Source organism: Nymphalis io, chromosome 5, assembly GCF_905147045.1.
Source record: "Nymphalis io chromosome 5, ilAglIoxx1.1, whole genome shotgun sequence".
In the NCBI taxonomy this organism is placed as follows: domain Eukaryota; kingdom Metazoa; phylum Arthropoda; class Insecta; order Lepidoptera; family Nymphalidae; genus Nymphalis; species Nymphalis io.
In genome coordinates this window covers 10,245,248-10,351,703 of record NC_065892.1, presented here as the reverse complement: position 1 = coordinate 10,351,703, position 106,456 = coordinate 10,245,248, and the positions used below count along the sequence as shown (strand labels likewise).

General features: G+C 32.1%; 8 protein-coding genes across 14 annotated transcripts; 3 read left to right on the top strand and 5 right to left on the bottom strand.

The window, feature by feature from the left end:
• Positions 1-10,034: 10,034 nt before the first annotated feature.
• Positions 10,035-63,916, bottom strand: LOC126768651 (protein misato). Of its 2 annotated transcripts, XR_007669250.1 has the most exons (3): positions 63,305-63,916; positions 61,831-63,112; positions 10,035-10,046 (listed from the first exon to the last, which is right to left on the bottom strand). XR_007669250.1 is itself a non-coding variant. In XM_050486878.1 (2 exons), the coding sequence occupies exons 1-2, from the start codon at positions 63,776-63,778 to the stop codon at positions 61,952-61,954; spliced, it is 1,635 nt and encodes a 544-aa protein (XP_050342835.1). In that variant the 5' UTR covers positions 63,779-63,916; the 3' UTR covers positions 61,776-61,951. The 2 variants fall into 2 exon arrangements, 1 of the variants encoding a protein (XP_050342835.1); XM_050486878.1 differs by lacking the exon at positions 10,035-10,046 and having other exon boundaries at positions 61,776-63,112.
• Positions 28,119-29,280, top strand: LOC126768755 (protein FAM32A-like). The gene is made up of 2 exons (XM_050487044.1): positions 28,119-28,494; positions 29,077-29,280. The coding sequence occupies exons 1-2, from the start codon at positions 28,285-28,287 to the stop codon at positions 29,197-29,199; spliced, it is 333 nt and encodes a 110-aa protein (XP_050343001.1). The 5' UTR covers positions 28,119-28,284; the 3' UTR covers positions 29,200-29,280.
• LOC126768643 (uncharacterized) lies at positions 29,357-34,962 on the bottom strand. 2 transcript variants are annotated; one of them, XM_050486866.1, is made up of 9 exons: positions 34,838-34,962; positions 34,320-34,434; positions 33,673-33,907; positions 33,228-33,444; positions 32,649-32,842; positions 32,047-32,207; positions 31,836-31,940; positions 31,179-31,652; positions 29,357-30,689 (listed from the first exon to the last, which is right to left on the bottom strand). In XM_050486866.1, exons 2-9 carry the CDS (start codon positions 34,328-34,330, stop codon positions 30,404-30,406), a joined length of 1,683 nt encoding a protein of 560 aa, XP_050342823.1. In that variant the 5' UTR covers positions 34,331-34,434; positions 34,838-34,962; the 3' UTR covers positions 29,357-30,403. The 2 variants fall into 2 exon arrangements, with proteins under 2 accessions (XP_050342823.1, XP_050342822.1); XM_050486865.1 differs by lacking the exon at positions 34,838-34,962 and adding an exon at positions 34,505-34,649.
• On the top strand, positions 35,543-48,742 carry LOC126768634 (vesicle-fusing ATPase 1-like). The gene is made up of 16 exons (XM_050486848.1): positions 35,543-35,727; positions 35,987-36,075; positions 37,610-37,739; positions 39,516-39,601; positions 39,671-39,816; positions 40,195-40,333; positions 40,663-40,805; positions 41,359-41,558; positions 42,013-42,145; positions 42,527-42,729; positions 45,061-45,249; positions 45,994-46,126; positions 46,928-47,085; positions 47,462-47,646; positions 48,017-48,175; positions 48,556-48,742. The coding sequence occupies exons 1-16, from the start codon at positions 35,716-35,718 to the stop codon at positions 48,689-48,691; spliced, it is 2,241 nt and encodes a 746-aa protein (XP_050342805.1). The 5' UTR covers positions 35,543-35,715; the 3' UTR covers positions 48,692-48,742.
• On the bottom strand, positions 51,562-52,599 carry LOC126768756 (transcription elongation factor 1 homolog). Its single transcript, XM_050487045.1, has 3 exons — positions 52,500-52,599; positions 52,262-52,379; positions 51,562-52,169 (listed from the first exon to the last, which is right to left on the bottom strand). Exons 2-3 carry the CDS (start codon positions 52,375-52,377, stop codon positions 52,037-52,039), a joined length of 249 nt encoding a protein of 82 aa, XP_050343002.1. The 5' UTR covers positions 52,378-52,379; positions 52,500-52,599; the 3' UTR covers positions 51,562-52,036.
• Positions 53,572-60,048, top strand: LOC126768627 (calcium homeostasis endoplasmic reticulum protein). 3 transcript variants are annotated; one of them, XM_050486828.1, is made up of 14 exons: positions 53,572-53,810; positions 53,893-54,063; positions 54,165-54,448; positions 54,872-55,034; positions 55,118-55,265; positions 55,565-55,641; positions 55,812-56,010; positions 56,079-56,643; positions 56,866-56,999; positions 57,272-57,439; positions 57,697-57,800; positions 58,557-58,686; positions 59,036-59,202; positions 59,841-60,048. In XM_050486828.1, exons 1-14 carry the CDS (start codon positions 53,786-53,788, stop codon positions 59,942-59,944), a joined length of 2,439 nt encoding a protein of 812 aa, XP_050342785.1. In that variant the 5' UTR covers positions 53,572-53,785; the 3' UTR covers positions 59,945-60,048. The 3 variants fall into 3 exon arrangements, with proteins under 3 accessions (XP_050342785.1, XP_050342786.1, XP_050342787.1); XM_050486829.1 differs by having other exon boundaries at positions 53,589-53,810; positions 59,054-59,202; XM_050486830.1 differs by lacking the exon at positions 53,572-53,810 and having other exon boundaries at positions 53,938-54,063; positions 54,254-54,448.
• Positions 63,917-65,399: 1,483 nt separating the features above from the next.
• Positions 65,400-82,799, bottom strand: LOC126768644 (uncharacterized). Of its 2 annotated transcripts, XM_050486867.1 has the most exons (9): positions 82,656-82,799; positions 75,487-75,594; positions 74,508-75,418; positions 74,290-74,414; positions 74,074-74,181; positions 73,276-73,442; positions 71,088-71,234; positions 69,274-69,358; positions 65,400-68,520 (listed from the first exon to the last, which is right to left on the bottom strand). In XM_050486867.1, the coding sequence occupies exons 1-9, from the start codon at positions 82,713-82,715 to the stop codon at positions 68,411-68,413; spliced, it is 1,821 nt and encodes a 606-aa protein (XP_050342824.1). In that variant the 5' UTR covers positions 82,716-82,799; the 3' UTR covers positions 65,400-68,410. The 2 variants fall into 2 exon arrangements, with proteins under 2 accessions (XP_050342824.1, XP_050342825.1); XM_050486868.1 differs by lacking the exons at positions 69,274-69,358; positions 71,088-71,234.
• Positions 82,800-83,148: 349 nt separating this feature from the next.
• On the bottom strand, positions 83,149-94,393 carry LOC126768613 (dentin sialophosphoprotein). Of its 2 annotated transcripts, XM_050486804.1 has the most exons (20): positions 94,247-94,393; positions 93,882-94,016; positions 93,504-93,701; positions 93,293-93,373; positions 90,143-93,202; positions 89,011-89,136; positions 88,833-88,901; positions 88,636-88,746; positions 88,451-88,552; positions 88,152-88,238; positions 87,555-87,647; positions 87,132-87,230; positions 86,906-87,007; positions 86,642-86,716; positions 86,097-86,201; positions 85,928-86,008; positions 85,619-85,711; positions 84,678-84,773; positions 84,452-84,510; positions 83,149-84,169 (listed from the first exon to the last, which is right to left on the bottom strand). In XM_050486804.1, the coding sequence occupies exons 1-20, from the start codon at positions 94,269-94,271 to the stop codon at positions 83,705-83,707; spliced, it is 5,262 nt and encodes a 1,753-aa protein (XP_050342761.1). In that variant the 5' UTR covers positions 94,272-94,393; the 3' UTR covers positions 83,149-83,704. The 2 variants fall into 2 exon arrangements, with proteins under 2 accessions (XP_050342761.1, XP_050342762.1); XM_050486805.1 differs by lacking the exon at positions 84,678-84,773.
• Between the last annotated feature and the right edge of the window lie 12,063 nt (positions 94,394-106,456).

The following is a 106,456-nucleotide window of genomic DNA, read 5'->3' as shown; positions in this document are numbered from 1 at the left end:
CAATTTAACTAACGTACCGATTGTGACGTGTTCTACTGAGAAGATTTTTTTTTATATAGAATAGGAAGGATGGTAAGTGGTCACCAACGCCCATGGAAATATTAACCATCGCTTATACCATTGCGCCACTAACCTTGCGAACTAAGATGGTATGTCCCTTGTGCCTGTAATTACACTGGCTCACTCACCCTTCAAACCGCAATACAACAATATCAAGTACTGCTGTTTTGCGGTAGAATATCTGATGAGCGGGTGGTACCGACCCAGACGAGCTTGCACAAAGCTCAACAACCAGTGATCGAAAGTTTATGTTATTTATAATTACTTCACATTTATATGAATTATAATTAAATGTATATACATAGTAACAACTTTATAATATACTAAGGAATGTATAAGGTTTTGTTTAAATTATATAATTGCAATAAAATGTATATATAGGTACAGTAAAACAACAGCAAATGCACGAAAATCGAGTAAACACATATTTCCCGTTCCCCTCGACACCCACACGCTCTAAGCAGGCAGCCAGTCTGAATAACATTTAACCCCTTTGAAATGTAAAAGCATTACGGAATGAAAAAACAGCACTTATGTACCCCGCGACGCAGATAAACCATCTCTCGTACAAAGCGTACAAAGATACAATACCTCTGAAAGGGTTCAAGAACGCACTTTTAAATTAACACCGCCCACTGCTGTAATGACGTAACTGACCCATTAATCACACACAATATTCAACCTTCACATGTTAGAGGAAGAAACTGAAATGCAATATGCTCGCTTATATTTCAAATACAGCATAAAATATTAGTCGTCGCAATACCTCTGTTTAAAATAGGACCATTTATATTTTTCCTTTTCATGTTATTGTCTCTGCTTGGCAGCGCTTGCAACCGTCACGTTCCAATTTCGAAAAGTGTCGGAACAAAATGGTCGCCGCTTTGTGCCGTACCCTCGCTTGGCTGAGTTGAATTCGCTAATTTAGCAGATGCTAGCTAGCTTTGATGTTCCGACTTCTGGTGGTATGTCGGACATATAACTGCGTTTGATGTAAAAGGCACCTAGTTGCACCTACATTCGTTTTGTGTTTTCGCTCCGGAGCATGATTCGTAATTATTCATACTACATACCAATGTCAAAAGTATCATCTGAACTATACAAGCAGTCATAGATACAACCTTCCATCAAATAAGACTGGTAACCAAATTGGAACATCACTGTACCGTGTTTACAACTCGACAAAAAAAATGTATAACAAAGGAGCCGAATTTAAATTCCAATCGAACTTTGACACATGTCTGCCACCATAAACAATGAAAATTCAAATCATCGTTGTGTTCGACAGCCGCCGACCTAATGCGATTGTGGCTTGCGTTCTCCGTAGTCTATGGCTCTTCATCTATAAATGGGAGCCTTTTCTTTCGCTTTTTCTTCACAAAATCTAAGTCGAGATCGGCTGATAAGTTATCTCGTGTGAGATGGTCTCAATATCCACAGATGGCCTTGCTCTCGAGTAATCTCTGGGCTCAGCGTGGATATTTTTGTCATTTTTTGCTGTAGTTTCTTTGAAAACGCTTTGTAGTCTAATAAGGACATTATTTTGACGGAGATCACGCCGTTGTAATAATGTAAACACTGATTGAATACAGATAAATAAGACAATAAAGATGACATCAATGTGGAGGTTTTGTTGTGGTATGAATTTGTCTCACATTTTGTACTTACAAGCAGATGTTTCTCGTAATCCCTCTCTTCTAATGATTATAAAAATAAATATAGATTTATAAAAATATATATATAATAAAGGTTTTACTTTTAAGTAAAACTGTAAAAAATAGAAAAATTAAAATCAACCATTGATTTACATATCTTAATATACAAAGTCCTACGTAAACAGCCAAAGCATTACATGTTTTTTTTAATGTAGTAATATATAAGCAGAAAGGCAACATCTACTAGTATTATTCTAAAATTGTTAGTTTGTCTAATTGTTTGTACGTTAATGGTTACTTAAAAATAAATACGGGAACATTAAAATTAATTATAATACATTAATGACATTATTACATTTTCAAAGTTAACAATACTTATTCTAAGTTATAAAAAAACCAAAACGGAATGATATGCCACTAATACGGCAAAAACTTTAAATAAACATAAGCACATCATAATATCGATTTTAGAACATTCATTGTCTTTATTTATTATAAAATAGGAAGTAAACAGAAAAGATTTATTTTATTAATCTGTGACCATAAATTCAACCATATGTTACAAATTACTTAAAACCATATGACTCAAATTACTCTTATAAATATAATAAAAATATTATAATTTACGAGATAACCGGCTTTGTTCGCGTTGACTTTTCAATTATTTTCTTAGTTTAAGAACCCTTTAGTTTTCAGCAATACACACATAACATAAACTATTACCAAAGCCAAAATTATTTAAATTTGTAAAGAATTTACAATTCGACCATAACGCTCTTCATATTTTATCTTCCCAAGATATCAAATACAGACAAGACTACTTACTATTATAATTTATTACTCACTTTATACTACATTTACTTGTATGTGTATGTAACTAGTATCTAAACACATATAAATATAACTTAGGCAACTTGTTACTGTAGTAACAATTTGAATGTAAACTTTGTAATGTGTGATTCGGATATCAGAATATTTGCTTACCATGCAGCTGACGAGATAATGATTCTATGATGATAAAATGCCAACTTGTTCGAACAGGACATATACATTATAGTAACTAAAACGTTTTATTGTCTATAATACATATTGTAAAAAATACTGTAACGTATTATAATTGTTTTGGATAATAAATACTTATCTACTTCTTTTTTATACCTACTATAGAGAGATTTAGTTAATTCCTGAATATACTGAATTAATTTATTCTACATTCACATATAATATACTAATTTTGTAAGTAAATAATATCATAGTAAGGTGGTTTGGCTATTACAATGTTGTCATGAAAAGTGGTTCATGTGATCTTCATAATTATATTATCCGATGTTAGCACACAATCAAAATAATGAAGTAAATACATACTTTAACAACACGAATAGAGTTGTAACGCGACCGAAAAAGCTTTCAGAATAGTCCAGAGAAGACAATCTTCGTACCTATCCCTTATCTGTGCAAGTTAGCAAACAAAACATCGGAGCCGGCAATAAGCATAAAACAAAATCGTTTCGACCCCACACACGCCGTCGCCGGAACACTTGGAAAAATCCCTATGGATTTTCCACGCGGGAGTGAGGCGACCGCCGGGGGGGCCGAGGGAAGGAACGTAAAAGAGAAAAGCTGCGAGTTTTTATCTCGGCGCCATAAATTTTATTCGTAGCGTGATTTAGTGCGCAGATTGCCCCTCGCGCCCCGCGCTTCCCCGCGCCTACGCCTCGCCCGGGTAAGGCTGCTAGTCATTGTCAAAATTATTGCACCCCTATCTACTGAAGCTTTAAATATATGTCCCCGACACGTTACTCTGCCTACAACCCGTTCCGGGCCTGAATACGATGCTTTGATGTAAATTTTATAACTTGTAGACTTCAGAGAATCGAGGCCTTAAACGCATCAATAAGATAGCATCTCACAAAAGGGACTCGAGTTGGATTAACGAGAATTGATATTCAAGTTTTAATTACTTAACTAAGACATTCCGAGCGCGGCTTATTGTACTTTCCGACGGTCTGTTTATTCAACTATACTGATACTTACGCAAACTACTTGTTAGCTGCATTGAATATTCCACATGATCTAATTCCAATAGTTCGACTAACACAACGTAAGAATCGAGCCGACTGAACAGGGTATAATGCAATATCGGGCCAGTGGCGCCATCCGACTATGAAGATTCTAACAAAAAGTTTTACTCAATGCACTAATCCTTCATTATTTTTGCTTTAAGCGTAAATCTTAAGTTATTTGTCAATACCGAGCCACAAAGGCGCCCAAATACCCTTACTATGACTGAAAAACATAATACACGCCTCGTAATAGTGGAACAATTCAGAAACTTGTTAAAATCATAATGCGCTTTTGTGAGCCCCTTGACAGTTCACTTTGTGATTTTTTTTCGTACTTCGCTTCGGTTTCGTATAGCGGCCAGTGCGCTTGCAAATGACATGTTTCTTTTTTCACGAGTTCTGGCGAATCCTCGATCGCTATCATCAGCGCGTATTTTATGTAAACACGACAAATTTCGTGGCATGGATGTAGGATGGTATCCGCAGATGCGCCGGCGTTATTTTTATTGTCTATGGTAGGTTCGATGGTTCGCATTTGATCCGGGACGCTCTCTCCACACTGTGTCTTATCTCAGATCTGGTTTTATGAAACCCTAAATTTACGACTGCGGTCGAGGGGTGGGAGCCGGTATAAGCCGACTCTCGAAGTTTGCTGCCAGGAACACTTTTGTCACCAACAATTCATGGCGAAGCACGTTCGGTAAAAATTCTGCGTGTCAAATTGCAACGATGCGTTCAATCGATGCAAAGATTGTAGATAGATCAGCATCAGAGTAACACCTGTTGTCATGTACACTTTAGCAAGCCTTTAAACTTATTATTATAATTTAATTCTTAACTTAAATGTACTGAGTAATTTTATTTAAGATTTATGATTTTCTTTAACGTCCAAGAATATTTTTAAATTAATTTAAAAAATCAAATGTTGAACCACGTTAAAAGAGACTCCCGAGTGTTTTTGACGAAGTGAATAAAATCTAATCACGTCATAGTATTGTAATTCCTTAATTGGGAGCATGGACCCAACCGGGTTAGTCCAGATACAGGCAGATCCTCTATAAATTACGAGAATAAATCCCGGGAAAGAAAAATTGCCCTCTGGAGCACATAATTCTTTCCTTGTCACAATCCCTCCTTATCTACGGCCAATACCGGATTACAATGCGATTTTTATTTTATGCTGTATTTACTTGATATTCTATATGCTTTATCTTACCTACTCTCACACCTATGAATAAATTCCTCTTTTGATAAAATATATAGCTATAAATAAATATCATATACTTAACTATAAATATCATATAACTAGGTATGTTCTTGATACCATACTGAATCATTTATTACTTTCTATTTCAAGCTTTGAAATAAATGATTCACTTGTATGTGATTTAATTACTTCTTAGTGTTCTGTTTGCTGTATGAAAAAGTATTAAAAACTCTTTAAAACAATATCATTTTAAGAAATCTTCAATGCATATATAAATATATCGTATGATATTAGTCATAGGGACAGAAATTAGAGAGTTCCTTTATTATTAGCTATAATAAAAGTATATTGTATCTGAAGTGATTTTAAATTAAATGTTTTTAGTATACATATATTAAAAACTGTTTAAAATAAAAAACCTTAATCTCCAATATATACTTATTGGAGTCTCTAATATCGTAGTTACAATTTCTTTTTACAAGCAGCTATTGAATAAAGTTACTCTCTAGTTTCTGTTCCTACGACAAATATTTTATGTTAACGCATAATACAAAAATTACTTCACGATTTGATAAGTCACAGTGGTAAGCAACAATCGCTAATATTTTACATGTGTCCGAACAATATCGTCTAATGGACAATGACAAATGCATCCCTTTGTTGCGAATATTAAGATGTCATTGTGAAGTAACAATCGAAATATTCACCAAAAACGCCCGAAAAGTACGGATGGTAGAAATATTTTGACAGCATAATGAATGGCCAGGTATGCGCAGTGACAAGCTAATGATGGTTTAATATGGATTGGAATTTTTTAAAATAATTGAAAAAAATTTAATGCAAATATTTGATTCGTTATAGTGTTTTTTTTATTGTTTTATTGTAATTATAAGCTTAAATTTGTAATATCAATAAATAATTCAGATGATATTGCCTAAAACTAGAGAGTAACGCCTTGTTCTAAAAATATATATCTTTTTTAATAAAATTAAAATATATTCAGTTACTATAATAAAACTTTTGAATACCACAAACTTTATATTAAACATCAAGGAATCGTGTTCATTTCAGTATTCATAACTTAAAAAATTAAAAATAAGTAGTAAATAAAATAAACGATTCGCGTAAAATAGAAAATCGATAATTCACATTAAATAAATGTTATCATTAATTCCAATGATAAAATTTTAGCAGATTATCTATCTATTTGGATATGTAGGTATATAGTAATGGTTTTTTATTATATGAAATATATATCTATTAAGAAAACTTTCTTGATTTGAAACATTAATTTATAAATACTATAAAATGTTGTTGCGAAAAAAAAACATCAATGTTTCGCATTTCCAATAATTCAGATTCATATCAATAAACGCTCCGCACGTCTATTTATTATAATCATTTTTCTATTAATTGCATAACAAACGCGGTGACACAGCATTGTATTAGGATTTATTGCTTCCTTTTGTATGGCAACACAGAGCTGTTACTAACGCAATAATGGTATTTATTTATTTTCTTACCCAGATTATTTATTTACACGAAGAATACACTGTTGACCATCCTTTGTAAGCCTTTCAATAGCTCGAGTATTTCATTGCCATATTTAGATAAAGCAAACAAGTGATATTTAGAAAAACAAATGTCTAACCCCAGTAGCTATAATTATATTTTATTTAACCTTTTCTTTTAAATACTACTTTAATATACCTACCCTTTAATTTTTTAAACCGCGAAGGTAGTGTATTTAGGTAATACGTGGATCTTAATCAAAAGTCACAGCTTAAATATGGGCTTAACCACTAAGTTTATATTTGTTTAACTTATATTTATAATTATTCTCGAATTCGGCAGTCACGACACACAATGACCACATGTGTCGGATAAAACTCTGCCACAAGTGCCACAAATGTATCCAAGAAACCCTAAATTAACCTAAGTAAACCAATAGAGTTTGGCGATGGAACAAGCTCTAAATTTTTTCCCTGAGAGGGAAGGAACTCCGAAGTGAGAAGCCATTTGAGGAGTTGTTACAACTTTTATTTTGTTGTTAATTAGTTTTTTTAAAGTAAATGCTATTTTAGTCTTATTACTTATTGGCGCATATAAATGTAAATATTTTCTGTACACTTGTGCCAAAAATGAAAGTTTTGAGTGGCAAAAAATGCCTTTATCTGGCGCTTAGTTTGATGCCTTTGTCTTCAATACGCACAAACATGCCCCGTTTGCCACAGATTATAACAAAAAAAGGAAAGGCTACTAGATTTTTTTTATTTAAACACAATAGAATACTTAAGCTTATAATGTAAAATAAATCGTATTGTTGTAAATTAAAATGTAGCAATATATATTTACAATAAAAGGTATATTACTTGAAAATGTTACATATCATTGAGATTCTTATAAATCGTAATTTTAAAAATTAAAAATAAATGTTACTGCGTTTCAGTTTATTGTTCTTTACTTAAGCATATCATTAAATGAGACATAATATAATACCTATATTTTTAGAACTATTTTCGGTAAGGTATAATTTTACTGGTAGACAATAGTTGCAATAAATCAATATGCATTCGGAACGTGCATCTCAAAAATGACGGACAGCGCCACACAGTGCGAGCGATCCCCATTGCACGCTCTATTAGCATTCGACACGGCCGCCTTGTTTCCAAACACGCCGAAACACCGACATGTTTATTGCAATACGAGATAATTTTACGATGTGAACGCAATTCCGTCGACGATAATTCGGTCAAAGTTTAATTCGTTGACAAAGATTGTGCGACTTTCTAATCGCTTGGGCGTGAGGTTGAGTACGTAATTTCAATTTTATGTTCCGTTGAATTGTGGGAGGAACGCTTGATACTCGTGTTCATTGAGATTATTTTGCAGTGAATTTAATGAAGAATCGATATCATTTCACATGTGAAACTCTCAATCTATGATTCTCATTTAGGATTAATTGAATCGAATATATCGCCTTTATTTAATTTAAGACCGTTAATACCTATTAAAAGTCGTATTAAAAATTTAAGTCATTTTATTATATGCAATAAATGAAAATATTCATTGCGTTTGAGGATACTTTCATCTGATTGAGTTGAAACTTTGTAAAGTTGTTGTTGGCACATGTGTGAAGATTTCTGTATTGATTGATGACTGTATCGTGTTGTTTATAAAAAATTTAAAAGAGGCATCGCAATGCATATATGGCATATGCTAGAATAAAAACGCAATGTGTTTTTTCCAAAAGTCACTTCAATTATGCTCTATATACGTACTATAATTATATATACGAAAAACAAACCATTATTTACATAGTATTTAGTTTCTTATAGAATACATGTTCAAACTCCTACTGGTATTCAGAAATAAACGTCATATTTACAACAGGGGTCGATTAGCAACGGCTAATCAGTGATTGGATACAGTGGCAGATAAATAGTTTTATTTATCTGTAATGTGATATACGCCCTACATTATCAGTTTCATGTGAGATAAAAGACTACGTTACTAAAATAATCACATCAAAGATAACGTAATCTTTATATTAATTTAGACATGGTAGTTAACGAAATAAAAATAAATAGCATTCAGAGTTGAATCAATTTCAAAAAGTAAAAAAACAAACAGTTTATAATCTATAGGCAATTAAATCTATCTATTGCAAGAAAAAAGATTAATTGAAGAGACAACTGAAGATAGATATATTTATGTTAGAGAAAATTATAATTGCCTGACAGAAAATAAATGGACTAAGCAAACGAATGATTTTAATTCTATCTTAGGACCCTCGAGGTTGGACAGTGTGCCAATATTTCAGGCACGGAATCTTCGTTGATAGAGAAGCGAAGAGAAAAGTTGGTTATCAAAACAACCCTCTAACATCTCCGAAATTAAAGAGGATCCATGTACTCGTAATAGGTTTACCCACGTAAAAAATATTACAGACGGACTTCGATATAGAAATTTGTTTGATAGTTGATTACTCGTACCTTTTAAAATATGTAAAACAAAGTTCTATATCTACGAGTTCATATTATGTTTATTTACGACATCAAAGACGGCTTTATAATGAAATATTAAATTTAATTAGTCGGAGGTCTAGTAGCGATCTCAGAGATGGTTAGATGTTCGGAAGTCGATGGTTATCTCGATCATCTTGCGAGCCAGGATTTCATCATAATTTGATAGTAAAAAAAAACATTTTTAAAACTTTGTTACCTAACTATCTATAAAAATTCATATTTATTACAAATTTTGTCTATTTATTAATACAAATTCCAGTTATTGAAATTTTGGTGACGAAAGGCGCTGAACATAATATACCGCACAAATTGACATTAATGTACAACAAAGATATTTATATTTCAGTATTAACTTTGTATCTTTTTATTTAAGAAATGTATGTATAAAAACAAACAATCTACATGTTTTTGTTTTTGAGGTTATATCCCTAAATATTTAAAAGGAAACTTAAAATTCACCTCCAGATCCAAGAAACTAGCTCTAATATGCTAATGGCATGAGACACAAAACAAAATTAACTATCCCGTATTCGAGCCGTGCAGGTAAATGCATCAAATTTAATTAAGGCGGGCACAGACCGCCCGCGCGCTACCGTCCCGGCGGGGCGTCCCGCGTGACGACTTCATGCGGCTTCCCGGAACCCAGGAGGTGACGGGATTTAGAGTCTAGTCTACGTTTACGTGATCGCGTTCGTAAACCTGACCTACTCATCTTAAGTATAGAACAAAATTATTCAAAACAATATCTTAAACTGACATAATCTTCCTTTACTTCGTTGGAGGAACTTACATAACGTTTATTACATTTAAGCACATAAATAGTTCAGAACATTTGAGATCTATGGGTGTGTTAATATAACGGACCTAGATTCTTATGTGTATGAAAACATGTATAAATATGTAGTATAATACAAGTACTGAAAATTAAATCCGACTTAAACAAAGGTTTGCTTCTCGAAAATAATAGCGTAAATTAAAAACACGGTCACCGTCCACAGCGACAAAACAAATAAGTTAGAAGCACAAAGAATACCTACTACAAAAAACTTAAAATTTAATTACAACGAATAAAACATACATTTTTACACGTTCCTATAAATTTATAAATAATTTATTTATAACAGCGCCAAAATATTTTTATTGACCATAAATTTTTTAGAGCAAAACAACAAATCATTCGAGCAATTGTTTAAAAAACTTTACGAATAGAAGCTCGTAATCTAAGCGCCACAGCACAAATGCAGTGGGCCTACCTGTGCAAACAGCTAGGCACAAAGCATTCTATGAGTTATTGTCGCAGCCCCGAAAGATATTTCATCGATTTTATTGTGGCTCCGATGTCAACTTCGTCTCGACGAAGGCTATAAACGCGACGGTTTTTTGTGCAAACCTTGTTATACGCAGAATATTTGAATTATGTGAAAAACATATAATTTAAGTGTACCATATCGGTCAATTTATGTTTTTATTGTGCAAATTTTCTGTACTTTTATTTCCTTGCAGTTTAGTAATGGCATTCTATTTTTAAATATTATTTAAAAAAAAAAAGAAAAACGTTACGTACTGCAGTTACAACAGTAGCAGTAACTTTTACAGATCTCATTCTACTTGTAAAACACGCGTATTTACCCATTTTTATAGTATAAGTGATGAGTGACGGATGAGCATATGGGCCACCTGATGGTAAGTAGTCAACAACGATCATAGACATTGACATTGTAAGAAATGTTAACCATCGCTTTCATCGCCAATGCGCCACCAACCTTGGGAACCAAGATGTTATACCTTCAAACCGGAACACAACAATACAAAGTACTACTGTTTTGCGGGAGAATATCCGATGAGTGGGTTTGTACCTACCCCAGACGAGCGTGCACAAATCCCTACCACCAGTAATATACTTAATATTATGTTCAAAATAATATACAAAATACTTTGACATTTGGTTATTTTAATAGGCATTCACTTTTACAAATAAAAATTAAAAACTTTTTTTTATATTGAACAGCGTATTAATTACGTTACAATTTTACTTACAAAAATATTCTAATTAATAAAATTTATTTACTCATATAAAAGTATTTTTTTTTAGGTTTCTTAGTATACATCTTTTTATTTGATAACATACACGTCAAATTACAATTAAATTAATCGTCACAAGCAACGTTAATAGCCGTTATATTAAATTTACTATGTCTTTTCATGACATTATCATAATTACCGCGAATTTTTATTTGCATGTCAAACAAGGTCATAAAACATTAATAAAATCAATACTTGCAAGTTTGTTAAATTTATAAGTGAATCAAATGGTTTAAAGGCTTTACTAAAATCAGTTAACCCGTGCTCACCTGGCTCTTACTCTCCCACAGAGTAAAAAAAACTCTTATAAAGAAATAAATTATTGCATTATAGCTTTTTGAAAGAGTCCACTGCTGCTGAGAAATGACAATATTATTAAAAAGTACGCGTCTTTGTCACACTATCTTTTTGTATTCGATATATTGTCGCCATAATAAATGCTGCCCCTTTATGGATGGAGCATTGTGCTCTCTACCTTTGTGGACATTATTAAATATATTTTAAAGAGTTTTATTAATGGTGGGCGTCGTAAGAGAATGTTTGATTTATTTTTTCGACGCGTGTGCTCCATGTTCGCGTGATATCCTTCAATCATTTAAATTAATGGGATTATAGTTGGAATTGAAAATATATTAAGTAAATTGTTTTATTTCAAAAAATAGTTCTCATAGTTCATATTTATTCAATACATTATGCTCTTGCCATTGATCCTATTTCTCAGAATCCCTTAACTAACTTTTTTAATCTTAAAAGCCTTCGTCACGTGAAATATATTTTTAAATGTCATAATTAGCCCAAACTAAGCTAATAAATAATTTTATATTAGTATTACGTCAAATTTTTATTAAAAAAAATTTTGTACGATTAGATGCATCTTAAATATTTCTTTTCTAAATCTGCATATAGCAGATAAAAAATTTAGAAGAAAAATTTGTTTTTAATTATAAGCAAACCATAAATGTCCGAAAGCTGTGTCCTCATCTCCTGTTTAGAAGAAGTATTTGTATCTTATTCCACTTTACTGCTCCACTGATAGATATTCATGTGCATTGCTTTTTCGAATTGATTTGAATATATTCTATAACTACATAACTAAACTTATATTCTCATAAAACATGAAAAATTCGGCAATTCTTGCCAAAAATTGAAACCGGGGTACTTTGATTATGATAGACATGGTATATCCTTTGGGCCATATTACCCTAAAACTAAATGGCTTCTAGTGAGACGGACTGGGAAATGCTTATGCCGGAAAAATAAAAACTTTTCAGAGGATTAACAAATCTTGTATATTTATAAATACCGTTAGCGAAAACAAGTCGCCTTTACAAATTATGTATTATATAAATTGAAAGCTTACAACGAAGCCTGTAAATGTCCCACAGCTATGCTAAAACTTCCCCTCCTTTTGAGGAGGATGTCACCAATATGGCATAGTGGATACATATGTGGCAGATTTTTACCCGATGTTTCCCTTTACCACCGAGTGCGAGATTTTTTTTTTTTTTTATAGAATAGGAAGGCGGACGAGCATATGGGCCACCTGATGGTAAGTGGTCACCAACGCTCTTAGACATTAGCATTGTAAGAAATGTCAACCATCGCTTACATATCCAATGCGCCACCAACCTTGGGAACTAAGATTTTATGTCCCTTGTGCCTGTAATTACACTGGCTCACTCACCCTTCAAACCGGAACACAACAATATCAAGTATTGCTGTTTTGCGGTAGAATATCTGATGAGTGGGTGGTACCTACCCAGACGAGCTTGCACAAAGCCCTACCACCAGTAGGTAGAGATGAATAATAAACACAAACAAGCACGTGAAATTTCAGTGATACTTGCTTGGACCCAAGATTATCTTTACTATCTACAGTTTATCGGCTAAGATTAACGCGTTCTAACCACTGGGCCATGTCGACTCTTTTATGACGAAACATATTTTCTTAAACAAACCGCTTTTTGTTGAAAGGGTTTTACAATTTATTATAAAAACATCAAATGATTATAAAGGTAACCTCAACTCCCCCAACCTGACACAACGTTGAAACGCGCAAAACTAAGATATCAAATTCGTTGTTTTGAAACACGATACCATCACCTCTTTGAAGGTAACCATTATAAAATATGTTTTATTATATCGAAGTAAAATCCTATTCATCACAAAATTGTTATATACGCATATCCACAGACAGTTTTTACCATCGCGTTTTTATTAAACTTTTATATTAATTTAAAGTGTCCTCTTTTATATGAATTGAGTTTCGAATGACGTATTTAATATGTAAATGTGATAAGATTTCATTATCTTAAAACATATTCAAATTTTAAAGCATTTGTTGCATAAATAAAAACTAACGCCTTATTTTATATTATATAATATCTACGTAATTATAGACTATCCATAAAACCTCATTATTACTGAAATAAATTTTACGAAATCGAGAATAACAGTTGCATAGGCTTAAACATTAAATTCAAACATTGAATAGAAGTGTAGCGGAGTTCATAAATAATAAAATGGGAGTAATGGGAGAGCGTGGCGTTTAACAAATGAAAATTACGTGCTTCGCCGCCGCGCGTTCCGATCGAATTGATTACTGGGCGTTATCGCAGTGGTAGGCTAGTAGCGACGGTCTTTTACTTGTGTACACTATCTCGTTACAATTTCTAACAAGAAAAATTGCGTTTATTATTCTTTATCCTTTAAAATACATGAATTTTCGGTACCTTCTAATACTGAATTTAACCAAAGGCATACACTGACCATCGAGTCCAGTCCGGAAGTGTGTTTTTTAATTTATTTATTTATTATTAAGTCATCTTAAAAGTGAGTTTTCCTAAACAAAAGATAATATGCGCATTTGAGTCGGAACAACAATAAAATAATATATTATTTTTCATAATTAACAAATTATAATATGGGTACTATTATCATATGATACCCATCATATAAGAAAGCATGTTATTAATAAACTAATTACTTAAATCTTTTGAGTGTACACGAATGTTACTATGCTTTGACTGGCATCTTTAATTTTACAAATGTTCTCTCTATGTCTGTTTCATTTTGCGATGGACAGTATAAAGTTTTTAGAGATATAAATGAAAAAACATAACGACTCGTACTTACGACTCGTGTTTTAATGTACTTCCAAATTCAACAGATGTAGTGGATAGAACACGTGAACCTTAACTGAAGTTCGTGAGTCGAATGCGCACTGCTAAGTTTTCATATACATAATTTGTGTTTTTAATTCATTTCGTATTGGCGGTGAAGTAGACAAAGTTAAAAAATATGTCGGATCAAAATCTGCCATACGCATGTGGATCAAGATCAACCCGCAGTGGAAAAGCATGATGGAACCGCACTTCTGCCCAGCAGAGGATTAACGAACGGGTACTTTACTTAAGTATTTCCCAAATATTTTTTCATTTTTCTTAAATACTTTACTATATTGGGCGTCATATAGTTTTTGGTATCTACTTACCATTCTACTCGCATTGTTGTCATTTTATTGCTTATTTGATTACAAATACTATTAAATTTATAAACCTTTGAAATTACATGCATTTGATTACTATTATTAATAGATGCCAATAGGAATATCTATATTTTTTCTTATTGGCAAACAATATATTGAAAATCGTCTTTAATAAGAAAACCGATGCAAAAATTCTCTTACCGCCAATAGGATTTGTAGAGATGTATCCTATGTATAATCGTTCTATCTTTATTTTTCTGCTTTGTTATCATGTAATTTTCTTTCAAGACGGCGTCAAATTACCTTCTACAAGTATTGCATTTTTGTATTGTAATATTTTCCTTTAATTCGCTTTTCAATCTAATGTGTATTTTTCACTAGTCATAATCATGATCATTCCATTGCCCTTCTCCCATTTATAATAATAATAATATCCTGGGACATTTTCACACACGGTCATCTGATCCCAAATTAAGCTTGTACAAAGCTTGTGTTATGGAAACCAGACAACTGATATACTACATATACTACTTTTCTTTTTGTAAATACATACTTATATAGATAATTACACCCAGACTCAGGATAAACAGACATGTTCATGCACACAAATATCTGTCCTGGGTGGGAATCGAACCCACAACCTTCGGCGCGAAAGGCAAGTATTTACCAACCACGCCAACCGGCTTGTCAAATTTACCTTCGTATTGTTGTTTATTACACTAATAGGAAATAGATTTGACAAACATTTACGATGCCCGGCATGGCTGACCCTCTTTGGAATGTTTCTGCTTGTGTTATTGCTTGTAATTCTATTTATCAAATTGCAGCATACGGAGGAGCAATTCCTGGTTGTTTGTTCCTGGTTGTTGTTGATTTATAAAGTATTATTTAAAAAAAAAAAACTAGAATAAATATATTGTTTATTTTTCCTTAATTTGCCTTTATTATCAAACAAGCTACTTAGATAGTAATTACTCTTTAATTTCAAACAACACATATCCGATATCACGGAGGTCAGCCCACCGACAGTCAGCACGTGCCTTCGTTTACCCTCTCAGTTCCACTCTATAACATCCTTGATGGCACCCTCGACTGTAACAATTGCGCCCTCTACAAGTATATACAAAGTGTAGTTCCTACGATGAGGTGCGCACACGCAGCTGCGACCGCACGCGCTCTTAATGACGCGAATGACATTGTTTTTAATAAGTGTTTGCACGGTGGTCCCGAATTAACATCGATTGCCTGTTGATGACTTTCCTGTTTTCCTGAATACTAGTAGTATTAGACAATAATGCTTAAGTGCTACTTGTTGTTATTAATATGGATGAATTATTATTAAACTTATATTATTTACATTACAAGTAATGCAACATTTGACATTTAAGCAGTAATACTTCTTCGCTATTCTAATTACGACTATTGCAACAAAAAAATAAAACACAAAAAGAATTAACCCTACAAAAATACACAAACATTAAAAGAACAACTATAAATTGTACAATTTAAATACCACCGCGTAAAGAAGGGAAGCTGAAAAGCGTCGAGTTAATTATTTCCACCCTCCACTTCAGTGGCGTCTTTATAGCCGGTAAAAATGAGAATAAAATAGGTCTTTGTAGGGATCGTTTGAAGTCGCACAAAGCCTAGCGATGAGCGGAACAGGGCAAGATGGGAGATAGTATCGGGCGGGCTGCCGCATCCAGATACTGCCTGCCTGCGAGCTAGTTGAATTTTAATGCACATATCATTTATTTGTATATTCAATTAATAGAAAATTATAAATTTGATAAAACGAAAATCGAAATAAACTTTTATTTAAAGTGGCTTTTAAAAACACTTTTCAATTATCAATTACCAAGTTTAAATTAAATGTTCTACTGCATTGTTACTTTACGTATTAAATTACAAATGCCAAATATTTTGATGTACGCAACTAATAATTTACAACGTTAATATGTATTTAAATGATATTAAAAATATGTATGATCTTAATTTTTTAATATCTAACTTTGAATAAGAAAAAATAATATGAAATACTTTTAATGCTTATTGAACAGACACGATTTAATAACATTCATAATTATTTTCTAAAAAATACTTTCAAGTATAGAGCTATAAATCGGTATATCTTAGTACTGAATATTATTATATTCGAAAATATTATTGCTATATTTGTGAAGAAAAAAAAAGTTTAATTTTGAAACAAATATTACATATTTTTGGAATTAATAAATTAAGATAAACATTCTAAGTGGGATTGGTTCAAATTTAGGGTTTCCCTGAAAAATGTGCACGGCTAGCGCGGTCGATACTGACGTCCCGCACCCCGCAGGTGCGACGAGATAATCCAAGATGGCCGCCGAGATAGGACGTGACGTCACGGCCCTCCCCCGCCCAGGGCGCATCCTCGAAGCTATGCCACCCTCGTAAGATCCTTTAGAAATCTGAAAATACCATCCGCAAAAACAAATAGGTTGTTGCTGTTTTCTCTTACATTATATTTGCACTGAAAAGTTGATAATGACATTAACTAATGGCTTTTTTACAATAGGAATGAGAATGAATAAGAATCCTATTAGTCACTAACATTAGATCCTGTAGTGGATAATTTCCCTTTTTTTATCTTTTTTTTTACTTTTGTAACCATTCTTCATATTGTTGTTTTGTTCTTTGTCGCACATTATAAAAGGAATAGTTGTCATTAAAATATAGATTTATTGCATTATAGGTTCGAGAAAACAGTTCTACGTTAATTTTCATGTTTTTATACAATAAAAGGAGAAGATTGAAGAATGAACACTACTCATGTTTTAAAATTCTATTTACTTTATAAAACCAATAGAGATATAGGTATACATAGGTCTAAGCTGCACTATCGTCTTGTTGACTTAAGTTTAGCACTTATTGTAGATAATCCTATTTAATTTCATATATGTGTCGCTTCTTCATCTTAATCTAGGAAATCGTCCTCACGCATTTTTAAAAAGTCAGATTTTAATACTAACTTAGTTTTAAATTGTAAAAATGCTTAGAACTTGTGTCTCGAAATTATAGCCTCATATTTAATTGTATGAACTTAAATGCATCGTAACCAATTTCGATACAGTTCATTTAAATTATCGTCAGCGTCGTCAAAGTAAAATATTTTGCAAATAAAATACATATTGAATATATAGATATGTATAAACGGGCTCAAGTAATGAAATACATAACACCTCATACAGTAAGTATACGTACTTTTTTATCTATAGCTATGAGACAAAATAAATAAAATAACCCAAACATTTGTTTGCTAACGGTACATAGGGTGGTACTATGTGCTATGAGCTATGTAAGAGGTTATCTCCGTCGTCGGAGCCTATCTAAATCTGTATAATCGCGCCCGCCAAATAATTATTATAACATGTACCGTATAGCTAACGTATAGAGAAATACAATTTCAATAAATGTTTCTGTTTCGATTATATCTGCGATAAGCTCATTTCATTTCGGGTTTCAGTCGTTCATTTGCCAGTATTTTTGTACAACTTGTTAATGTTAATTCTCAAATACTTCGTTCAACATATTCAATTGAATAATAGGTATATTCTATTTGAAGTTAAAATCTGGATATTGTTTTAGTGTTATTGTTTCTTAATTACAATAAACATTTTATCACTGCATCTAATGTAAATGTAATGGTAATATCTTATAGAAGCATACAATCTATCGTATATTCAATATTGAACGCTTACATATTCAATCAATAAGGTGATATACCTATTATTGTTTGTTATATTTACCTAATAATATATTTAATAATAATTTTATTGCAAACAGAGTTTAATCAAGCAAAGAGAAATTAATCACAATAAAATAATAATATTAATAAATTATTTTTATGTAATGAATGCTAAATTAACTGTATAAAAACAAGGCAAAGCATCTCCCTTAAATAAAATTACTGATGTAAAAAAATACCAAAATTTATAACTATACTAATCTTTAACTAATATAGGTACCCACCCGTCCTGGCTTCGCACGGTTGAATAAGGGTCTCACATCATAATACGTAGGTATAAATCTATTGGTGTAAGACTCTCAGACAGTATGATTTTTCCGACATCTTCAACAATAATCGCAACAATCATATTTCAGGCAATATAACTTCATAAAGACAGACGTGGAAAAAGAACTTTGTTTTATGATATTTTAAAACGCCAAATTATTTATTATTAGTCATATTTAGCCATTTGCTAAATTTATTACGAACGCGGAAGAAACTATTTTTATATTGAACATAATTCTGCTACTTTTATCACCTATCATTTGCGCTAGGGTTAAAAAACCGAGGCGTATCCACGTTAAAAGCCCGTTTTCGTATAGAAGAAGGTTTGCTGATGACGTCGATAAGGCAGAGCAGCGTGAAGTCATCACCTCTAAAGAGGTCTGTTGCCGCAGTCACTCGAGCTCCTTTTGTTCGAAAGGATCGTTCGGATTAAGCTTTTAAGCGATTTTTGCAAGTAGAAAATTAAGTGATCTCTATGGGACGCCCTTGTGTTGTATTATTATTGTTCAAACAATTTTAGCTCTTATATCGTAACAAAAGTATAAAAATGCTTCACTTTAAATACTTAAGAAGTATTTAATTATATTTAATACATTGCATTTTTTGATCTTCATATTTAATATTGGGTGTTAAATCGTAATGATAATTACATTTTAATAAATTAGTCCCGGTAGAGAAAATTAGTGGTTTTTAAAGTAAGATCCCGGGACCCTGTAAGTGCAAGTATCGTGGAGTTTTCATGAAGTAAAACTTTCGTCAAACCTATTGACCTTATCTTTAAGAGGAATCATCGTCTTTGCCCCTTGCTCAACATTCCTTATTTTAGCAAAAACACCCTAAACTGTAAATGAAAAAACGTAATAAAATTTTTAACTTAATATTCATCTATTCTACATATATAATAATAATAATGTCCTCCAGACCGATTTCAATCTCAAGAGAGATTACCTACCTTGGAGATGTCATAGTGCACAAGTGTGTGCGCAATCACATGTGCACTCTTTATACCGGAAAGAGTTCAGGCGCAGGACCAACGGCTTTACTTGCTTTCCATTCAACGGGAGTGTACACACTTCCAGACTCCGGGCTGCTACTGAGAATTTTCTGACAGAAAAACCAAATAACTTTTTACTGGCCCGACCTGGTAATTGAACCCAGGACCTCCGGGTCTGCGGCCTTCCATAAAGCCACTAGACCAACGAGGCAGTCGATATATATAATATAATATTTATATAATCAAGAGAGTACTTTAATTTTGTGAGTTTGTGTAGTATATGCAAAAAGTAATCTCAACCACATACCACGAACCACGACTCCTATTCGAAAAAATCTTTCACCATATGAAAACTACATTGATATAGGCTATATATATTATGTATAAATTGACTGAAATCATGATGATATCAACAAGCCAACAACAACAGAAAAAAAATCTTTGAATAATTAAAAAAAGTGAATAATTAAAGTTGGACGAAAAAAATTAATAACTTAATATTGTTCCTCATAACAAGTTTTGCAATTCCATTAATTTGAGAAATATAACGAGATATTTAAATAGACGCTTTAAAAAATAGGCAGGCGGCTTTGTGCCAGGCCTTACTGCGCTCTTAGCAATGTACGGGCGAATAGATCGGTTGGCGAATGTTTATATATTGATTAATAAATAGCTCGGGAAAAAATCTTTATTTTCCCGCAAGCAATTCGGACGGGCTGCTAGCTTAAAAATAAAATAAGAACATAACATATAATCATGTTATCGTGAATATATCTTAAGAAGCATGCTTGTTCGCATGGTATTACAGGATGTTTATCCTGTAATGTTAAACATATATAATTATATTATGTATAACTATAAAAGATCCAGATATCCAATATTTTGTATGCGTATATGTACCAAGTAATTAGGCGACGCACGAGGCACGAGGAAGCGGAAGCTCGCCGGAGATGAAGGCGCGATACAATATCCGGTTAGACGCCATTTCCGCCGCTACGTAGTGTGTGGACGTCTTTATGTATAGTGTTTTTATTTTTATTCCTTAAAGTGAGAAAATAAATTATTTCGTCAGCTTAAATCATGTATCACAATAATTCTATCGAGCTGTAGTAAAATTTTACATTATAAATATAACTTTTATTTGCATATAAATATAATCTATTTCTAATGTACTACATAAAACTTCATTTTTATTTTATTATTACGATCGCTACATGTTTGCAAAGAATCATTAAGATTTCGTTATTTCCCTCCATTCAGGAGTGGATTAGAATATAGTATCGAACCTGAGACTTTAACGTCACTATTCGACCCGTATAACATTGAGCTGTTGGGGCTTATTATGTTTGTAATTAAAATATAATATTGCGAGTTTAACAATAGAATTACATAACGGAGATACAACTACATTATAACATTGAATATAAACCACGCCAGACACTTTATTAAAGCTTTAATTGTGCAAAACGTAGCGCTAACATTCTCGTATACAAGCGAAACAAATGCGAGTTGTAACTCACCCTAACTTATCCTATAACCACAATATAGTACTTCTGTAATGTGTGTCAACACCGTTGTTCTAGTTGTAATGGCGATATGTATGGGACTAACATCTGCTAGCTTCATCGCAACACTATAGATTAATGATGACAAGATATAAAAGAAAAATGTGATTTTATACACATATAAGTATTAAAACTGATCATAATCATAAAAAATAATTGCATAATTGTTTATTATATCACGTAATTTTAACAGGTACCCAAAATATCACTTTTTTCATACAAATACCCTGCGATCCTTAAGATTCACGTGTTCAACGACACACGTAGCCTATAAAAAAATAAAGCGTAGATATGACATTCAGATACACATATAATTATTAGAAGCCATTGTTCTAAAAAAAACATATTAATAAAACCTACTTACATATTAAATAACTACTTACACTTATTATTACCTGCTTTAATTAAAGGGATAAAAATTGTTTTATAGTAGTTTACAAACGCTATTTTATTTATACATAAGTATGTTTTGTCTGTTTAATTTAAAGGAAAAATTATAATAATATAAATAAATAGGTATACGGCGTAAGTGCCTACTTTATTTTTTTTTTATCTCCAACAAGCTCGACAGTGACATAAAGCATATGTTTTTTTGTGTAAAATCATTTTCGATTGTTCCAATTCAATTATTTTTTTTTCTCCCTTGACACCCAACACCCGTGAGTCAGGAAGTGTGAATTAACGCCGCTTGATGCGCGCGCGCCGCAGCGCGTGTTCATTGTCTATTACCAAACCGCGATGCCGGCGCCAGTTAATAATAGATTTGATCTTAATGTAATTTTATTTAAAATTTATTTTTTAAATATATTAATAATTCAAACGTAAATAGTTATAAACAAATCAAAATAACAAACTAAAGTCGACATACTTAAAAGTCTTAGCTTATAAATAGTTATAAGCTTTATGTAAATAAAATTAATTATTACTATTAAAAAACTAATATGTAGGTACCATGATCAATAATAAAGTAAAATACAATAATATAAAAAAGTAATAAATAATAAAAGTACAAATAAATATATCGTTACTCTAACCTAACGATTTGCCTATAGATAGAGTTCGCCCCTCAAATAAATCTGATTTACTGCTATGATACCATCTCTGGTTACATTACCACCGTTGATTACTCCCGCGGTAACAAACAAATGTCAGTGATATTTAATTGTCTTTGATATCAATTAAATACAACATTTAATTTTCATCAGTTTTTATAACATTAGACAAAATATATTATTAATTGACAATGTAAAAATATACTATATAAAAACCTAAAAATGAACTTTACAAATGTCCCACCATAAAAATCCCACAATAAAAAATGTGAACAATATATGATAAGGATTTGTTGCAGCCGAGATATATATTATATATTCCATCCCATAGATTTTTCCTAGCTTTCCCATTTTCGGAAGTAACGGAAGATGTGTCGTTGTATCGTTCAAGGTACTAAAAAACAACTCAACATTAATTGGACATTGATTCCTCTCCTTTTTCTTGTAATTTATTGTATCTCGGTTACTAACTTTAGAAAAGAAGTAAATTAATCAGTTCATTTTCAATAATAATCAATAAAAAAATTCATATAAGAATCAACTCAATTTTAATGGACTTACTTCTCAGCGGCCATGCTTATGCATCTAAATATATCAGTTACACCTATGTAACTTTATCAAGACAAGCCTTGTTTTAATCCATGCACTAGAACGCACACATTTTAGTCTAGTGCAAAGTTTCGGCTTGTTCAGTTGAGTGGAAGATCCACTTGTTTATTTTTTATTAGTTTTAAATTCAGTAGCATGATTTGAACCACACGTGCTAACACTAATAGTCAAATAAAGCTTAAAAAACGAAAATTATCCTGCAATTTAAATATTTTATGATGTAACAAAATTGGCAACTGTTTTTGTATTAACATTCTTTCAATTGCTTAGTTTTGAGTTAATCATCCAAACACAATTACATCTGTTATTTAAAGCTAAACTATAGGGTTCTCGGTGACACCCCCAATGTTCCAGGGCTCATTTAACCCCCTCGATCATAAAACGCAACAATAGCGCACTGGTCCAGGGGTGGCCCAGAATCTGATTGCAACCGTTTAACAGCCCCACTTTAGGGGCGAAAGTGTGGGGATTGCATATCGATTTTTATTTTAGATGGTTATTAATAAGTAGTTTATGATACTAAATTAATAATCATACATTTTTTAATATTGACAGGCTTATAAAACAAATTTAGATGTAAGTACCTAAAAGGTTTTGAGCTCAAATGCTGAATGATATATAACAAAGACAAATTGAAACGACGTTTTATGAATGCCTAGACGTTAGTCTTGTCGGAACTTCGTCGATCCCTTAATCATCTTGCGAAAATTTCCTAAATCAATCAAACTTTAAAACAAAAATCATATTTCCCACGCAACGACTCTTCTGGAAAACTTAAATTACTCTTTTTCCGCATTACGAGTGCAAAAAATCTTCTTGACGGGCTGAGAAATTGATGGTGTCGAAAAAACTGGCAAGTCGAAATCCGGCGAACTTTTTACGTCAGCCGAGTTTCACTTAAACGAGTTTCTACATCCATTTGGAAGTTGCTCGTATACGACAAGCTGACAAATTTTAATGAACCTAAGCGGGCCGCTAATGTCTGCGAGTTGCGTAATGGGAAAACTTCGAAGTCTCCGCCCCGTCTCACTTGGAAGTCAGCGAGGATTTTTGCCTAAAATACACACATATAAATCATAAGTTTGGATTGTTTCAAGATGCATTAGTCAAAGCAACGGGCAATATTACTTTAATCGTTATATAAGCATATGTTCTCTTATGGTTACGTGAACTCTGTCTAAAAAGCTTGTAATTTAATATTCTCCCTTCGACAATAAAATGCGCAATCATTTCGACGTGTGCCATTGCAACTCTTTCATCGAATGAACTCTACCAGTATCCATTACATTATAAATTTAGACGTGGTCGCTCCATCAGCGGCGAAAAAGTTTAGGGCCACATGATTTTGATTTAAGCGGCTATCCCCCGACTATAGACGTCAGCGTCATCCATCATACGCTTTACATATGTTTGAATAAAGCTCGTGGGAAAAGGATTTCCTCTCAGAAGTCAAAGCGAGCATTCTGCAACTAAGTAGGGTGAGCATGTTTTATGTCCGTGACCTTTACGTTAGGTGACCGTAATTAACCGCTTTTGTTTTGTTATTTTGTCTTTAAATCTTATTAGCGTTAATTTTACTCTTATATATAGGTACATTATACTTATGGCTACAAATAATAGTTTAATCACTCGTTTCCAAACGATTACTTATGGAACCAATGAAAAATTATAGACTACTGAGAAAATATTTATTTTTCAAAATAAAGCAGTTATAAATTAAAACACATAGTGTGCGATAAAATGTAGAAACGTTGAAAAATACATCCTCGTCCTACATTATAACGATACTATGGTACACGCGTTACAAATAGCGGATTAGGCCAGTTTAGCAAACAAGGCGTCACTGGCGTGTGCCGCCACCCTTACAGCTAATGCCATATTAATGTCTATTAGAAGCCGCGCATTGTTCTGGACTAGAGTCGACGATTTATTCAGATTTATTAAGTTAATGCGACGTGTTAAGCCAGCCGATTTCGCACGAGAGAAGCCAGTACAAACAAAGTCAAGTATGACTATTATATTTAATAAATATTGTATGCTTATCGTGATACAATTCAAAGGAAATTTATAAGGTGAAGTAATTATTACATAGCCTTATTTTTAATTTTACTTAACGGATTTTTAGTTAAACACTGATTTCGCTTATTTTGCCATTATTTATTTGACATTCGAAAGAAGAAGAAATAGCATTACCTACTAATTATGATTTATCTACTAACGTTAGGTAAAACTAATATAAAACTAGCTTGTCTATGATTAATATATTTTATATTCAGTCATCAATTATGTGAATCTATAAAAATATTATGTGTAATCTTTTTCATAATATTATTCTTTAAATACCTAATAACAAATTAAATTTTGAAGAAATAATAAAATATCAGGATTTCTTTCTAAAGGATGAAAAAGATTTCTTGTTTTGAGGAACCTAAGCGCGTTAACGCATTAGGGTGGCAGGTTACTTGTAGCAAATATCATTAAAAAAAAATCTGATTGTTTGCGACAAAAGAACTTGACCTTATCTTCTTATCCTATGTCCTATAACCTATATCCTATATGATTGGAATTGTTTTAATGAATATTAGGTACGTTGCAACATTTTAAACAATAATATAGTTATTTAAAAAAATAATAATATCACTTTGAAATATACGTCGGTAAAATTAAACAAATATTATCGTATATCCGATATAATATAATTTAAAATAAAAATTAAATGATGAAAGTATCTCAACATTAACAATATAAACATTATATGTATTTTGTTCTATTTGAACTAGAACTTTAAATATGAAATTTATGGTTAAGAAAAAATCCAAACTGTTTTGTATTTTGTTTGTTACATTTTTTGTTTTGCGTATACTAAAAGCTAATAACTTTAAACATAATATTTTACTTTAATAGAAGATCCACAACAATCTCATTACCGGCGTTTCACTTTACACTTCCTGCCCATTCGTGTGCAATCTGTAGTGTGCAAATCCGTTAATCTTATTTGGGGAGTACTGAGATCGCACGTGGCGCCACGTGTCTGCAAATCGAACTAATCTCGGAGCCGTACGCGTCAGCGGCGGGCGGAGCGCGTGCGCCGCTACGATAAGGCCAAGAAATGCCATTCATTCCCGTTCTTTTGTCGCAAACAATCACATATTTATTTATGATATTTGCTACAAGTAACCTGCCACCCTAGTGCGTTAACGCGCTTAGGTTACTCAAGCAAATCTATTGTTAGCGCTGATGATTGTTAGTCATATAAGAGATTAAAACAGTTAAGTCTAAATTGAAATATTTTATTGCCCACTTCAAACACCTACATTTTATACCAATTCAAGTACCAAATGTATCAATAGATTTTTTTTTTCATTTCGCTTATTGTCAGTGTCAAGATCCTATGAAATAAATATCAATAGATACTTACTTACTACATTATCAGACGTACTCTAAAAAATCAATAACAGGATGTAAAACTGCAGAAATATGATTTTATTACCTACATACATGTAGAAATATTATATTGTGAAAAAAATATTATGATCCGAAGTAGGTACTAGAATAACTAACTTAGTAAAATAGATAACGTGTCCCCATTTACATATCTTCTTCAATATCTTTTGTACTTCTAAGGAAGGTAAAAAACAACTAAATGCCTATATGTACGGGGAAAAAATTTAAATTGTGCTATTTTTGGAAAATATATTTTTCATGTTGGAAATCGAACCCGCTGATTTGATAAAAGTCGATAGTATAACTAACCTAACCTAACCTCTTTTTTTATCGCTGTAAAAACGCGTAACGCGTTTCCCCCACTGTTCCATGTGGGTCTTGCCGGTGTCCAAGGCGCCGAGTGCGCCTCGATATATATCATAACCTAATATATTTTTACTTATGTTTGCCGTGCGTTAACTATTTAAATTTATTGATTTTAATTTCATTAATAGATTAGAACTCGGTAGAAATATCTATTATTTTATTGTCATTATATATATGGTATATGACGATATATATTATGTATTTGATAATTTTACCCAATGTTCATGTTATAACAAAATGTTACTCGAACAAGTATTAGGTCCTTACATATGAAATTGGCGTTTGTACGGGAGGAATAAAGTCTATTTATATATAAAGTCATTTTTTTTCCAGCCATTGCGACGAGCGCTTCCGATTATCGTACAGTATCCACTTTTCATCACAAATAATGATTCGATTTAAAATTCCTTCATTATTGTGTCGGTTGAGCAAAGTAACACAGCAGTCGACGCGTGTTTGCAAGTTCGATTCACTCAATTCATGTGGTACCCATCGTTCAAGTTTTTTTACATTCCCGACTTGCTTCAAGTAGATTAATACAGTTTTATCACTTACCCCGAAGCCTGCAGCTACCTCTGAAGTGCTTTGTGATAGGTCCGCTTCCACAATAGCCTTTAATTCTTCATTTTCCACTTTGGTCTCCGGCCGTCCACGGGGTTGTATCTGAAGATCAAAATTTCCAGAACGAAAACGTTGGAATCAAAAACGTACCGTGCTTTCTTTTGCGACACCAGCTCAGTACACATAATTAATCCTTCGAGCTGTTTCTGCAGCACTGGTGCCACTGTAGAACTCGTACTCCTAAATATACCGATATTTCATGTTTGTGCGGTAATAAGCGACGCCAAAGAAAAAAATAATGAGAAAAAATTAATGAATGACTGTTTTCAAATCTCAAATGTACCAGCTAAATGAATTTATAAATTAGAATTTAGAATTCTTAACCAAAGAGAAGATATTTCAGAACAAAGTGGTCAGTACGACAAAACGCTAATTTCATATGTAAGGACCTAATATATGACTCAGAATATGAAATAATAGATTATAAATTTGTAATAACTATAAAATATTAGAAACAAGACGACCTTCGCTGTTGTGTTAAATAAAGTCAATAGCACATTTTCATTCGATAATTTGTAAAAAAAAAATTAAAAGTGCCTTTAAATTATATAAATAAAACGAATTTATTAGGAAATTTACTAACCGCTCTGCAAGATGCCATAATTAAAAACAATAATATGTGCAACATAGCTTTAACAGATTATGGCATATAATTCATACATACACATATATCATAGATCAAATGTAATTTTAAATCTTATTTCTATTGGCTGTATAGTTCAAATTTTACATTGTCGTAAAGGAATTAAAATATTATTCATTATATTTTGTATCTGTAGATTCTATAAAAGATTCGTTATCTGTTATTTATTAAAGTGAAACTCGAGTACTCACTGACAAGTGACAAGACAACAACAAAGAAAAGAGAACTTGACAATTTTCTTCCCATATTTCTGTACAAGTAACTTATAAAACGTAGAAATCAAGTTTTTGCGATATAGTGAAGGAAACTTACTAAAAACAACTATACATTGTATCGAATTTATAATACAAACCCAAAATGGTCGAAGACGATGAATACGCCTGTGTAAACAAAGTTCAGCTACGAATTAAAGATACTTCTGGAATAAAAAAGAAGAAGAAGAAAAAGAAAAATAAAGAAACTGAAAAAGTCATCGAAAATGAAGTTAAGCAACAAATTAAACAACATGTGAATACCGATACACGGACAAAAGCCGAATTAGCATTCCAAAAAATGCAAGAAAAAATGGTAAGTAAACAAATTATTTTATTAACAACAATCAACAAATTAATTACATGTATTTTCTTTCTAATAATTGATATTTAAGCATCATAACACATATGAATAAAACCTTTAGTCATATGTGTTTATGATGCTTAAATATCTCAACATTGAAGCAATTGTTTAACTTCAAAATATGTAGTTTGTTATTATGCACTATTACTGGTGGTAGGGCTTTGTGCAAGCTCGCCTGGGTAGTTACTGCAAAACAGCAATACTTGATATTGTTGTGTTCCGGTTTGAAGGGTGAGTGAGCCAGTGTAATTACAGGCACAAGGGACATAAAATCTTAGTTCCCAAGGTTGGTGGTGCATTGGCTATGTAAGCGATGGTTGACATTTCTTACAATGCCAATGTCTAAGGGCATTGGGCGTTTCAGGTAGCCCATATGCTCGTCGCCTTCCTATTCTATAAAAAAAAAGCACCTTCCATATATAAGTAAAGAGTTATTAAAAACATTCAAATTGTTCATAAAAGGTATAATATCAACTCTATATTTAAGGGTTCAATTTTTGCTACCATAGAATTGATTTTATTGTTTTTTTTTAGCAAAAGCAAAGAATCCTCCAAAAAGCAGAAATGACTCACAAGCAAAGAGTAGAGAAGTTTAACCAACATCTGGACAGTTTGACAGAACACTTTGATATTCCGAAAGTATCATGGACAAAATAAATTGTGTTATTGTTTTATCCTTAATTTATCAAAGTTTTAACTTATATCATCTTGCAATTGAAATAAACAAATAATGATATATTTATGTCATTTTTATTTATTATAACTTGTATTTCTTAATAAAACTTCATATATAATATACAAATTATTTATTGGACGGATTTACGTTCACAGGTCGTTAAAATTTTTCACAAAAATGAAAAACATAATCAATTGTTATACAATATTAAAATACACTTTTAATAATACCTATCAGAGATTCCTGTTTAAAAATTATGACTATATAATAACTAACATATTGCTACAATATCTTATAATAATTGAAAAAAAAAAAGTACAAAAAAAACATAAGTACATAAGATGTTGAGGTAATATAAAATGCTGAAAATATAATAAAAATATTTGTTTCCAAAGATTTTAGCATAATCCTTATGATTTTATATGTAAAGTAAAAAGATTGAAAGCTGAATAATTATAGTTTGCACCACATGCATTATTCGGTAATGCAATGATTTATAATAATTGGTTATGGATGAATAAAGTTGAATAATTACTATGATTGAAAAAAGTATTTTGAAGTCAATAACAAAAAACATTACTGTATGTTACTTATCCATTATTATCTGCTTGCTTTGTATTTATTTAGTACTTACAAATACATATATCTTTTTTTATTGGCTGATTAAATAAATTATAAACTTTAGTGGTTTAAATATATAAACTAAATTCCTGACCCGAATTCGGACATGTAAAATAAAAATTTTATTCACATAAACCATTTTAAATTAGGGTCTATTTATTTTTTAATAAAAATTACGACTTTTTGACAGTTAAAGTTAAAACTACACTACATTTGTCATTACTTCTTCCCCTTTTTTGTAAACCCAAAAAAATTTAATAGTAAAAGATATACTGGCTGACTGACTCTTCAGATATTTTTTTATATGTTTTGGCTGCGTTCGCAATTTATACGAACGAATAAGTCGGCAAATTCAGATATAAAATTTACAGACTATAATCGAGCTGAAACTGTAAACTAAAATTACTTTTGCATGAAACCTTACCTCATAATAATATTAGTAAGATGTAAATTCTATATTAGGATCATAAAATTGACTAAAACGGTCTAACATATATTTTTGGAATGCATAATTATTGTGTAATGTGTTTAGACTTGCTTAAAATAGCGACAAATATCTTAAGACTATTTCAATAAGTAAATTAAAGCTGCAACTAAAAGTGGGGCAAATATTTCTAATGTAGATGCAGAATTACTCCTCCAAAATGAGTAACTGAAAGAGAAAATTTTAACATGATTTTCTTTATTTGTCCAAGGATCACTTCCATCATCAAAACGCATAGGGCATTGATCTCTTTCTCTTTCGTACTCCTCCATTTCAATGGCGACTGCTGCGCCTTCTGTATAGTTCCATGAGGTCACATCCTGTTTTAGGTCACAGTATGGACCCAACGCTTGAGACATGAGAACCCTGTAATTATATGATTACATTTTATTTCAATCTATGAATACTTGTATTGAATGCTAGTAACAAAATCAGGGGATTATTTGTAATTATATGCACAGTAATTTCCAAAAGATTTCTCTCTTTTTATTACTATAACACTAAAGACATATGACATCATTTATTTATTATAATACGTTTATTATATTATATTACCTAATAACTGTCGTTGCTCAGTTCAAAAATAAGTATACAGATCATACAATTAAACTTATGTATATGTACAGTAAAAGTATATTTTATTTTACAGAAAAATGCTAGACTACCTTTTTGATAATATGTAATATAATTAATATACCTGTACATTTAAAGGCTTTATATTCAAATCTTCTTTAATAAACCATGAACTAACAATTTTTACTTAGAAAATAAGTAAATCAACCATTAATTAATACACAAAATGTACCAAAACTATTTTATTGTTTTTATCGAAGAATAAAAATTAAAGTAACTTACCTGTTTAGATCAGCTCTCTGATAAACCCAGCATCTGTACTTTGAGAAGGGATCTAACTCATCAAAGGTAATGAGATAAGATTTCAAATTCTCTTTCCAATAACCTATACAATTCATTTTATAATCGGGATCACTGTAAATATCTACTGGTCTACCTAAATAGTCTACAGAAAGACAGTAATTTTCCTTTATTTGAATAGTCTTTTGTTCTGTGTCACAAACTGAAAAGTCACTTAAATTCAACTTGCAGTACAAGTTTGGTCGAGGGCTCAGTGTTACACCACCCAAAATTCTTGTTTCGAATCGAACGTCACCCCTTTGTGTAAAATTAAATTTACCGGCTACAGGACAACGTATGGGTGTGGGAACTTTTTTCAGGAAAATATCGTATCGCCATTGCTGCGTATTTTTAAATTGCACCCATGAGCATACTGTATGGAAATTACTCTGTATCATAGCTAAACCTTTACGATATCTGGAACAAAAACGTAATTTTGTAATACTTTTAAAAATAATGTTCATTCATAATTACTCAATTTTTTAATGGTAAGCTAACCGTTATGTTTATATAGGGCAAAGATCAATACAGTCTTTAGTATTTAGTAATTATACAAATAAATATCACACATTTTGAATATTAAAAGTAAAAGACTCAAACCTTATAACATTGTGATGTTGTGGTACAAAATCGAAGCAGACATAATCCTTCTGACAACCGTCAACAGTAAGGCGAGCCATCATTACACGACTGTCACGTTGTTCTCTGAAAGATAATTGTAATGCTATTATGATTATCAAAATAAAGAAGTACTGACTTCAAACAAATCCCCGCAGCCCGCAGATATAAATATTACGACTGGATAATATACCTGCAGACATAAATAGTACGCCTGGATCTGCTCTCATCGGGATAATAAGTTTCAATTATATGTGTTTCATTAATAAAAACATCAGCATCAATATTAGCAGTGTTGATCCAATCACCAGAAAAGTTTTGTGGTAATCGACATCCTGGTTCTACTACCTCTGCCTAATAATTAAAAAAAAAACTGTTTCAATACAAATGAAAATTAAACCATTTTTTATTTAATAAACAATATAATGACACAGCAAAGTAAACAAAAACATAAATTTTGAAGCTTATTTGTTTATAAAAATCTTACTGTATATTAATATGGAAACTTCCAATAAAATTTAGACTCAATTTGAGAGATTTCAAAATCTTATATTATTATATATTCAAAGAATTCCTTAGCTTAAAAAGGTTTTGTAATGTAATCATGAGGATGATTACATAACAAAACCATTTTAATTATTAATAATCATGTACCTTAGGAATGGTCACGGTTAATAAGTAATGTATAAAAAAATAAAGAATCTAGAATTATGATTTTATTAAATATATATATAATGCTTTTACTAAAATTGATTATATTTGAATTATAAAAAACTGTTTTCTATGATTACCAACCTTCACAGGAGTAATTCTGTATCTCTCTGGTGATTTCTCAACAGTTTTTAATGTATTGCACTGTGGAGTAATTGATGCACCAATATATAAATCATCATCTCTGTTTTTTAAAAAGCAACGGTATCTTTCATCTTTACGAGACTCTTTCGTGTTTGCAACAGCAAAGAAATGATTTTTATCAACAAACCAATGACCTTAAATAAAATATACATACATTAATAAATACGTTTTCTTGAGTATAATATATACCTTAGGAATGGTATATAGTGTTTACATATAATGTTTTAAAATCAGCTTTACTTATAAACTTTGGTTTTGGAGCTTATTCCACCACACTGCTCCAATGCGGGTGAAATTATTTACTCACAATGTTTTTAATCACAAATCAAGCACATGAAAATTCAGTGATGCTTGCCCGGGTTTACCCACGATCATCAGTTAAGATTCACGCGTTCTTACCACTGGGCCATCTCAGCTTTTTATCGGGATTATGTTTAGTACTACATAATTTTGTCACACTTAAATTGTACTTATACATTAACAGACAATAATACTTATAAGAATAAAAATAATTTGTACCTAAACAGCTATATTCAACAACACCATCAAAAGTACCAGACATTCCAGAGCACTTCCTATATGTGATATTAAACTTCTGATTAGTAATCAAAAACTGTGTGCCAGCTGTTTGACAGGATTTGATCTGAGCATCTGGATGCTTGCACTCTCCAGTAAACCTGAAACGATTCTGATAGGCAAACTGCCACACACCTTCAAGTGATGATCTGCAATTCACCTGAAATAACATAATATGATTAATATCTTTAAAACTTAATTAACTGAGGTTATTCATTGAAATTTATGGTATGCATAATTTTATTGCATTTTTCTAACAAATAAAGCAATATCCTTGTCATTTTTATTTTATTTTAGAGCATAATAACTCCACATAATTACTCAATATGATCTGTTTCATTCATAAGGTTTTATATATTATACAGATAAAAGAGAAATCTAAACTTACTGGGACAGAATTCTCTGAGAACAATGTAGTTAGAGATTGATCGGGATTAAGTCCTTTGCAGACTCTTTCAACTGTTGGCTCTTCGTCTTGTCCAACATCCACACATGGTGTTTCAATTTTCTCCAAAACATTAACAGTCCGAACTATTAGTTTAACACAATAGTAGCATTTGGTGTACTGGAATACCATTGTGTAGTTAACATGGTAATCAGCTTTAATATTAACACACAACCCTCTGAAAAAATCATGTTCTTTTTTTACCCTTTAACTTTTGTAGTAAACAAAAATGTGTTTTAATCAATTATTTAAAAACAAATTAGAAAAAAACATATAAAAATATTTGCAGAAATATTGAATGATAAGTAAGTTATAAATGACTGATTCTATGTATAAGAAAAGTAATATTCAAATAAATATTCTGCGCTTTTTTCTACAAGAAAAACCGATGGTTTAGTGGATTTAAAATAAGAATATTTTATATAGGAGTTTTAGAGATATTAATATAGACTCAACACTTAAATTGTATATATCTGCTTTAATGGACGTAATGTCTAGACAGACAAATAGATCGTTTTAATACAGTTAAGTGCAGCAAGCAATTTAATGGTTAAATAAAAAAATACATAAATTATTTATGTCTAATTTACCTTCCTGTCATCTCATTTGCATTAATATCAGTAATCGTTTGTTTTCCATTTTCAAAAGAAAACCATGTATTCCTTAAAACTACAGGAATAGAGCATTCAGCCGATATTGAAGAGACTGCAATACAAAATTTTTTAAACTGGGCGTTCCCGACTTATTACTTTTTAATTATTAAAATAAGACTTACTTGTGTATGAAAGTACAAATAATAATATAAACATTGATGTGTGTGATATTGAGGCCATGTTATTTATTATTTTACTGATTGAACCATCTAAAATATATAAATTTAAATAGCAAAATACCAGTAGGAAACAAAAAGTAAAAACTACAAACCGTCAACCAAACTGACAGTCGGGCAAAGTATCAATTATCAAATACAAGTGTAGGTAAATAATCCCAGCACAGATAAGTAAAATTAAAGTGTAGGTATTAGGTTTCTGTGCGTATCACAATTGACATAGATAAAAACAATATCAATAAATTAAAATAAAGGATATTTTAAAACACATTTACTAACACTTTTTACATTTACACACACTAACTCTTCACCGGTGTTCCCAACGCGTCTTCACTGTCGGCTTAAAATACGAAGATTTTCGTGTGGCGTGATATTGCAATAACTGCATAGGATCGTTATAGTGCAATGGTTGCTTTGTCGTCACACATTTGATGTGAATGATTGACTCATAATCTATCCACAGAGTATTAGACTGGGCCTTGAAGATGGCAACGCCGGTATATGGAGTTAGATTTAACGTGGTAACCACCAACTTGGGAGATTACTCTCTAAGATCATTTGAAAAACTCCTCGCTTACCTATGATGAGACCGACAGTGTTGTTTTCCTTGTTAATTGTTTCTTGTTTGAAATAGAAGCATGAAACAATTATGTGATAGCACTTAAACTTTGAAGGGTGACTGGGCAGGAAAGTTTAATATTGGAATAATCAGAAAATAATGATAGAATCGATTATATTCTTGAACAAAAATAAAATCATATTCTTAGAAGTAAATTTTTCAAAACTCTTTATGCACATTTGTAATTTTTTAAAAATCTATTATTTTATTTTCAAAAAGTCTCTTTAAATTCCTTGAGCGTTGTAGGAACTAGATAAAATTAATTAGATGTAAAATTCAATTCAATGTCTATGTGCAATTTGCACATTTTCTATATTTTTGAATAATGGTAATACTACGTTTCGTTTTATTGATCGGTTGAACCAATGGTTTCAGCTAAAATTTTACTGCATTCCCTTGTAGCCATTCGCTGCTTCAATGGGTAGTAGGAAAACTGAGGCAGTCTATTGATTGCAAGTTGACGTCACATCAATCAACGTGAATCATTATTGTCAAAACATTGTTGTTAAAATAGTGATTTAAATTATACTAGTTTAAAATGTCCTCAATGGTAAGTATTTTAAAGAATAAGATATAGTATATCTGATGTCGACGTATTGAGAAAAATCAATTTTGTAGAATTAATTATTTAATAATTCATTAATAAGTTTAATATATATGAAAAGTAATTAAAAATCTATTTATTATTGTATTAAATAAATTACACAGTACAAATTTATTACATCACGATTCGCGAAACACACCTTATTTATGTAATTTTAATATAAGAAACGAAATTACACAATTATTATAGTAATTATTTATTTCAGCGCATGAAAGCAGCAAAATGTCCCTCGGACGAATTAGCAGTCACCAACTGCGCTCTTATCAACCCGGATGATTTTCCCAGTGATGTTAAGTAAGTAATCTATTTTTCTAACAAATATTTAGTCATTATATTGTGATGAAAAATATTACTTAAATTAATTTATGAGATATTATTGTTAATTTATTGTATAAATGGTTAATAGGAATGGTCCTATTTATTTACATTATCTCCTTATTAAAATATTCTTTCTTCAAGTATGCACTTTTCTATCGTCATGTTATAGGATTAATTATTATTATATTAATTATTTATTTTGTAATGAAATCGATATACATATATATAATAATATATATTACACATTTATGTTATATGTAGGCTATGCGCATATAGGCCACCTGATATTGAGTAGTCACTACTGCCCATAGACATTGATGATGTAAGAAATTTTAAACATTCCTTACATCACTGATGCACCACCAACCTTGGGAATGACGATGTTGTGTCTCTTATTCCTGTAGTTACACTTGCCTACTCACCCTTCAAATTGGAACACAACAATACTAAGTATTGCTTCTTAGTAGAAGAATATCTGAAGTGTGGGTGGTACCTAACCAGTTTTTTTTTTTTTTTTTATAGAATAGAAAGGCGGATTAGCTTATGGGCCACCTGATGGGAAGTGGTCACCAAACGCCCTTAGACATTGGCATTGTTAGAAATGTCAACCATCGCTTATACAGCCAATGCGCCACCAACCTTGGGAACTAAGATTTTATGTTCCTTGTGCCTGTAATTACACTGGCACACTCACCCTTCAAACCGGAACACAACAATAACAAGTACTGCTGTTTTGCGGTAGAATATCTGATGAGTGGGTGGTACCTACCCAGATGAGCTTGCACAAAGCTCTACCACCAAAGATGGACTTGCACACAGTTTTACTGCCTAGAAAAGTAGAATAACTTGCAGTTATTTTGTTACAAAATGTATTTATGTATAACGATAAACACAAATAAATAAAAACAAGGTGTAAAATTAAAACATCACTTATGTATTCTATACTTCTATACTAATATTATAAAGAGATAAGATTTGTTTTTTTGTGTGTTAGTTTGTAAAGGATAAACACAAAAACTATAAAACAATTTTCAAAATTCTTTCAAAGATTCATTATCAGTGAGTAATATAGGCAATATTTTATTTTCAAAAATTATTGATTTACTGATGATCGTGGGATAATTCATCTCATGCTTTACGGTGAAGGGAAACATTGTGAGGAAACCTGCATATGTCTAATTTCACTAAAATTCTAACACATATGTATTCCACCAACCAGCATTGATTGAATAAGCTCAATACCTTCTTCTCAAAATGGAAGAGGAGGTCTTAGCCTAGTAGTGGGACATTCATAGGCTGTTACTAGCCCAAGATATCAAAAAATGTCCCATAAAATATCTACTACGCTAGATAATTGTTCAACCCGGACGAGGGTTGGGGCAGATCTCTAGTTTTATAAATATATTTATAGTTTGTTTTGTTTTTATTTATATAAGAAGTATTAACTTTGAGAAAATAAATCATTTTATGCAATTAAGTATCTTATGTTATTAATGATATTTTTCCTCAGGCATTTAGAGATCTCAACTGGACCTTCACAACACTTTGTCTTCAGCATCAGATTTTACAATGGGGTGGACCGAGGAACAGTTGGTTTCTCAGCACCGCAAAGGAAATGGGCTACATTGTCCATTGGACAGGTATTTTTCATTGTCCTAATAACCTTTGCAATATTTAGGCAAATAATATTTTATTAGGTAATATAGTGTGTTCTATTCTATGTATAAGGTTGTATAGGTATGTATAGGTAGCCAACCACTGTAGTAAAATTTTATCTTATTTAATATAATAATATCAGTTTAATGACTGCCTTGCTGGTCCAAAGACTAGCGCTTAAGTGCGCAGATCATGAGGTTCTAGATTCAAACCTTATAAAGTTATTTGCTTTTTCTGTCAAATAATTCTCATTAGCAGCCCAGAGTTTGATAAAAGTCCTTGGCCTTGCTATTGAACTATTTTCATTCTTGTCGAGTTTACTGTGTGAGGGAATAGAGAGTACATATGTGTTTGCACATACACTTGTGCATTAAAATATCTCAAACACAGGTCGCAAATTCCTTTAAGAGTTGCCACCCATATTGGTCAGGAAGACAAACTTACTAGATTAGTAAAAATATTTATAACATTTTAACTAACATTTGTCGTAGTACTATCAATTTGTACACTCTCTTTAGCTTTCATTTTTAAATATTTATTTTATTAATATAAATAGTTAAAAATTTTTGTTCTTTTATTTGTACTTAATGTTTAAAAATATCTTTTTACTCTAACTTTTTTTAAGTCTGTTATAATTTAATTTGAAGTAAATATACACACACAAACTGCTTCCCCATTTTTGCCAACTAATATTAACACTCATCAAATACTTATGTAATTACTGCCGTGAGCAGATAAGTGAACAGCCCTGCTATGCACTCGGTCTCACGCTTGAATAATTACATAGACAGTAAATAGGTCAGCTTAAAATAATTAAAAATTAGAACTTTATTCATTGAAAACCAAGTACGGTAGATATCAGATGAGGTGTGCAACTTACACATTGATATATGAATATACCTTATAATAGACATTAAAAAATTAAACTTACAAATACTGATAACAGCCTCATAATGTGCACAGCCAAATTATGGAATTCGCTGCTAGCGATATCCAATCATTCCAATAAAAAAATTAATCTCTGTCAACGAAAATAGAAATTACTATTACAGACCTAGTTTAGATATTTCATTAACAACATAAGTGGACATTATAGAAATCAGTGCTAAAATACTGTCTGGGTATGTATGGGTTGAAAATGCAATGAATCTAACAAACATTTAATTAAAATTAAAAAAAAAAATCGCTCAACCGTCCCCCACATCCTCACATAACAGTCTAGATTGCGGTCACGACCAAACTAATATTACATTAAAAAAATCTGGGATATGCCCTGTTAGTTGCCTGTGACACCACATTTATTACAAATAAAATTCACTGGGCTTAAATTATACACTTTTAGTCATTACCAAACTGTTGTTTGGTAATGACTAAAAGTGGACATTATAGAAATCAGTGCTAAAATACTGTCTGGGTATGTATGGGTTGAAAATGCAATGAATCTAACAAACATTTAATTAAAATTAAAAAAAAATCGCTCAACCGTCCCCCACATCCTCACATAACAGTCTAGATTGCGGTCACGACCAAACTAATATTACATTAAAAAAATCTGGGATATGCCCTGTTAGTTGCCTGTGACACCACATTTATTACAAATAAAATTCACTGGGCTTAAATTATACACTTTTAGTCATTACCAAACTGTTGTTTGGTAATGACTAAAAGTGTATAAATTATACAAATGTATAATTTATACAAACGTAATGTATTTTTGCTTAAACTAAACTTTTGTAATTAATATGCTCTATACTTTATAGAGTATTGATGTGAAACCCTTCAAACCAACAAATGCTGATTGCTTATGCAGTGTCACCATGGAGGCTGATTTTATGCTGAAGAAAACGTAAGTTGTTTAAAAAGGAATTTGTTACAAATATCGAGACAAAATATTGTATTTTTTTAAATTTTTTAGGACATCTATGGAGCCCTACGACTCCGAACAAATGGCTCGTGACTTCCTGATTCAGTTCTCGAATCAAATGTTCACGGTTGGGCAACAACTCGCTTTCTCGTTCCAGGAAAAGAAAGTACTCTCGTTAATCGTGAAAAATCTAGAAGGTAATATTTCTGCTCTTTATTTATAAAAAAGTGCACTTTATTTGCGTGTTACACAATATATTTTGCGGATATCATCCGCCTTTTCAGTAAATGGTCATATAACATACCAATATGGTATAAACGATAATATCCGAAAATCTCGTGTGCCAATGTATAACACACTCAGCCTTCAAAGCTAAAGTAAGGAAATAATCAGACTAACTACATAACCGGCACAAGGACCGTAATTTGGTTTCCAAGGTAGGAGCCGCATTGGCGATGTAAGGATTGGTAAATAATTCTCACAGCGCCAATATTTATGTGATTACAACTCACCATCAGATGTTCCACTTGCCAGTCCGCCTATTATAAATTAAAAAATATATTTACTTGATCTAGCTGTGGATGTACAAGCCTTGGCTGCTGGTTCCAACGCAGTGCCTCGTCGAGTCAGAATGGGCAGATTGCTTCCGGACGCTTGTATCCAATTCGATAAAGCAGAAAACTCTTCATTAAACCTCATTGGCAAAGCTAAGGGGTAAGTTAATATTTAAAATACTTTACGAATTTGGAACTGAGTATTGTATTATTACATTAAGCACCTAGTCGCCATTATTTATTAATTATTCTATATTAAGTATTCAACTTTACACGGGCATCCTCATATACAGATATATATATATTTATGAAACCTAAAAGGATTGTTTTTTTTTCAGTGAATATCTAGTGGTATCATATATATTAATGCGTTTCATGTAACGTCTTAAAGAGACCGGTGTCGAAGCACGAATATCTTATAAAAACGCATTAGTATTTCTAAGTATTAGATAATTTCAAATATGAAGCGTAATAAACCATTTTGTGCAGTAAGCAGCCTCGTCAGTCTATCATCAACCCAGACTGGGATTTCGGCAAAATGGGAATCGGTGGTCTGGACAATGAATTCAACGCTATCTTCAGACGAGCGTTCGCCTCCCGTGTCTTCCCACCCGAAGTTGTTGAGCAGCTGGGTAAGTTGTAAATATAATTTGTGTAGCCGTAAGAAATTTTAGTCACAAACAAAAATGAACATTTTCAAATGACATTTATGTACATTTATAACATATGACTGCTTCGTTGGTCTAATAGCTAGATATAAGTCCATAGATCCCGAGGTCCAGGGTTCGAACCGCAGGTTAGGCCAATGAAAAATGATTTGATTTCTCTGTCGAAGATTTTCAATAGCAGTCTCAGGAGTCTGGAAGTTAGAAGTGTATACAGTCCCGTGCCTCGGTCAGCACGTAAAGCCGTTGGTCCTGCGCCTGAACTCTTTACGATCGTTTTGGATTGCCGTCCCAACGGATTGTGAGAGAGCTTTTGTGTTTGCGTACACACTAGTGCAATATACGCCCTGCGCAGTTGGCTAATTTCTCTTGAGATTGGCCGCCGTGACCGAAAGCGGTCAGGAGGACATAAACAAAATAATATTTACTGATGATTGATTGTTGTGATTAAAATGACACTGATTATATTAAAATGTCTTAGTTTAATATAATAAAATTAAGGGGATCACATTTATTTCAGGCTGCAAACACGTGAAGGGTATATTGTTGTTTGGCCCACCCGGTACTGGTAAAACATTGATGGCCCGTCAGATTGGTAAAATGTTAAACGCTAGAGAACCGAAGATCGTCAACGGTCCACAAATATTGGACAAATATGTTGGCGAGAGTGAGGCTAATATCAGGAGATTGTTCGCGGACGCTGAAGAAGAAGAAAAAAGGGTATTAACATATTATATGTAACATAACATATGTGCCCAGATCAGTTTTTGGCCCTAATTTTAATAATTATATGTTAATTTGCAGTTTAATTGATTTATTATCTGGTGGAGAAAATGATCCCATTGGCAGATAATGTTTAATTAACTTATATCATTTGATTTCTAAGCTGATTTAGATTTAAGTATTTTTTAACACGTGACTAGATACCATCCCATCATCAGTTATTCTACCATAATAAGCCATACAGTATGGCTGTATAACGGATTAAAATACGAGTGACCCAGTATAATTAAATGCTATAATGTTAGAAAGAAATATTTAGTTAATATTTGTTAGGTGTCAAGTAGGTGCTTGTATGCTATCTAACAATAATAAGAGATAAAAAAAACATGTTCGGAAAACTCAGAAATCGGTCCCAGTAAAATGTTTTTCTAAAATATTTTTTCTGTTTCAGTGTGGTCCAAACAGTGGCCTTCACATTATAATCTTTGACGAAATCGATGCCATCTGCAAAGCGAGAGGCTCCGTCGGAGGCAACACCGGAGTCCACGACACGGTTGTCAACCAACTGCTCTCCAAGATCGATGGTCAGTACTGTTAACAATTATAAAATTTTTGCAAAACAGAGTTTACATAAGATGCCTATGTATTTTTATATAATACTAGTGTTTTGTCCGCGGTTTCACCCGCGTAGTTCCCGTTAAATACGGGGACAAAGTATAGCTTATATTACTCGCTGACAAGATAGCTTTCCATTCGTGTAATTTATTATATTAAATAATCTCCAAATATTCTCCTCAATGGTAGAGGAGGTCTTAGCTCAGAAGTGGGAAGTTTACAGGCTGTTACTAAAATTTTATTATGGAAACTCAAATTTTGTTAAATTGAGTTAAATTTTACTCATATAAACTAACCTTTAAGTACTAGTAGTAATTAGTAGTAATAACTGACATAATTTTTATAACTAGGGGTGGACCAATTGAACAATATTTTGGTAATCGGTATGACGAACAGACGGGACATGATAGACGAGGCTCTACTCCGACCTGGTCGCTTGGAAGTCCAGATGGAAATCGGTCTACCCGATGAGAAAGGTCGCGTTCAGATATTGAACATCCATACCAAGCGTATGAAGGAGTATAAGAAGATCGCTGAAGATGTGGACTCCAAGGTAAGTCATGCCAAACATTTGAGAGGCGACCAAATGATCATTAACACTTTCTTGTAAGCATTGGTAATATCGGTTTCAAGCCGTATTTAATTTTTTTATTTTTTTATTTTTTATTTATTTTTAAGGACCACTAGTAGCTACTACATGTTTTAATGACAAATGTAAAACAATTTAGTGAAAATAGCTAACATGTGAAGCTTTTTAAAGTAGCCACAACAATTACAATATTTGTTTTAAAAATACATTAACACATAATTATAGCAACATGAGTAGAAAGATTAAAAAAAAAAAAATTTAATCGAACCTATGTATTGGTTTTGAACATTAGATATCGTACATATATATGATATCAGATTTTACAGTCTTTAACGTTCGATATTAATCCAATATAAAAAAAAAATTAAAATGTTGATTATAATTCAATAGTTCCTTCTCCTCGAAAAGGGAGAGGAGGCCTTAGCCCAACAGTGGGACATTAACAGGCTGTTACTGTATTGTACTGATTGTAATTTAGACGGTTTTTATTATTTTTAGTCTTTTATTGATTTATAAGCATGGTTAAATGGATATGTTAACGGTACAACTATTTAAATATAGATATTATATTGGTAAATACGATTCGCGTTTAGGACTGTTGATATTTAAAAAAAAAATCGATAAATAGATATTTTAAATAACCTCAGTATCGGAATTTAATATATCAAAAAAAATATATCGATGTATCGACTTTATTAAAAAAAAACAATCGTAATTCAGTTCAAAAATGATTTACATGGTTTGGAATCTTGTATATTTATTTATTAATCCTATTCGCGTTCGCGCGTACTTCATTTGATAATTGATATGAATTTACAACGATATCGAAATTGCAGTTTACACCAATTTCGGCGGGTATCTAAATATCTAGATACTGTGCTCTCCGGTACATGGATATTAGGCTTATTACCAATATATATTACCGCCTACTTATTGCATAGTTACGTATCGTTTTTCGATTCGCCCAATCCCATCTTATTAAATATAATATATTTATTTGATATCTCCAAAAATATCTCTACGTCGGTAATTGTCTGCTTATTACCTCCAACTTATTATAATTGTTAAGTGGGTATCTCAAAACCACAGACAACGGCTGCGCGCGGCTGTTCAAATACGGTTTTACTTTGGTTGCAATCAATTGCTTTTGCCAAGTAAATACATATCTTTATGTTTTTTGATCAAAGTAATATACTCACGTTTGTCCATAGTTATAGTTATAACTTTATAAGAATTAATGCTTGGCTGCTCATCCAGAGACGTATTCATATCTATTATCGAGATAGTTTTTGGCTAAGTTTAACTAATACAACATATTCTTTAAAGTAACAGCTATAAAACGAAGTAACACTCATGTTCAAGTTTCTAAAAACTATTGCGTTTAATCACATCGAAATTAATCATTCAAGCAACACGACTCATCGTCACCCAAGTCAATGAAGTAAATTAAATGTATCCATGGTAGGAATTTTTTCATACGAAAATATTTTGCTCTTCAAGTTATTTCATTTTAATCATTTTTTTTTTTGTCCAAGAAACAACAATCTAAAGCACATTTTTTTACTACGAACGCATTTACTGGTGGTAGGGCTTTGTGCAAGCTCGTCTGGGTAGGTACCACCCACTCATCAGATATTCTACCGCAAAACAGCAGTACTTGATATTGTTGTGTTCCGGTTTGAAGGGTGAGTGAGCCAGTGTAATTACAGGCACAAGGGACATAAAATCTCAGTTCCCAAGGTTGGTGGCGCATTGGCTATAAGTGATGGTTGACATTTCTTACAATGCCAATGTCTAAGGGCGTTTGGTGACCACTTACCATCAGGTGGCCCATATGCTCGTCCACCTTCCTATTCTATAAAAAAAAAAAAAAAAAAATTGTAAAGGGAAGTGTCTCCAAAAATTTTACAACTGCAAATCAAGAAAAATATTATAATTTTAATCTTACTGGTTAACTTTACTGGTGGTAGGGCTTTGTGCAAGCTCGTCTGGGTAGGTACCACCCACTCATCAGATATTCTACCGCAAAACAGCAATACTTGATATTGTTTGTTCCGGTTTGAAGGGCGAGTGAGCCAGTGTAATTACAGGCACAAGGGACATAAAATCTTAGTTCCCAAGGTTGGTGGCGCATTGGCTGTAAGCGATGGTTGACATTTCTTACAATGCCAATGTCTAAGGACGTTTGGTGACCACTTACCATCAGGTGGCCCATATGCTCGTCCACCTTCCTATTCTATAAAAAAAAATCGATTGAAATACAAACGACACTTTAAATAGCACTAATTGTGACAGGAATTGGCGACCCTCACGAAGAACTTCTCAGGCGCAGAAATCGAAGGTCTCGTTCGTGCAGCTCAGTCCACTGCCATGAATCGTCTTATTAAGGCATCGAGCAAAGTGGAAGTGGATCCCGAAGCCATGGAAAAACTTATGGTGGAAAGAGGGGATTTCTTACACGCCCTTGAAAATGATATCAAACCGGTAAGTTGATAATGTTGCGACAATAACATTTGGAAAAGAAAAGAAAAATCGGAAATTATTTTAATGACCGAGTAATAGTCAATATGATTTGGTTTCAACTAACAAGCAAAAATTTTTAATCGGATTTGATTGATATAGAAATTTTATATTATTTAGGTTTGTAGTTATAGGACGGTCATAGGCTGTACAGTATATTTTTATGTTGCAAATTTTTTGCGGTTATTGTGGCAATATAGATAAGGAAAAAATAAAACTCGGGGCATTTTTGAATAAACAATTTCTTAATGATACAACTAAAAATAGAATAAAGGATTTGTAAATGTTCAAGGTACTCACAAATATTTTCGTTTATGGATAAGTCACAGTAACTATTATGATGTAAAAAAAAAGATAAAATATAAATTATGGTTTAATTCATTTGTCACAGATTATAATCATTACTAACTTAGCGGCTGTACAGGTAAACACTAATTTCGCTCTTTCTATCATTATTGATTTGACATTCGAAAGAAGAAGACACAGCATCGTCTAACTAATTATCCATATGTGTTCGATTAAACATATGACATGACATGAAAAATACGTCTTACGAGTGTCAATAGCACAAAACATATAGATCGCTCGCCTCGATACTTATTAGTTCGATACTTATTATATTACAAAATTAGCTTTTATAAAATAATTAAAAATATATCATAGAGATAATTTATTCTAATTTGAATAATAATATAAAAATTTCTTTAGGCATTCGGTACAGCTGCGGAAACTTTGGAAAATTTCCTGACTCGTGGTATTATTAATTGGGGAACACCGGTTTCATCTCTTTTGGAAGACGGACAGTTATACATCCAGCAGTCGAGAGCGACCGAGGCTAGCGGTGAGTTTTTAAACATTGTTATACGTGTCTGATTATTATTTAGTGACTCATACAAATTTGAAGATATTTTTACTAATAAATGAGACGTAAATGTTCATAATAATATTATTATCTATTGATATTCCGTTTTCACTTATGTTATTTATCGTTACATGCTCGATATGATTCGGGCCGAATACTGATTCCATTATAATGGAGCGGACGCATCGAAAATAGGTACGTTTGGTAAAAATAATTAAGCAATTCTCGAGAAAAAAACTTAAGTGAAACCGAAATATTAATTAGTTAAATGGTAAGTTAAGTATTACATAAACAAATAAAATTTCCTCATTATCATTCGTTTAACCTTATCCTGTTTATTTGCGGTGAGCACACACCAACACCTGGCAGCAATACTCCTCAGAATTGTTTTTATTTTTTAATTATCCCTTGCCTATTTTTAATGATACTCCGCCGCAAACACACGTCTAAATAATTTAAATTCTGTAATTAGAATGCGTGAATCTTAACCGATAATCGTGGGTTCAAACCCGGGCAAGCACCACTGAATTTTTATGTGCTTAATTTGTGTTAATAATTCATCTCGTGATTGACGGTGAAGGAAAACATCGTGAGGAAACCTGCATGTGTTTAATTTCATTGAAATTATGCCACACGTGTATTCTACCAACCCGCATTGGAACAGCGTGGTGGAATAAGCTCCAAAGCCTTCTCTTCAAAAGGGAGAGGAGCCCTTAGCCCAGCAGTGGGACATTAACAGGCTATTACTGTACTGTACTGTAATATCGTATTATTCCTCAGGTCTGGTATCGGTGTTGTTAGAGGGTCCGCCTAACAGCGGTAAGACTGCCTTAGCGGCTCAACTGGCGAAGTTCTCCGACTTCCCATTTGTCAAGGTCTGCTCGCCTGAAGACATGGTTGGTTTTACTGAAACCGCCAAATGCTTGCAGATTCGAAAGGTATATATACACACACACACACACACCAAATATATATGTATATCATCACTCAAGAATTGCGACGTATAATTTCAATCAATATAGACTATATTAAAAACTAGATGTAAGTTTTTTTATAATGTGTATATATATACATATTATCGCATATATACAAGTTTCAGTCGCGATGAAGGGCGTAGCCCTTTTTATGATGATTTGATTCAGCGAAAGGGAAAAAGGTTAAAGGAAATTTAAAGTATCTATACTGTTAAATTATGTACCTATATTATATGGTTACTTAATATAGCATTTAAGTTTCGGTAAAACAAACCGGAGCGGATGTCGTGGCTAGTGTGACCAATCACAGCACAGATGTATTATGAAAAGCATATTTCAGTACTTCGACGACGCATACCGCTCGAGCCTGTCCTGCATCCTGGTGGATAACATCGAGCGTCTCCTCGACTACGGACCCATCGGCCCGCGCTACTCCAATCTAACGCTGCAGGCTCTACTTGTCCTGCTGAAAAAGCAGCCGCCAAAAGGCAGGAAGCTGCTTATTTTGTGCACCAGCAGTCGGAGGTGATTTGAAACTTATTTATTTTTATCAATATTAGATTATTGATTAAAAGCAACTTTACCTCCTTTACACAGTTAAGACGGTTAGGAGTTTCCTTTAGAAAGGAAGAATACTCTCAGTAGACTTATCGGAAAAATTTGGGAATATGAAATTCAACTGTAATTTAGTTTATTTTCTGCTAGCTACTACAGAAGTACTATTTTTACTATTTGTTCTAGGATAATTAATTGATAAGCAGAGCAATTGAAAGAAAAAAAAGTTTTAGCAATTTTCTCAAACTCGTTGATCAATACTTTTGTCAGAAATATAAATTCGAGCGGCCATATTAACGATAAACGAACACGTAACGAACGCACCCCGGGGGACCCACAGACAGGTGCTGGAGGACATGGAGATGCTGTCGGCGTTCACGGGCGTGCTGCACGTGCACAACCTGTCGCAGCCCGAGCACGTGCTGGCCGTGCTGGAGCAGAGCGACGCCTTCTCGCGCCGCGACCTCGCCGCCATCAAGCGCGACCTGCGCGGCGCCAAGTCAGTGCCTTTGACTTTTTATAACCTTCGTGTGTCTCCACAGACTCACGCTGTAGCAGCGTGAGGGAATAGGAACCGCAAAATCTCCCTGAGAGGAGAGGATATCTTGGCCCGGAAGTGGGACATTTTCATTCTTATATGATATTATGTATATATGTGTTTGACGCGAAGGTTCAACTGTTACGCCTATCTATTGGGTTATTGTTACACCTAATACTGGCATAATTTTAAAACTCAATTAAAGAGAATAATAAGAATAGTATTCATTATTGGGGATATGTGCAGATAGTTAGTACTTCAATTAAAATAAAATTTAGGCGCCGAGCCATTGTAACTACGAAATACAGTTATTATACAGCTTGTAACTTTTGCTTCTGCAGGATCTTTATTGGCATCAAAAAGCTGCTGGCTCTGGTGGACATGGTGAAACAGACCGACGAAGATTCAAGAGTAGTTAAATTTCTCACAAAGCTGCAAGAGGAGGGTGGACTCGACCTCGGAACCAGTATTCATTAAGATTTATTGCAACCTTAGGGATTACATACGCATACCACACGCACGCCCTCACCCGACACACACGCACACATGCACACTCCGAGACCTCACAGCTACAAGGCCACCGAGAGCTCCCCTTGCGCTTCTGATCTCAGAAGCTACGAAATCGACTACGACGACGTAAGCGAGTGCACGGAACCCTTGGATTCTAGTCATCACAGAATAGTTAGAACGTCCAAAGGTAACGAGATATCTCCAGTTAAAATGCCCCTCATGAGGATACGAAGTGTCGAAATAGTGTTCGAAGACGAAATGTCAACGTACACCGACACGGGCTTGTTGGATCGCAGCATCGAACTTATAATATCCGACAGTGACGACTCCACCAAATGCGTGGACGATTTGGAAAACTTGCAAGCGGAGAGAGATGATGATTCAGTAACTTTAAATGCTGAAGCTGATCTATCCGATGATAACTCGTTTCCTTCGAGGGATAATGTCAGCGATGAGTCGAAGTGTAAACAAAATGATCAATTATCAGACGACACTCGCGAATTTCAAGAACCCGCAACTTTTGTTTACGAAGAGAATACTTTATCATTGAATGTATCGGAGTTAGGGGACTCGGGTCGATTCACTGAAGAGGCTTCCTCATCTCATGTCGAAGTCGCCTTTGTAATTTACGACGATGCTGTGCTTTCACATTCGTTCGATGCAGTCAACGTGGATGATATATCTACAGTCATGAGTATGTATGAGATGTCAGAGGTTAGTGTGGAAGATAAAGATAAGAAAAGGCTATACGAATATGTCGACAGTAACAGTGACAGCTCAGACAGTACAGCAGTATGCGATGGGGAGAATGCTGTGGTAACACTTGTAACTACTCTGCCTGATGTCTATAATTTAGATAACCAATGTGAAAGTAACGATCTGCAGTATGACTCGTTTGTTGATATTGGAAAATTTTAACATTAATTGCGTTATTGAAGCTTTATATTTATACTAATTACACTATAATATTGAGATTTTATTTGATATTTTTAATAAATTGCCTATAATTGATTTTGACCTTAGTTACTGGCTAGTTATATGAATAATATACATTCCACTTGTTTTAAAATCAATAGGCACGCTTTCAAGGTATATGTACCTTTCTGAGCTATTTACGCCCTATAAACCTATTTTACACAGCTTATGCTCGAAGGGCTGAGTGGTATGCGACTCCAGTAACCATGTTATTGTCCTTTCCCAATATCTATTACTACTTTGTAGAAACTTGTATAGTCTTTGTAAATATATTTCTTTTATTATAAAGGATTATAATTCACTTAGCAATTTCACACAATGGCATGGTTACGGACATCCCAGGGTTGTAAGTCTAGGCAATAGCTCAATTTTTTTGTATAATGTAATGTATAGTTTCGAAAGCAATATTATTTATTTTTGTTACGTAAATGTGATACAGCTTGATGCTGTTTAATTTTATGAGATAAGTATATTTGGTCGTTATTAAAATAATACTAATAGGCGTAGCTTTTTAAGGGAAAGTGTCAATATGGAGTATTTATTATTCTAGTATTATAGACTTTGCAAGCATTGTTGAAGGTAGAGGTAGCTTTGCAATTTATGACTAAAAACCTCCTATAACAATAAAAAGTACAATTATTTATTAATAAAATATTCAGCTTTTGATGTTGTACCTAGTAGTTCAAGTCTTTATCCAATCAAAAAATCTATGGCACTTATAAGATCAAACTTTTAGGAAGCAGTCAATATAATAATGTGTTGCCAAAAATTAATAATAATTAAAAAAAAAAATTATATCAGTGGTTTGTTCTAGTTTACAAAGAATTATATAATAAATGATAATATCTATAAATATATTAATACATGTTGACAAAATACATAAATATATTTAGATTAAATAATTACTAACCATGTTTGTTGCTATTTGCATGCATTATATGCATAGAACATTCCATTTCGCATTCATTGGGCTATTTATCAATCACAGTGTTGTGTAGTGTTAATATTAAAATACTTTATGTATAATGTTTATCAAAAATCTTTAACATTCAAATTCAAGAATGCTTCTAGAACATAGTAGTTTGCATGACGAAATAATAGTGACTAAGATGTTTTCGTGAGTGTATTAAACTCAAATTATATCAGCAAGGATCTTCTATAATCAGTTGATGTCAACTAGTATTGTGTAAAGGAATTGATACTAATAAATTTTAATATCATTATTATTATATCAAAGTAGACAAATTGCGTTATAATAACTCTGAAATACAAAGTATAGCTTAATAGATTTTAAATTCAGAGATAAAACAAAATTGATTAATGAAAATTTGAGAATATTGTATTGATGTAAACTTTCTGATAAAATGGTCATATTCTCTTATGTGTATCACTCAAAAGTAAAATAAAGGTAAATTTGCTGATACAATTTCCCATTTATTGTTAAAAAATAATAAAATAAACCAATTAATGATTAACTGTTTGTTTCTTTTATATCTTTTTGTGATTTAACAAATTTTAGTCACATTTTCTTTTTTTAATCTTAAGTATAAAGAAAAATTGAAAGATCACACCAAAGAGCAGATGTATTGAGAAATTTTGTTATAAAAAAAATGTTTTTTATTATTAATACTCCATGATCGATAGATTTTAACTGTAATTGATAGATTTTCTTAATTAAGCATACATTTTTATGGTATATTAAATAATTAGTTACTTAATTAAATACATGAAATAAAAACTTATGTAGTTATAATACAAAATATAAAATTAAAAGCACAAAATTAAAATCCAGTATATATATTCTTATTCAATTATAATTACATCAAAGAAAACTAAATTATGAATACAATCTACATTTTGAAATCATAAAATATAATGGGAAATTGCAATGTCCTTGTTCTATAATTAAATATTTTAATCTTCAGAATTGACTTACACCAAGTGACAAATATTGAACAGGTTCTTTAAATTCATACATGGATAGGTTTAAATTAATGGACATTAACTAATTGAATATATGAAAATCTATTTTCATAATCTGAGTATTTGTAGTCTACCCATTTCTCCACCGTGAAGAATACATTATTAGAGCATTGTGTGGGACTTTTTCATAGCAACTGCTGAAACTAGAGCTAAAACAATTTCAGTCTAGTTATAAATGCTTGGGACTACATAGCCAAAATAATAGATATAATTTCATTTTTAAAGATTTTAATAAAAATATGTGAGATTAATGGTCGCAATGGACATAATTAAATATACATATTTATTCAATTTAAACCAAGCATACTTTTCTTGAATAACATAATTATCTTGAAACTTAAAATAACCTTAAAACTAATTAGCAGTTTCACAGGCATCAACCCAGTCATTATAAACATCTATGGGTTCTGATAAAACATTGGTTGTGGTTTGAAAATCTTCTAGGCAAACTCGACATTGTATTCTCGCCGTATTTCTCGCTCGATCCCTGTAAAATCATTAAAAACAACAATTAATTAGTGCTTTTTATATCATATCATGATTTGAAAAAGGTTAAATATGAAATAGATTTTCACGAACATTTTCACTTCGCAAGATTTTTCATGGTTACAGAAGGGACAGTTAAACTGTTGGTCGAGTGGTTCTATAGCTTTCCTTTTTGGCGGAGGCTTTCTTTTTGATTTACGGCGACCCATACCTAAAACAAAATAATGTAATTCAAACAATAATACAAAACACGCTACAGTTAAACCAGCATTCAAAAGTCCAATTAAAATTAGATCGTATTATGTTCATTATAGTTGTTTTATTAACGTACCGGTACTATTTGTTTATTTATAACAAATATTCTAAAATACACAAACGTACCACCTCTCTGTATAGCAATTGTCACTTTGACAAAGCAAACGGCGAATCAGTGACAATTTGACAACGCATTTAATTATCGATAGATTAAAAAAAATGCATTTTTTGGGCCACAAATTTCAAGCCTGTCTATCTGACTGTCTTTAAAATTTATAAAGTCATATTTATACCTGTGCCTTGTCAAATATACATTATGCTGTTACTATTTTATACAATTCTTTAAGTTAATTTAAGCCAAGGTCTCGTTTGGTTGCCACTTATGTATTAGTTAAACTGTTAATGAACTTAAAATGTCTCAAATATGAAAAAGATCCGCGCATGGTCTGTAAATGTGAATATTTCAATTATTTTAATTTGACATAATATAAAACCATTCAACCATCTTTATTAAATAAAATATCAAAAAATTACAATAACGGAATAATAAAATATGCCGAGTGCAAGACTAGTGCTCTCGCCATGTTTCGCCAAAAGCAGTTTCTCTGTCTACGCCAAAAGCACTTGCATCAGAAGTTGAGAGACTAGTGCGGTCCCTATAGTCTGTATTATCATTTCTCTTATTTGTTTAGTGTGGTTACGAACGCCTAGAAGATGGTTACGTTAAAAGTTACGGCAACTGTTAACGTATGCGCTATCAATTATTATAATTACGCGCACATATATAAAACAAACTCAGACTCGAAATACCTCAAAGAGAAGTACAGCCAGCATAATATAAGATAGTATTTCAAGAAATCATAGAAATCATTCATATTGAATTGAATAAATTTTATGAATTTTGTATGTTTTTGGTATCCGGTTTCAAGTTTATCTATTTTTTTGTCACTTGATACGTTTGTAGATTTATTTATTAATTCCGTTTATAATAATTAATTTGTAAACATAATTAAAACAGCTAATATGTGCGTTAGTAATAACGTCATAACGTGTTCTAGTTGTTCTATGTTCAGACTTTTATTATTAATTTCTTTTTTGTCAGCTTTAAGAGCATATCTTGTAATATGTATAATCTGCAATTTTGTAATCGTCCGCCGTCGTACCTTTTTGTATATCTGTAATCAACAATTACAAATGGCTGAATAAAAGTTGCGTTATTGAATTTTTAAGAGTTTAATTTCAATATAAAATTAAAGTGTTATGTATTTAACCCTTCTTGTAATTAATGGAATGAAAACAGAAGACCAAATGTCCATTTTATTATCATAAAACATTTAATGCTAACCTCAAAATTCAAACAAAATGGAGCTTCCGCAACCACCGCAGGGTAATACAAATTTCTACTTTTTATTTTAATTAGAAAGTATGATGAGATTTTCAATTTATGTTAACTTTATTTTGTTTTGTAGATCAAGATCTGCGCAATATAATAGACAAACTTGCGCAGTTTGTCGCAAGAAATGGCCCGGAATTCGAGAAGATGACCAAGACAAAGCAAAAAAACAACCCCAAGTTCAGTTTTCTCTACGGCGGGGAATACTTCAACTATTACCAGTATAAAGTGACGACAGAGCAAGCAAGTAAGCATATTGACGATGGTGGAAATAGATAATCGCGGTCGCGCCCGATCGCTGCTTGCGTTTTGTTATAACCGTTTCAAGTGACCCTCCGCTGTTTATAGTTCTAAAGCAATCGGCCGGTGGCCAGGCGGCACCCGCTCCCGCCGGGGCTTATATGGCACAGAACAGGCAATATGTAATGCCCCAACAGGCCAGCGCGACGCCAGCGCAGTTGGGGCTGGTGGCGTCGATGGCAGCGGCTCCTGCGCTGCAGCAGTGGCTGGCAGCAAACTCCGCACCACCCACTACGCAGCACTCTGTCGACATCGACAACATCGTTGCTCAGATCAACATGCTTAAGGAACAAATAACTCAGTCTGAAAACAATCTCAATGCCCAGCATACGGTAAGATCATGTTTATACTCTAATCGCTTACTAAGAATTTTAAATATGTTAAAATTATATATAACAAATCTATAACCTGAAAATGCTTAAAAGTGTTTCAATATTTATTAATTGTATAGTGTTTTTTTTATAACCAAATTTCAGTATATTTACAGGCAGGTAGTCTTTACTATACAAAGTGCATGTCCTTTTTTCAATGTAATTATGTCAATCTTGCATGTTTTGTGATCAACGTTAGACCAACGTAAATTAAAATTAGAATTAGATTCTAAAATCACAGTATAAGTATAAAAATAACTTATCATATTTTTTAAAAATTGCTAATTTTTTTTTATATTTAGCACTTGTATTTGTCTTCATTTAATTATTAAATACATCAAATTATTTTCATATATTGGATAAATGATTTGAATTGTCTTGTAGGTGTTGATACAACAACAGCAAGCTAAAATCAATGAGCTGGTGAGCAAGGCTCAAGTGGAGACCATACAAATAATGGCAGAAGAAAATAACATTAGTCTCTCGGAGCTCGACAACATCTTGCAACCAATCATCGATACTTGTACTAAAGATAGTATTTCTACAGGTAATACTATTTAAAATTAGTAGTTTTTTAAAGATACATAGTTAAAAAATCGACTTATATATTAAACAATATCTAACGTTTAGGAAAAGGCTGGATTTTGCAACATGCTACAACACATGATGCGGGCAAGGTGATATCGCAGCATCTTCTTAGAAAAGTCACCCAACCTGGAGCAGCATTCACTCAAAAGCTGCACATCATTTATCTCGTCAACGATGTTCTCCACCACTGGTTAGTAAACATTATATACTTCTTTATAGTGATAGTTTGTGGGGTTCACTTGTATATTATATTAATGAGTGTTGCACAATGTGTTAAATAAAATCAAGCAGCTTTTTTTAATTATTTGTATTATCATAATATTTTAAAATAAAATTAGTCAAATTAATAATAGTGTAACATGCTAGGGTTTCATTTGGGTTGGCCTTTATGTCAAGAAGTATTATTGATTTATAATTTTTATGTCATCGCCCATGCAATCACTGCAAATGCAAATTCGGTGTCTATGATACGATTATTCCTAATTACAGTGCACGCAAAAACGCAGAAGATCTCAAGAAAAATTTGGAAAGTGTGGTGGTTCCAATGTTTTGCAATGCCAGTATAGGTAACATATTTATATAATGTCTTCAAAGATTTAGGTCTCTTGTCTGATTGTGCATATTCATCTACATTTAAAGCATCTAGAACATCATCACCTGTGGTTTGACCAGTCAGGTAACTTGCTTGATTCACCTTGGCTTGTATGACAACTTTTTAATTGTTCTGCTGTTTCAGCTGTCACAGAAGAGCAGGAGGGCAAGTTGAACAAGCTGCTGCGTCTCTGGGAATCTAAGTCAAATTATTTCGACTCTACTGTTATAGAGAAAATGAAGAGTCCTACAAGCTCATACCAGGAATATCAAAACAATTTGATCGCCCAACACTCGAATGCCATTGCACACTTAACACAACAAACAAAAGCTACATGCGAAAAGTATGTATTTTTGTATCTTATAAGAGCTTTTTGTATGTATATGGAATCTTTATTTGCTTTGTTTTCAGCTATCAAACACAGCATCAAGCATTTGTGGCTCACACAATGCAACAAATACAACAAATGGAAATGCAGAAACATGCAATTGAATTACAAAACAGTCATGATCATAACAAAGAAACCCAACAACAGAATAATATTCAAAATCCTTTCCAAACTAATAATTTCGGTGATCAAGGATATCAACAAATGGGAAGCTATGATCAGAACTTTAACTCAGGTCATCAACAATATGGCAGTGAAAGTGGTGACAATTATGCCTCAAACAATAGTATAAGTGGTAATGAAAATAGTTATGACAGTCAGACATTTGAGCAAATAACAAGTCAAAAGAAACAAGACATTATAGAGGAGCCAGATTTATCAAATCTACCCAATGTGAATTTTTCTCAACCACCGCCAGGCTTTAAACCAGTAGAAAGTTCACCAATATTAGCATTCCAGAATGGTCTTCCGGATCTCAGCAAGCCTCCTCCTGGATTTCCACCATTCCCTGAAATTAACAATGAGGAACTAATGCCTTCAGTTCCTTATTTTGAGTTACCAGCTGGTTTAATGGTACCTCTAATTATGGTGAGATGATTTTAATGTCTATTTATAAATTCACTTGCATAATTCTTGCAAAAAATAAAATCTATAGCAGCAAAACACTGGTTGCATATAAAACAATTATGCTCCAAGTTTCTGCATGATGTTCTAATAACTTTTAAAGTTATTTATAATAAATAAATTCTCATCAATTTAATTGAAAAAAAATGTATTAATTCTTCTACTTAAAAATACTTTTTTTATCAGTTGGAGGACGACAAGTACAAACCATTAGATCCCGCAAAAATTCGCCTTCCGCCCCCAGCGCCTCCTAATGAAAGATTACTAGCTGCTGTAGACGCTTTTTATGCTTCACCAAATCATGAGAGGCCTAGAGACAAGTAAGGACAATGATTTATTAGATATAGTAACTGCTTACTTATGTTTTAACTGTTCAACTGCTTAATTATATTCGTAACTTACACAAAATTTATGATGGATATTATATAATATTTGAATAGTTTTTCCACTAAAGGCAAAGGACAAAATAATAGATTTTCAATGTGATTTTGTAACATTTTGTACAATGTTTTTATTTGATAATTTACTTGTAAGTAATATTATAAACTGTTTTGTAATAATTGATTTAAATTAAAAGTGTATTTATTTTTAGTGAAGGGTGGGAGAAATTAGGACTTTATGAATATTACAAAGCGAAAAATTCAGCTCGAAAAAATAAAGAGGATGCAATCGCTCAAGGCTTAAGGCAAAAGTCGAAGTCTCCCAGCCCCGTCCCCAAAGACTTACAAAAACAACCAACTCCACCAGGAAGGAGATACAGGTATATATAGCAAAATAATAAATACAAAACTATTCTTCTATGCATGTTTGGGACTAAATTATAAGGACTGCGAACTACAATACACAAATTTTAAAACAACCATTGGCAATTTCATTAATTACTTTAATATTACAGATTATATTTATATATTATTTTGATATGATGATGTTGCCTGAATATAGTGGATTTAAAATTATACTTCTAGTAAAAAAATATATATGTTGAAGAGAAATAAATAACAGTGTTTTGTAAATTAGGTCATTAAGTAGGACACCAGAGAGATCATCGCCAAAAAAGTCTCGATCGCGTTCGCCTTCACCGCGCCGAAAAACTTCATGGAGGCGAGATAGAGACAGGGAGAGTGAGTCTTATATTTATTCAGAAAACCTTAGTGATTTTATGAGTTTATATTTTTATAATGATTTTTTGTATGTGATTCTGTTTAGGTGTAATTTTCATGTTACTTTAAAAGTGTCAAATTATAAAAATAAACAGTTTCTTATGAATCTTCGAAAATGTTATTGTTTCATTTGTGTTGTGTCGTAAATGGAAAATGTTTGCAATTCAATTTGAAATGTAAGTTTAAGAGGTTTATTGTTGAGGGCAGAAATGGATCTCTCCTGATCTTTGATGTAGCGAGAGTACTTATCCCGTGTCAAACAATTGCGCCATATCTAAGGGAAAGATTTTAAATAATATTTTTTATAACAGGAAATGAATTTTATTTTAATTAATTATTTCCAAGACAGGTATTTTCGCTATAACCAGTAGTTTATTTACATTCAAAAAAAATAAATAATCAAAGGAACTTTTGAATAGTTGTTCTTAGATGAATAAATATAAGAAACTTTATTTGCCATTAATCTGTTATGTGTAATGTGAAATTGTGGTAACACAGCAATGTGATATGATTTTATAATTATTATAGCTCGTACATTGAAAGGTTCTAAAGCTTATCAAATTCTTTTTACCGGTACCAAAATATAATTATAAACTGAACTTAGTTAAGTTTAATACAAACTCATATTATAATAGACGGTAAACCAACATTAAAACTGCAAATGTGAACGATTAAATATATAATGACATGAATATAAATGATAAATATTTTCCTCAGGTCGTCGAAGGTCACGTTCTCGGTCTCGCTCGCGGTCCCGCAGTCGCTCTCGGGAACGCGAACGTCATCGGGAATCGCCGCGCGCGCGACGTGTCGAGCGCTCCCGGTCACCCACTCCGCCTAGCTTCCTGTGAGTACTGCTGTTGCATGGCATTTATTGTCTACTTATTACCTGAGTTATTTAAATTATTGAAGTTTTATTATTTTTATTAGTACTAATCCAATTAATGGTAACAGTATTTAAACAAAATATTGTTAACTTTTCATACATGTTACGATTTGTAGAGCCGAAATCATAGCCGAAAATCGATAAAAAGTTTTCGTGTGTTTATAATCAATCTCTTTTATTTATAACCAGGACTCAGGGTCTATATATATCTATCTAGTCCAGATCAGGTTTCTTACAGAAAAATCTGTCGAACAAAATAACATTATTTCTCTGGTCATACGACGTTAGTTATTTTAATGATCATCTACAGAGGAGCGGCATTTCCCAGCACGTCAAGCGGGTTGGACTCGAGCAACAAAGGGCACCAGCTGCTGCAGAAAATGGGCTGGAGCCAAGGCGGACTGGGCGCAGCCGGACAAGGCATCGCGGAGCCCATCAGTGGCGGTGCTGTGCGGGATAGACAGGACCAATACAAAGGTATTTTACTTGTGATATAAACTCCTTATATGCATATCAATCAATCAATCAATTAATCAATATGCATAGTTTACTTTTATAAATGTTAAACCATAAATATTTTATAGAGAAAGCCTATTGATGCTGTAAATAAATTAATGAAATATAAGGTCCTGCAGACCGATTTCGGCCACGGCGACCAATCTCAAGAGAGATCAGTCTACTGCACAGGACATATTATAGTGCACAAGTGTGTGCGCAAAGACCTGTGCACTCTCTATTCAGTAGCTCTCATAATCCGATGGTACGGCAATCCGATACGCATGGAAAGACTTCATGAGCAGGACCAAGGGCGTTACGTGCTTTCGAGGCATGGGAGTGTACACATTTCCATCTTCCAGACACCGGGCTGCTACTGAGAATTTTCTGACAGAAAAACCCAATAACTTTTTATTGGCCCGACATTGGAATTGAACCCAGGACCTCCGGATCTGCGGCCTTACATCATTTACATCAAGCTAGACCAACGAGGCAGTCGTGAAATATATAATGATTATAATATTATATTTTTAGTTTTTTAATCAATAAAATGGATAAGCATAATTTGTTATTTATTTTTATTAGATCGAAGATAAAACTAAGTAATATTTTCTTTACAGGTGTTGGCGTTAATTTAAATGACCCTTATGAAAACTTCAGAAAGAACAAAGGTGCAGCATTTATTACAAGAATGAAAGAGAGAGCGTTAGAGCGTTCATCGTGATCGCCATGAATGTCACTTAGATGTAAATGTGTATAATTGCGATTGTGTGGATGAGATTGATTTATTTTATCTAAATCATCTTAAATAAAGTTATATGAATTTAATTTAATTTTATTAAAAGCAGACTTTTACATTCCTAATGATTAAAAATTGCTTAACACGTTAACAGGCATATACAAGCGTTCCGAAACACGCTATTTGTCCATGTGTGATTATATATTTTTTGGCCATTATTCGATGTCCACTTATCGACTGATGCATAATAATAATAAAATATATATAGGTCGTTGACCTGCTCAAACCGGTTAGTACACGAATTTATGATTTAAATTACCGTGTACCACGGAGTATGAAGTAGACGTGTACGTTTAGTTTATTGGCAGAAAAATATGCGCTACCCTCAATCAATAATTATTGTAGCAATATAAGATAGACTTACAATATTTAGTGACAATTCTTATTTTTTATGTTTTTCATGATATTTGTAAAGTATTGAGATATTTAAGACAAGATGGCCTAGTGGTAAGAACGCGTGAATCTGAACCAATGATCGTGGGTTCAAACCCGGGCAAGCTCCACTGAATTTTCATGTGCTTAATTTGTGATTATAATTCATCTTGTGCTTTACGGTGAAGAAAAACATCGTGAGAAAACTTGCATGTGCCTAATTTCACTGAAATTCTGCTACATGTGTATTCCACCAACCCGCACTGGAGCAGCGTGGTGGAATAAGCTCCAAACTTTCTCAAAAAGGGACAGGAGGCCTTCAGTCCAGCAGTGGGACATTCACAGGCTGTTACGGATTGAGATATTTAGAAGTCGTACTAGAAATTGAGGAATCAGTAGAAAAAAATGTTAGAGAAGTTCAGCAGAAGTGTTCCAGGCCTAGAACACTAGATAGTCCTATTCATGTCCCAGTACCTGATGTTCCATCTCGATATATTCAAATGGAGGGTCAATAGAGATGTTTGTCATTGTCGACTTGACATAATTAAGAAACGTCTTCAACAAACTAAGCACAACATGATCCTCAGTTATAACAAAAAATGGTATAGATTTGGCTGATCAGATGGCAAGTTACAACTCTCCTATTAAAAACCATAATATGGTATAAAAAGGTTGCAACACTATCGATAGCTGTAGTACGTATAACTCTATGATTATAAATAATGAGATGCATCTCGGAAGGAGAGAAAAACTGAGCATTCTAGCAGCATATGTAGCCATAACTGGTGGTAGGGCTTTGTGCAAGCTTATTATAAATAATGAGATGCATCCCGGAAGGAGAGAAAAACTGAGCATTCTAGCAGCATATGTAGCCATAACTGGCGGTAGGGCTTTGTTCAGGCTCGTCCCACGTACTCATCAGATATTCTACCGAAAAAAAGCAGTATATGGTAAAAAAAACATGTGAAAAAACTATTATAGCAATCAAGTGAAAATAGCTAGCAATAGCAAAGGAAGAACACCGCAATCACAAGCAGAGTTATCGAGGTCGTTAGGAATAGTAGGACCATCAGGATTACCAGGGCCATCATCAGGAAGACAGCCTTCTTCAAGTTCAAGTACGTCGCTGAGAAACGCACATTGTTTGGAATCTTTGGGCAAGAAAGGATTTCGTTCCATCAGAAGGCAATGGGAGGGATGCTACCAAAACTTGAAGGTCGATTTGCTCCATACAGGCCAAAGCCAAAAAGGTTTTACCACAATGTAAAATTTGCAAAAAGCAAAATGTTGGTTTTTCTAAAGTTCCAGTTCATGAATAAAACTTTGTTTATTTTATACTAAGTTGTTTTATTTTGTGTTGTTGTAGCAATAATAAAAAAATACATGTTTTTAACTTAGTCTATTTATTAGATCCTTAGTTAGAATTCCACAAAGAAAACACCTAACTATTTTGACAAGTTTGTGTTCCAAGGGCCCGTAGAGTAACAGTTGAGTACCTCATAGGGTATTCAAACTCTGCAGAACCATGTACCACATATGGTAAACTGGACTGTTAACATGTTAAAGCTCAAAATTATCTTCATAATTATCTTTAAACTCTGCTAATCTGTTTAGACTTTCTGTGTAATCACCATATTCCAAACCCTCTTGCTGGAATTTATGCAGTTTAGCAAATTTAATTCTGTTTACATCTCTGTGAAGCTTCTCTATCATGTCTGCCATGAAATTTCCATTATGGTATCCTGCTATTACTGGACAACTATCTGTTTTTTCTACTTGATTATTATCCCTAACAAATCCATACTTGTTTAAGTTATCTGAGAAAATAGATGGGTATGGAGTTTTCAACTCTAATGCTTTCTCACATACCGTAACATTGGTTGCAGAAAGAAAATTGTTAGCTTGGAAATACAATTCAAACATTTCTTTCACATTGGTACATCTATATGCTGCTAGATTCATTTGTTCTTTAGCTTCTTTCATTGGGGCCTTTAGATATGACTCGGGTATTCCTCTAACAGTAATAAGTTGGAAAAGCTTATCTGTGGCAATTTTACAGCTAGGTGTTATTGATTTGTAAAGTGGTTTAGTTGTTTTATTCAAATAATCAATGAGGTATTCAGATTCATTTAATGCAAATGGTATTCCAAGTGTTGCAGCAGCCATTTTTCTTCCATACCCAGTCATATCGGCACATATATCAGACATAGTATGAATATTACCTTTATGCCTATATTTTTGACTTAATGTATCTAAAGCTGATGCTAGTAAAGCTGAAGAATGGTAGTATAGTTCTGGTTTATAATTAATATAGTCAAATAATCTTGGATTTCCAGGTTTTCTCCATCCTTTATCCCCAGTACATAAAGGTACAAATAAATCAGCATGTTGTGACAATTCTTCAATTGATAGTGCAATGTTTACTAATCTCACAGAATCCTTCAGGTTTGACTTCTCTCTTTCTTCTTCTGTAGATGGATTGTTATCTGAGAAGTGTGATGCTATAATGGGATATGCTAATATACTCTTTGTGTATTCATCTGAAAGATGTTCAATGCAACCCAAAGCCAGCCCTGCAAAACCATCTGTACAATCAAAATTTACTTGAAAACCTTGCATGCTATCACATTCTTCTACATATTTTCTGATTTTATCAGCAAATGATTCTCCAAAATCTGATTTCCATATAAGCCGTCCAGAGCAATTAATGTCAAAACTTTCCTAGAACAATAATTAATAAATTTTATCACTTATTTGAATAAACAATAAATAACATAAACTATGTCAATGTATAATTATTATTTTTTTGTATATTAATACATATAGACATTTTAATCATATTTAAAGATCGAGTAAACATGACAAATATCTTATTACAATTTCCTTATGATCTAATTTTTAAGATATACATACATTAGCATTTCCAGATTGATATTCCTTTATGACATTTACAGTACGAAAGTGAAACCTGGGATACAGATAATCAGTCCATGTATCGATTTCCTGCTCTAAATTATACTGCTTTTTTTCAATCTTAGGTGCATTACCAGAGTCAATATCTTTTAAAAACTCATTCTTACTATGTTCTGGTTGTTCAATTTTTTCGACAGCATTCCATGGTAGGTTTTCTTCTAAATTTAATTCTTCTAAACCACCACTTGCTGGAAGAGTCTTAAGAGAACCTTTCAAATCAACCAAGAGCAAACGAGGAGTATAAGTAATCTCCCCTGTAGCAGTTCGACCTTCTCTATATAAAATGTCGTGATTGCATTCGGTTTTTGAGGTGCCAGTGTAGTCAAAACTTAGTTCTTGTATGTTCCAAAAGTGTGCTCCAATATAATTTGAATACTGACCAAATTGCAACGTGAGTATCTCTCGAGTCGACATATTAATATAACATTAAATTTTATCTATTGAATAAAATTCTATTATTTTATTTAATCCGTATTAATCTTTAGAATTGCAAAAGTAAGCCACAATTTCAACTTCAAAGCATTGTTTTCATCTTTTCACATCGAAACTACAAATGCATGTCAATGACAATGTCAAGATATCAACGACTGACAGGTCACAGAGTACAAAACCACTTGTGTCAGGTCATAGCTGATCCATAAAATATCCCACATTAAATTTTATGTTGTCTCAAGAATATGTTTCTCTTCTTCTTAGTCGATACGATCTTGGCAGAGCGGTCGTGGTCGTCATGAAGTAGTAACCGATGTTATTCTCTACAGAATGTTACGCCATCTCTTCCCTGTCAGCTGTGATTCTAGTACACCTATGCAATGGTCAGCCCACCACAGATCTGATTTGGTCACTCTATCGCAAAGGACCGCAAGGTCTGATGCCTTCAACTCTTTTTTTTTAACTTCAGTTTTTCTTTCTCAAATATAGTTATAGTTATTCAGATAGAGGAAAGTATGAATACCTAAACGATACTTTAACTAGTATAATGTATGGGAAACCAAAATAAATATTGTAAAAGTAAGTTCAAGATATCTTGGATATTCGTTTTCATAATTTAAAAATTCACTTTTAACTTGACAAATTAAGATAACCTAGAGAAGTAGGTAATTTATCTACTTCACTGCTGTACTCAACCCGCGGCCCGTTAGCTTTTGTGTTTGGTTCATTTGGTGTTACTTTATTTCAACTATTAATTTCAAAGGTTTTTTATTAACACCTAAATAATTTGATGAAACAACTTCTTGTGACCACGAACGTGCAGTGTTTGAAATGTCAGGACATAATAAAAAAATGTTAAAATATACATGATAAATCCGTTCATAGTTGTTTAATTTAATTTGTAACAATCCCGAAACCTAAGAAATCATTACCTAAATATTTTTTGTTTGCGGCTCGCGACACCATCACTAACACGTTTTTGTGGCCAGTTGCATTTTTGCAATCTATTAGCAATAATATCTATCAAAGTATAAATGGGTGTTCTACAATTACCTATTTTAAGACCTTCCTTATTTTTGACATTTATATAACTTTCTCTCTTATATCTTATAGATATGTGTAATATTATATTGTTTGCTGAAGATTTTTATTTAATATATACTCTCCTGACTACTCGAGTGCTTATAATATATATTCATAGAAGAAGTAATATTTTTAAAATATTCCGTAATCCGTAACAGCCTGTGATTGTCCCACTGCTGTGCTAAAGGCCTCCTCTCCTCTTTTTGAGGAGAAGGTTTGGAGCTTATTCCACCACGCTGCTCCTATGCGGGTTGGTGGAATACACATGTGGCAGAATTTCAGTGAAATTAGACACATGCAGGTCTATGCAGGTCCTCACGATGTTTTCCTTCACCGTAAAGCACGAGATGAATTATAATCACAAATTAAGCACATGAAAATTCAGTGGTGCTTGCCCGGGTTTGAACCCACGATCATCGGTTAAGAATCACGCGTTCTGGGCTGGGCCATCTCCGCTTTAAATTATTAGCTAATAAATATATATAATATTATTCGTATAATGTTACAAAAAAACCCCACATATAGTCATTTCATTTTTATTACCAAAAAATTATTAAAAGTCATTCAACTTAGCTGGCTTAATCTATTGCTATTAAACTAAACTACCTCTACCCTTAACTTCTAAAAACTTAAGTTTATTATGGATGTTGAAATACTGGCAGTGGAAAAATACATTTCTTGTTTTATGATACACATCAATTACAACTACTCGGCTATTGTGAGCATTATGGCCATTAATTGTTACAAATGTTATTTATTGCAAAATGTATAAGATCAATTTCACTATTATTATTTAAGAATGACATCTTAGAATTTAATTTCATATTAAAGCGTTAGTAAATTATAAGCAAGATTTCTAAGTAGATTCTAGATAGAGAAATGTATTTACAAAATTGCACGCTATAATATCAAACAAATCTTAATCAACATTGATTATTTTACACCTAACTGTAAAAAGTTAAAGTTGTGTACTCGAGTACTACTTTTGATTTTTACATATAAGTCTATATAAATTCAACCTACTCTCAACTTCAATAAACCACTCGTACTACAGGCTTGCGAGAATTTTGCACTACTTGCACTATCAGGCTCCAATTACTACTATTCATACCAATCATTATAAACTTTCCCATAGACAATAGTCTATCACTCCAGTACCTGATGACAGATTGTATATAATTATGAGTACACACGATTACGTCCTACCAATACAAGTAGTAATATAAATTTATTTAAGTGCGTTTTACACTAGAGGCCCATTATTTATTATCTTATAATTGAAATGTAAAGATACGCTTATTGCATCATTATGTTATCTTCTTACCCGGACAAGGGACAATACATGGTCCCGTACTATAATTTCAACATGTAATTTGTGTGATAAAATAGCAATCTCGTATCACAGTTTTAACTAATCTATATGAATTTTAATTTAAGAGATTGCTACACTACATACTTCTTAAAAAATTGTCAATTTATTATGTATAAAGGTACAAATTGATCTATCGTTGAAATCGATACAAGCGCAATTATGGTGCGTAAAGGACGTAACATGTGTCTGCATAAAATACATATAATATAATTATTTTTAATAGACAATGCACAATGTAGATTTATTAATCATTGACATTACGCACCACATATTGTAAATAACCATTGGCAACTTAGTCTATAATAAATCTACAATATGCGTTGACTTATATTAACATTTTGTTCTCAACGTACAGAGTATCTTACTTTAGACAAAACAAGTCACAACCAAATCTACTACACATCTCATTTTATATCCTAAACATCGAAGTTGACAATCCTTAAAGTATAAAGTAATTAACTTTCGAATAATATGGTGAACAACAAAACGTACTCGCAGACAAATAGAAATTACGCTTGAATGAAATTGAAAGTTATATACCAAAATACAAGAAAGTTATAAATAAAAATATACCATAATTTATAAGAGAATTTGTTTGCTATATTATTTGATAATTTTATTATTTCAAAAACATATTCTATATTTATTCTTAATCGTTAAATTATCATTAAAGAATTTATGAAATTTTCGTCATTTTCGTGTACTGATAAATAAATTCAATAACAAAATTAACAAGAAAGGATTATAAAGTTATTCATACTATAACATAAAACAGTGACGTGCATACTATAATAACTTTTCTTTAATTTCTTATATTTACTTAATGTTCATGTTATTTATATAAATAGATATTTATTTATTCTTTATATAGAAATAGATTGTTGTGCGGCAAATGGTCACCTAGTGGTGAATGATCACAATTGTTCATAGACATTGGCGTTATAAGAAATATTAACCTTTTCTTATATTGCCATTGCGCCAGGAACCTTGAGAATTAAGATGTTATATATCCCTTGTGACTAAAAATAGCTGATTTTTCTATAATAAATCGAATTGTAAAACGATTGCAATTTGTTAGTTTATTTACTTGATTTTATGTACAAATAGGTAATTTGTTTAAATATCTATTTAAAAATAAACTGACTACGTCTGATTCTCGCCTATGTTAATCGTATCCAAACCACGGTTTGCACGTCCCTGTTTGTAAAGCAAATATTTACATAATTTTAAAGACATAAAGTGAATACTTTAACTAGATACTGAAAGAAAAAATAAAGAGTTTTGAAAAACTCAAAAAACAAGATGTTTGAAACAAATAAATTCTGAGCCCTTATAAACCTTATTAAATATATATACTTAATTGTAACACAATTAATATTATGACAATGATTATGTTGACCAAAAATAGTTTTTTATCTCGAAAAGATATCAAAACTTTTTCGATACATAAGACCCGTCAAATCTATCCACGCTTTTAAAATAAAGCATGAATACATTCAATAGAATGAACTGAATTAATACAAAGTACGGGCTCAGAATTGATTTGTAATAGAGAACAAGCTGCCAGCGTCAACATATAAAATGCACATAATAAAATAAATATGTACAAGCGGTGGGAGTTTTATTAATATACCCGCTATGATTTTTGCTACTATAGTAATAGTTTTAGTATTTTTAAGATTTTTATGAATACAAAAAACATTATATCTAAATACCTATACAAAACATATCACCATAGTAGTAAAACACATGTTTTGTACTGAGAGTGTATGGTCTAGAAACCACTTATTTATAAGCTTATTAATAGAAACTATTCAATGATTTCGAGACTTTTCAAGGCGAACGATCCGGTTAACACGATCGCCTTTCCGTTAACTTATTAACTAAAATTATATTTTACAGTGAACGATATGTAACGAGTGTTCCATCTTCGTAAAACGTAAATACACTTATCTGGTACAGACTATCACGAGTAATTAATGTTCACAGACAAAACACGAACACACTACTAATATTATACTTAAATTTATTTCGTTTTATAATAATATTGGAACAATATATGGATAACACTCGTCTTATCCTGTGTTTTTGTAATCACATTGTTTTTATTAATCAAAGTACGTCGAAATTAAAATTTTTGATAATATTTTAAAGTTAACTTAAACTAGCGCTACTCTGTTCACGAGTGGTGTCTTTCGTCTGCTCGTGTGTGTTTGTGTTGTGACTGGTTGGTAAATGAAGCTGGTCTTCGCCCTTTTCGCTGGATGAACTGGAATAGAAAAAATACAATATAATTGAGTATATACGACGATAATGACTATGATGTATTAAAAAAAAAAAGTTTTATAATTCTATCAAGCTTTATTTTATTTTTGCCAATTCCATTTGCACGATGATATTTTAACGTGAAACTACATTGAAGCTTGCAGGCCTCATTGCCACAATACCTCTCTTTTTATTATCTATATAATATTGCGTAGAAAACGTAGATTTGCCATATTATGATTTCTCAATACAAGTTTTAAATTTATTAAACATCGAATATACACTAGTGTGACCTATTTGCTCCTAGAGTATGTTTAACTTATTTTATAAATAAGTTTTAATAATGAATCTAATATTGAAGAAACTTAATCTACTGTCTATGGTGGTCCATGATCCGAAATTAGAATATTAGATAAACGTAAGCGAAAGAAAACAATATTTTCCTTAATGAAATTGGTGGCGTTTATTAAATTACAAGAAACATTGTGAACTAAAAAAGTAATAAAAATACACTTTACCCCACAACCAAAATGGAATACGTAAAAGACATTAGATGAGAACTTCTACCATTCCACCGCTAAGATTTTGAAAAAAATACATCGCTATTAATTTACAATAATAAAATAATAATCCGATTAATTATTATTATAAATCGTATCGAAATTGGGATCGGCGGTTGTTTTTGTGTGTTTAATTATTAATATAAATTAGAATAATTAAAGTATTGAGAGTTTTAAGCAGCTAATGTTACACTTACTCGTATAATTTTCCGAAACGGATAGATCTAGTTTAACGGGTTTCGTCACGTCAATATCAATCTCTTCGTAGGACTGGTCCAATACCTGATAACAAATATGATCATTTAATAATTATTATTCTAATCACTCTATAATTATACTCATTAAAACAATAATTATCAAATGAAATTGCTTATTTATTCTGACGAAGAAAAAATTAATATAAAATAGATAGTTAATACTGAAATACAATTATAAACTGTAGTAAGTAAACAAATCATTTAGCTTGCTATAAAATAAATTGTAGTAATTTGTTTTTTATGTAGGTTGCATTGGATTAGCGTCAGCAGTAGTTAATTAAAAGGATATTACTCTATTATGAATAATGATAAGTATGTGCTATTCTTAGACAAAAACGACTTCTAAGCCAAATTTTGTTTTTATTCAGTGTTAAGTAAAAAATAAACTTTCGCATAAATCAGTAAGAAGTAAAGACCGATATAATATATAATCGACATCGAAAAAATGATATCATGCCAATCGCATAATATTCCAGTCGATACTAAATTTATAAGGAAATACAACGTGCAAAGAATAAAATTGTCAAAATAATATAAAAGTAAATACGCTAATTCATGCACGGTGTGTACTTCTTTGAAATATGGTGATCTCATACATGACAGAAACAATATCAAAATGAGTAGCTAGTATAAGAGCCTTTTACCCTTGTTTGTTTTCATAGAATAGGTGTAGGCGGTCGGCCAAATGGACCACCTGATGGTAATTGTCACCACCATAGACATTGGCATTGTAAGAAACATTAACCATCCCTTACATCGTCAACGCGCCACCAACCTTAGGAACTAAGATGTTATGTCCCTCGTGCCTGTAATTACACTGGCTTATTCGTCTTTCGAACAGGAACACAAAATCACTAGGTACTGCTGTTTTAGAATATCTGACGAGTGGTTGGTAGCCCAGCGAGCTTACACAAAGACATTTACTTAATTGAGTGTACTTAAATGAGTGTTTAGTTATAGTTTTTTGTGAATCAATGAATATAGAAAGTAAAGTTACTGGCTACCAGCAAAAAGTCCTGTATTGCTGGTAGCTAGTAACAAATGAGTTGTCGCAAAATAAGGTCCGATGGTAAAGCGTAGTGAAGTTGGCGCAAGGCTGCATGGTTTAAGTAGATCTCGATTCGTAGGTCGCAACAGTCGAATAATCGTAAGAGATAATGTTTGTTGTTATAATTCTTATTTCGTATATTATCATCTAATTCGAAGTCAGTCCAATTCTTGAAAATAATTTTTTTTTTTGGTAAGACGTATGTTTCGCAGATTAAAATTGTAAGAATCGTATGAGTACGTTATAGTATTTTTTTAGTATAGACAACTCCACACTGTCTTTTTAAGAGAGAGATGTCCCGAATTAAGCGCCAACGGCACTTCTATCGAATTAGTATAGTTTGCGGTACGACAGTACTTCTCTTCCCATTTATAGAACATGATTATGATACGAAGTAAAAAGCTACGAGTCCGAAAAATAAAGTTTGCAGGTGGGTGGGAGATCTTATCTTACTCTGTCTTTTTCAAACTTCATGGAGGTTATACATTTCGAAATATTTAAACATTAAGAATTTCAGACCAAATGCGAATTAGACCAATCGAGATTTTGGGATTGAACTATAAATAGCGATTAGTAATTAAAACGCGTTAACAACCCGTTTGATAATGAAGTAAACCGAAAGCATTCGTAAGGAGGGTCGGCCAGAGAAGAGAAATAAATGGCATAAAGGCAAGCGAATGATGAAGATATTTTAAAGCGTAGTGACCTCTATGTCGCTGACGTCCTCTGCGGAGTCCACATCCGCGACGTAGGAGGCGAGCGAGGGTCCGGCTGCCAGCAGCCGGTAGGTGCCGCCCACCATGCCCGTGCCCTCCACCACCTCCTCCACTTCCAGCTCCTGGTCCGAAACCTCCTGGTAATATGATACAACGCGGTCACAACTTCATGTATTTTTTATGTATGATGGTAATGTAAAACCGGGATCCCAATTTGATACTTTTGAATTATAGCGTAACAAAATCTTAGTTTAGAGTTAAATGACTTGACCACATACACTTGACAGTGTTTGTGAAAATTTCAATAGTAATACTTCGTCTCGATTAATAATCAAAAAAACAATTATGTTTTGCAAACGTAGAGATCTACTATTATCTTACAATAGACATTGTATTGTTAGACTTTAATTTTATCTGTAATGTCTATTAATTATTTCTTTGGGATTGTTTCTAAACCCTATCCCATTTTTTTTACGCTGTCTATTAAAACAGGACACAGACCACCGAAACGTGATAGATGAGAACGATAGCTAAAGGCTTCTTAGAAAATAATAGTAGTCCGTATTATTCATAAAGGTGATACATGTCGATATATAAAATATATATTCCTACAAAAAATATTAGTCATTACTACGGATCGCAGATAAGGTTCTCTCATTCATGTAACTAACGCAAAACCAGATTACTTATGTACCTAATCTGTAAAAAATCTCGATAAAACGTTGTTGTTTTACTGATACAATAATTTAATATATTTTCTATGGTTTATTTACAAAAAATCATACATAACTATAAAGGATTCCATTTCTACGGAACCCTAAAACGAAAATATTATTAACGTGGATGACATTATGCCTTGACATTGAATGTTTGCTGGCGCATCACTACGTATTTGCATAAACAAGAGGTCACTCACAGAGGATAAAAAGTTCATTACAAGAAAAAAAAAAAAGTTTTTTTTTTTTTAATACAACAAAACATTCATAAATGGATTCAGTTATAATAAGATGATTTTCAAAGTGAATCTAATAATCTAATTCAAAACAATTAAATTATTATATTGCTTAATTATTTACATTACTTACATTATGAATGATTACTTTTGCTGGTTAAGTGAGCTATATGTGGGATTATTTCTGTTCAATGTCAACCACTTACCCCACACAATTCAATAAAACCAAAAACGAGTCTTATCGTATTTTGTTTTACAATTCGTAAACATTAATGAAATATTATCGGGCTCTTTAATTAGAATACTAGAACTAAATACTTTATAATTTGTTATATAATTAACTTAATGATTACTAAATTGTCCAAGAATGTTTGTTAGAATTAATATATATTTAAGTGAAAATATTTCATTGTTTTTAATTAAAAGTTTTAAACTCCACTACAATAAATATGAAACATAACATAAGTGTTTATTGTATTTAAATTTGACATTTAATATCAAATATATGTTGATACATATATGTATTCGTGTTATTTATTGCACATTAAAGCGTTTAAATAAATTATTAGAATTTGTATAAATATGTATACAGTAACATTTGTTTCGAAAAATATTTAATTAATTTAACTTTTCGAAACACGTATGAAAATAACAAACTACCAATACATTTCTTAGAACTTTTATCATTTTTTTGTTTTTATTGTATTTATTAATGGCAGTTTAGTTTTTAAATAAAGAATGCCATTTAAATTCGCGGGTTACGTTGCTTACTAAGAGAAATGTTTTTAAGCTAATCCATCAAACGAGCACGTAAGCGTCTTAACTAACAGTATGATGGCGGCAAACCAATCCACCACTAAAACCACTCCCAAGGGTTAATATTGAGAGCCGGGTCGCCCGTTTTCGGGAAATCCTGTTTGCATGCAAAAATTTCGCTTTCAAAAAATATTATAGACGAGCTGGTTGATACTTGCCTTTCACACCGATGGTTGTGGGTTCGATTCCCACCCAGGACAGACATTTGTGTGCATGTACATGTCTGTTTGTCCTGAGTCTGGTTGTAATTATCTATATAAGTATGTATTTACAAAAGAAAAGTAGTATATCAGTTGTCTGGTTTCCATAGCACAAGCTTTGTACAAGCTTAATTTGGGATCAGGTGGCCGTGTGTGAAAAATGTTCCAGGATTCCAGGATATTACGTTGTTGGTTCCCAATAGCACGTACCTGTTCGATGACGGTCTCGTCGTCCTCGGGCTCCTCCTTGACGTCGGGGTCTATCTCGAAGTCGTCGATCTCTGGGTCCACATCTGCGTCTCCGTCGTCGTCGACCTCGTTGTCGCTGCCGAAGCCGCTGTATTTCATTTCACCTCGCTCCAGTGCCTCTAAGCTCTCTGAAATTAAATCGATGGAACTTCAATGTCTGTTTCGTGATATCCGTAAAACGGCAATCCTTTGTTGTTTTGTTGTGTTCCAGTTTGACGGGTGGGCGTGAAATTAAAAATGTACATATATTTGTCAATAGTGCTCATGATTATGGTCAGAGGTGATCACTTACATCAGGTGGGCGATTCCTTATCTGTCTTACTATATACTAATGTTATCTGCGTTTAAACGTATTGAATTGTACATAAACGACAAGTCACTATTGTTTATTTTACGAATTGATATAAAATAATAGGATTTTTACTCTGTATTTCTAAATACTATTATAATATTATAATATAATATGTATATTATATTACAATCATAATCAAGAAATCGCACGGTTATCACATTTAATCTATAATATTCGTTATCATATTAAGTATTTTTATTATATTTATTGTCGATTTTTTTTTTCTTTTTAAGTCTCTTAATGAATAGTTAAATATGATCTTAATGTGATTCACAAAAACAATACGATATCGATAAAAAAGGGAAATTAAGGAACTAAATCAGGTTTTAATCCAATTAATAAATATTTTAAATTAATTGACGGTTAGTTTGATATTAACATATTGTATAAAATATTTAATAACGTACCTGGATATATCATAGCTTTCTTGATAGCTTGTGGGTCTTTCCTTGACCATTTTTGAACTTCCTCGTCCATTTTACCGACTTTTGAAGGATTCATTGCCCATAAACAACCTGTAACATAGAAATCATATTAATTTAATTAGTAAATCATTTAATTAAATTCATTATTTCATTCTTATAAATGTGTGTGTGTGTATATATATATCATACAAATCATACCTTTTCTTTGACTTCCGTTTGTTGAAGGTTTCTCTATTTTCTCGAAACACTTATTTAAACTAAGATTATGTCGGACAGAATTCTTCCAACCATTTGGTGCAGTTTTGAAGTAGGGAAAATGTTGACTAAAATAGAATTAAATCATTAATCAGTAAACTATAGTAGATAAAAAATATATATTAAAACTTATATCGACCGTAAAATATACAAAAACTCACCACATAAAATTATATATCTCTGAAACCGGTAGACTTCCTGTTCTGGAATTCTTTAGCGCCATTGCAATTAAACATGAATACGAATAAGCCGGCTTTGGAAATTCTCCCGCTACTGTTTTACTAGTGTTATTTACATATTTAGCTTGGCTCGTGTCCACGGTGAATGCACCGCTGACTGCAGTTTTAATTATTTGTCTACTATTATTTAGCGATGAATTATCAATCAATATCGTCGCCTGATTCTTGCTACCATTAGCTAAAATTGTTCTAGATTGTTGAGCGTCCAATATGTGTATATTACCAGATATAATAGTTTTAGTTCCTAATGAATGAGTTATTTTTTGACTACTATTTAAAATGGAACAATTCTTATTGTTCACTTTTAATATTTCGGATTGGCTCGTCTTAATTCGAACCGTAGGTGTTATTGTTGGTATACTATTGATTTTAGATTTACTCGTGTCTAAATCTTTTAAGAGATCTTTAACTACGCCATTGTTTTGTTTTCTTAAATAGATAACCATCTGCGTCGCTTCTTCTATAGGTTTCTTGGAAACTGTTTCATTCGATTCCTGTACTTTTGATACTTTTATGGCATTCGGGGAGAAAGTCAAATGACTTTTTTCTTCTTTGGGGCTCGATAGTGACGTACTATTATTTAGATCATTATTAACAGCTGAAGTTAGCAATAGATTCGACGCTTCTTCTTTAACGACGCTCTTAACTGGTGTTTCCGCGAACGTGGAAGGCATAACTGAATTTGGATTTACCATAACAGCATTCGCTTCAGATCCGTATAAATCGAGATTATGTACGAAACTCGAAGATGAGTTGTTCAGCCACGTTACAGAATTGTCAGTATCCATGTCTAATAACGGCGGCATTTCGGAAAAATTCAATCCCAGCGAGTCCTGAAATAATTTCGTTATTGAGATGTTTCATAATAAAATTATATATATCTAAATTATCTGATACTAACCGAAAAATCGGTTATGCTGCTTAGGTCTGTCGCTATTTCATTTTTGATGTCCATGTCCAGCATGTCCTGGAGTGAATCGGTTATGTACAAATCCATGTCTAAGCACGCCTACAAATAAAAAATATATTTTGTTATTAAAATAAAAATATCATTATATATTTATCAATAAAACTATATTTAAACATACTATATACAAAGTTTGGAAGTAAACTTTCGCGCCCATTTTATTTCATAAATAACAAACATTTTTCGTGACGAAAGGAAGACGGGAATGAGTTCTACTACTCAGTAGTGAAACCTGTTCTTGTCTTTTGGTATGCGTTGCCCTAGCAGTGAAAGAGAGAGACTATATTTATAATGCTATCTCAGACGGGTTCATTACAAGGACGTAAATATATCTATACTAACTCAATTAATATAATTCGATCGCTGGTTCATTATATGATCGTGTTATGTTTATTTAACTAGTAAAATTTTCATTCATATAAGTATTTAAATATACAAATGCAATTGTAGATAATAATTATATATCGATAGTATTTATTTTTTTAAGTTATTTTTTTTTATAAAGACCTACATCAACAAATAATTCGTTAACATGGCGAGGGACCGGACTGGATGTAACGTGCTACCTATTCGTATAGGTACATAAAAAGTTTTAACACCGAAAGGCACATCGGAAAGGCTTCCAAGTTTCGGGACGATATTTTTTGTCGAAATTTCAACGTAGCTATAAATAAATTACTTGTTCCGTTACCACGTGGTCTCTTTGAACTATATACGAAAATAATCCACTTTCATCTTCCGATCGGAAGCGGTTACATGATTATGTTATAATCGTATATAATTTAAAACTTTAGCTCGTTGGATTTCATGCGTATTTAAGCCTTATATTGTTAAGACTGTTTTTGTTATTAAAGAAGGGTTTTCTTACAAATACAATGAGACAGCATCTTCAGTCATCGCGTTGCAGTCATTATCTCTTGTGTCGTTACAAAGAAGTCGACGACAAAAAACAAGGGACTAGTCAAGGAATGAAGGTAGCAGAGCATAAAGTAATTCATGGGGAGTTCAACGCCGACAGATGTTAATAGTATTGGTTTCATCGTTTCAGTCTACGCGTGTTTACAATCTATGATTAAATTAACTCTAATAAACGTTGTAAGCTTCTTATAAATTTAATTATTATAGCTATTTTAGATGTCTGACGATTTCATATTTATATCATGTATTTATAATACACGTAAATATTTCTTTGTACTATGCATAGTTAAGTGTTTTTATTTATTTAGTAATTATAAAATACACAATTTCATATATTCGCTACAAATGCATTACGAATGTAAGAATATATGTCAGACTGATTTGTCATATGATACATGACTTCCATAATGTTTTATGAATTTATAAATGCTTTATAATTAACTAGGATATATAGCAAGATATTAAGGTAAAAAAAAACCTAATAATTTATTTTGTATAAGAAAACGTCATCATTGTTTATCTATGTTGTATAATATACACATACAAAATATTATTCTGAATGCGAAACGAGTGCACTGACAGATAAGAGAAAACGTGAGTACTATATCTTTAGCCAATCAGAGACATAGTTTACCGTTTTTTTTTAAATAATTTACCTTTCACTAATCTTTATCACAAAACTTTTTAAAAACTTGTTATCAACAACTCAAACAAACATTGCTTGATAGATTTCGAAGTAAAAAAAAATACGATGATTATTATTATTATTGTTTTTTATATATTATTTGTATGTGAATATATTTAAACGAATAATTCTACGAGAAACTTTAAATTGGGGTGGCAGAGAGAGACAACAATATAAGAACGAAGGAGGGTGAATCGACCCCTAATGACATCGCAGCCGCCATACCGCGCCCTTTGAGCTACTTTAGGCAGGCTGCAAACCTTTTTCATTTTAAATGTAATATTAATCAAAATAACTTACTTTAGAAAGAAATGTACAAACAAGTAATAATTGTAATGTGTGTTTTGTTTTATACATTATTTGCATTGATTCCTATAAATAGCAGTCGCCATATTGATATTGATTATTATTTTATACATATATGAAATGTAAGACCAACCAAGATTTATAGTGTTTTTTTTAAAAAAAGCAAGAAAATATATAAAATAGAAAGATATATAAAAAAATAATTAATATTGAAAGTTATCATGACATGGGGGCACAGGTTTGCGAAATTACCGATGTTGAAAAGTAAAGCTGTGGATTATTGAATCTCGCTTTTACTTTCGTTGGATTTCTCACTGTAATCTTTGGTTACTCTGTTTGTTTTTCACGCTGCATACTTCTTCAGGTTAGTCAGATTTGCTTCTGAAAAACTCTGTTACGGATAATGGGGTTACAAATTTTTCTATAATTTTTCATTACATTGCCGTGAACTTTTAGATACTTTTTCATTAAGTTGGAGTTTTATTGGTAGCAAAGTTTCTATAGGCGATTTGGCTTGTGACGTTAAATTTGGCGAAGTACAATTTCCATGTCCTCACGAGGAGCTCATTTTATTTTATTATTTATAATAACAGTTTTTAGTTTGTTGATTTTCTCATCTATCGTATTGTATCGTGTTTATTTTGTTTGTATGCCTTTGATCAGGCAAAGGTAAACTCGACAGTGCGGCCTAGTGACGGTCATTTGAATAAGACCAGATTCAAATGAATAAATGGAATATTTTATTATTATTATCGATGAAAACATAAAGGATTTTAAATTGGAGGTTTGTTTATACCCAGTCCGTAAATGTAATTATTTTGCGTGTTCTTTTTTCGAATGTAATTTGAATATTTCCGCGCATGTTTGAGAAAAAACATTTTTCTTTTCAATTCCAATGAATAGAGTACGAAAAACGTGTCATGAGCGTTATATTATTCTCTGTTTTTATGTTAAAATGTTTCACAGGCCGAAAACGTCTGTACATCCGTCTCGCGAGTGCCGGAGTACAGCCATGCCGCAGAGGGCCATGAACTCGCTCTTTATTACTTAGAGTTCATCTCGCTTACGTGCGATATGAAATAGGAACTATTAAAAGATATTTTTGAAATGTTTCTTAAGTAGTTAGATAATGCGACTTTATATACGATTTATAAATATATTTCAATAATAGGACTAATTGCTGTATAAAATATGTTAGTTAAATAAGTAATTTACACAAAAGCTTGTATTAACCAAATTATTATTTGTATTAGTATTTGCCAAAGTAACAACAGAATATGAATGCTCACGTAATATCCGCTATATAACAATTTATTATTATATAATAAAAAAACAACTAGATCGTTAATTTGATATATATTTGCGGCTTCAATTAAAACTTGTTCCTGCTATAGCATGAATGGCTTGTATCAACCAAGAAGATAATAATATATACTGTTTATCTTCATATAATTTCTTTTCTAAAGTATATATATATTCCGAAATTAATATTTTTTTAAACTTGGATACATTTAGACCATTTCTCACATCCAAGGAAAAAAACATCATTGTGGTTTTTTTTTACCCTGTTTTAAACTTTACAAATGTTTTGTTAAGCAGGTAGTTGAGAACGGCAAAATCCGTCCGCTTGTTTTTTAGAGCATGCCTTTTCATTATTCACAAGGCAATAAAACTCAATCATGTATATATTTAAAGTTACTTTAAAAATGTATCAACATAACTTTATGTTATTTCAGGCTTTCCAAATTTTCTAAGTAAAGTCATTTTAGTTTCCCGGATATTCTTATGTGTCATTTGAGAAATAATTTCAGCTTTGCTCGTGAAAATAATAGTGGGGGGCCAGAGAGGCGCTGTGAGGGGCCGCCTTGTGTCCTCGAACCTGACCGCGCTCGATCGCCTTGAACTCGTCGTAGTCTGCTTGTACAAATTACCTTCTGTCTACGATGGAAGTCTGCATTACCGCGAAAAATGGGTTTCAATAAAAAAATGCGAATTAAATGTAATAAATTCGATCGGAACATAACGATGGCTCCGACTTGCGCCTAAATCTTAATGATGCAACATCCGCATTACGTACCATCCATCATCTTTTGTATTTCGCTTTTCAACGTATATATATGTACATACATTGATTTCCCATAAGTCGAAAACATACAAAATAAAAAAATAAAACCGTGACCTTGATCTATGTAAAGTAAACGTATATAAAACTTTTTTTTTTTAAATTGAATTTGTTAGTTCTTTCTAAAACGACCTTGTTCTATTTAAACACGTTTGCATTATTTAATTAATCATTAAACTATTCGCAGTTGAACATAGTCAAGCAGACAAGTAAGATATTTTTGTCTAGACGAGTGATTAGTTTTGAAGTTTAGATATAAATATAAGGTAACTGAAAACCGATAGAAAGTTGCTTGGCGCGAAAATAATTCCGTCGAGTTTTCATTCTGCGCGCGCAATGTTGGATGGGACAAGGAGGGGTTCTGTATTGATTGGATGTACGGCTCAGTCACTCCCCTCCGTCTACTTCCCTGTTAAAAGGGAGGGAAACTGAAATATTCCTTGCGTAAACTTTTATATATTTTGCTATGTCGATATTAAGGAGATAGAATTTAAACTTTATATTAGTTGGAACGAAGACTTGAAATATTAATTTGAATGAATGAGGTTTTTATCAAATACATATTGTAAGCATTATGTATTAAAAATATTCGCATACTAAATAGTGTAATGAATTTAAAAGAAAATGTAAGGAAGTTAATATTTATTTTTAGAATATCTTTTATTTCGAATGATTCGTGATTAATAAAATGACACCTGCCAGGTCAACGCTCTTTCGTTTAAAGTATTACTCAGCTTTGTGTGATAAGAGTCATCAGACATGAGTTATATTTTATAGGCATTTTTTAAAGTCTTTTTAATAAGTTCAAGAACAAATATCGTTTGAAGTTATTTAATGTGATTATTATATTTTTTATATGTAATTTACTGAAAGCTATTTGACGTATTCATATGCACTTATTCAGTTTTATTTGTAACGGTAAATATAATTTTGTGTCGTGTAACTATCATTTAAGTTATATTTCTGATCTGAGCAGAGAAACAAAGTTTGAAGGTAACATTTGTTTACCTTTATTATCCTTCCCAGGATATTTAAACATGCAAATCTAGGAAGTGTACCCCGCCACGTGGGACTGAATTAAAGAAACACGAAATATTTCTACTTTTTGTACATCCAGCCCCGAATTTATGGCTAGGCCTGCCTACAAGGCACCGGCCTAAGGCCCACCCAGTAAAAATAATCACACTTAGGGGGAATAAATTCACTGAATATATAAAAATTATTTTAGGAAGTGTATGTTGATCTCTCAAATATAAACTAAGTTATTTATAATTACACTTTTAAAATGCATCATCCATCAAGTGCTTAATTATACAAATTGTCAATTACAATAAAAGGATAAAGATCGTAATACTTGCGTACATTTGTTTTAATCTCTACAAATATTGGTCTCGTAATCTTAACAAAATAATATAAATACGTGAACATCAAATTTTTTCGTAAGTTTTTTAATACTATTTCATAAAAGAAATGTAAGGTCATTTGAAAACGATTGTAAAATTAATGTGGACAGAGAAGTTGATCGTAATTAGTATTGGTAGGTATTTTTTATTATATTAGCAGCATTTTTATAGCGAATAATATTTATTTAAGTTTTCAAATGACGCTAATGCAATGGCATACACAATTCTAGGTCAGCGCGTCAATGTAAAATGAGGCAGTGAACCTTAAGTGAAAATTAATAAAATAGGAAGGAACTTTTTGTTTTCGCTTGCTCGGAACACCAACCGTTAACATTAGGGGAGAGTGTAACGGCTGACAGAATAACCACGAGCGTGTGCGTCTGGTATCCACGTACAAAAACTACTACTACATTCACATTTACGCACACAACAACAGGTTGCAGCCAGTCCCTTTTTCGTTGAGTGCACTTTCCATAGACTATTTCAATCAGTTTGTTTATACACATTTAAATTAAAAAAAAACAACGTTAAATTTTTCTATATTGACAACAACGTACTTATTATGTATAATTTTTGAAGCTTATTTATATGACTTTATATTTTTATACACTGATAAATTTATTTATTCACTAAAAAAACCTACAAAAGAAAAGTACTAGGTACTAGGTAAGCAAAAAATCATAACTTCTTTTTAAAATTTAATTTCAAAACTGATTAACTTAATTTTGTACACTGTGGCATGCGACACACAAGCTTGTTCGTTCGATAACACACAACTACATTGACAAGGTGCACTCATTGTTAAACGTTTTGAAATTCTCGCTCGGAACCGGCCGTGGGAACCACATTACTACTTCGTTATAGTCAGACATAGTCAAAGCATTTAAAAAAATACATCATCGATATTACAAGTAAAATAATATGGTATCCCAGTCAAATGAGTATATATGTATTGAGTTATGAAACCTAAACTAGTATGTTTATAAGTAGGTATACAATATCACACCTATAGTTACAACTTACGTTAAGTTCATTGACGGCGAATTGGCGCCGTTTTTTCAGATACTATTAAGAATATCAATTAACGAGTTTTCAATAAAATAACAACTTTTCCATTTATCCTGAATATGTTTTAGGAAAACAAAACACTTGTAATTACTAAAATAACTTGATAAATAATAATAATATGCCATCCTTATCACACGCCATGTTAATGAATATGCGTGACAGAGACAAAACACGAAACAATTTCGTCCGTTACAAATATTTATACACCGCGTGTATATAAATGTGTTAATTTTACATCAAATATAGGTTTATTTATGGTAATATCTAGTGAGTGTTGTTTAAAAACTATTTAGCTAGTACAAGAAATTATATGACAGTCATAACACGTAATGATTTTAATGAGAAAGAGACTACGTAACAAAATGGGACGATTTCCCGCCACTTTGGCACACATAATTACACGATAAATATTCACTTATAATCTTTAAATAAAGGTATTTCATCAAAAACATAACATATTGTTTGTATCTTATAAAATATCAAAATGTTTTATGAATGAATGACATTAAAAAGAGCGGGACACAGGTCTGTTACTTTCTCATTGCTCGCATCTAGATATAAACATGTAAAAATCAACTTCTACGGATAAAATGTTACTTACCGAATATTTATTCCAATAAATATCCTTATGCTCAATAGAATAATCCTGAATTTCACACATTTACGTTTTTAGCGTCATGAAATTGACAAATATAACACCACTCACTCCATAGACTATGTATTCTGTTTTGCTATTATGTGAAAAGGTACACAAAGAATGGTTTGATTTTCTATTGGTGGACTTGACCCACGTGACACTCTAACAAATGACGCGATTGGTTGAAAATAACTTAAAGATTGACGTCACATTTGTTAACCTTCTTTTTAAATAAATAATGATATTTCATAATTTCATCAAGCAAATATACCTTACGAAAAATTTGTTAAATATTTTTCGAATTAATTTTATATTCATGTACACTAAACACGCTCCTATTTACTACATACCTTTTATCATGACTCGTGTATTTTCGACAACATGGCGGTTTGTTTACACCGGCATGATAAGGCGGGAAGTATTTTTATGGTTTGTCTGTCTAAGATGTTAAATGCGGCATGTAGAAATAATTATTTTTCATCTAAATATTTTTTATTGGTAAAAATAATAAGTTACGAAATTTAAAATTAATATTTAATCGAAAACACGGCACATGGGCGATGCCAATTTTAGTACAGTATCCAGCGCCATCTAGAATAACATGAAATACAGAGAAACAAGTTATGGCGGGAATAATAAATGTTCATTAGTATCTAAAATTAAGTCTTAATACAATGTGAAACAATAAAATGTCGACAAACATAAAAGTAACAAATAAAAAAAAAACTAATTCTACAAAAATATTCAATTAATCTAATACCTATTTTTTATAATCTAAAAGACCATTACACATTATCAACAAAGGAAATTTATAACTTTAATACAGACGACACATAGTTTAAGACAAAACATAAAAGTAAGAGTAACAATAAAATAGAATGCATTATTATTGAAAGTATCACCTTTTTTAAACGATTTACTATTAAGCAGTCTTTCTTATTAAGGCATTGAGTGTATTATTTTGTCAAGCCTAAAAGTCAAGCGGATTTATTTCCTCTAAAAATTATTTTTTATTAGAATTTGGATATTTTAATGTTTCTTTTTCTTTTGTATAATTCATATGTGCCATGCCTTCTAATATTTTTGTTGAACAAAAAGTCTTCTTTAAAGTTACTGATTGTATTTGATTGGGCAACAAATTTCATTTCAGTAGGTATTACATTTACTTTAAAGTTTGTTGTATAACCACTTCCTGAAGTCAAAACGGTAGGTACAAAAGGTAAAACTTTTGGTTTTTGAAGGACTTTCTTTTGTTTTTTGTTCTCTGGTTCGTCGTCATTAATGTAAATACTCTCTTCTAAATAATTAGAAGGCTTGTTCCTCCGCCTTTTTGCCTCGACTACTGTGAATTGAGTTGTGGAAACTAATTTGGGCTTTTTAGTAGTCAATATTTGTTTAGGTTTATCATCCAATTGCTTCAAGATGCTAGTAGGCAAGCGTGGCACGTGTACTGTATCAAACGAGTTTTCTTTGGCAACCTAAAAATTTTAAAACTAGTAAGTTATGTTATATACGGAACTAATTACGTTTATAATTCATATAGTGCTTGACAATGAAAATGTCGTAAAGAAATCTATGTGTTGATTATAATTCTACCATGGTAACCACACAATGGGGCAGTGGAGAAATAAGCTCCAAATATTATTTTTAGGATGTGAGGTTTTTGCCATCCGTGGTACATTACATTTACTCACTGTATTATATTTAAAGAAATATTCAAAGTGAATTAAAACAATTTGGATTCATTTAATATAATATACCTTTGAAATCTTATTTTCTTCATCATCATCTCTCTCCTTACGTTTATTTGCTTTAACTTCTGTAACAAAAGACAAATATTTAGTTTATGTATATTATTTAGTGGAAAACCAACAACAGCTAGATGGTTGTTATTCAAATGATAAACTATTTTTAAGAAAGCAATTATAGATAATATTAATTAACTTAGTGTGGTATTGAATAATTTCTCTATCAGAAAAATTGTACCTGTATTTTGAATGTTTGATGGAGTTTCTTTTGTCAATTTCTTCTTTTTACCAATTTTAGATTGACCTAGGCTTTCATTCATGATAGGATCCGCATCTTTAATTTAAAAAAATAATTAGGATATTTCGTTTTATTAACAGACAGTAAAAGTGCATTACTCATCTCAATCGATGTGTTTTAGGGCGAAGAGGATTACCAATAGCATACAATATATTAAGCAAATTGCACCAATTTCAGTGTAATAATGTTAATGTAATTTTACAATGGATTCCGTCTCATATAGGCATCAATGTTAATGAGGAGGCTGACCGTTTAGCAAAAAAAGCAATTTTATCAGGAAGGGTAATTGATATATAACCCGATTATTCTGAAGTTTTAATTAAATACAAGAAAAGAGATTTATGTTAATTGGAAAGAGTATTTCAATGAAATATCTAAAAATAAGGGAATTTGGTATCGAACAATTCAAAGTGAGCCTCCTCACATACCTAGATTTAACAGATATAAAATAAAGAGGTTATATATTATTACAGCTCATCGTCTGAGAACTGGAGATATTCCATCAAAAAGCTTTGGTTGAAAAAAATTGATTCTCCTAATTGTGATAGATGTGGATGTATTGCAGATCTACATCACTTGTTGATGGAATGTGTCAAGACACAGAATCAGAGAAAGTTACTCTTAAATAATTTAAAAGTATGTTTGTTCGATGTTGGATTAGTTCAGAGCATTGTATCAGATCCTTTATCAGAACCTGCTAATATGCTCCTGGAATTTTATCTTATAGCAATAAATAATAAGTGATGTTACAAAATATCAGAAGGGACAATAGGACTGACGTGCCTGTGTAGGACAAAAGTCCCTAAATTAAATAAAGAATAAAAAAAAAGATTAGGATATGAAATCTAACATAATAAATAGCTTAATATCAGATGACTCACTGGTAATAGTTTTCTCATTTTGAGAAACCTTCCTTTTTTTCTTTTGGGTACAAACCAAGGATTGGTTTAATTGTTTTGGAGTATTAACTTCATCTGAAAACAACAGATCTTTGATACTTCATTTATTTTATATAACAGATAGACAAAAGTTTGCATATGACATAATCCGCATTTAATTTCAAATAATCATATACAAACAGAATTTAAAGTGAATAATATAAACTTTTTTATAACCCAGAACCTCCTAAAGATCAAATTACAATTGCAAAAAAATATTTTTCAATTCTACTAAGTACTTTAATATTATACCTTCGAGAACAGTTTCTTCGGGTGGAGTATTAGATGATTTTCGTTTACGTCTCTTTGTATTTTTATTATGATTAAGTTCCACTAAAAAAAAAAGTGACAGTCAAAAATTGTGTTTATATGAAAGTTTTTTATTAATGGGACACTAAAGTCTCTAAATTTTTTAATTTACCTTCTGTCGTTAATGTTTTGCTTTCTCCAGTTGAAGTGTTTGAGTTAGTTTCTTTGGACTCTGTACTGTCAGGCGTGCTGATATTAAGACCTTCTTTTTCATGTTCTGTTTATAAAAAAAAGTGTCTTAATATACTTTATATAAATAGTAACATAATGTGTGAAGAATTTGATTAACAATACTACAAGTAACTTATTTGGTTACAATTTCATTAAAATCCCCGAGTAGTTTTTTCATTCCAGAGTTCTTTTAAATATGTAATGTTTATTAAGTTAAGGTTCTTGAGCTGGAAAATCCATTACTGCATAAATCCTTGAAATATATACAACTGATGATTGGTGAAAATAGTCATTAATATTAACAATGTCGTTAACATGTGCTTATTACTTTGTATTGTCTTGTTTTATAATAACCATAATGTTTTTTTTAATACTAAATTAGTTACAGGTAATTACAATGCTTTAATAATTTATACATAAGTATAAAAATCCTAAATTTTATACTCCTATAATTAGTATAAAACATATGATTTTGTTTCTTCAAACCTGACACTTTCTTCTTCTTTTGACTGCCTGGTGTTTTTATTTTTGAAGTGTTGAGTGATGACTCAGGTAGATCACCTACAAAAAGATATTCAGATTACAATTTTATACATATTTATTTTAGAAATAGATAGTAAAAGTTATTTCATCCTAAGTTCTGTATGAATATTGTTATAGGATGTGAGAATCATATTGAGGTGTTTACTAATTTCAGTTAATACTAGAATAAAAAAGTCAATATTATTTATGCACTGATTAATTATAAACCTGTTTGTTCTATTTCCTGAGATTTTATTGACAATTTGTTCTTTTTGTTGCTTCCTGGTGTTTTCAGTTTAGATTCATCCAATGACAAGTCTCCTTTTTGCTCTGAAGAAAAAAAACAATGAAATTAAGTCGAAATTATGAAATATTAATATTTACTTATAAAGTTATTTTGATTAATTTTAATAAGTTGGACACATACTTTATGATTAAAAATAAAATAAATCACCTGTTTGATTATTTTCAGGAGAGAATAAGAGCTGTTTCTTTTTCTTTGAAATGCTTGATGGTGTACCGAAGGACTTATCCATAGGAACACCTTCCTCATCTGCAATTAAATAGTAATAAATATTAATTTTATCTGAAAAAATAACTAAAAAGATTCGAGTACAAATGTACAAATTAAAGCACAAATACTTGTGTTTAATACAGGCTACTTCATTTATAATACTTTTTTTATAAATATTCAATCTAAAATCATTTTATTTTTATAACAAAATGTTTAATTTTTAAATTAATGTTTAAGATAAGAACAGTGCAAAACGAGAGAAAAAATCAAATTGTAAACATCTCAATTTAATTTTGCCCAAGGTGCAAAGTGCAAGTTGATTTATTAAAACATTTATATGACATTATTATTGTTATTGTTTACCTTGTTCTTGTATTATGGACTGTGACGTGTGTTTTTTCTTTTTACTACCAGGAGTTTTAGTCATTGATTCATCAAATACTTGTTCAGGCTTATCTGAAAACAATCAAAATAAATAAATTAATACTTTTGTTATTGAACATAAGTGTATTTTTGTAAGACCAAAAAAGTTAGTAGAATTTTTTTTTATATTGTTGCTTTAAAAGTATCAAAATGTTATCTTGTTGAAGTTTCATGCAGCAATAAAAAAAACAGTCGACATGAAATATATAAAGAGAAAGATTTTTGGATCATGCCTTTCATATAGACTTTAAAAGTGCTAATTTCATGTATTAATACATGAGATATATATTGAACTTGATTGAATGTAAACTGTTATGGTTTTACCTATGTTTTCAATTGAAAAATGTTTGATGTTTAGTGAAGGTAATGGTTTCCAATGTATGTCATAATTGAAATTGCATACATTTCAGTAATTCAAGTTTAGGCAAGTTCATATCATTTTTAAAAACACGACAAAAAATATTATACTAATTTAATTTATGTTTTTTCCTCCTTATCGCTAAATATTATATACCATTAATATAATATAATTTTTACCTTTTTCGCTTGAATCTTCAATTATCACATCAGTAGACTTTTTCTTTTTTGTTTTGCTTAATGAAATATTTAAGTTGCTCTCATTTTCTGAAAAAAAAAACGAATAAAGCTTTATTGTTGCACAAAATGGTAAAAGACATTTTTTATATTACGCGAAAATAGAATATTGCGAAAAGAAGTATTTAATGGCTAAAACTTGAGTTTTATAGAAATCAAATTAGCTGTCTTCTCTCTAATCAAATTAGTTTAGTTTGAAAAAAAAACATAATTATTTTAAAATAAATATATTTTGTAAGTACCTGTTGGTTTTATGTTTAGTGATTCTGTCATCTTTTTTTTCTTCTTTTTGTCACTATTTGGAGTTTTCGTAACTGATGTATTACAAGGATCTTTTGCAAAATCTAGAACAATAATTATGACATTAATAAGGAAAATCATCTCTAACAATTAAAGTGTATAAGCTTAATGTAAAATGTATCTAAACCTGTTTCAGCCTTCCCAACTTCATCAATGTTTTCCTGTATTTTAGAGTTTCGTTTTTCTTTTTTAAATGGCACATCCATAGGGCCATCGGAGTCCGAATTTTCATTAGTTTCTTGAAATATATAAATATATGTATATATGGTAAATTATTTTTAACTTAATAAAAAAATATGTATTAATATTGCTTATATTATATACCTGTTTTATTTGTCGCCATGCTTACATCTTTTTTATCTATTATTTCATCATAGTCTAAATCCAGGTTATCTGAAATAAGATAATACTTTTTATTCTAATTTAACAAGAGCATAATTATAACGTCATTAACGCAACATTAAGGTTTCTTTTAAGTTATTACTTATTTCATAAATCTTACCATTGTTTACAAGAGATATTTTTTTCTTGTTTTTCTTTGAGCTGGATTTATTTAAAGAATTGTTGCATTGTGTAGTTGTGCCCTCTGTATCAATAAAGAAGCTTTCATTGTTCTCATTCATGTTGTCTGTAAAATTTATATTTAAAAAATAATTATTAGTATGTAATCTCTCTCATTGTTGTGATTTTAAAGTCAGAAATCAATAAACAATATGAAAATTTATATCAATAGATATTCAGATTTAAGAGGAGATTGTTTTTAATAAAATATTTGTAACAAAACGAATATGCAAATTGGAAGCAGTTTAAAATACATTGTGAAATATTAAATTTTGTCATATTTTTTCATCAATAGTAAAAATTCAGCCTGATACAGATATTAAGTGGGGTTGTACCCCACTGTAGAGCTAAGGCCTACTATTCTTTAAAGATAAGGTTTACTGTTCATTCCACCAAACAGTATATTGTATTGCCTCAGCTTGTATAATTTTACTGAACATTCTTTCGACCATTATGACATGATTTATACCTCACAATATTAGTGATTTTATGGATTGCATCTTTTTGATTAAATTGTCTAATTGAGGTCTTAACTAATGTTATAAATACAAAGTTTTGAAATTTCTTAACATAAAATGTTTAAAAATTACCAGAATTAGAAGTAGCAGTTTCCAGTTTTGGTTTCTTATTATTTTTATTTTAACTAATATCAAGATTACAGATTGTTTCAACTTGGCTGCTTGTAAGAGGTTTTTGTATTATATTCAGTAAATATATATATATATATATTTTATAGTATAGGCAGGCGGACAAGCATATCGGCCACCTGACAGTAAGTGGTCACCAATGCCCATAGACATTGACATTGTAAGAAATGTTAATCATTGCTTACATCGTTAATGCGCCATCAACCTTGGGAGTTAAGATGTTATGTCCCTTGTGCCTGTAATTACACCACTGGCTCACTTACCCTTCAAACTGGAACACAACAATACCAAGTACTGCTGTTTTGCGGTAGAATATCTGATGAGTGTACCCACTCATACCTACCTACCATATACCTACCCAGACGAGCTTGCACAAATGCCCTATCACCAGCCAAATTTAATTACCTATTAATTTAAAAAAATTACCTGTATTTTCCCTTATGTTGGTTTTTCCTTCACTTCTTTTCAAGGGAATGAAGTCTTCTGTGTTAGAAGTATTTTTATTATTCTGTATATTATCACTGCTGTTGCTATCTTCAGAAATCAATAAATGTAAATCAATAGAATCAGGAGATGAGTTGCGGTCTATATCTGGTTTTGCCATTTTATTATCTGTAGAAGTATTATTAATTTCTTTCTTATGTTTATTATTTTTATTTTTTTTAGCAGATTTAACCTGAGTTAAATTTAGTTCATCAATTATAGCAGTATTTTTTTTCTGCTCTTTTTTCTTATTAACATTTAGTGAAATATCACATTTCTTAGATTTTATCTTACTGGTTTTATTTAAGCCTTCAAGAATAGAATCATAATTTTGCATTATATTTTCATTGTCACTGCTGAGAGAATCTTCTTCAGCCATAGAGTCTTCTAATGGATCTACAATTTCTGTTTGTGTTTTTGTCAATTCACTTTCCATATTAGGATCATTTTCAGTAATAAATGCTATTGAAGAATCAGCTTTCTGTGGCGTTTTTTGTTCCTCTTTTACTTGAGTACTTAATGGATCAATTTCTTTTAAGCTCTCATTACATATTGTTATTTCCTTTTCATTTATAACATTTTCGTCAAAACTTTCAGATAGGCGTTTTCTTTTTTTATCCGAAATATTTTTCTCATTTTCATCTTCCTGCAAACTCACTTCATGACTGGAATCTAATCTCATTCTGTGATTTTTTTTCTTTGAATTCATTTCATTTTCGTCTTCAGATTCTGAAGAACTTATTTGTTGTTGTTTACGTCTTTTTGAATTTCCTATTTTAGAATTAGAGCTTTTATTTGAAATATTTAATTGATGTCGTGACTCATACATTTCTCTTGAGGCATTTTTCTGTTCCTTCTTTTTGCGTTCATCATATTTTTTCTTTGACTTTGTAGTCATTTTAAGTTCGTTGTCACTCATAGATAGGTCATCTTCTGTACCATTTAGTAATTCATTATCTTCTTCAGCTGAACTAACGACGAAAGAGTCTTTTTCGTAGTCAGAATCATCAGATAAGTCATCATCGGATGTCAGTGTTTCTCCTTTTTCTAGTATCTCATTCTCTCTTAAATATCGGCGTTCAGTTTCATCTTGACTGTCACCCGATTCGTAGGACTCACCCGCGTCTTCAGCTTCGTCATCTATCAGATTAACAGATTCTTGTGATTCTTCATTTGATGCCATTTCTTCATCTGAGTCAGTGGATGTAAAAGATTTATTTACAGATTTTTTAGAAGAGTTGGCACTATTGCTTGCTGGTTTTTTACTTTTATTATTGAGCGATTCATTGTTTCCTTTTGAATCATTTGAATCATTACTAGTATTTTTTTCTTTTTCATTTTTACTTATTTGGTCATCTTCATTAGTTTTTGTTTTATTTAAGGAATTATTTAAATTTGATTTATTCTTGGAAATTTCATTGATATTCTTTTGACTTGTTTCTTCTGCAGATGAACTTTCATTGTCCACATCAGATGTTTTGTTATTTTTCGATGATTTTTTTATTTTATTTTTTATATTATTTGTATCATTATTAGACTTTATTATGGAAGTGTTAATATTATCCAATTTTTGCAAATTTTTCTGTTGTAAAGGTGTGCTTGTTGTTACATAATTAAGTGAAAGATTTTTCTTATTAATATCATTTTCCTGGGTAGCGTTTAAATCGTCCGTTGTTTTTGATACTATACTTTGTTTAATTTGGGGTGATTTTGTAACATTGTTAATATCGCCCGAAGAACTGTCTTTAAGTTGTGATAATATTAGTGTACTTTTATTTTCGTTTTCACTTTTATTAAGATTCATTGATATGGATGATTTTCTTTTAGATTTGTTAAGTTGTTTTTCTTTAGTTTCACTTTTGTCTAATAGAACACAAGGTGAACTTGAAAATATATTGTCAGTTTTTATTTCAGGTATCAATGAACTTTCAGGTATTGTTTCATCAATGTCCATGGGTTCACAGCTATCATTCATAATATTATCATTTTCAGATAAATTTGTTTTAATTGAATCATTTTTCTGAGACATCACAGAGAATTGAGAAATATCCTTTTCTAATTGTTCAGAATGTTGTATTACAGGAACACATTGATCTTCATGGTCATGTCTATTTTGTATACCAACTTTTCCAGAATTTGTGTCAGAATCTTCATCAATATATACAACAGTCTGTATGTCACAACTAGGTTCTGTTTCAAATAGTTTGTTTGTAACATTCAAATTATTCTTTTCATTATTGCTTTGATTGAATATCAATGTTCCACAATTTTTATCACTCTTTTTATCCATACTTTTATTACCTACATTTGTCATTGATGTATCCATATTAATATCTCCTTCTACAAAACTATTACTGTTTTCTTTACTCTTTGATTTGTTAACTTTGTCTTTATGTATGCTTGTATTTATACCATCACCTGAATTCAATTTATTTATTTTGATAAAGGGAATTTCAATATCATCATTATTTTTTTTTCTTAAGCCTTCATTGTCACTGTAAAAGTTATTTTCATTTGAAACAGTTTCAGTAGTCCACGACTTAGTTCTGTTTCTTTTTTTACTATTATGTTTGATTTCTAAAGCAGATGTGCTTTTATTAAGATGTAAATTATTTGTCTTTTCTTCTGTGCTTAAGTTTTTTAATAAATTAGAAGTCAGTAAGGAATGCCTATTTTTCTGAGGAACTTTGATATCAGCAGTTTCTTCATCTTTATTTTCATTTTCCTTAGGATTTGAAGCTTCTAAAGATTTATTTAATGATGAGTTCAGTTTCAATTGATCAGTTGGTTCATCATTGCCATCTTGAGTAATCTTTTCTTCATTAATAGAAGTATTTTGCTTAATTTTCTCTTTAAGACGTGGACTTTTACGCAAATTGCCTGTAGAGGTATTTTTTTCATTTAAATCAGTATTACTTGTCGACTTGCTTGAATTACTTTCAGGTTCTTCTAGAATCATTTCAGTTATTTGTATTGTTGGTTTAGTGCTGGGTTGGATTTCAACTGAAAATATAAATTTGTATGCTTATATGGTGATTTTCATATTAATTATATAAACAAGCTAAACTAACCATTTCAGAATTATAATTTTACCTTTTTCTATGCTGGAAATAGAGTCTTTTCTTGTTCTTCGAGTTTGTCGAACTGGTGTGGGTGGTGCTTCAGTATCACTTCCTATAAATTAATGATAACATATTTTATACATTACAATAAAAATCAACATAGTTTACCCTTTTAAATTTTTAGTTTTAATATCAATTTTTAATGTGTTTGTATAAGTAATCCATTTACTAATTGTACATACCAATTTGTGAAGTTCTTCTAGTAGCTCTTTTGGCCCTTGGAGAATCAATGCCTGAAGTAATATCAGATACAATACTTGTATTTGATTTAATTCTTGTACTACGTCTTGATGGTGTGGTAGGTTTTTCTTCAATGGAGTCAATAATTTCTTTTACTGGTGCCTTTTTAGTGGTTGTTTTTGTAGTGTTGTTGTCTGGATCTGTTGAGTTATTAACTTTATTGGCAAATAAAAAAAACGAGTCTTCAAATTGCGAAATTTAAATTATGCAATAAAATATAGCAGACATTCAGTACAAAATTTCTGACTATGAAATGCTCTTTAAATGAAAAGAAACTGGATTTAATTAATCAAGAATCGTATACGAATAGAATTCATTACTATTTTCATCAATGAAGTCTAAGTCAGGTTTAGCAGCTCTTCTTCCTCTTTTCTTGGTTGGAGTGCTAAGAGCAGGTGACTTGCTCTCTTCAGACTGTTCTATGGACATTCTTCTCCGTAAACGAGTGACAGGAGCTGAAAATTGTTTTTAATTAAAATTTTACAAAAAAATATTCTACAAACTTCGCTCAAGCCACTTTACTAAATGCTATAGATAGAATAGAATAAAGTAAATACATTTTAAATATAATAACAGTTATCCGAAATTAATTTGAAAGCATGAGGTGTACCGGACAAATTATCAATGATATTGCGTAGTTTTATCGAACTGCTTTTTAAAATTATATTACGAAATATCTACAAACCTTTGACACCTCCGTCTACCTCCATCGTTGAAATAAATGTTAAAAAGTTATAATAATAATTCCCAATAAGTTACTCAAACACGTGTAATACTTTAACTTATTCAAAACCGTGCTTTGAGGTTGAGGTAATGGTCGAACAGCTGTTGAGACGCCGCGAACTGTCAATTCAAAATCGAAGCGTGCCTAATGATGGCAACATTGCTAATTTCCGTCTCAAAGACATAGATACGACAATTTCTTTTTAATTTAAAGCTAGCGTTATTTAATATCTTAATAATTACGTATTATGTGAAAATAAGTAGAATAATTTGAAAAAATATATATTTAGTAGTAATGAAACTAAGGGTGCTCATGCACTATTAACCGCACATCCTAACTGTATGTATGTTATAAATGTAAAAGTGAGTTTGATTGTTACGTTTACACGTTTAACTCAACCAACTATCAAAAAAAATTGAAACATGGTTTGACACGTCGTCAGCGGTGCAGAAAAGGACGTAGGGATATAGCTTAGCGGACATACCTTACACGAACATTTAATTTTAAACTAATTTCTATGCTGACTTAGTATGAATTGATTACGATTCTCACTAGTGTATATGCAATCGTACTATCATGAAAGTATCATATTAATCGTAATAGTAATCAAATACATAATTTACTATTATATAAAATTAAATGCTTAATTTTTTTTATATAATAGTAAGTTATGTAAGTATGTAGGTAGGCGATCAAATGGGCCTACTGATTAGACTCGACCACCACCACACGTAGTCACCGCCACCTACAGACGCTGGCACTGTAAGAAACTTTACTGGTGGTAGGGCTTTATGCAAGCTCGTCTGGGTACTCATCAGATATTCTACTGCAAAACAGCAGTACTTGGTATTGTTGAGTTCCGGTTTTAAGGGTGAGTGAGCCAGTGTAATTACAGGCATTAGGAACATAAAATCTTAGTTCCCAAGGTTGGTGGTACATTGGCTATGTAAGCGATGGTTGACATTTCTTACAATGCCAATGTCTAAGGGCGTTTGGTGACCACTTACAATCAGGTGGCCCATATGCTCGTCCGCCTTCGTATTCTGTAAAAAAAAAGCGATCTAATGATTGATTGTTTTTCTTAATGACTTCTCGACAGACGTACATACTTGATATTTATGAATGTTGAAATTTATCGTAAATATAATAAAGGCATATTATTTCGTGTTACCAACACCGACGACCTCTGGCCCTGGCAACATATAACACGCGTACACTGCGAACCGACGAGAAGATCATCGAACTGGAGGAAGAATTGAGCAGGTTACACTGGGATATCGTCGGATTATCCGAAGTCCGAAGACAGGGGGAGGATACGATGATCCTGAAATCCGGTAACCTTCTCTATTTCCGAGAGGGCGATCAACTGTCTCAAGGTGGTGTCGGGTTCATAGTCCACAAGTACCCGTTAACAACGTTGTGAAAATCGAGAGCGTGTCGGCTAGGGTGGCGTACCTTATACTCAGAATCACCAAGCGGTATTCTTTGAAGGTCATACAGGTATACGCGCCGACTTCGACACACTCCGACGAAGAGGTTGAGGTCATGTATGAGGATTTATCTAAAGCCATACATACCAACAAGACTCATTTCACTGTTGTAATGGGGGACTTTAACGCGAAGCTGGGCAAACGATTCGGTGATGAGTTAAAGGTGGGACCTCATGGAATTGGAGACCGCAACCCTCGGGGCCAGATGTTGGCCGACTTTATGGAGAAGGAGGGACTCTTTATGATGAACTCCTTTTTCAAGAAGCCAGGTCAGCGTAAATGGACCTGGGTGAGCCCTGATGGGAAAACCAAGAATGAGATAGACTTCATCTTGTCGACGAGAAGACAAATATTTAATGACGTCTCCGTGATCAATGCAGTCAAAACTGGGAGCGATCACAGACTCGTAAGAGGCTCGTTAAATATCAATATTAAACTCCAGAGGTCCCGACTGATGAAGTCTACGCTCCGACCATCACCTCTTTAAATCCGAAATCCCGAAGCCTTTCAGCTCGAACTCCAAAACCGATTCGATTGCCTAGCAGACTGCGAGGAAGTGGACACATACAACGACAGGCTTGTGGAAACTGTCCGTACGGCTGGGTCTAAGACCTTTAAGACCAGCCGTACAAAAGGAACCAAAAAGATCTCTGCCTCTACCCTACGGCTTATGGAGGAAAGACGGAAAATGATTCTGACGTCCCCAGCTGATACTGTCGGCTATCAGCTGATCAACAGAGAGATTTCAAAGTCTCTAACTCGCGACACTCGCCAATTTAATACAATGCGCATTAAAGAGGCCATCGAGCGGAACAAAGGCTCTAAAGTGTTCGCCAGAGATCTGTCTGTTGGTCAGAGTCAACTGACAAGGCTGAAAACTGAGGATGGCAGAATAGTCACGTCAAGATCTGAGCTGTTGGAAGAGGTTGAGAAGTTCTACGGTCAGCTGTACACGACAGCTCAATCACCTGTCAGTAGTCATGCTGCAGATCCCAGAGCAAGACTAACCCGACACTACACTGAAGATTTTCAGGACGTCAGTCTTTTCGAGATTAGAATGGCTCTCGGACAACTCAAAAACAACAAGGCACCTGGTGATGATGGTATTACAGCCGAGCTTCTGAAGGCGGGTGGTACACCGATCCTCAGGGCTCTTCAGAGGCTTTTTAACTCCGTCATTGCCAAAGGTCAAACGCCAAAAGCATGGCACAGAAGTGTGGTGGTACTTTTCTTTAAGAAGGGTGATAAAACCCTTCTGAAGAATTACAGGCCCATCTCACTGCTGAGTCATGTTTACAAGTTGTTTTCGAGAGTCATTACGAATCGTCTCGAGCAAAGGCTTGACGACTTCCAGCTACCCGAACAAGCCGGATTCCGGAAAGGCTTTAGCACCATAGATCACATACATACGCTGCGGCAAGTTATACAGAAGACTGAGGAGTATAACCAGCCACTTTGCTTAGCGTTTGTGGACTATGAGAAAGTCTTTGATTCGATCGAAACCTGGGCCGTGCTGAATTCTCTTCAAAGGTGCCAAATTGATTATCGGTATATCAGGGTGTTAAAGTGCTTGTACGAGAACGCCACCATGTCGATCCGACTCCAGGATCGGAACTCAAAACCTATCCAACTGCAGAGAGGTGTAAGACAGGGAGACGTGATATCTCCGAAACTGTTTACCGCTGCATTGGAAGATGTTTTCAAGCTTCTGGACTGGAACGGACTTGGCATCAATATCAACGGCGAGTACATCACTCATCTTCGATTTGCCGATGACATCGTAATTATGGCCGAGACCTTGGAAGACCTCGGCACTATGCTCGATGACCTCAGCAGGGTTTCCCAACAAGTGGGTCTAAAAATGAACATGGACAAGACGAAAATCATGTCGAACATCCATGTTGCACCCACTCAAGTCAAGGTTGGAAATTCTGCACTCGAAGTTGTAGACAACTATGTCTACCTAGGTCAGACCATCCAACTAGGTAGGTCCAACTTCGAGAAAGAGGTCAATCGTCGAATTCAACTCGGCTGGGCAGCGTTCGGGAAGCTACACGATATCTTCTCATCCCAAATACCGCAGTGTCTCAAGTCGAAAGTCTTCGACCAGTGTGTGTTGCCAGTGATGACTTATGGATCAGAGACGTGGTCGCTCACAATGGGCCTCATAAGAAGGCTCAAGGTCACTCAAAGGGCAATGGAGAGGGCTATGCTCGGAGTTTCTCTGCGAGATCGAATCAGAAATGATGAAATCCGCAGGCGAACCAAAGTAACCGACATAGCCCGAAGAATTGCTAAATTGAAGTGGCAGTGGGCGGGGCACATTGCTCGCAGAACCGACGGCCGCTGGGGCAGAAAGGTTCTCGAGTGGCGACCACGAACCGGAAGACGCAGCGTGGGCAGGCCCCCTACAAGGTGGACCGACAACTTAGAACGAGTCGCGGGAAGCCGTTGGATGCGGGCAGCGCAAGATCGGCCAACGTGGAAATCCTTGGGGGAGGCCTTTGTCCAGCAGTGGACGTCTTTCGGCTGGTGATGATGATGATGATGATATTATGTTATTAAGTTATATAGTGTTATTAAATTTTTGAAAATTAGGGTTGTAAATGTCTAATATGTTATTGTGTTTTGCGGTAGAATATCTGATGAGTGGGTGGTACCTACCCAGACGAGCTTGCACAAAGCCCTACCACCAGTAAGATAAAATTAAATAATTATACAGCACAGTAAAAAAATCTTTCGTAAGTTTATATATTATTCTGTAAATTAATAACAAATAGACTCCTGGTAGCACTTACACAGTTATTCCTTGGGGGTTTTTACTAACCATTTATTATTATATTAAAGTAATTGCTTAAATTGAAATGTTATAGGTTATGTTATGTATGTGTGTTATTCGATGATATCCCCGGCGTCATAAAAAATTGAACAAGCGAATGGTTGTTTTTTTATTCCTTGTTATATAAAAAGTAGAAAATAATTTTGAAAATTTTATAACAGTATTAGAAAGTTCAAGTTACTTGAAATTTGACATGTACTTCCCCAAATCGTTTTAAAACGTTATATGGAACAATAAGAAATATATAACACAATTTATCTTCCCTATTTTCATCGGTAATTGCGAAGCGTAGACGAGCCAATAGTCCGCGTTAGGGTTAAGTGGGTCCGCACTTAAAAAGACATCAAGGGTACAGAAATGGCATTATATCTTCCTGATGACCCTCAAAAATTACCCCAACGATGTTAGTCCGTAGTAGTTCTGAATCCCTTTAAACAATCGATGACAATGTTAAGGGCACATGTGTCACCAATAATTATACTAAATTAGATATTTCGTAGCCATTTTCATGTATAGTTGTAAAATACTCAAATCAAAGAGATATTTAATAAGATATAGATTTAACAAATATAGTACAAAGAATATCACAAGAAGTTATCCTAGTCGTGTGTCTACTCGCAAACTCTCATGCCACAAGAGTTAAGTAATTAAAACATGTCTGCTTTACTAAGTATTTTATGAAATGACTTTGGAACGTACTGGTAAAAATTTGTCTTTGTACTGAAAACTGAAGTTTTTTTCTCGGACAAAAGCGACGTAGATAACAATACGTGAAGCTTGGGATCAACCGGTCCTTTGAACAAAACTCACCGCAGACTTTATTCCGACCAGAATGTTACCGGCTATATTAGTAAAATTAAAACTGAAATATGAATACGGTCCATATTCAAGCCGAGTTGTGCTTGTGAATTCGTTTTCTTAGATTTTACCCTTTTTCTATAAACAATATAGTTTTTTTGTAATCGGATTGTAATCCTTTTTATTTTCTATTTATAAATTAAACTCAGCATATAAGCTTCAAGAATCGAGATGGTCCAGTGGAAAAAACTAATTTGGAGAAGGACTACTGAACATCAATACTAAGCATTGCTCTGCTTGTGTTTAGAATGTATAATGAGCGTATGGAATTTATCAGGCCCGCTTAACAAAGCCCAGGCAGTCATTTTAATTCTTGTAATTTTAACTATAAAGGTAAATGAGTACTCCATACGTTTCTTCTACTCTACCCTTTGTACCCAAATAGGATTACTTGGTCAATGAATGCTTAGTATTGTTTTCGATTAAAAAACGCATTTACATTTTTCCCCCACACTAGTGATAAAAGAGTGATAGTTCCCGCCTCGCTAGGTACTTACCGAAAAAATATTGTCCTAAGTACCTGTACATGAGTGTGCCGCTTGTTCTTGCTATCTAGAGACTCAAGTGGGAGCAGATTGCCTCCACTATCGTCAGGCTTACTGATAAGGACCTCAGGGCCTTCTTGCATTTGCGAATCAGGGCTAGTTGAGCTAGAGTCCTGACTTGCCTCGTATGGTAATATCAGGTCACCAGGCCATCAGGTCTTAACTACACGGCTGATCATCATGAAATTTTACATGAAAATGTTCAGGGGTACAGAAAATAGGAGATAGGGTACGTAACACCTATCAGGGGGGCCTGATAGGTTTCACACGCGGGCGAAGCCGTCGGAAACTAATTGTATATAAAGTTTATGTTTTCTTCACTATACGCAAATGTATGAACTGAATATAAAAGATAAAAGTTATAGTTTTAACAATTAAAAAAAAAAAATTGTTCTTGCAGGTTAATGGATGAACGTAACCAAATGTTTATAATTATTGTTTTGTGCTGGTTTTACTTGACATTTTGAATATGTGGTAGTTTCTCGATGTTTGATGACTAGACTTATATTTAGAATCTACTTAAAAATGTATTTTTTTTTAATAATACAATTTACTTTCTCGTTATATATCTCGTCTTATTTTTTAAGTTTTTTTTTATAGAATAGGAAGGCGGACGAGCATATGGGCCACCTAATTGTAAGTGGTCACCAACGCCCATAGATATTGGCATTGTAAGAAATGTTAACCATCGCTTACATCACTTGTGCCTGTAATTACACTGCTTCACTCACCCTTCAAACCGGAACACAACAATACCAAGTACAGTAGAATATCTGATGAGTGGGTGGTACCTACCCAGACGAGCTTGCACAAAGCTCTACCACCAGTTGTGGTAAGTGATAAAGAACGTGTTTCAAATATTTTCGTGGCTACACTTACAAAGTTGATATCTTTAAATTTTTTAATAACAATCATACATGCTTGTAGCTAGCAAAGTCGTTGCCTCATCTTTCTTATCTTGGCTACCTGCCAACTCACTTTATGACTCTATTGTGAATCAGCTCTGTCAAGCATTGTGCTTATTGACTCCATTATACTATATGAAAGATTTAATATAATGCAATTTTATTTCTGCCTAAGACATGTTTTGATGACTTTAAAATATTTATATAACAAAAAATATATATTAATTTAATTAATTAATTATTTATGTATGCGTTTAACAACGGGTGTTTTAGTGATTAAAATATATGGAAATTGGTATTAATATAAATGCTATAATAAATACTTAGTTAATTTATTTTAATGTAGGTATACAATAATGTAACTATAAAAGAAAAATAAAAACAGGTAATTTTTTCTAAGCTGTTTTTGTTGAATTGCATTTACTTTGAGGATTCTAGGAGAAATCTTAAGAAAAGCTTTGGAATGTGTCTCCGAGACATTTTGCAATGCAATGAAACGTTTCAGGCTTTGCAGCAATGTAGGAACGACAAAACATTGTTTTAGCGTTTAGTAGTTTAATATCTTAGGTCAAAGCGTTCTCTTTGAAACGGGGCCAGGCATTTCTAACAGGGTGTACCTGGTAAGAGTTATTATTAGTGGGAGCCGTGTATAGATTTTGTTTGCTGCCATACATTACATGTTACCGTACATGTAACCGTAAGAACATTGCACGTCATTTCTTTATTGTTTAATTATTGATTGCTAGATTATTTTTTATTGTGTTAAAATGTGAAGACATACGGAAAATATGAAAAAAAAAATTATACTTACAAAACCTCACATGCCTCCAACCTCACCTCCTTCGCCAATTTATTGATGCAGGTTAAATTGATCTATTTCATATATATATTTTTTAGTCCCATATATTTATTTATTTTATTATCATATATTATTTTTATTGGATAAAAGTGCTCGTAGATTTATTTCTTGTAAATTGAAAAAAAAAAGAAAAAAAGTAAAAAGGTTTCGACTCCACCATTGATAATTGAAGCGACGTTATCATCAGACATATGCAAGTTTCTTTTTGGAGTCTATGGCCGATGCAGTTGACCACTCTACCATCATACTTGTGGTCATGTGTTTAGAATGCCTTTCTAAGTAGATATAAATTAGCACGTGGATGATAACTAACATTTTGTTAATTCCATGTTCAAAAGCATACAAAGATAATGAGATTCATTACGTAGACATCGTATCAATTCTACTTGAGTTGTTCTCAGTCTTACGTAAATGACAACAGTTTAAGTATAACCACTTACAAAGGTTCTTGGTGGAATTGTAAAAGTTTTTTCGTTACATTTTTCGTATGCGATGCGGGCGTCCTTTTACGTTAGAATTTCGCTCGTTTTGAGACAAACCTCAAGCCACAAAGTAAATACAGCGTGTTGAGGAAAATCTTTCTTGGAACTTTAAGCGCCTTTAAAATCTTAAAAGCTATATTTACCTTTCAAAATTAAATTATATAAACATTTAGAATAATGATAAATTACCTATACCTCTAAGAGTTTCTTTTTATATTTTGGTATATTTATTAAAAGGATTTTCCGCTTGTCATAAAGATGTTAATTTATGTTATGTTGGAAAATTTGTTTTAACCGATACACAAACAGTGTGTACCTATATAGGACATACATATATATACATTGGATATCAGGACATATATTAAATTACGAATTTATACAATTTTAAGCTAGTTTATATTCCTAAGCATGTGTATACGGCATAATCATTAAAATAATATTAATAAAGTCAATATATTTTTATATAAAAATCAATAAAATTTTATGAATTAGTAATATAGTTTCAAATAAATAAAATGGAAGCCTCTTTCAATGTTTTAATCTAAGTTAATATGACTATTTGCAAATTACCAAAACTAACATGGAACACTAACCAGAAAAGTTATAATGAATAAGATAGTATTTATTTTAAACTTATTATTCTAATAATTTAAATATTTCAGAATAAAAGTATTTACCTAAAATGTTTCGAAAACAGATGCTAGTGGCAATGCATGGAAAATTAACTTATACAAACAACGTTGTGGTTTTCTTGCTTTCTTTTGCGCCTGAATGACAACAGTTGGCTTTTCTGCTTTTCATTCTTTTTATATATAGCACATATATGTATATATATACCCTAATTGAAGCTAATTAGGGTATATATATAGCTTTAAATAGATTTTGTAAAATAATAAACGTTAATTAGTTTGATTAGTAATACTGTTAAAATAATGTTACCTATTTATTATATTTGTCTTTAACATGAAAGCCTAACATTATGAGAGTGTCGCTGTTTATTTCTTAAATAACAATGGTAACTTTATACAAGAATAGCGATGAGTGCGAACTTCAAATGACTTCATATCTTCAAATTCACGAGGTGAGATTGGGTATAAATGAGGAACCAATAAGCGAATAAGTTGTTGTTACTATAAAGCTCAAAGTACTCTCTGTTGATACACACATTTATTTATAAGATGACGTTAAGTTGCTTAACCGATTTGGGTATAAAGTTTCGAAATTAATACACTATTCAGAACTTCCAAAAGGTTGTATTGTATATATACGTATGGGCTTAACATTATAGAGCATGAAGAAATTTGTAAAATTTTGCAAGTTTGATTTTCAATACTGATCGTGAGAAGCAAAACGTTTGATCGTGGGCACAGTAAACATAATATTTAGCCTGTCACGAAATGTATGTAATAACAAATACAATCTTTTCAAACAGTGATTACATACTGTCTAGATTGCATAAGGGCACAGAGTTAACCTAGAGCAATTTAGGCGAATCTTATCGGCTGTGAAGGAAATAATTCAAATCATTTCGTATCGTTTCACCTTATTGGAAACTAGTTTAGTCCATTTTTTAGAAAAGTGTACAAAATATTTTGTGACAAACAAATCAATCTTAGTTCATCTGCACTGTATTTAATAGAAAATAGTAATAGTTTTATAGAATTTAATAGAAGAAATAAATTCGTTCCAGCATAAGCATACCACCTTCAGCAATCAATCATACACTAAGCCTTGATTACTTTCTTGGTAGCCCCGCATTGAGAAAAAAAAGTATATTAGAGACCTAATTCTTCGGTTCTAGAATGTCACACTCTCCTGAAGGTAGTTACGAGTAATGTGCTAAATATAAAATGTGTGTACGACCGTCACAGGCACGACTGCTGTGTTTAAAAAGGGTTTTAGGTTACCTGTATAACGATAGTATTACTAATTAATTTGAAATAAAGATTTAGGTAAATTAAATAAAATATATTTTCATTTAAAATGATTAATAATAACACAAATATTTATTTAGCCTAATAGCATTTTAACGTTCGATTTGATTATCAAATTTCTAGAATGACATTGTGTATACTCTTGCAAGTTCTCCATTTAGGTATTTTTTTTTATATTTCAGAAATTGTGTAATATAAATAATTTTCTACAAATCTTTTCATTTGAAATTAATGTTAACAAAATAAAAACAAACGTTTTTATTTGTTACTAACGAAGTTATGAGATACTAAGTTAAAACTTTTTGAAAAAAGCGCTCATTTCACTTTGTTGCCATTTACCTTATTATAATAAACAAAAGGTAAATTAAACGCAGAAGTTAGAGTATCGTTTGAGCAAGCTTTAAACCCATTGTAATCATTTATTAATAAAAGACCAACGGTTTTACCTGCTTTGCGAGGCACAGCAACGTAATACCTTTGACTTCCTAACAGCAAAGCCTTATCTGCTTATCACTTATCTAAGGTAAAATGATCGCCATTTATCATTATCGAAGTATAAAATATTTATATTTTGTAAAATAAAAGCATAAATTCATTTAATATTAACACACTTTTGACAATTCTGGAAAACCAAATTTTGGTTTAATTTATTTTGGTAAAGTTAAACGAAATTTTCCCTCGTTCCATCAATCTGCAATCAGCACAGCTATTCTGCACACGAAGACAAAGTAATTCGTTGATGAATTCAAATGTTAAATGTAATATATAAAACGAACATTGCTGACATGCGACGTGGAATCCGAAATTAAATATGATAATTAAAGGATGTATCAATAAACTGTCATTATATTTTTAAATATATGATTTATTTTACTTTATTGCCTCGTTTGTGTTTTGGTATGTAGTTTCACAAGAAATTCTTAGTAGCAATCTGAAGTAAGGAAGCTAGTGTTATACTTCCGTTATAGCCGTCAGAACTTAATCTTTCAACGATTGTGTCGGTTTGAGAGAGTGTGGAAAAGAGAGTGAACATGTGTTTATACGCATGTATGGTCACCATCATATCTCAATGGATTAGTCGCTGAGATAATTCATCGTGGTTAAAACTTAGTTTAGAATATTTTAAATACTTTACGCTACAATTATCTACTAATTAAATTAATTTATGCATATATGCAGATAAAAAGAGAAGTGTTATGGCCCTCCGTCGTAAGTATATAATATAAAACAAACAAGAGCATTATAGAAATTATGACAACAATTGTTTTTGATACCATTTATTGGTCATGTTTTCAGAAAGACAAAAGAACTCTGATTAAAGGTCAAAGACAAATTACAGAAAAATATGATGAGAAAATTCCTAAGGAAATTCATTTTATAAGCTCTGGTGCAATACAGTTATGATAACTTGTTTTCTCAGAATAAGCACGCCTTTTACAAAATGGATGGTTGCAAAGTTATCTTAGCTACACATTATTGAATGATCTAGTAAGATTATTTAGTAATTTAAATAAAAATTAAAACTTAATTTGAAAGAAAAATGCCATTCCATTTGGATTCTTCTAAATATATATATTATATTATGTTATAATATAATTATTATATTAACTTATATTATGCTGACCTACTTCTACTCAATAATTAATATCATATATATGTAATGCTTCGTAAGTATAATTTCACCTAGACTCCTTCCGGTTGTGTCGGATTGCCATCTGATTAGATTATGAAAGTGACTAAATAGAGAGTGCGTCTGAGCGAATACACTGTAATAATTTACCCTGCGAAGTAAGGTAATTGCGTAGGTAAACATTATAATTATATTAATATACTAGCTGCTATAATTTTTGAATCAAAATATAAATATTCGTCAATCGATCTATTCACCCATACAGTAGAATGCTACGGGAATATAAAAAGATATATGCTAAAAATATATAATATATATAGCATAAAGCATACGTACACCACGCCTTGCTATTTTTTCATGCGTTTAGTTATTATTATGTTCTTAGGTTCGGTCTACGGATTCTAAATGAGAATAGTGACTCATCGTACATTCGTCCCATATAAGATGAGACCACTTGAAAAAGTTGGCCACTTAGCTGTTTTTTTTTTTAAATAAATAATAAGTAAGAGGTCAACATCACCCTCAGATATTGGCGCTATAAGAAATATTAACCATCCCTTAAGTATAATGTTAGGTTCCTTGTTCCTGTAGTTACACTGGCTCGTTCGCCCTTTAAACCGGAACATAAC

What these genes read in the sequence shown, in the direction of transcription:
- LOC126768755 (XM_050487044.1), top strand. Translation starts at nt 28,285, where the DNA reads ATGGTCGAAGACGATGAATACGCCTGTGTAAACAAAGTTCAGCTACGA. An exon ending in AAAAAATGCAAGAAAAAATG is followed by an intron (nt 28,495 to 29,076) that starts GTAAGTAAACAA and finishes GTTTTTTTTTAG; the next exon opens with CAAAAGCAAAGAATCCTCCA.
- LOC126768643 (XM_050486865.1), bottom strand. Translation starts at nt 34,562, where the DNA reads ATGGCCTCAATATCACACACATCAATGTTTATATTATTATTTGTACTT. An exon ending in CGTACTATTTATGTCTGCAG is followed by an intron (nt 31,941 to 32,046) that starts GTATATTATCCA and finishes ATTATCTTTCAG; the next exon opens with AGAACAACGTGACAGTCGTG. An exon ending in CAACATCACAATGTTATAAG is followed by an intron (nt 31,653 to 31,835) that starts GTTTGAGTCTTT and finishes TTTTTGTTCCAG; the next exon opens with ATATCGTAAAGGTTTAGCTA.
- LOC126768634 (XM_050486848.1), top strand. An exon ending in TTGAAAATGATATCAAACCG is followed by an intron (nt 45,250 to 45,993) that starts GTAAGTTGATAA and finishes AAATTTCTTTAG; the next exon opens with GCATTCGGTACAGCTGCGGA. An exon ending in TTGTGCACCAGCAGTCGGAG is followed by an intron (nt 47,647 to 48,016) that starts GTGATTTGAAAC and finishes GGGGACCCACAG; the next exon opens with ACAGGTGCTGGAGGACATGG.
- LOC126768756 (XM_050487045.1), bottom strand. Translation starts at nt 52,377, where the DNA reads ATGGGTCGCCGTAAATCAAAAAGAAAGCCTCCGCCAAAAAGGAAAGCT. An exon ending in AAATCTTGCGAAGTGAAAAT is followed by an intron (nt 52,170 to 52,261) that starts GTTCGTGAAAAT and finishes ATGATTTTACAG; the next exon opens with GGATCGAGCGAGAAATACGG.
- LOC126768627 (XM_050486828.1), top strand. Translation starts at nt 53,786, where the DNA reads ATGGAGCTTCCGCAACCACCGCAGG. An exon ending in CCACCAGGAAGGAGATACAG is followed by an intron (nt 57,440 to 57,696) that starts GTATATATAGCA and finishes TTTGTAAATTAG; the next exon opens with GTCATTAAGTAGGACACCAG. An exon ending in CCCACTCCGCCTAGCTTCCT is followed by an intron (nt 58,687 to 59,035) that starts GTGAGTACTGCT and finishes GATCATCTACAG; the next exon opens with AGGAGCGGCATTTCCCAGCA.
- LOC126768651 (XM_050486878.1), bottom strand. Translation starts at nt 63,778, where the DNA reads ATGTCGACTCGAGAGATACTCACGTTGCAATTTGGTCAGTATTCAAAT. An exon ending in ATCAATCTGGAAATGCTAAT is followed by an intron (nt 63,113 to 63,304) that starts GTATGTATATCT and finishes TTATTGTTCTAG; the next exon opens with GAAAGTTTTGACATTAATTG.
- LOC126768644 (XM_050486867.1), bottom strand. Translation starts at nt 82,715, where the DNA reads ATGTGTGAAATTCAGGATTATTCTATTGAGCATAAGGATATTTATTGG. An exon ending in GCAGCATAACCGATTTTTCG is followed by an intron (nt 75,419 to 75,486) that starts GTTAGTATCAGA and finishes AAATTATTTCAG; the next exon opens with GACTCGCTGGGATTGAATTT. An exon ending in CGTTTCGGAAAATTATACGA is followed by an intron (nt 68,521 to 69,273) that starts GTAAGTGTAACA and finishes TTTCTATTCCAG; the next exon opens with TTCATCCAGCGAAAAGGGCG.
- LOC126768613 (XM_050486804.1), bottom strand. Translation starts at nt 94,271, where the DNA reads ATGGAGGTAGACGGAGGTGTCAAAG. An exon ending in ACTAAACATAAAACCAACAG is followed by an intron (nt 88,239 to 88,450) that starts GTACTTACAAAA and finishes TTTTTTTTTCAG; the next exon opens with AAAATGAGAGCAACTTAAAT. An exon ending in AAAGAAGAAGAAAGTGTCAG is followed by an intron (nt 86,202 to 86,641) that starts GTTTGAAGAAAC and finishes TTTTATAAACAG; the next exon opens with AACATGAAAAAGAAGGTCTT.